Source organism: Chaetodon trifascialis, chromosome 7, assembly GCF_039877785.1.
Source record: "Chaetodon trifascialis isolate fChaTrf1 chromosome 7, fChaTrf1.hap1, whole genome shotgun sequence".
Taxonomy (NCBI): Eukaryota; Metazoa; Chordata; class Actinopteri; order Chaetodontiformes; family Chaetodontidae; genus Chaetodon; species Chaetodon trifascialis.
This window is the reverse complement of record NC_092062.1, coordinates 24,893,548-25,015,443: the sequence shown is the minus strand read 5'-3', so window position 1 is coordinate 25,015,443 and position 121,896 is coordinate 24,893,548. Positions and strand designations below refer to the sequence as shown.

Below are 121,896 nucleotides of genomic sequence, written 5' to 3'. Positions count from 1 at the left end.
AAACTTGACCTGATGATGGCGCAGGAGGGAAAGTGGAGGGATCATCAAAGTTATTACATCCTGAAGGAAACAGAGTATGTTTGTACCATAATCATCGCCATCCAATCCAGTAGTCCAGTAGTAAAATAGACATTTTACTCAAAACCACAAAGGTGAAATCAAGGTGGCGCTGGAGGAAAAGTCAGGCGATCACCAAAGGATTCATCCACTGGGGACCATGAATGTTGAACAAAATGTCACCTTAATAGATGCTGATGTATCTCAGTCTGCACCAAAAGGCAGACATCGCCACCTGCCATGGCATGAGCGTAAAAATAAAACAAAAGAAAGTATTTCTCCAACGGAAAATTTAAATATATACATACAGTATATATATATATATGTACAAACTGCTCTTCTCCTGTATTTCCTGAGCTGCTGATGACGTGTTTTGTGCACTGCAGATGAATGATCTATAATACATCTTTACATTCAACCATAATTCTAAACTTTACAAGTAAAATTCGACACAAACATTCCTGCGCTGAAGCTTTAAAAATGCCAGAGGGTTGCTTGCTTGTTGTTCATAACACAAACGAGGTGCCGCGTCCTCCCCACCTGCACATGACACTGACTGAATGAATGAATAAATAAAGCGCGCAGGCCTCATTTGCTCCAGCATTGGTGTCAGAGTCCTTGTTTACTCCAATAAGGCAGACTGGCAACTCTCACCAATCTGAACTCCTCAGACGCAGAGAGCTCTTCCAGCCCTCCCCGTGGTATCAGTCAGGGCAGAGATGGACCTCTAGCTCAGCTTCTCCACAACAGCTCTCAACGTGCAGCAGCATTGGAGCTTAATAGCATTGTTTCGTCGTGTGCAGAGAGGCACATCTGTTGGGTTTATGAGCAGGACAGCAGAGCTCCTGTCAGGGAGCTGCTGGTCACAACTAAACTTTCATATCCTCAGACTCCTTTAAACTTTCTGGCACAAGGATGCTTGAACTTTTTCTCAATGAAACTTTGGCTGTTAAAGGTAAACCAGGAGCCAGAAGCCAGTTAGCTTAGCTTAGCAAAATGACTGGAGATAAACAGCTCGCCTGACTCTGTCTTAAAGTAAAGAAAATCACCTTACAAGCATCTCTAAAGATGCTTGTAAGGTGAGATGCTAAGATGCTAATTGACAACTAATTCTTGTTTCTGTCAAACATGCAAAAAACAAAGTATAAAATGGAAATACAGTGGTTTTACAGGGGTTATATGCTGCACTCTCTTGGCCTGGGGCAGTGATGTCCTGGAGTCTTGTTTTCACTTATAGATTGCGGAGACTCCACATTACAAAGTGTTTATTAATAAGTTTTAGAGCTGCTATAAGGTGGATGTTATCTCCAGAGAGAACCAGGCTAGCTGTTTCCCCTGTTTCAACTCTTTATCGCTAAGCTAAGCTAACAGTCTCCCGACTCCAGCCTCATATTTATCGCATATATCATTTCACTCTTGGCAAGAAACTGAATATTTCCCCAAATCCAAAGCTATTCCTTTAAAACAATTATTTTTAATCATAGACTGACTTTAGGCTAGCTGACATTCTAGTAAGAGTACAGATTGGTATCACAGCATCAACATAGTTGTAAGTGGAGTGAAAGCACAGCTCTACCAGTGTTCAGTGGCAGGATGTGCTTGTATGAATTTTTAAAGTAACCAAAAGGGAAAAAAATATATTTCAGGGGCACAGGTGCCAAAGAATCTTTAAAATATTCAACACAGCCTGCCTGAATCTTTTGGGAAAGGGAAGGCACACACGCACACACATGCACGCACACACACAAAATCTTACAGTGTTGGTATTAAAAAACAGTGAAAAAAGCCCACGGTGAGATTTTGCACCATATTGATGAAAAAGGGTGAAGGCTTTAAATAAAACAAAGATCATTCAGAAATCCTCAGTGTGCATGCGGAGCTCTGTCTGAATACCAACCGCTCAAACGTGCACAACACCTGCGTAACTGCACACAGTTAGTGCTTTAACTACCTCTGTGCCAAGGCAGGGGGGAGTAAAATACACTTTACAGTCCTATAAATAAAGGATTTCTAAATTGCTTGACATTTGTACTTCGTAGATGTGTTTCCTAGAAAAACAGTATGTGGTGCATCGTGGGCAAAAAAAAAAAAAAAAAAAAAATCTCCTTTAGGATTTTAGGAAGCTGTCATTTCATTGTGACGCCGATCATTTCAAAACACAATAAGCAATGAAAGAAAATGTTTATATTATCATCATCAGTGGTCTGCACAATACTTATGGTCTCTCTTCTAAAACAGTAATATTATTATTTACAACACTAAATGCATTTACATGTATGCACACTCAATTAAAGCGACTGTACACATGAAGTCCGATGAACGCTCTCCTCGCTGACTGCTGATTTCGTATGTGCGCTCAGTCAATAACTCTTCATTGATGAAACTTTAGTGGGTTTTCAAAGTTTGGGGAAATTATTGAGCCTTGGGTATGAGAGTTTTTTTTGTCTTGACGTATTCCAGCCCTCCGAGATGAGCATGTGCAAACAAATAACAAGGTGCCGTTAACAAGAGAATACAACAGCTACCGTCTGACACAGGTCGAGCTTTGGAAAAACAGTCACGTCTTTCAGTCAGGATGCTGTGGAGAGATCCTCAGATATTCCCTTTTCAGACTGTATGTACACACTGCAGTGCATGTCTTCTTCCTTAACTACATCCAGTGGTGTTTGTGTTTCTTGTAGCCGTCTGTTACCTGTCACCCACTTTCTTTCTGCGATCGTCAAGTAGTGTCTGTTTTCATTCCCTCCGCGTGCCATGTTTTCTGTCTTTCTTCAGTCCTCTCTGAGCTGCTGGTTACATTTTTCTCATCTTTTCCATGAAGCTTGTATCACTTAAGCCCAATCTACTGTCTCTAAGTGTCAAAGCCGCCCCAACTTCTTTCCCTTTACTCTCTCCCTCCCTCTCCACTCTCTCACCTCTGATCTCAAGCTTGACAGTTGACTCATCTCTCCAGTTCTCAGCAGTGCAGGATCTTGATGAAGGCTTTGCGAAACTCGATGTTGAAAGTGGTGTAGATGACAGGGTTGACGGCGCTGTTGAGGTATCCCAGCCAGGTGACGGCGCTGTAAAGCGAAGGTGAGATACAGCAGCTCCTGCAGTGGGCCTTCAGCACGTGTGTCAGGAAGAAAGGCAGCCAGCAGATGATGAACACGCCTTGGAAACAGGGACAGGAAGTGGATTAGAGGATGAGTGTGTGAGTGTGTGTGTGCAGGGATATATTCATGAAATATCCCACCAACTCCTGCAATCGTGATTCACACAGAATCATGACAATCAGCTGAAACAATAGCTAGAGAGATGATAAACAGCACATCCTCATACCTAAATGACTGAATACACTGATTGTCAGTGACTCCCAAAACAAGATATGACTGTTGGTGCCAGCAACAGGTGTTTTGTTGCCTAAAAGATCAGGATTTGGGTCAAAATGAGCACATTATTGTTATGTATGTGACGTAACTTAAAGGACCACTGTAGATTTCTTCTTCTATTAGCAGAAAATAACTGTATTTTTTTTTTTTTTAAATCTTAGAATGATGCTCTACGGTAGCCCAGAAAAGACAAACCAAACCTTTTCGTGAGTTTTGCAGCCACTGTAGTTTCTCCTACACGCTTGGAAAGGCGGGGTGAGGCGAGGGGTGTTCAGGTGCAATTTGTAACCTCACCACTAGATGTCACTAAATGCTACACACTGGACCTTTAAGTACAGTACATAAGTTAGCACTGACTCTCGATACGAACAGCCGTCTCCGGCGTGAAAGTTTGTTTGACCCATCCATCCACCCCACCACCTCCATATGTAGACTTTCTTGTTCTTTTCACCAGACGTCCTCCTTTGTTCCCATCATAATTATTACAGCCACTAGAGGTCGCTGCCTAACAATAAACAAGGCAGGGGCTGTAACGAGCTGCTCGCACACATGGCTGAATATACAGCGGAGGCCATTAAAACTGGTGCCATGGATGTCAACCATGTGTCTCTTACTAAAAGAGGTGAAGCTTAAAAGTTTTCGGCAAATATGCATCCAAAACTTCAGAATAGAAAAGGCTCATTGTTTTCAGTTTTAAGCTACTTTTTACAGAAAATCTAACCTGACGTCTTAAAAGGAAGAGATCGTTTTAAACAGATTTTCTGCCTTATTTTCTGCCTCATTCAGCCGAAGGTTGTTGTGTTTCCTGCTACAAGAAGACGCTGACACTGACAACTGCAGTTGATGCTCTTGAAACCAGCAAAGCTGCACACTGCCTCGGGTGACAGAGAGGGGGAGTTAAAGTGGATGGAAAGAAAAAACCTGTAAAACTGCAGTGTTCATCTATCAAAAGGTATTTTATAATCACATTTTAAGACTAGTTTCTCTTTAACTATTTTCATTATATATTTTTTAAACAATAAAAACTTTAAATAATGACCTCTTCATCTCGATAATGACCTAAAGGAAATCAAGTATAGTCGGTAATGTCAGGTGGAATTTAACAACTTGCAGGAATTTAATTACATTTGCAATTATTTACTTCATATGAAGCATCAGCAGATAATATTAGATATAACTAAATAGATCAAAACAACACTAAATTCTTTTTGATGCTTCCATAATTCATGTGGACTCATTTGTTCAGATAAAAGTTGTCAGCTCGGTGCACACACAGAGTCAGACAGGCTGAAAGTGTACTGAGTACGTGCACATGGTCAAAAACCCCTCATCCATTACTCTGTACATCCCTCTGCTCACCGAGCACGATAGCGAGCATCTGCGTTGCCTTCCGCTCCTTCTGCTGCGACAGCCTCCCTCTGACCCTCTCCTTGGTGATGCCCCATCTCTCTCTGCCACTGCTGCGCTCCCTCCACCCTTCACGGCCCCTCATGCCATCCTCAAGGGTCGGGGGCCGAGGCGTCAGGGCCGATCGTGTCACGGTCGAGGGAAGAACCGGGGCAGGTCCAACTGAGATGGCCAAGGAGATCCTGGCCCGTACAGAGTGGGAGGAGGTTTGTGGAACAGGAGGAGCAGGAGGAGGAGGAGGAGGAGGTGGGGGAGTAGCCAGGCTCTGCTCGGTCTGTGGCAGGAACTGACCCGGCTCCACTTCGAGGGGGTGAACCAACGCCTCCTTCACCAAGGTCTGACACACAGAGAGGGACGAAGGAGGGAGGTAAGCATCGGGGGACAAATGAAGGTGCAGACGCTTGTAAAGATGAAGCAAAAGGCGAAAGAAGGGAACTGAGGCAGGCAGCAGGCTGTATGAGAAAGATGGTGGAGGTGAAGGGAAAGTGGCCGTTTGAGTCAAGAAACTCACCACTTTCTTGCGCTGTGGGCCGGCGGTGGCGGGCCTCAGGATCAGGGTGCACAACTTCACATCCTCTGGTTGTGTGCACTTATTCTGAAAGGGAAGAGAGCAACATATAGCATTTATATATAGCAAACTGCTACTATAGCTTGAATCAAAATGTTGTGACTGAAATAGAGTGCAAAACAAACAGTTTTGATTAGGGTCCCTCAAATTTTTTGAGGGTTTTGGTAGTTGACGTCCATCTTTGCGCCCGTACCTTCCTGTGTCGATGGCCTTCTGCTGCCTCAGACCCGCCTTGAGCGTGCAGGCCGTGTCTACGTGGCGGGGCGGTGCGTCTGCCTCGCCTGCGCAGCACCACGCAGATCTGCGCATACACCAGCAAAGTGACAATGAAGGGAACGTAGAAGGAGGCGACAGATGAGTACACCACGAAGGCCGGATCGGCAAAGCTGCACGTGGTGCCTTCCCGGCTGGCTAATGCAGGGGAGAGAGAGGAAAACAAGCCTCTGTTTCAGTTCTGTCAATTTACACGAAACAGAAATGGAAGGAATAGTTTGGCTTGATTTTGGGGAATATGCTTACGGAGAATTGGATGAGGGGATCGATAGCCAAAAGATGGTTAGCCTAGTTTAGCATTAACAGAGGTCAAAAGGCTAGCTTGGCTCTTATCAAAGTTTCAGTGCCAAGAAGTAGTGAAGCACACAGCTCTTATAAAACCAGTGAGATACAACTTGTACTTAGTGAGCTTTAGAGGTGCTAGCAGGTGGTTTTTAGCTTAAGACAGACTTATGCTAGCTGCATCCCCCTGCTTCCAGTCTTTATGCTAATAAAATAAGCTAATTGTCTGTGGCTTCATATTTCCTGCACAGATATGGTGTCAATTTCACATCCAGCTGTAAAGCAAATCAGTGTATCTCCCAAAACCTTGAACCTTGATCCTTGAAATTATTTGTTTCAAGGTCAAGAACGAACCTCAGCTTTTATGCAAACATGAACAAGAGGGAAACTTAAACATTTACAGATTCATAAAAATGGGAAATGAAGACCATGTGTTCTAAAGCTTAAGACCAGCTACTAAATGGACCGACAGCTGAAATGCTTCAACACATGCACACACTGACGTAAGGACTGAATGGAAATCTACATGTTGTCATCTATGAGCCAACCTTTGCTGAGGAGACTGAATATTTTTCTCAGTTTGATCTTACGTCTTTCAGTATCTTGCTGTGTTTGGATCTATAACTGAGGCTGCCGCATGTCAGAACCACAAGTGGTTTCCTTTCAGTTCAGTGTGAGCACATTCAAAGCTGGAGTCCCTCCTCGCAGCTGCTGTCATTAAGGCAGAGGTTAGCAGCTGAACATCCCCTCCTGCTCCCTTTGTGAGAGGATAACAGTGAGTGTGTGTGTGTGTGTGTGTGTGTGTGTGTGTGTGTGTGTGTGTGTGTGTGTGTGTGCGCACTTGTTTGCAGGGCGGACGTCATTCCTCAGTGACAACAACATATGGAAATGTCACTTAATGGTCTGTGTGTCTGTGATAATGGGTATTTAAGTCTAAAGTGTGCTCATTTACTGCATGCTAAGATTTATTGACTGAGCAGATGTATGTTTCTTTTTCTTTTTTATTGTCTCATCAAAGATTAATCATCAAATTCAGGGACAGATGGACCTGGATATTGCAGCAGCTGTGCGTGTGCATGAGACAGTGTGAATTCTGGTCTATTAGTGAGTTGAGGCTTTCCTTTTCTGAAGCACACTTCAGAGGACCATGAAGCACAACGACAGAATACCCCTAAATTAAAAAAAAATCATCAACAGCTTGGCATTAAACTAGCCAATCTCCTGTTTCTAAATGAGCAAAGATTAAAAGAAGAGACTTTTTGTGCTTTAATCTGCATTGGTGTGAAACAGGCCACATTTATGACCGACCACGGTGGCGACCCAGTGGCGCCTGCAGTAGACGCTGCACCTGCAACAAGGCTCTGTAATGGAAGTGAAATGCAAAAGCTTTTTCCCCCTCAAAAAGTCCAGTCTTGTAATGTGTGGGTGGGTGGAAGTCATTGGTGGTATTCTTCCCTAAAAACAAAGCAAGGATTACAGGCTGTGATAATGGAGGACCATTTCTAAATGCCCTCATACTGCCAGATACTTAAAAGCAACACAGTATGATTAGGATGGCTATCATGCTTACTTTAACAACCATACTGAAAATTACATGCTGTATTCAACAATTATATGTTGTACTTTATAATTATACAGCCCACAGGTTGGGAACCATTGCTTCCTCCAATAAACTCAAATTTAGAGCAGCATTTATGACATTTAAATTTCGGACAAGAGTCAGTTCATTTCAGTGGATTGCTCGAGCAAATCTTGAACTATGATATGTGAATTTATGACCAGTTTGCACCATGGTGCTGACCGTAGAGTACTACACCACCCACAAATAGCCACTACATCAGCAAGCCTCCAGCATCAGCTGCTCTGTGAGGACGTGAGAATCTGCCGTGCCTTGTTGTGGAGTGACCAAGCACTAAAACTGCAGCCTGGGTCGAGCTAACAACACCCGAACGAGTGAGTGGGGGAGATCAGATGCAGCTGTTACCAGTGTTGTTGAGTCCAAACAGCAAAGGGCAGGAGATGGCAAAAGAGAGGAACCACACCACAGCAATCATCACGGCCACCCTCCTCCTGGAACTGTATCTGGTGTTGTAGAGCATCGGCATGGCGACTGCTGTGTATCTGCAAAAGAACACGCACACGTAGATGCGTGAAGCTCACGGAAAACACATCGAAATGCCTCTCACGCACACTCACTCATGGTGCATTTGAACACATGCATCAACAGAGAACAAATACATATTAATGCATTTTCAGACTCTATTATCCCAGCGTCATGTCCACATATATTTCAAAGTAAACTGTGGCACTTGATTCAGAGAGAGATGCAAAAAAAATTTCAAGTTTCCTCTCAAAGCAGACTGAAGCTGTCACTGCCTGTTACACAACCACAAGGACACAACACACACACTTGCCAGTCTGTCAAAACCAATTAAAGCTGTCTGCTGTAAGCAGGTGTGAGAGGACTTCTTCAGCAGGTTGCCGTAATCCCTATGGGAGGCAGACGGTCACGGACGCCAACACAGAGATACCCCACACTCTACAGACAAAACTCAGCTTTCAACAGATTCAATTCAAAGCAAGTCTTTGTTGTTTTCAGGTGTGAAAATCATGCAGTCCATGGATGCTGGAGGTGCAGTGCTTTTGTGTGTCTAAAAATTCTTCCAAAAAAGTACCTCAGGAATAGGTTTCAGGCAGGGGTGCCGCAGGAATTACGCAGGTAATGTGCAGGACAACGCCTAACGTCTACTACTTGTTTGGTCTAAAGGTATAAGTTTCTACGTTGTTGATGTATGCAGCTACAATATTGCATTTTGCCAGAATTAAGTCACAATATTTAGCATGAAGAATTTCGTAAAACATTTTAAAATGCGTAAATCCTGCCAAAGGAGATACTGTGCATGATTGCCTTGCAGAGTAGCTGCCATGCTGCAGCTCTGTGAGGCTGTGATTTAGCATATTAGCATGCAAACATTTGCTAATTAGCAAAAAACATCAAAGGGTGAAGGGAATGTCATTAGTTTTGCAGACTGACCAAAGTACTGGACAAAGTGAAATTTGAGCTGTGGCGCTAGATGAACCACATGACTGTCTGTAACATCCAATAGTTGTGGAGATAATTCACTGAAATGTCAACTTCATGGTGGTGCTGGAGGAAAGCCAGAGGTTCGCTAAAGCCTTTAAGATTCATCCACTGCCTCGTTCACTGAAGTCGTTGAAGGAGTCGTAAAATCTAACAAGAAAGTTGACAACACAAAATCCATACAGCCATGTTGTTAGCATGGCTAAAAATCTGCAGTATTATACACTGAAAATATGACTTTTTTGGGTTTAAGCTAATTTATCTGATTACTTGCTATCAGCCACAGTTGGAGGGTTGCATAAAAAGGCCAACAACTCCCACACTGTCTATCTGATGTTGATGTAAGCACCCTCGAATTAAAGTCGTCAGCAACCTTGTAGTGGCTGTTTTACTTCAAATTACTGCGGCTCCAAGCCAAAACAGCTTTCTGACTGCAGCGTATATATTATCATCTACTGCTTCAACAAAGCAATTAGGCTGTCTCCTTAGATATTGCACCAAATGACACAAGTCTAAACTGGTGCGGCCTCAATGTGTCACTTTGTCAGAACGATGAGGACGCAGCTGCAGACGGCTTGGCCGCCGGGTGTCTGGTCACCTCCCCCTGGACCCGTGAAGAGGGCATCAGGTAGAAGGCCCAATCATCAAACACAGTCTCCTTGAGCCCCAGAGAACAAACACTAATGACTGCAGAGGACACTGTAAAAAGACACAGTGGAGGCCTGTCATTACCTGCTTAAAGACAAAACATCCTGTGACAGCAGGATGATGGATGCATCATGTTAAGAGCGAGTACAAAAGGAAAGAAATGACAGATTGATTCACTGTCATCTTTGCTATTTTGGTCTTCCTCCTGGCTAAAAAAAAAAATCACTCTGAAATTATTTATCCTCGGCTGACTTCTTCCTGGACTGAAGAGAAGTTTTGGAGAGAGATGAATTGCAGGAAAAGATGATGAGACGTTAGAAGTGTTAGAAGTCCAATGAGGACAAGGAGGCGCATCGAGAAAAGAGAAACGCACACAGCCAAGAGAGCGAGCTAGTGAAAGAGAATGGAGGAATCCACCTGTCGATGCTGATGGCGCAGAGGTTGAGGATGCTGGCGGTGCACATCATGACGTCCAGGGTGAGCAGGATGTCGCAGTGGATGAGACTGAAGCGCCACTCTCCCACCACCTTCAACAGAGCAGGGCAAACACAATCTGACATGACGCTTTATTCCACTTTTCATTCACTTCTGTATGCTCTTCACTCAGTTTGTTCATTTAGGCCAGTTTAATATCTGTAACACTGGTGGGGCAGCATTAATATTAACCAGGCTGGATCACTCAGTTCGCTTAATAGAACATATTTAATATTTGATGCCATTTGCATGATTTGCTTCTGAAGTGACCTGATTTACCCACAAAGAGGCTGAATGTTTAATTTTATCCTTGATATCACAGTTAAAAAAGGCATTAGTAGTTTATGGTGTGCTGTGCCATGTTTGTAATTCAGTCTTTTAAAGACTGGAATGATCATTCAAGGTTTGTTGTTTTATTCAGCAAGTTTCTTGGACCTGTTCTGCAACCGCCGCAGTGATTATTGGCATGAACAGCAGAACCTGGAGGTGAAAACATAATTCCCTCCTGTCCTGTCTTGTGTGATATTAAACTCATTATCTTTGGGTTTTAGACCTCTCTGTGACACTGGGACTTTGTGCTGTAGCACAGACTGAAATGCAGGAAGCTGCAGCTGGATTGGAATAACGCAGTGATGCTGCAGACACAGCAAAGATCCACTGTGAACGTAAACCAGGCAGGAGGCGAGCTGCATGCATCATTATTGCATGATTAAATGAAATGTATGAATATTTGACATTACTGCACTGTAATGCATTGCTTTCCTGTAACCACATGCCTCAAAGCTCAGACTCACACACCTTGGCTGACATCTTTCTTCTTCTGACAACAAATAAAAAGCATTTGCTCATTCCAGCTCTTCAGTTATGAAGATTTGCTGCTTTTCTTCATCGGATGTAACTGTAAGCTGAACATATTTGGGTTTTAGACTATTTGATGACCTTCAGCGGTGCCTCCTCCAAAACCCAACAGCATAAATGAAAAATATCAGAAATTTTATTATGCTGTAGTATTATATAGACTAAAACTACGTCAGTATGAGAGCTATGGAATTAAATATAGATATAGTAACGTTACAAATAAATAATAATATGCTATCTTATTTTTACTATTGACTACTTTAGGGCAGGTGGCTGCTACCCCCCGGCCACCCCTTGGCAGCACCACTGATGACATCACCTTAAACAGCTGTTCTAATATTTTCTGACATTGTATAGACTTATTTATCAGGGGCTACAAGTACCTATTATTTTCATAGGTAATCAATGTGCCGATGTTTTTGTTCATGCCTAATTTTGCATGTCAGAAATGATTTACAAATGTGTGTTATAACATCCCACAGCCAAAGAGGATGTATTCAAATTCAAAGACATGGAGTTTACGGTCATATATACAGTAAAGAAAATAAGCAAATCTGCACATTTGAGAAGCTCAAATCATTATTTCTTGAAAAATGATTAATCAGATCAATCATAATGATTGATATGCTATAGATAAGTAATCACACCTTGCAGCTCTAGTTGATTCCTTGAATTTTATTAAAACACCTATTACATTAAATTGCCATATGTAATATTGCTGCTCTGACATCTGATGTTCCTGCATCTGTTTTGTGTGTGTTGCAATGAAAAATTATGATTTTTAGAGAAGCACACACTCAATTCCCATTTTCTCCTCCACTGTTAGTCCCCACTGCATCAAGCTGAAGGTGTGTTTCCTCTTTTTTGCTTACAAAACAAAAAAGTCAGAGTGCTGACAACACAGAAACACAATATATTAACAGAGGAAAAATGAAGTGCGCGCACACACACACACCTCCAGGTAGACGCCCCAGGGCATGACCAGCGTGGCCAGCAGCAGGTCGGACACAGCCAGCGAGACGATGAGGTAGTTGGTGGTGGTCTGCAGGGCGCGCTCCCGCGACACCGCCACGCACACCAGCACGTTACCGAACACCACGCAGAAGATCAGGAGCACCAGCAGCACCGCGTAGAAGTTGTACGGAGGAGAGGAGGCTGCCGGAGGACTGGTGCAGTTGGAGGAGGACGTCAGCGAGGAGGAGGTGGGGAAGGATACGGGGGAGTATGAGGGGTCATGGGTGACAAAGATGGAGAAATTGTGCTCAAGGGAGGAGAGAGGGAAAGAGGGAGGGGAGGTCTCGTCTGACTCGTTGAGCAAAGTCATGATCTTGCTCCGGTGGACATGGTCAGGCTGGAAATTGATGAGACAAAGAGAGACAATAAAAACTCTGGGACCCTTCACGATCCCACTCGATTCAGCGTTTCACAGCAGATCCGACAAAGAGTGGCTTCTGAGTCTGACAACAGAGGAAAATAAAGGTTACTGCTGCGCCAGGGCAGGAAATCTGTCTTTGGTGTTCACCTCAGAGAGACATCTGAGCAGGACACACATACAAACAACAACACAGGCAAGGACACCTGACTTTGTCTAAACCGCCGACTGAAACGCAGATAAAAGGTCTCTTAGATCTGCACAGTCTTCTGGCCTCTGCTGCTCCGAAAGGTCGTTCGAAAGGAAGTAACTCGCATCCACGGAGGGGAAACTACTGTGTGACTGTGACGGTTTGCACAAATGAAATCAGTTTGACGGCTAAAGCGGAACTCCTAACAGATGGAACAGGTTGGTGTCACAGAGAAACTTCTTCTTCTTCAGTCAAGATTTTCAGTTTCCAGCCGTTGTCTGACCTTCTTTCTCCAGATCACTTTGGTGACAACAGTGATGCCGGCGTTAAAGGTGAAGACAGACTTCACCAAAACCTCATGCGTCCTCGTGGAAAGGACGGAGATGCAAGGAAAAGACAAAAGTGAGGGAAACCATGCAAGAGAGAAAATGACTTGTGTTTTTAGAAAAATGAGACGTCCGTTCCTCTGAGGCTTTACAGACTTCCGATGAATGTGCGCTGTGCTAATGTTAATAAAGATCCACAGTTATCAGTGCCAGAGCAGCAGTGGCACAGGAACCATTTCTGCCTTCAGAATATGTTTCTATTATTTATTCATCATTTGCATCTGTATTTATTGATATTCTGAATGTGAAAACATCATTTAATAACCCAGAATATGATTATGGTGAAATTTAAATGATTCAATCTGCATCTCAGAAACTCATCAGCCTCACATGACTGAATAGAAAAGATGTAAAAAGTGTTTCTTGTTGACTGACGGACGCTCTGACTCTCTCTGACTTTAACTGCAAATAACACATCATGAAAATAAAGTCTTTCTCATAAAAGAAGAAAGTTGTTTGCGGTTGTTTAGACCTTCAATTAAATTTGTAACGAGATGGTGAATCAGAAAAAACAAATAAAATTTAAAGCATGGGAGTGAAGCACTGGAGCGTAATCTGTTATCTGTCTTCACTCTGGAACGAAACTCCACTGATGTGCCGACTCGCCCTTGTGTTGGATTTCAGTTGCTGATTGGACGCTGCAGCTGACTGATTGGTTTGAATTAGAATTAGAATTCCTTTATTGATTCAAATTCTAAATTCTAAATCTATAATTATAATTCCTTTATTGATTCTAATTCTAAATCGATCAGTCAGCTGCAGCGTCCATTCAGCAACTGAAATCCAACACAATGGCGTGTTGGCGACTAAAAAACTCAGTGAGGGTTGCTCTTGTTTGCTCACGGCTCCTCAGAGATCCCTCCTGCGAGATGGCAGACCAGAACGACTTCACGTGAAGATCGAGGACTGAAGAAAGTCAGCCAAACTGTCCCTCAGGGACATTAAAGCTCAGCTGTCCAGCTCACATGAGAGCACTGCTGATTGGTTTGATTCAATTTGAAGACTGAGCTTAAGACAGAATGGCTCTCCTGACCAATGCAAAAGCAGAAGGCAGACGCTCTAACGGGCAAACTGTCCCTCCTCTGATCACGGGCTTGGCAGGGTCATGCATGACACAGTCTATTTATCCACATTTGTTCAAACACTGTCTGTTTGAGCATACAGATAGACCTTGGAGAGATGAATTACAGCATAGCAGCAGTTTGACGAGTTTCTACAGATGTTTTATTGCTTTTTTTCCTCTGCGTGGAAACTTGTCAACATTTCATTCCATTGGAACCATCAAATCCAGCTTCTGTTCTGCATGAAGGAGCAAACTATAAACACTGTGCTGCAGTGTTTGCAGGCTGAAGGAGTGGGCTCGCTTTATGACTGAAATACACAGTTTTCACAGTAAGGCTGAGAACAGGAAGAGACACAGAAGACAAACACGCAGACACACATTACAAAAGATCTTCTGCAGTATGAACTTATGCTTAAAACTCACTCACATTTGTAACCTGCTACAGGTTTGCATGTGTCTGCAGACATGATGACAACTTCTCTTCCCCTCTCTCATCTCTCTGTTCTGATTCTCCCCATCAACCGGACTGTATGGCATGCAAAAAGCTGCATAAAATATTCATCTGCAACAGGAAGTGGATCAGACCACTGACTTGCAGTATCTCTCCTGTGTGAACTTTCCTGTCAGTCCCAAGGTCACGAATGAATTCAACGTGACTCTCAGCGGTGGGAACAACACCCACTCGTGCCATCTACCCACCATCACGCATCTGCTCTGCATTGCAAATCAACACGTACCCAAGATAAGTTAACAAAACAATCATCGATCCCAACTGTTGACCTCGCACACCACCTGAGGAAGACATTATCCCTGTGAAACATGTATTGATTTCACATGTCTGGATATTGATTTGACTCAGTGGAGGACTTAATGGGGAGCAGTGCACGGACATCATTATCGTGGTAGAGGTCAGTCCAGCCGCTGCAGGGGGTAGCAGGAGTGGAGGGCAGGGCCATCGTTCAACTGGAGTAGCTCTATTTAAAGTGTGTGTCCTCTGAAGTGTCCTTCAGTAAATGGTTAGGCAGCTAATGGCTAATGTTAGCGGTTATACATTACATGATAGATTAGTTACTCGTTTGAATCATTTTACAAGCAGCTTTTGTTTGTTTTACATCTTCAATGTGAGCCTCAGTCTGGACAGAGTTCCAGCCCTGTAGAAAGCCTCCTGTGTGGTTCCAGTCCCAAAGAGCCCAGCCACTTCAGGCCTTAAGTTCCCACCTGATGAAGACGATGGAGAGAAGCATGCTGATCCTCCTCTGTCTCCTGGTGAGCAGCGAGCTGGACACCCCACAGTTTGCATATCGACCAGGCATTGGTGTGGAGGATGCAGTCATCTACCTGCACCATGGATCTCTTTCTCACCTTGAGAACACTGGGAGCACAGTGAGGGTCATGTTTTTTGACTTTTCCAACACAATCCAACCATCACTGCTCAGGGGGAAGCTAGAAGAAGCCGGAGTACATATTCACCATCGTGACTGCACATCCAACCTGGTAGTTTGCCGCATGGAGGCTCCACAGGGTACAATGCTTTCTCTTTTCCTCTAAACATCAGACTTCAGACACAACAATGACAGATGTCCAGAAGTTCTCTGATGATACAGCCATCATAGAACGCGTATCACAGGGGAACGAACTGGAATACAAGGAGGTCATAACAAACTTTGTCAACTGGTGTGACCTGAACCACCTGCACATAAACACTAGCAAGACAAACACAGACTACACCGATGAAGATCCACGACTTGGACATTGAGATTGTGGGGGATTACAAATACTTTGGTCTTCACCTCAACAACAAACTGGACTGGACTAAGCACAGATGTGGGCCGAAATTGTCTCCAGACTGAGGTCCTTTGGAGTATGTAGGACACTGTTTTCTACGCAGTGGTTTGCTGGGGCTGTGGAAGCTCTGAGAGGGACAGAAAGTCTGAGGAAAGAGCTGGCTCTGTCCTGGACTGCCCTCTGGACACCACGGAGGAGGTGGGTATGAGAAGGATGTTAGCCAAGATGGCATCGATCATTGACAACCCCTCTATGCATGAGACGGTGGGGCCATAAGCAGCACCCTCAGTGGCAGACGGAAGGTTTGCCTTTGCATATGCATATTTTTCTTTTTATACAGTGTTACATATCTTTTTATCTAATGTGCAATAGTAAAAAAAACACTGTACTTTTACCATGAGCAATTCTCAATTCTCAACTTTCAACCAAATTTTTTTGTGAAATTTTTGAAGCAAACACCTAAAATACTGTATAGTCTTAGTGGAAGACATAAATAAAACCACTCCCCCAGCAAAAAAGCTGAAAGCTAAATGCACATCCATGTTTGTGGATTTAAACTAAACTCGGCTAATCTCACACCAGCTTCCTTCATAAATGAGTTCAGCAATGACGAAGAGCGAGAGCCCCAAAGACAGAACACCAGAGCAGAAAAAAGCTGTTAGTCAACAACAGACTGCAGCGCTGTGCTTCACGAAAGCCGCTGCAGTCAAAGTAATCAGCGGAGCAGAGGATGAAGTCTTCAAACAGCACCCTGGCATGCTTTGCCCAGAGCAGTTACTGTTTTTTCTCTCTGAACTGAGCCAACACCTCACCTGCTGAGCAGACCTTCAGGTGACTTAGTTTTGTCTTTCTTGCTTTACAACTGCAGCCAAACACAGCAAGCAAACAGGGAAGTGCAAACTCTGAAGACGCAAGCAGGCCTGAGATGCTGGATTGATGTATTCAGAATAAGGAAATACTGTATTCTGTAATCCGCATAGACTCTGCCTCTGATTGGCTCTGACCCTGGCGCTAGCCAATCATATGGCTTTTATGGACATTCTACTAGGCTGTCAGAACTGTGGGCCATCCCCCAATAATTCCTCCCTATGAAGTCTTTTTCCATCTTAGATCATATATCACTCATTATCTGGAGAAAACAATGACAATGACTTCATAAGGTCGACTATGACATACTAACACTGCTCTGGAGCTTCAGAACATATTATATCACATTTTGATGAACTTTTGCCACATGCTGTGAGGATGTTTTTGATGTGAGGGTATTTACATCATGGCTAATGGCTAAAGGACAGGGTCAACTGATCAACTTGAGGCACATGTGTTACTGTCCAGTATGCAGCAACCAAAAGAACTGTCGCCGGTTCGATTCCCGGGTCGGGCCTTTCTGTGTGAAGTTTGCATTTCTGTGTGAAGTTTGCATGTTCTTCCTGTGCATGCGTGGGTTTTCTCCGGCTTCCTCCCACAGACCAAAAACATGCTCATTAGGTTGATTGGTGACTCTAAATTGCCCCTAGGTGTGAGTGTGAGTGTGAATGGTTGTGTGTTTGTGCCCTGCGATCGGCTAGCGACCGGACCCGTTGACAGCCGAGATAGGCTCCGGCCTCCCGCGACCCCAAAAGGGATAAGCGGCATAGAAAATGGATGGATGGATCAGAGATGTGGAAAAGAAACTTTGGTGCTTGGTGTTTGAATGCTGTACAAAAAAAAGCCTGCATATGATTGACGTACAGTCTGAACCATCAAATCATTTTCGGCTTAAATCGTTGCAACAGTTGTCGAAGATATCATCAATACACGCTGACACGGCGCTCCTGATCTCTGATAAACATTAGAAATAAAAACAGGAAACAAACTTTTGTTGTCTCATGACAACAGGTTGATTATCTCGTTATCTTCAGAAATCTGACTTTTGTTTTCTCTGTTTTCTCATTTTAACGAGATAAATGAAGGCGTTCTCATGAGAAAATGAGTTTTGTAATGTGGAGATAATAAAATAATTAACTCTTGATCTTGCGATAACAGCATTAAAAAAAATAATTGCGAGCACAGCGGTTTTTAGAGACACGGTCCATTTTAGAAAGCTTTAACAAATGTTTGATTGTTTAAGTGAGGAACTGCTGGTCCATCTTACAGCTTCTTAATTCAATAAAAGCTCCTTCTGGATTAGCGTTGGGACACTCGATACTTGAAGTTTCCACCTTCAGATAAGAAAAACACTGTTTACAAGAGATTACTTAAATGTTTACACACAGAATTTATGGCTCATGAACGCCACCAAAATGATTTCTCCTGAGAGCAACATGCAAGCAGAACGGAAAATGAGAATTTAAAGAGGTTCGACAAACGACACTGGTAGTTTTCTCACAAGAATTTTGGCAATATTATTTTCTGTAGGCAGTAGTATTTTTATGGCATTTAGTATTTTATATATTTGTTTAAGGATTTTTCTTTGTCTTTTATACTTTGTGTCTTGACCTTTCTGTGCCACTGTCTTTGCTTTTTTAATACTTGCTGGCTGTAACGACTTAATTTCCCCAGTGTGGGATCACTTAAGTCTTATCTTATCCTACACTGTCGCCTCACAGCTAGAAGGTCCCAGGTTCGATTCCCACCTGGGGTGCTGTGGGCGCTGCGGGGGCGTGTCCTCCACCATGCCTTCGGTGCCTGATGCCCTTTAGCTCGAGGAAAGGAGCCTTTCTGTGTGGAGTTTGCATGTTCTCCCCACGTTCACCTGGGGTATCCTCCACAAACCCCCACTGTGGAGGAACAATGTCACCCAAAAGCATGGCATGTACACGTTGTTTCGTTTCGTTTCGTTTCGCTTCTCTTCTCTTCTCTTCTCTTCTCTTCTCTTCTCTTCTCTTCTCTTCTCTTCTCTTCTCTTCTCTTCTCTTCTCTTCTCTTCTCTTCTCTTCTCTTCTCTTCTCTTCTCTTCTCTTCTCTTCTCTTCCTTGGCTCTGACTAGCACTTATGTCCAGTTACACAGCTACAGTGACATGACCATGGGACACTTTCTATAGATTGAGATGTGAAGGCCACCATGAAATGTTTACTGGTTTCTTTTCAAACAGGGTGCAATGATCCCTGCTCTGAGAAGTCGATTTAATTTCACACATGGCCACTGGAGTAAAGCTGAATAACAGCGTGCACACATCTTAAACTGTGCGTACAAGTGCAGCAGCTGGTTCCTTACGGTCAGAGCAGCAAATGTCAATGGATTTTTTTTTGTCATCATTTATGAGATCATGTGGCTGTAAGGACACACTTGGCCTGAGAACGGTGCTCAAGGAGTTGTGACATTTTGTGACTCATGCAAGCTTGACAACTTCTTCTTTTTTAGGATCTCATGTGTGGTATTTATCATTTTCCAGACTCCCATTGCAATAAGTGCAACTTTCAATGTTTCATAACTCTTATTTTCTATCTCTGCTATGCTGGTTTTTCTTTCAGATTGCCTTTCATACAGTCAATCAGCATTAATGTCACTTCTTCCCACACAAGCATCATTAAGGAAAAGATGAGTGACGCTCCCAAGCAGAGCTGAATCTCCCAAACTTGTGTGGAGTGAACCGAATGTGCTGATAGGCAAACGTAGACAAAGTCGGTGAGGTAATGTGGTGAGAGTCAGAGGACGGCGTCAGGGCTGCAAACTTTTCCATTAGCTGAATGAAGCGTTAATCTAATGAAAGACTTAATCCAAGCACAAGTTCCTCAACCATCACCAAAGTTGTAAAAGCTCAATTGTAACATGACAGTAAAGGAGCAGCTAAAACTGAAATGCCCCATTTGTGGTGTGGGAGCGTGTCCGCAGAACGAGACACAGGCCAGATGTTTCCTGAGCTACAAAATGTTGCACCCTGATTAAAGCAGCTATTCTGATGCAATCCTTTGGCGCTGTTGCTCATTACGGCCTCAATATACTCTGTGCAGATTCACATTCATTATGGGAAGAGCAAAGTCTAATTTCAGTCTGAGCAACAGAGAGCCATAACATCGCCCTGGAATTGATAGAGGGAGACGTGAAATGTGAGAAAACAAGGGTGCATGCGAAAGCAAGGTCGCACTTAGTGTTTTCAGAACGAACCGGCAGAGATTAAAAGGTGCGGGGATACAAACATGGAAAGTAAATCAGACAGCTATTTAACAACACAAATTCCCACTTATAATTAAAGAAATCTCTCAGTCTATAAACTGATATTTGGTGTTACTGCTGCAGTTATCCCTCTTGTGGGGAACATAAATCACACACTTGTTAATCCATTTTCCATTTCTTTACTTTATGACCCTCGGCTTCTAACACAGAACTGGTTCGACGCCCAATTTACCATCTTCATCTCATTAACCCCCTCCGCTGCCTCAGGCTGAGCCCCCGGTCGATTGCTTGCTTTTCTGGCCCACGTACTTAAAAATGCACAGGGTCAAATCCATAATGAAGCAAGGATGGTACTTGTTGGGAAATAAATGTTGCCGTATTGTGGACTCCTGGACAAAATGAACATGTTCAGATATTGAAAGTCTGTAAATTGAAAAATGCTGCACACATTCGGGCCAGCTGAGAAGAAGACCACGCCACTGGATTTGCTACTGAAATGGTGCTTTATGGTTTTTCTTTACAGAAAATCTCTTATTTTTCTTAAAGAGATGAGGTTGTAACTGTCATATCAGCTACAGTTTCCTGTCTTATTTCATCCTATCACGAAGGGACCCCTCGCTCCTTCATCCCTCTGTCGTCTGATGCCCTTTCTGTCCTAAATGTCCCTTCAATAACAGCCACCAGCCATCGTCCCTCCATCCTCTCCTCTTATCTCCTTCTCCCTCCGTCTAATCTCCTGTTTCTCCTCCTCTGTGGCTCCTCTCTCGAGACACTTGACAGGTCTATTACATCCTTGGCCTTGTCTGCCCCCGATGCTACTGGTGGAAAAAAAAACAACCAGTAGACTCCTATAAAATTCGTTAAAGCTGTGAGCTGTCCTGCAATAAATCTTTCATTCCTTTCACTGAGAGGCAGGAATGAGTCGCGGCCACTGGGAATGATATGGATGCTCAGCTGCGGTATAATCAGCTCTCTGCTGAGTTTGGGGCAGAAAATATTCACTGCTGCTTCACTCGTCAACCCTCATTTCTACTCTCAATCACTCCCACAGCTCCTCCTGTTTCTCTTTTCCCAGCTTTCAAACGAGCCGCCGCCGACTTCTGCGAACAAATGAAATTACAGGCCGATACGTTTAGTTATACAACGCAGAAAAAAATGCACAATATTTGTTCTTTGTTCTCCGAAAGATGTCCCTGTTTTGACACCGCATGGCTGAGTTCTTTTCGTTTGGAAGAAGAAAACCCAACAGGGAGTTGAATTAAGAGCAGCAGCTCAGACCCACAGCTGCTTAATCGTGTGTGGTTTTTTTTTATGGTAACGCACATTTGATCAGCCGCCTGGGCAGCGCCATGGAATCAATTATAATGATCTGTCTCCGCTGTGACTTGTGAGACCTCATACTGCTCCTACAGCGCATGACTTCCCGTGCCAGTGAGTGTGAGGAAGAGGCACCTTCGCATCATTAGACACTTCGCACCCTCGGTCAAACAGAGTGAAACTGAGTGAAGGGGAGGCGGCCTTCATACGTCAAAAACACATTTTTTTTCCTTTTACCTGTCGTGCTGTTTATCAGTTTAGATTGTTTTGGTGTGAGATGCTGAGTTCTGATTGGCTGTGGAGATGTCCGCCTTCTGATTTTAACAGAACTAGATGGCGCTCTCTAAAAAAAACCCAACAATGTCTCTTTCCAGAAATTATGACCCAGCTACTCAAGATAATCCACAGAGCTTATCGTGAGCAGTTTCACGAAGGAGCTATTTCCTTTACCGAACTACACCTGCAACCGTATCCCTGAAGGAAGCGTGCATCTACTCCTAGACAAGAGGCTCCAGGATGTAAACATTAATGGCGTCCTCCTTAGCTGAGCTGTAAACAAGCAGCATTGGTTAGCTAGAAGCTAATCTCCACAAGCTAGCAAAGTCAGAGTAGGGTCAGGGAAGTAGATGCATGCTTCCTTCTGCACACTGATACGGTTGCAGGTGTAATCTGGTAGAAAGAAAGTAGTTCCTACATGAAGGTCTGGGGATTATCTTCAGTAACTGGGTCATGATTTCTGGAAAGAGACATCGCTGTTGAGTTTTTTTAAATGTACTTTTTGAGCGAAACAAGATGAATGCCACCTAAGTCCATGATATTGAAGAGAAGGCAGACATCTATACAGCCAATCAGTGCTTGGCAAGTCACACCAAAACTCGGTGGATAAATGGCACTACAGGTATTTTTGATTTGAACTGTCCCTTTAAGGTGAAGTGCAGGCAAGATGTTGAGACGATGAATAAAACATGAGCTACATTCAAGTAATCCGCCAAAGAGATGATCAGAGAGATGAAATTAGCCACAGAGGAGCGCAGAGAGAGCGGGGATACACTCTGACACGATAAACGCTTTCTATTATAAGAAGTTCTGAGGAAAAAAAGAAAGAAAAAGCTCCAGAAAGTTGTGATATGAGCTCCAGATCGGACGATTAACAGATCAGAGGGGGGAATCCTTTCAACGGCGAGTCACACGAGGAGAGCTCCACCCGGGCGGGCGATGCTCCGAACAAACCACAAACATCTTTTATTCAAGAGGCAATTTTTGCACCGTCTCCATCTTTTATTTACAGTGAGAGGCTGCAGCTTCTGGAAGTCAGTTCCAAGTGCCGTGAGGCTGATGTGCTCAGACTGGAAATTAAAGTGACACATGATCACACACCGCAGAGCGATCACAGCAGAGCCAGAGCTGCCCTGTGCTGTTTCATACAGAAACATGTAAAGATGTCAGAATAATCAGAGTTACTGTTCACACACTTCCACATAAGTTTTAAGCCTTTTTAAACCTCATGTCAGTCTATGCACGCGTCCTTCAAATGAGCTTTATTATGTTGAGTGAACGCCTCCAAACCAAACACAATGCCACCTCGCAGCCTTCTGGCCACCAGAGGGTCTCACAAATGAGAAGTCCTTAAGAAGGTGTCCATTATCTGTTTCTTCACACCTTTGGAAGATGATTTCATGTCAATGAGGCACCGTTACATCAGAGCTTCACTGGACGACACTATCACGTTGATTATCCTCAAATAAAATAGAGAATATGGAAAATCCTTCAAGGCGTAACGTGGATGTTTGCACTAAAGGGAGCAGTGAATGAATATGGAGCATCCCTGCAGGGACGGACCCAGACTGAGACGAGTTATGAAATTCAAACTTTGAGTGACCTTACACAGAGAGAGGCGCCTATAAAGAACATTTTGATGACATATGGAGTGACCTATAGGTTTACATGCATTTTATCTTTATTTTCTACCTCTTGGTAATCAGCTTTGGTTTGATTAAGATGGCAGGACTGTCAATGAACCTCAGTGACTTCTGCTAGAAACTCTTGACTGGTGTACAACAATTTCTATGGCAATAAATCTTGAACTGGAAGCTGGTCTTTAGTCCCCAGCTGGCTATTTAACAATGATGCATGACTGTAATATTCAAGAACTCCCTTTTCCAAACACAGATTAATGGATCTAACACCTCTTTTGTTTTACTCCAGTAGAAATTTGTCAATCCTTCCACAACACCGGCAGGAAAAAGTACTTAAATTTCTCATTAAGACGTTTAAGTCAAAGCAACAAGTTCCTGCAGAGACTTCATCCGCTCCGAGTTTTATCTACAAAGGCAGAGCTCTGTCATGGCCACAAAAATCTGCTTTTCAGCCTCTTTTAAAGCGTTTAAAATCACTTACCCTCTGCGGGCACAGCTGCTCTCATTCAGGTCCGCTCTCCTCTGACAGCACCGGGCCATCAGGCTGCAGCATCCCGGCGCGCAGTTTCCAGCCGAGCCTCCAGGTCTGACCTGCGCCGGTGAGCCGGTGTTTGGTCCGCTCACACACACTCACTCACACACACTCACAGTCACTGAGTCCACGCTCCTCTGTGATGCTGCTCCCCTCCTCTCGCGTGTCGGTGGTCGGCGGTGGAGCCGGGGGTCGGCGCGGCGGAGGAGGTGGAGGACGGAGAGGATGGGAGGAGGAGGAGGAGGAGGAGGAGGGGGGTTCACGCAGATTTTCGGCTGTTTATACTCCTGCTCTCGCTCTCGAATACTGTGATGCTATTGGCTGAGATGAATATTGGGAAACAAGGGCCACGCTTAATTCACTTTTATGCATTTAAGGGATTATTCATATGCTAATCTGCTAAATTAGATGAGCACGTGAATAACACCATCACATCCAAAATCTTCTCATCAATTCTGAGTCTGAAAGCGAATGAGTGGATTTCCTAAAAAAATCTAATTATTCCTTTAAGGGACATCAATTAATCTGAAATTCTGCAGCCACTTCCACAAAAAGCAAGCGGTGTAACAGCCCACTCAGCAGGACCCCTCTGGAAGTTTGCAGGGAAGGTTCATGCAATGCAGAACTAATTATTCTGCAGGTAAAACGGAGACAGTGTTCAATTATCGCTCTTCAAATGGTTGAATTCCAGTCATCTGACACAGGGACCCCCAGGGGCTCTAAAGGGATAAAGTTTCTTGTTAATTTTTAATATCTTTTTTTTTACTTTGAGTCTTCAAAGTAGATTTTTGTCGTCTTCAGACGACAAAAATCTATAAAATAAGACACATACTGGATGATCTCACCTGTGCTGGCCTCTAAAAATCGTCCGAATGAGACCAAACCATAAAGGAAAAATGACCGACTATAACCCATGACCACAGTGAGGCCATAAACTGCCATGAGAGCTCGTGAGGAGACACAGCTTTCTTTTAAAGGGTCTCTGGAAGAAAAGATTGGGAGCTGCTGTAAAAAGTAGAGCCAGTGCACAGCAGGTCAGTCCAACACATACTGTTTCTAATACATGAATAATCAATGACTTTTCGGTTTGCTTTAAATAGTGTGCGGATCCTTAAAGGCCTCTGCTTCAGGTAAAGCTGCTTTTCATACACACAGCAAGCCAAAATAACTGTCTGTTTCTATTTCCCCCATGCTGACTATCAAACTACCGTAGTTCTTTCCAGGAAACTGCCATGAAATGATCTGGAAATAACAGTGAAAAAAAAACAAAACCCTCACAAACAAACAAACAAACAAACTGAGCATCTACTCTGGAAGCTTCAGCTGCATCTCATCTTCATGAGTCGTCACGACAAGATTTTTCTTTTTGTTTTGGTCAAAGCGTTTTCTATGCTTTCACAATTGATTTTGATTTCTTTGCATTCACCAGTTTCCTTCATGTAGATCATGTGATTCCTGCTCTTGAATGCATAATTCAGCTGGAGTTAATTAAGGCTGCTCTGGCATTAATTTGTGGCATCTCGTCTCTGTGGAAGTCAGCAATCGACCAGGAGATGTCAAAGAAGTTGGCTTTAGTATCCAAAAAGCACAAAATCTTATTAAAACTGTACTAAATTAAATTGCTCAGCAGCTTCAGATTGTAACGTGTATATTTGCTCAAGTATTGCACTTATGTACAACTCTGAGGCACCTGAATGTAGAAATTATGATGCAATTTTAAACTTCTTAACACTATATGAGGTAGGGGAAAATATCTGCATGAATTTTACTTTTAATACTTCAAATAGTACAAGTTGCCTGGATTTTCAGTGCACCACTTTTGAAGTTTTTTGAGTGAAGGTCAAAACTTAAAGCTGTTCCTCTGAGGAAACTTATTCATCTCAAGTAATTTAGTGGTGCAAACTCCAAAAATTCTTCTTATTTGAGGGCATTTGTTCCTGCTCTTGTATGTACATGTACTGGGCTGTGTACTGGAGCCACATCACTGTCAGGACGTTTTGGTTTTCTTTGGTCAGTATTTCGAATGTTATTGATAAAACTGCTCTTCATACAGCGTGTGCACACAAGAAGGACCATTTTCTTTAACAAGTGAACTGTAATGTAAGCAATGAGCAGAACACTTGTTAAATGTAAAACTGCTGCCTGATATTAATGCTCTGATGCAATTTTGTGACGCGCTGTCAGTTTTTCCTTCACTGCGATAGATTACCTTTAATGGCAAAATGATGATAGAAAAAGCTCAGATTTAAAGGCATCAACCAGGAAAACTGTCCCAGCTGTCATAATTAACAATAACAGATCAAAAGAAAGCCCAGTGGCTCCCAGCGCTTACCATCACCGACAGCTGGGCTGGAACGAAAACACGGATCAACATACAAATGATCTCCAGTGAGACAGCAACGCGTGTACAAAGCGATGATGACTCCAAATCAGCTGATTCACTGATGAAAACACTGAATTCAGGTTTCAGGTCGTGCATCAGATGTGATTTAGTAACTGCAACAGTTTGGCTCCAATCGCTTAAACTTCGACTTTCAGGCTCCACAAACGCAGCCTGCAAACTCACTTTCCTGATAAAACCAATCAGGAGACAATAGATGTGGTAAATAACATTGGTGGAATGTATTTAAGTACATTTCTAAGTACTGTACGGAAGCAGTTTTGAGGTATTTGTACTTAATTTCAGTACTTTGCTACTTTTAGTTGCTAGTTACTCTGCAGATTCAGATTAATAGGAATTAATTACACATAAATAATGTTTTATTATAGATTAACATACCCAGCAGTATATCTAGCAGGAGGTCGCACTGACCTTTGGGCAGCAGAATCTAATCAGCTTATCCTTGAGTTCAAGTGAACGTTTGTGGCCAATTTGAAGAAAACATCACGTCAAAGGCTCCATCATCACGAACTGGACTTCAGAAACAGAGCCAGATTCCTTCCATTCAGGCAGCTTTGCAGCATTTGACCTCGCAGCCCCCCGAAAAACTTCCTCCCAGCAGGTTTGTGGTGTGATATGCAGGATATGCGGTGGGGGATATTTCAGCTCTCAATCCATCATCTGAAGCTCTGATTGAACGGACGTTATGATCCAGGTTCAGCATGAGGTCAGTCTATTCATCAACACTACGCTGGACTTCAAATTCTGTGTGAGGGACCTTTTCTTTCTCCTTTCTTTCATATGGTGCCTGCATGATGATGTTGGGCGACAGTGAAGAGAGTTTTTAGATTTTGGGGGGTTTTTTTGGGTTATTTCTCACTGAAAGATATCATCCAGAATCTCAGAAATTTAGTTTCTAGCACAAAATTTGATCCCAAAACACTGAAAAGCCCTCAGTGGGTTTGATAGAAAGTGGTTTTGTTGAGGAAATGAGCTGCATTGAGTTTCAGTCCTTCACCTTATGAGCACATCCTGTAAAAAGTATAGCACCCCTTTAGAAATGCACCCCTTTTTATCGTCTTAGAACATTAAATCAAAGCAGATTTAATGTAGCTCTTTCTCTTTTTACAGTGACCAACAGTCTTTAAAACAATGATGAACAACCGTTGAAGTCAAAGTCATTTAAATCAACTCCAAATATAAAATACAAAATACTTCTCGCAGGAGCGTTCCACTGCTTCACATCAGGACTGTAGCACGAACAAAAAAGGGATAATCTGAGGGAATTAACGACCAACATCTTTTGAAGACACCCAATCCTGTGTGCTGGAGATAATGAGGATTAAAGCTACAGAGTAAAACAAATATTAACAGTCAGCCAATGCCATTGCTAAGATTCATGGGAGGTATAAAAATGCAAAAAGCTGAGAATCAATCTGACTAGAGGAGCTCAAGGTGACAAGAATAAGGTGGAAACTGCGGTTTGAGCCTGTCAAATGGGACGATTTGAAAGCAGCCCCCCCCCTCCCCCCACCTGACAGATATGCATTCAAATGAAATATGACATCTTGTCAGGATGATGCTGCTAGCAGCTGTATATTCTTCCTCCCTCAGGCCTAAATAGATTTGACCTTGCACTCTTCCTTTTATGAAAAGTAAATCAGTGTCTGATACAAGGTTGCTGGCACGTGAGCGAGTTTAGCAAACCCACGAAATACAACGAAACCCAAATAGCTCCTTGGCTTCTTTAAAAAAAGAAAAAAACATCCAAACCTGTCCATCTTTCCCGCAGCCTCTAAACACCCCCCCTTCCCTTCCCGTCTCTCGTCCACATTCCCTCTTTCTAATCCCCTCGACTGAAGAGCAGGAGACCCAGTGGCTGCGGGCGCAGAGCAGGACGAGAAGTGAATTAGAGAAGAGAGAGGGAATGAAAGGGAAGAGCGAGCCTCTCCAGCTGCAAACAGAGAGAGGGAAGCACAGCGAGGGATGAGAGCCGCCGAGTGCACAGACAGCCCGGCGAATGAAAAGGAAAACAAGACCTTTCATTAGAAATTTTATTTAGAAAAAAATAATTACGTACTATAAAGGGAAAAAAAAATAAGATAGAGACTTAAACAAGCTGCTTTTGACAAGCAGGCAGATGGTGAGCTCGGCACTGTCTCGTGTCTGAAGAAACATTTTGGAAATCTTCAGCGGTGCGAAACACTGAAGCCCATTTGAAGTCCTCACATCTGTCGAGCCGGCCCTTCTCTTGTAATATTAAATCCCCGACGTGAATAAAACCAAACCACAAACGCACATTTATCAAACTTTAACAACACACAGAAATCCATCCCTTAACCACTCCTGGTATTTCACAATATAAAAAGCTGAAAAACAAACTCAGCCCTCCAGAATTCATTTTCACGGGTAGGACTGAGCACTCCTCATTTCTGCATTTGGTGGCTGCGGCCTTGAATAACCGCTGCTTTTCACCTGACTTTGGGCCGGTCTCATAAAAGTCAGAGTCTTATCAGTGCCACTGGCAGTTAGAACAGGGTGATAACTCACTTCCAGACAGAGCCTGAGGTAGCCAAGAGGAGCGGCGGCAGACTGCAGCGGGAACCCAGAGACTCAAACAAGTCCTGAATCAGAGAGAATGAGCAGCTCAGCGATGACAAAGACTTTCTGGCCGAGCAAGAACTAATGACCTTCAAACAAAGAGCTAATAATGAGTCTAAAACTAATGCTGACATTTACCTCCAGGCAACATTTAAATGGAAATTTCTTGGCAGCTTGGCCAAAAGGTGAGAACGTCTGTGGTGAAAAACATCATGAATCGCAGGTATAAAATCAGTGTAAAGGCATTAATGAACTATCATCGGTTTATTGCTTTTATGTAAGTGAAGTGGTGAGTCTTAGAAAGAAAGAAAATGTGTGTATGGCTTTCCCCGCTGCTTCTTGGCCGGGTTGTGCGCACACCTGTGTGTGTACATGCAGCGTACTGTTCAGGGGACGACGGTGTAGGGCTGATAGGGCAGCATCTTTTGCCGTTCATTGATCGCGTAAATCCATGCGGGTTTGACAAAGTTCAGGTTGCCGTTCTCCATCAGCGCCTGCAACAGAAGCAGGAGTGAAAGCGAGAGGCACAGGGAGGTCATGAGGTGCTCCTGTTGCATTACAAACAGACAGATGGGACGAGGTATGAAGCCTGGAAAAAACTGCAGAGCTAAAACCGCTAATTCAGACGCTAACAGGGCTCTCAAATGGCTGCAAACCAATTTGTAGCCACAATTTTTACCGGATTCAAAAGGCACTTTGTGTGAACACTGCTGCATTTCCACTGGGAAGGCTGAGAAACTCAGGTTCCAAATTTGTTTGATTATACCTCTTGAAGTGATAAGTGCTTACTGCTTAAAGAAAATGGCTAAGTCGCCTCTGTGCTGGTGGTGTTTGGTGCTCAAGGGATGTTTTTTTCCCCTGTTTGACTTTCTGAAAACAGATTTTGCAGCGTACACTTTGTATAATTGAGCGTCAACTTTTTTTTTTGACGCAATTACCTTGACAAAGCTGTCCGCCTGGGGGAGCTAAAAATAGAAGCATGCGTGCACACACGCTCAAATCCACACACGCACAAACGTTCAGTGTTTTTAAGCTTGTGTTACTTGGCTGCCAGAGAAACATCAAAGGGAGAAAACAGAGGATTCAGCTCACCTCCTCGAAGGAGTCGTGCCAGCCTTCACTGGTCACCACAAACTGCACCTTCTCCGTCATGTAGTCATCAATCACTCTGCAGCAGAGGCAGAAAAGTGTTTCTATACATTCACGTGCAGGGAGTCGCTTTTTGTGCTGCGTCTTTTTTTCACTGACCATTTAAAGTTGCAATAGGTCACTCCAAGAAATCTTTCTCACCCGTTAAAGGCGACGATGTATCGCAGCAGGAGGCGCCGCTCGTTGTTCGGGAATTTGCCGTAGAGGAAAAAGTGCTTTCCGCTCAGGAAGTCTGCAAGAAATCAGGACATGGGAAGAGAAAGGGGGAGTAATTATAGGTTGATCAAGCACTAAAGAAAACAGTTTGACGTGTGCATGTGTGTGTGTGGCACCCCTGAAAGGCAGAGAGCCATCCAATTACTTTGTGTCTGTGTTGCGACAAGGGCGAGAAAGGCCGGGCGTCCGTCCCCGTGACAGGAACAGGAACTGATAAAAGAGCCGCGAGCACACAGAGATAAGAACAAAGAGAGACATACCTGGAAGCTCAGGGATGGGGTGATCCTGTTCAGCCTCGGCGTCTGTGTTTTCATCTGTCGACCCCCCGTACGGATCCTCCTCTTTCACCGCCTTCCCTCCTGCTCCTGCTTTCTTCTGTCTGCTCTCGATCTCCACCCTGTTGGAAAGACGGCAGAAAGGACTTTTATGCTACATGCTTCCACGTCTGCCTGTCTACCTCCTCGACCTGCTTGCTGCCTGAATCTCTGTTAAAGACTTAAAGTCACTCCATCATAGCAGAATATAAGCTGGTGTGGTTATTAGAGAAAACTCTTCACAGTGACTCTGACGACTAATTAAAGATAATCGTGTATTCTGAGTTCCAACGTTCAATACTTCAGCATGAATACACCCTTATCGAGCAGTCCCTCTGCAATTTAGAGGCGATCTTCAAAGTGAGATCGTCTCTTTTGCATCAGTGGCAATTAGTTTGAAAGGTAAAACCACTTCAAAACAAACTTAGATGGTTTAAAAAAGCAGTAATAATAGATGTTTTTGGTCATTTGGGGACAGCGGAACAAGCAGAAAACACCACTGACATATCATCACCTTATAATAATGTTGTGGTGAGTTTGCAGACAGTTGCTGTTTTAAACATCCGGCGGGCTCAGAGCAGCATCAGTGTTCATTCAGGCTCGTGTTTTGACCATCTGACGAATGCGCCGCCAACACTCACTCTCCTCTCAGCTTTACTTTGGTCTGAGGCAAGTATTTGGCTTTTTATTTCTACGTGTTTCACATCATTGTCCGGCTAGCTGCTAACTATGTCTGCTGTTTGGTGCTGATGACTCGACTCAACTCAAGTCAAAGTGGAATTAGTGATTTTATGTAGAACTAGCGGAGCAACAAGAGAGCAGAGACAGAGTCAATGACCATCAAGGACACGCAAGAATAAACTCGTCCTCATCGATAATGCAATCAGCATCATTGACACTACTTGTGTTGTTTACCTCTGCAGCTCGTCCTCCGTGTCCACGGCAGATTCATCATCATCACCTCCTGTGAAATGAAGTGTTAAGAAGTCAATGTGGGAAGATTAAACTGAAAAGACTGACATTTAATGAAGGGAAAGAGCAGGCAGAAAATTATTTTGCAGTGTGAAAAGCTTCATATATTTATTGTTTCCTGTATTTGTTCACTGACAACACGAGGCGCTACCTTAAATTACAATCACTGCATCCTAAAACTAATTAACTATGATGATCAAAGGTCAAAGGATTGAATCTGCTTTAAATTTCTGGTCGCTTTAGGACGAGTTTACACATCCGCAGCTCAGAGAATGCAACACTTTGCATTCCCACACAGCTCCTGTGCTGCTCAGGGCGAACACAGACGAAGCTCTAGTTAAAATTCCGACTTCCTGTATGTGTTTGGCGGGTCAGTGTTTGTTGTGCCTCCTCACTGATGTACCCCAGCTCTTTACTTCTGGCCTCGCATTAACATAGAAATGAGAATCATGCACAAGTCCCTTCGCAGTGATTACGTCTTGCCTCCATTCTTGCAGCGTCGTTCGTCTTGTCCTTTTCACGGTGGCGCTGTCAACTCATCCCTTTCCAAGTGCTTCATAAAGGTGCTCCCTTTCGTCTAATCCCTGGGCTCTTGCATCGCTCCCTTGCCCTTCTCAATTCGCTCAGACCTCTGCAGCTGCGATGCTCCCGTCCCTCCCTCGTTTCCAATCATTTCAGTCACAGCTAATTACAATTCAGCTCGCGGATCTTTGTAAAAACGCATAAGCGAGTAAATAAATGCATTTTTACATTTAATTACCACACGCTTCTTTTAAGTGGGCTGGGAACATTTTGCTTTGTTCATCACTGAGAAATGGTGTTTTCCATCCCGGGTTATTGTGGCCACACAGAGGCAGTGCAAAATTCTGCTAAACCCAGATTTCCAGATGCTAATAAAAGAGGAATTCATAAAAACATTTCCTGCTAGATACAGCCATGTTAAGTTGCTGTTACTTGTTAATCTGTTGCCCAAACTGACACCTTTAATTGTAAACACCAACAGGCTGCAGCCATGCTAGCAGTGCTTTGAGCTAAATGCTAACAGCAGCATCTTAACATACGGCAACATACAGATAGAGAAGCTAAGCAGGTTTAATGTCTACCATGCTTACCATAAGTGATTAGCATGTAGCATGCTAAAATTTGGCGTCAGATAAAGTGAGTTTCAATCTGCTGGTGGAGCTTAAAGAAAAGTGAGGGTCTGATCAAAGTCTTTATTCTGCGAGGACATGAATGTCCAGTAAAATGTCAGAAAAGTCAGGATCACCGAACGCGTCAGGATTCGCTGTCTGGGCGCCACATTTTTCTGCACAAAATGCAGAAATCCGTCCAATAATTAGCAAGATTATATTATCGCACTGAGAGACGGTTATGTGGAAATACTTGTTTTAGCTTGTCCTCCCTGTCTTTTTATGTCTGGGCTTTATTAGTTCATACAGACTGTAACTTTGGCTATTATTGGTACACAGGCTTTTATTTGACAGTTTATGGCACCTAAGTGTTCCCTTTAAGTTCAAGACCACTTTTCATCAGTTCGGAAATGCACTGAAACACAGGGCTTGGAAGAGGAAGCTTGTTTTGACCTTCAGCGCACAGGAGATTTTGATCCTCTTCTCTTTGTTCTTTCCACTCGCACTGTATCCAAACTCTAAGTGCCTCTATGTTCTTTGTTGTCAGTCCTCCATTTCCTCTATTTCACCTTTTCAGCAGGCCAACTGCACACTTCTTCCCCTATCAATTCACCCTGTCAGCTGTAAGTCAACTGAAAAGCACAATTTAGGACTTTAAATCCTCTGCTCAGAGCAATAATGTGTTTTCTCTTTCATCATTACGTAACGTCTTCTGTTGTACACAAAGAAGGAAAGAGGAGTGCGGAGTCATTGAAGCGGCAAGGCTGCTGCTGACTGAATCTTAAAGGAAACATCAAGTAAAGATCAGTTTCACTCTCTCACAGCGGGACTTCGAGGTATTAAAGTAATTTGATGCAAACCTGGTTCATCCACATCAGTGGAGCCAGCGTACTCATCATCCTCATTCCTCTTTTCTGGCGTCTTTTTGGGGGTTACTTGTCTCTCCTGCTTCTGTGGAGTCTGCAACAACAGCGCGGACAGAGCGTTAAACCTGACAAAGTGGGAAAAGGATTCTTCATTAGGTCGTTTTCTATAAGCTCGCTTCAAAAACGAGCTTACCCGTGCATTCATTTCCTCGTCACTCTGCTCGTCCACTTCCATTTCGCTCTCCGAGCTCGACTCTGCGCCATCCATTAAATACCTGTAGGAAGACAAAACGCCGGTAAACAAAATGTGTCAGGATGATTAAAGGCGAAAGGGAAAACAATGCCAGCGCAATATATCTTGCTCCCAATCAGCTCAATGTTTCAAACCGCAGTGGGTTTTTGTCAGGTAATAGTGAAACGAAAGCAAGGTTCAGCGAAGGTAATATTTTTCACCAGACATTCAATTTCTTGATGTTTAAAACACCACCGCTGCCAGTATATTAAATACTTCAAAGTTTGCATGCTGGGAGACAAGTCTAATGCACCACAGGGTGACAACACTCCAGCCATAAATCAGGTTTGTCCCAGCTCGAACTCAACACCTTCTTCTTGTGCCACTCTCAGTTCAGAGACGCTCATCAGAAGCCTTTAGCGAACTGAAATCACGCAGTCAGACTGAAAGCTGCACTGCTGCCGCGACTACCAACAGCCTTTGTTTGCCAAGTGCAACGACGGCGGTACAGAAGACAAAGTTTTATACTGGGGTTCATTGGTAACAGGTGACAGTATCGTGATCGGGTATGAAAGGGACATCCTTGAAGGCTCAGTCACAAGCGAGGATGGAGCGAGGTTGGATGGTCACTTCATGCAGCAGCAGGCGGACGGTGAGGAGGTGAGAAACTAGGCAGGATTTCAACCTCCCTGTCTTGAAGTGACAAAAACATGAACTAACACTGGTGTGGCATTCTCAAGACCAAAGACCCTGCAGACGGACAAAGGACTTTTAACTGCCCGTGGTCTGTTGAGAGAGCTAACTTCATCACAGTAAAATCCAGTGCTGGATTGAACATTTTAGAGGGCAAGGTAGGACTGTGAAGTGAACCTTCACTTCTTTGCTTAATGTAAAAACATGCACTTGAATCTCTACATCGGAAAGCACTCGACTATAAGGCAGGATAACTCTGCTAAGGCTACGGTCTTTCCAAGTCTGCATCTAAATACAGATCTGACAGACGATCGTGGAATAATGTTTGTTTCCATTTCAGTTAGTTCCACACTTCATCTCGCAATGGTAAGAATCCAAAGAGAAGAAGAAGAAGAAGAAGAAGAAGAAGAAGAATCATCAGAACATGCAAACTCCACACAGAAAGGCCCCTTTCCTCGAGCAGCAGGCACTGACGGTGAAGTGGAGGCCCACAGCGCCCCAGGCGGGAATCAAACTCGGGACCTTCTAGCTGTGAGGCGGCAGTGTTACCACTGTTTCACCGTGCCGAACGAAAAATGTTTTCCTTCGAGCCAAAAACTAATCACTTGTTCTTTGGCCCATGGCTAAACTTTCCACGAAGTGTAATTAAAATCCATTTACGTGTTGTGAGAAATATTAACAAACTAGAATTACTGCCTCCATCAACCAGCTGGGCTGCATTTACATCCATGTTTCTCCAGACTCATGTGTGCAGTGAAGACTTTGAAGGAATGTGATAAAAGGGATTAAGTGAGAAACCTGCTGTCTTCACTTAGAGCCTGTTTGTCCAGAGGAGACCAGAGGACGGACAGAGCTTCCTCGCATGGTGCAACAACAATCACCCAAAGCTCAGAATCAGCACAACCAATGAGCTTGTGGTGACTACACTGCTTCAAATATGGATGCTGTAAAGGTAAAACGCAGATGCATCACACACATCTTCAACCCGGCAGCACAGATCTCAACAATGAGCACAGTTTCAATGTGGACCCCCAAGACCAAGGTCAACAATTCAGTATCTGACCAAATGTGAAATATGGTCACAGTCTGCCCTTCTCTTCCTGAGTTATGGTGTCAAAACCTTTGACCACCAAAATCTAATCAGGAATTCACTCAAGGCCTCCCTGAGATGTGGCGTTCACGAGAACAGCACATACGTAAACCCAAACACATAACACCGGAAGCCTGACTGCTAACGGATAACTGAACAATCAAATCAAAACAGAAAAAAGAAGCAGAAAAAAAAAAAATCTCCCATGAAGGTCGCAGGAAGCATTTTGTCCACCTGTGACGCTCTCTGCTCAGGTTAAGAGTGCGGGGGGGACATAAAAAGCCAGATGTTCCAATACATTCCACAGAGGATTAATAACAGAGGTGATAATAATGCAGGAAGTGGATGGGACATGCAGAAAAACAGGAAGGAGCAACCAGCAAACACTCCCTCCTGCTCACACACACACATACAGAGAGAGAGGGTACTGTGAGGACGTGATATTTCTCCCCACCCCCTCCATATATCCCTCACGCCACTACAGTGTCACCTGGACGTTATCAGCCATCAGCACGGAGGCGTGATCATTTCCGCTCGCACGGTAGCCACATTTCACTGACCTGTGCTTACTCGTTTCATAAAACTCAGAGCCCAGGAAATTGGAAAATGAAAAAGAACACTGCCGACGAGGGGAGCGACGCACAATCTGACAGTGAGTGTCATCACCTCCAGGAGCAGAGCGGCAGACCATCGGGTCTGCTTACGCTGAACTGGAGACACGTGGTTTGTCTGAGGGGGTAAAAGCAGGTTATACGACAGCTGAAACGCTTTCAATAATCAAGAGAATGACCATCAGGTTAATCAGCAACAGAAATAGCTGTTAGCTTGCAGCCCTAAATTATACTTCGTCCACGACGGCGCCCATCAATGAGGTCATGCTAACATGGTTCACAAAGCCATAAAACAACAACTGATGTTGTTTGTTTATGACTGACGCTTAAATGTTACGAGGACCAGAGCAGCTCTTTGTGTCCTGTTCAAATCACCTGCACTTAAAAAAGCTCCAAATGTTCTTTGTTCTTCCAGGTTTTAACACTAATAAAACACAACAATGGCGCAACATTAATGGTTTATGTAAACTGGGACCAAAACTAATTATTTTCCCTCATTGATTTCTCTATTGATTCTTCTTCATTCAACTGTTTCATCTACAAAACGTCAAAAATATCACAAGCTGCCAGAGTCCCAGGTGAAAGGTTCAAAACCTGCAGGTAATCAATTGATAATGATAAACTGTGAGGCATACAAAAGCAGCAATTTGAAGAGCTGGAAGCGAAGTGGAGAGCTAACAGAGAGCAGAAACAAAAACATTTCGACTGCAGTGAAAATGGAACTTTTAGGTGTTTTAATTATAATATGCGCTCGTTTAATCACAGGGTGATTGTGCTGATATTCTGGCTGCAGCATGCAAACTATTTTCTGATTCCTCTTGGGATGTTGCAGCGGAGCCCTGGTTTTAATGAGAAATTTGTTTACTTATTCAGAATTATTGTGATGGGACGCTGTAGAGCTGCTGAAGTGGCTTCCACTCTCTTCGCCTTCTGTGCATCTCTGGGTCGTCACTGATTGGATAATGACTCTGGAGAAAGCATTTCTGGGCCGCTCAGCTGATACCGCTCTCGCATGTACGCAGCGCGTATGCATGTCGGGAGCTGAGCGAAGCTGTGCATTTGCCCCTAGATGCTCAGCGGCAAAGTGTTTTTGTGCGTGATGGAGCAACAGTTTGAGAGTGCGAGTGTGCGTATTTGTTTGGGTACTTGTCATCATCAAAGTAAGTGGTCCCTTTAATTACCCATAGCAGATGCAGCTTTTAAATAAAGGATACATCATCAAAGCTGCACACTCCACGCGCTGCACAATAGCGGCGCTGGGCAGGGGAATGGATTATTCTGACAACAAGAGCGGGGGAAGCAGAGCGGGGAGGAGGACGGGGGGCGAGAGATCTTCGGCGCCATCAGAAACTGACCGAGAGAGCGAGCGTGAGGGAGAATGACGACACAGGCCGCTGCGAAGTTCTCGTTTTGAGAATCTCACAGGGAGGATTTGAGAAAAACCACTGGTGTGCCGTCGTCCTTCAGCAGTGTTTGTCTGAAAAGCTCTCCACATCACGCTCTCTCTCAGGCTCTTCACATGGCTCATATGCACACTGCGGCTGTCCAGAATAATCCCATCAACACGTAACTCTGATCGCTTCCACCGCTGGCTCTGACGACCAACATGAGCGAAAACTGATTTCTATGGGACTTATCACCAGATTTATCCAGTTTGAACTGGATGGCAATTATCCCCTTGACACGACTGTCACATCAAAAATAACTAATTATATCCGAGGGAAGACACACTAATGACAGGTTTGTGACAGTCACGACTGAGTACTGACATTTTGTCTTTCGTTATCGATTAATCCGCCGATTTCTTATCTGATCGTTCCTTTTGAAAAGGTGATATCCTGCTTGATTTGCCCAACTAACGGTTCAAAACCAAAATGTACACAATTTGCGATCACATAAGACAAATTCTCACATTTGAGAAGCTGGAAACAGCAACTGAGAGATTAGTTGCCAATTTCTGTTGATCGACTAATCGACCAATAAACACAAACGTTTCATGCCGCGAAGTGACGAGATGTATTTGTGAGATTACCACCACCGACATAAGCTCCTCTCGGACACATACACCGAGAACAAGCAGCTAATTTTACAAAAAAGTCACTTTTCTGCAGAAGTCTGCATCAATCTGACGGGAAATATTTCTGTAACGCGTCCTGCAGGGCTTAAGTCTGAGCTGAATGCTGTCACTTTTCTAATTTAGCCATGGCTTCTTATGAATAAGAAAATCTGTCTCAGTTCAGAGCACAAAGAGACTAAAAAACGCTGGGAAAGACTATTCAAAGTCTATTAAAAAGCTCTTTACAGACAGCATGTGAGCAAACGCAGGAATTAAAAAAGAAAACTACAAGCATATAAAAACAGGCTGTGGATGTGTGATTCCTGATAAACAATGAAGCTAAAGAGAAATCTGATTCAAGGTTTCCACAGGGTCTGACTGGTTGGTCGCAGGGCGAGCTCTCCTCCAGGGCTGATGCCCGTCATCGATCATTCATGAAGGTACAATCATTCACCTACAACTTTCCAAATCCTTCATTGATTCTGAGGAAACGGAGTGCTCTCTGTCCTCGGTGCCATTTCTCTCCAAATCACCAGGGTAAGAACAGAAAACTCCCTCTGACACGCTTGAGCCTGAATAATCGAGTCATTAAGGAACATTTCTGCAAAGGAGACTCCTAAGGGCCTAAGCCTAAGGGTCAACGTCCTGCGTCCCCAGAAGAGCGTCGCAGAGACACTGACTTTTAACGCAGGGTTTCCCATACATTCGTTTATCTGTGACAGCCAGTCCCAGGATGAACATTGAGCGCCAGATACTGATTTGCTGATTATAATTTTTAGAGCTACGGCGCCGCTCCCGCTCTCTCACGAACACATGACAGTGTTTAGACTTTTCTTGTGCAAGTGTGTGTGCGTGGGGAAGGGAAGGAAAAAGCAATGTGGGCACATTAAAGCAGCTTGTGATCAAACACTAAAATAAGGCGAATTAAGTACAATTAACAGAAGTGCAAAAGAAACAGGTTACTGAGAGGGACCCATAAAAAACCAGGCCTCTGTGGGCTGACGAGCTAAAGTTAGCATAGCAAGCTACAGCCACAGTGTGCTACAGCCTGCTGTGGTGTCGCTGTCTGACCAGACTAAAGCTACATCGCTTAATCAGCAACTATTTTTATCGGTTGATTGTTTAAGTTATTTTTCAAGCAAAAATAGCAAATATTTCACAGTTCAATATTCTCATACATGACAATTTGCATCTTTTCCTAGTCTCACGTGATAGTAAATTGTGAATATTTTTGCATTCTGGACTGACGGTCAGACATTTATTGACGTTTTTCACTGTGTCCCTGCGATTAATGGAGAAAGCAACTGGCAGATCAATCAATAATGAAAGTAACCGTGAGTTGCAGGCAAAATGTGGCTAATCAGAGTTAAGTGCTAATGAAAGGAGAAGCCCTGTGCTGCGGGTGCTCTGATGGTAGTCACATTATTACATCATTGTGTTTCACCATGGCATGCAGTTAAAACTGGTACACCAGCACATCTCGAGAGGAAGAACTTTTACTGATTCTATGTTTGAAAGTGGCTGCAGAAGAATAGAAATGGCAAAAAAAGTAGGACTCACTTTATCACAGTCCATACTTTGACAGCAAATACGATATCTAGCACAGTGCTGGTTCTGCTGACCCTACATCTGAAATGCCTGACAGGAGCCTGAGACTTTGGACTTCAGTAACCTTGGATAACCTAACAGTGAGGGAGGGATTCATCTTCAAGCCAGACGTAAACATAACGGACGCAACGAGCATGAAGGAATTCCTTGAATAAAAACACAAAGCTCCATACAGTACCACGCCAGCACAGCACTATTCAAATTAATTTGGACCTTCCACTGCCCAAGATGAGTATTCTGCTCTCCATTATTCAGTAGACACAGATTCATGTGGAGCGATGACAGCAGACCTTGATGTTGCCAAAGCTCCCCCTGTAATGAGGCATGTAATTAGAGAGCTGCTGGAGCTGGCTGGGTTGAATTTGTGATCACAGCAGGCATCAGCTGCTCAAGGTTACAATGTTCTCTGTAACAAGTGGGCATCACTGCTGTGAGAGGTATATTTTTGGACGCTTCAATCAGTGTGAGTGCTGTGCACAGATTGTACCATGTCGAGGTACAGACATGGCTTAAGAGAAAGTATTAATCAGAAGTGGGTTTACACATCGGACACATGCTCCGCACTACAGCCGGGCTGTCACCCCGCGGAAGTGTCCTTTAATGAGACACTGAATCCCATCCAGCTGTTCCTGTGGTTAAGCCTGAGCTCAGGCCTTGCTGCAGGTCTGAAGTGCAGTGCACATTTACATGACTATGAAACCGCCTCTATCCACTAGTTTGTTGTGTTTCAGCCTCTCTTACCGTTTATAGGAGATCTTCTGTTTCCTCTTATGGCAGTCAATTACCCATTCCTTACGCACGATGATGCCCCCTGCTGATTTCACCTGGCTGTACTTGGGGGTGTTGGCGAAGGCACAGCTGCAGATTAATGGACCAGAGAGAGAGAGACACACACACACACACACACACACACACACACACACACACACACACACACACACACACACACACACACACACACACACACACACACACACACACACACACACACACACACACACACACACACACACAGTTATGTCACTGAAGAGAAGCTGACAGGGGAAGCAGTCTGCTCTGACAGCAGAGATCAAGATGCAATCAAACTGAATTACTGAGAGCGCTAACAGGGCTGTTACACGATCCTGCAACGTGCTTCAATAATAAACATCAACTACAGTTAAAAATGTCTCATACAACAACATCTCTGAAAGAATTAAGAGAACATCGTTTGAAAAGCATGTTTGCACTTTACATTAAAGAACCTGATTTGGTCATTTATCAAAGTTATTTCGTTACACTTCAGCCATGACTTTGATTATTTCTGAGATTCTGAGTGCAGAAATGAAATATTTGATCATGTTTTTACTTTCTTTCTACGACTGAGAACGATTTCCTCCAAAGAAAGCGATCAAACATCTGTTTTATCCACTATGATAAAGTCCTCATTCGGTTCTTTCTTAAATCTTATCTGCCAACGTGCTGCCGTTTCACTGTGTATTGATCTTTTGGCTTATCTGCAGCTCTTTTGCATTTGCTCCCCATTTATCTCTCCACTTTCTCTTTATCGAGGCATATTTCTGAGCTGTCCTTGCCACCAGAGGACTTAAGTTTATTACTAAACTGGCATGAACGGTGTCCCCTGCAGCAACTTTTAGATGCGGTCGGAATATAAACATCTCATTTTGTTGATGTTGATGCGTTTTTATGTGAAAACTGGCAAAAACCTAAATAAAAACAGTCAAGTACACCGACTAAACAACTGTCAACAAAATGAAATTGAGTTTTAATGCATCTATGTTCAAATCCATCAGCCTGTGGTGTGACTCCACTCCTTTAAACAAGCTGCATGATTCATTCAAAATATGTAAGACAATAAAATAGATGCTCGGTAGCATCTCTGCATCAGCGCTGTCATGAATAATATCACAAGACTAATCTGCACAACAAGGCTGGAGGGCTGTACAGTAACATGGTGCCGTCTCCGCTCACTTCCTCCCGTTTGATACTTACATGAGGTGTGTGGAGTCGGGAGTCCAGTCGGGTCGGTATTTGGCTCCCATGTCCAGAGCCTTTTCCCTCAGCTCCCCTCTGAAGGGGTTCTGGAAGCCGCTGAGGACGAACACCACCCCCTCCATCATGCGGTTGAACGGGACCGGCTGCACGGTCTGGGATTTAGCTTTCTGTTGTTTGGGTTTAGGTTCGGCTTTGGGCTGGCTCTCCCGCTTCTTCTCAGCAGACTTCAGTGCCGGGGAGGCTGGAGGGGCCGATTTGGGAAAGTCAAGAAGGTTTTCCAGATGAAGAAATAATCCGTATACTCAGACACTTAAGTTGAGTGTTACCTTTGGCGGAGCTGGGGCTCGGCGTGCCGGCCGGGCTCGGCTTGTGTTTGGGGGTCGCAGCTTTGTCCTCGGGTGAACCAGCTGGGCTCATTTTCTTGGAGGGTGGAGGGCCAGAGGCAGATTGCCGTTCTTTGCTGAACTCAAACTTTCTTTTTGCTGGTGGCTACGAGGAAACAATGAACGTACGTAACTAAAAAAGTGGCTCCTTTTCAGACTGGGAAAAGTAATGTGCACCTGTATGTTTACGACAGGTGCGTTGGAGGAGACGATGAGTGCAGTGAAGCAGATTCCAACGAACAGTCCATACTTTCATTTCTCTCAACGCCAGAGAGATCTGACGAAAACACAACTGTACATTTAATAAACCCACACTCAGCGTACAAAAACAGTCACTACGTTTACATGCAGTCAATATTCAGGTTATGGTCAATATTCCGGTTTCTGACATATTTGGAATAACCTGTTTACATGCGTCAGCAAACAGGGGTAATCAATTGGGATATCCCGATCAAAACAGCGACGCACGGACAAGGTGTCGACAGAGGTACAGAGAACGTCATGACGCAATGCGCGTCATTTCAGCTTCTTCTTCCTGTATCCAAAAATAACAACAGCAGCAGCACGGCGGATAATGACCAGCCCGGGGCTGGCGCTGACCCACCACCAGTACTTCACACTATTCTGTCTCACTTTCTTCATTCATGGAAGGCGAGAACGCGAAGAAATAGGAAATGGAGCCAGAGCTGTGCCATCCATATCCATGCTACCTGCACTCAAAAGACCAACATTCCTTGCGAATAGAACATGCGCAGAAAATAAATTAATGTTCCGTTCGATGGGGATATTCCGATAGGCGTATACATGACCAAAAATATGGGTTAGAAAAGGAGTAACCCAGGGGTCATATTCCGTTTTTTCAAAAGGGTTATTGGTGTTTACATGGCCGTGCGCAACCAGGTTATTGTTGATATTCCGGTTATGAAAGGGTTACTTGACTGTAAACGTAGTGAATGCCTCCATCAACCAATCAAGTTGCATTTACATCTACGTCTCTCCAGACTAATATATGTAGAGGGCAGACAGAGCTGCATCACATGGTGCAACGACAATCACCTGAAGCTCAATATCAGCAGAATCAATCAGCTTGTGGTGGATTACAACGCTTCAAATATGGATGTTGCTGCAAACTAATTGTAAAACGTGGATGCTTCACACACATCTTCAACCCAGCAGCACAGAAAATCTATACGATCAGTGTAGTTTCTAGGTGCACGACCAAGATTAGGGTCATCAATTCAGCATCTGGCCAAGTGTCACAGTCTGCCCTTCTGTTCCTCAGCTGAACAATGGCCAGAGAAGTGTTTCCGCAGAACATTATAATGTCACAGTGAAGTTAACCTTTGACCTTTTGGATATACAATGCCAATACTTCATTATTTCATCCAGTGAGAATTTTTTCGTGTGAAATCTTGTCATAATTAGCACATGTGGCCACGGTGACCTTTGACCTCCAGATTCTAAGCAGTTGATATTTGAGTCCAAGTGAGTGTTAAAAGAAATTCCCTCAAGGCTTTCCCGACAATGGGAGAACGTGACGTACGGACAGACAGCCAGAAAACATGATGTCTTTTTCTGTTTGATTTCTTTTCCTGTTCAAAAGTCAATGCGACACGCAGCTGATATTGACGACAAACCCCCCCCCCCCATGTGAGCAGCCCCTGCTGATTTCCTTCTGAGAGTTACAGCGATCCATATTTATCTGAGCCAGGCGCTGCAATGTCTCCAGCTGTTTTTTAAAGTCAATGAAGGCTACAAACCACACAACTATTCCATTCAATACACTGTTTTACCGACTAAGTGTTTTTTGAGAAACAGCGGAACATAATTAGCCCACACAAACTGAGGTGAAATTACTACTTATACAACAATAGCTACTATCTTACACTCAAATGTATTAATGCATTTTGCATCCAGGGACTTTTGGCTCGTGGTGAAGTGAGTACAGAGAAATCTTCATGAAAATGTCTGAATAAATGTACTTTGAAACTAGAAAACAATGACACATGTCAGCAAATTGTGATCATTACAGGCCAAAGAACTGTTCAATATATCTGACAGACTTTGGGGTCCGTGTACGCTTGAGTTATTACTGTACTGACAGTGAGACAATCATTTGGAAAATGAATTTGATGAACACAGAACTGATGAAACTGTGACACTAATGTGAAGGAGCGAAAATAAAAGCACACTTTTAATTAGATTTAATGTTCTCTCACTTAATTTATCAGAAACTCTTTGGTTCTAAATCAAATCGACTTTCCCAGACACAGTGTGCTTCATTAAAACTCCAATAATTGTTTCATCCTCTTCATACCACTCAGCCTTCCTGTTTAAATAAAGTAAAAGCCTCCAGCCTTCGGTGAAGAATATGATGGTGATGTTTGGTACCTGAGGTGAGGCGGAGGTGGAGGTGGAGGAGGAGGAGGCCTGGCCCGACGAGTGGGAGCTGCCGCCAGCCTGCAGGGCGGCAGCAGCGTAACTCAACTTCTGACTCTGTGGAGACTCTGAAGGGAGATAAGTGCAGAGAGCCTGTGAGGGAACAAAGCGGCTTGATAATAACAAAATCATCTCCTCTCTCTCGGCACTCTTAAGCAGCTTTAAGTAAGCCTAATTAATGCAGTTTGTAATCATTCAGCATGATTAGCACTTTATTGTTAGAAGGACCTGGAAGAATTTAATTGTGCTTCAGCAGCTGCTAAATTTGCATTCATGGCTTTACCTTTGAGTGACGCGCTGGACTTTGTTGAACTTTCCCGACTGAAGAAGAGGCTGCCGGGCTGAAGGCTGGACCCGGATGACGGAGACTCATCCTTCACCCTGAACTGTCCCAGCTTTGTCAGTTTCTGACAGCGGAGAATAAAGAACACAGAGTCAGTTCATTTTCTCCTGGTACAGCAAAAAGCTTTCGACTTGAAAAATGATTTCACACCTAGGAAATCGTGTAGTTCACAGAATAATGTGCTGTGCTATGTTTTAGTGCTAGAGCTCCATAAAATACAAAAATATCAATACTGTATACGTTCATGTCAAAGTAAAGCAGCGATGACAGCAGCAGCACATTTAATCTGATAGTACCACGCTCACAAAGACCATCCTCTTATTACACTGAAGTCTCTGCTGACAGGAAGATGAATGGATGACTGCTTGTTTGCTGATGGTCTCTCTGGTTTCTCCAGCTGGTTTATTTTGTAAATGGAAGTAGCATTATCCTTATTTGAAGATATCAGTTATAGGCTTGGATAACTCAAGACTTGAAATGTGATGCAGATAGTGCTAAAAACCCAGTATAACAAATACAGAATAAAGACAGTTTGCATCAAATGTCTGATCAGATTCCTCAAAGTTAAGGGAGTGAAATGTATTGTCTAGGTTTAACAACTAAAGGTCAGGATACGTTTCGGTACGACTATCAATACCGAGCCTTCGTCAACAATGTTGTCACGCCCTCAAATGCAAAGATTAAAAGAGCAAACATCTATCGACACACCCTGGCACTGCGAGAACAAGCCGTGGCATGACTTACCGGGGAGGTTGCTGGAGGAGGATCGTTTTTGTCAGGCGGTGAATGAAACTTAACAAAGGCCAGTCCGTACGCTATGTTCTACAAAGCACACACAAAGTCATCTTCAGTATGATTTCACAAGTACCAAGAGATAAAATGCTTGTTGGTGTACACTTTCTTTATGCACAGGTAACTTTTAATTCAGTCACATGTTTATTACATGTTTTTCAAAGTTATTTACAAATAAAAGCTGAAAAAAAAAAAAAAAAAAAAAAAAGTGTGGAGAGGATATGTATTCACCCCCTTTGCTGTGAAATCCCTAATTAAGAACAGGTGCACTAATTGCCTTCAGAAGTCACATAATTATAATGAGTCCACCTGTGTGCAATTTAAACTCTATTTAAATACACCTGCTCCATGAAGGCCTCAAAGTTTATTAGAGAACATTACCAAACAAAGTACACAGCAGGGTTAGGTTACAAAACACCAGTAAATCCACCAGCAGAAAATGGAAAAATAGAGCCAAACGGGAAAGGCCATCTAAATTAATCAAAGAGAACCAAAGAGGCCAACTGAAACTCTGGAGGAGCTGAAATGATCAACAGTTCAGCCCTCAGGACAACTACTAGCCATGCACTCCACAAATCTGCTCTTCATGGAAGAGTGGTGAGAAGACATCTGCTGCTGAAAGACACCATGTGAAGACAAATCAAGCATGTAGAAGAAGGTACTCTGGTCCAAAATGCTAATGCACATCACCCTAAGCACATGATCCCTACAGCTGGCAGCATCATGAAGTGGTGCCGATGAAGATGGATGCAATTCTTGAAGAAAGCTGTTTTAGTCTGCAAGAGACTTGCGACTGTGGCGAAGGTTTACCTTCCAGCAGGACTGTGACCTGAAGCATACAGCCAGAGCTGGCAAAGTATGTTAATGTGTTAGAATGGGCCAGTCAAAGCCCAGACCTCAATCCAACTGAGAATCTGTGCCATGGCTTGAACACTGCTGCTCACAGACGACAGCCATCCAACCTGACTGAGCTCGAGCTATTTTGTCAGGAAGAATGGGCAACAACTTTAGCCTCTAGATGTGCAAAGCTGGTAGAGACTTACCCCAAAAGACTTAATGTTGTAGTTGTAAACAAAGCACTATGCATGTTGTGTTTAAAGAACTGAATAAAATTAATTTGAATTCCTGGTTGTAACACTGCAAAATGTCCAAGGTGGGTGAATACTTTTGCAAGGCACTGTACAAGTACAGTAGATCCTTACTGTGCTGTGTGTAACTGTACTGTTTGGTGACGGTGTTTGTGTCTGCACAACTGTGCAGCGACCTTACCTTACTGTATGGCTGGCTACACACAATTTTCACTCTGTCCCACTTCTCCTGCGCCGTGCTCTTTTGCAGCTGGTTGGGCCCAAAGAAACGCACCCGGCTTGTGTTGGTGCCGTTGCGGCTCTCCGTGGGGGACATGAAGGAAGAAGTAACCAGAAGGACCTAAAACACAGAGAGGACGAATGAGAGAATAATAATTACTAATTCCAACTATCAAGAGGTGATTTCTTTGATTAATTTGGTTTGCTAGAATACCTCGTAGTCCTGATCTCTGACGGCTGAAGAGTTCCCCACCAACACCTCGACGAAAGCTGAGCCTTCATTTCCGATATCAATGCTGTGCACCTGCTCCTCCTTCTCGAACTAAGAGGAAAGCAGCACAGCACAAGAAACAAAGCCAACTTATAGGCAAATGTGTGTGTAAGATGCAGACAAGGGGGTTCCCAAAAGGACGAAAATATATCAACAAAGGAGAAGCTGGAGTGGAAGTCCACATTTTTAATTGGTGACATACCGACAGTTACAGAAAACATGACTACACAACACAAATAACTGGATAACAAAACATTTCCTTTCCTTTAGTGGGTAAACAGGAGGTGACAGGGCAATTAACACACAGAAAGATCTCAGATTTAAACTCATTCAGTTGTAACAAGTTGTGATACTCAGATCTGAGGGTCGGTGTGTGATTTGGGTGAAATAAACCACCAAGTTTTAGGAGTAATGATAAGTAGCTACAACCTCATTAAACTCCACATTAATCATGACAAAACAGGCCGTTATGTAACCACCACTGGCAAACATTTGAGGGAGTAAGGAGGCAGGAAACATACCTGCAGAATGACTGATGTCTGCTTCTCGCCGGGTCTTGCTGCTTTCCACTTTCTGTAGGTGTCAGAGCTCAGCAGGTTGTCCGCCTTGTGAGTCTGTTTTGCATTATGACAACAAGTGAGTGGAAGCAAGGCTCACATGTTAATGCTTTAAAATTAAGCTACAACGCTTGCTGTCAGGAGACGACGGATAAAATGACTTTCTACACATATTATCATCTCAAAGCAAGTGACAAATGAACTTACAGTGTCCTCCGTGCTGCAGGATACGACGTGCTTGAGTTTGATTTCCGGCATGTTGTTGATTCTCGACAGGTAAAAGACTAATTAAATAGCCAGTGTGACAGAAAACAACCCAACCGAGCCCTTGTCTCCGCAGTAAGCGCTATAGTAGTCGGTTAACAAAAAATAAAACGCATAGAGTCCGTTCAGTGAATTGCAAATTTAGCTTCGAAAAGTGGAGTAAATTTATTGTAACTAGTCAGCGTCAGATAAGACTGTTGGCTAACGTGTTAGCATGCTAGCAAACAATAGGCAGAGTTAACTTTTCCTGATTAGCCTGATGATTTTAACACGGCTCAAGGGGTGTTACGCGTGAACACTTGAAACTGTTATATACTTGACACGCAGCCGCTTACTTCAGCTTTACAGTAAGTATCAAAAAAATACATGAACGCTTTTAATTTTAAGATAAATGAGTGTGAAAGCGAACTCATATTCCCACCAAAAGCCTGATGTGTGTCGTGATGTGACGCATCTTCCGCGGAACGGCAGTTCCATCCAATGAGAACTTTCTTTTCTTCTTCTGCAGTTAAATAATCGCATCACCAGAGTTTATCGCCACCACTCGTTCAAAATGTGCACTCACTGTCAGTGAGACCAATTTGTATTATAAGGGAAAATTTCTTCAAATATCAAGGCATTTAAAGATGTGTTTAAAATGCAACACCAGAATTATATAAAAACCCAAAACAGCAAGTCATTACTCCTGTTCATTTCCAGTTTTAGCCAGGTGTTCCAACAAACTTTGAAACAAGACATGTTTCCTGTCATCTACAGGTCACTTTTCTGTATTAGTAAGAAACCTTTCAATAGACATTTTTCAGTCTCATAGCAGGAAAAGTACAAGTGAAATTAATTACATTGACTCAATTTCGTGCATTCCTTGCATTTATATTAAGTGGCAATTTTATATATATAAAAAAATACCCTTCTGCCATTCTGTGTGGAAAACTAAGTTAGTCACCAAAAATGGCTCCTTTACATTTAGGTGTACAGTTCCATAGCCCTATTGTGCTTCCTTGATGCTAGCAAAACTGTGACGCTTAACAAAACAGAGCCACTCTTTCTTATTTATGTGATAAATACTGAAAATTGCATAACAGCTTGGGCTGCAGTCCACTTCCAAAGGAACTGTAAAGACTGCCTGTTACCGATGCAATTGGAGCGGCTGACTTGTGAGACCGGATGAAATCCGAGAGTCTGTGCTTGTGAGTTGTACAATAGGCACAAGATGAAATGATGAAAAACCTCTTCTATCAAACCTTTTCATCTTTTATTGAAAAAAAGAGCACAGAGGTAGGTCACAGGCCAACACTCAGAGACAGAAACGGTTCAGTATGGAGATTATGAGAGATAGACCATCATGAGCTATTCAAGAGATCACACAGTGCATGGTTGTGAAATGCTGACATATAGATATGCATGTACAATATATACAAAAACTGAAAATGACATGAACTACGCAGGACCATCAGTATGACAGTGAATCTGAAGTGTAATGTGAGTTCAGTGTAGCAGGTGAATCATGTGACTTCTCCACAGCGAGCTCAGAGGATCTCCAAGTAAATGGCCGTGTCTGCATCGGCCACAGCAGCACCCTGCACCTCTCTCGTGCCTCTGACTCCCAAACCCACCCGTCTGTCTGTTCCTCCACCCTCTCCTCCTCTTCGTCTCTCTCCACCTCTTCTGCCCATCGGGCGGATCTGAAACAAAAAAAGGGACAGATGTTGCTAATCCTCAAATTTGGGAATTAGGGATTTTTGAGATTTAGACATAACACTGAAAGATGGAGATAATCTCATACCTGCTTTGTATGGACAAAAAGAGGTGTGCAGTTCTGGTACACAAGCTGGTAGCTGCCATTGGTGTAGATATGTGTTACTTCTGTGCAGTTAATGTAGAGGGGCATCTGGTCCTGATAAAGTCCCAGTCCTCCAGGGTACACGGCTGGGCGTCTACTCAGGACATCTCTGAAAAGGGCAGAACAGGAGCGTGAACCGCACAATAAGCAAGTGTGACAACATTAAGTGAACATTTAAGGAGCCGATTTGCTTCACATACTTCCCAGCTCTCTTTCGGCAGCAGTAGAAAAAGAGAGACAGAAGGAATATGATCAGGCAGATGGCCACAGTAGGTATCACCAACCACAGCAAATATGTTGTCTCTGTGTACAAAAAGAGCAGACATGGATCAGGATGTTATGCAAAACTATGATATAATAATCCCGATTTCCCCTCCCTGCCATGGATGAAATTACATGGATTACAGTCTATTATTAACTCGAGACATATTGCTTGTCAGTCAAGCTTGGTGCAACGGCTTCACAATTCCAGAGTAAGATCTGTAAAAGCTTTTTAAAATGTGAAATACTAAGAATATGAAAAAATATAAAATGGACTGCAGCAACGAGTTCAGTCAGGGCACGACAACACGAGGCTTTCTTTTCAGCGTTCCTTAATTCAGTCTCCAGCTCATTCTCTCCAAGCTGCAGGCATGTTGCACAGATGTTTCAGCACCAGCTCAAGATCAGAGTGGAAAAAACAGAAGAAGAGGCAGAGCCTTTGAACACACCTGCTCCTCCCTGCAGCACCATCAGGGAGTCATTTCCCAGTGCGTTGAAAGCAAAGCAGATCACTGTCTGAGGTCTCTCCATGCGGCCCCTCAGAGTAGCTGTTAGCATGTCAGGCTCAGATGTTACCGACACGTTGTAATCACGAGGTGGTACGGTCCCATTCACGCTCCAGGTGACTGCTGGTTTGGGGTTGGAATCGACTGAACAGTGACACAACACCTCCAGCTCCTCCACAACACAGGTGGAGGAGAGCCGGAGGATGACAGGTTTATCTGCAGGAGAGAAAGAGCACCTTCAAACTTTGCCTGAAACTCCTTTACTTATTACATATCGTTATATATCGTCTTTAAATTATACATTACTTTTTATTTATGTAATATCTTAAGTCTGTTTCAACATATTATGCTTTTTCTGTACATATGTCATAATGTCATAACACCTCAAAGGACAAGTTAACTTCTGCTGAAAATCTTGCTAACTTGTAGCGGTTTCACTTGCTGCAGTGATGTCAGAGTGCACTCAGGGTGTGGTCAGTACACTGTGACATCACAGCTGGGTTTGGTTACAGGTGCAACAGAGAAAACTTTGAACCAGACCCGATAAGTTTGAGGTGAAACAAACCTAAAACTTTCAACAGGAAAGAGCAGTGAATGCTGCATTTTAACCTGATCTTACTGTTATTCTTTAACACCCCTGAAAACCAAACATAAGGAGGTAAGGCTCATAGTCCACATGTCTGTATGGCCATTGGAGTTTCCTCCAGGAAGTAGGATTACATTGTATGTTCAGAGGCGTGGGCCGGGAGTCCCCTCGACCAATCAGGTTCTGTGCCGAGCAGCGGACCCTCATGTCGCGGGTCACATTGAAGACCCGGATCGCATGTGTGCGTTGGTGGAGGTGCACCGTTCGGCCATGTTGACTGTAGGACCAGCGGTACTCATACACTGGCGGGTCTGCTTTACATGAGCAGACCAGCAAGGCACTGCCCCCCTCCTGCACCATCAAGGACTGGACCTGAACCACTACATCCTTCGGTGAAACTACAGAGCATAGAAAAGAAAAACAAGGTTTTAGTGGAAACTGAGCCAAGAAACAGAAAGATAATCGTCAAAATTCTACTTACATGTCACATGCAGATCCTTCGAGGTGGCCAATGCTTTGGCTCCTGGGTAGCTGACTTCACATTTGAGCCTGGGTTTCACCTTGTGGGACACCGTGAAGGACAGAGAGGCCAGTAACATCAGCCTGTGGGGCTCCGGGTGGAGTGTCTGCACCTCCTCAGGCTCGGTGTTGTTCAGCTGGGCTCCTCGCTCCCAGCTCCACTGCAGGGCAGGAGGTCTGGAGGGGCAGTGATAGCTGACGGAGCAGTTCAGGGTGACCAGCTGTCCTTCTGTGGCCACCAACATGCCGCTGATGACAGGAGGCTCAGGAGTGTCTGTCAGTGAGGAAAATCTCCATCATTACCATGTTTTACTGCTGTGGGTTATTTGTCCCAGATTTCCATATCTACATAGGTACAGGATCTTTTTAATTAAGGTGGTTGATTCCTCAGGCCTTGTTTTGCCTTTTTACCTCTTTTACTGCACAAAAGTGAAATTTAAATAATGAAATATCTTAAATGAGTTTTTATGTTAGAGCATTTCACTTGTTTCAAGCTTCTTTGTCCTTAATTATTTTAATAAGAGATTGTGACTTCTTACTGAAGTTTTATTACTGGTTACTGGATCTGTTTGAACAGAACTGAGAAGCACAAAACTGCTTTTTTCTTCACTGATACGAGACGTGTCAAAAGCTTGATTTTATTGCTTTCTTAGCTCCTTTATGAGGGCCAGCGTTTTGCAGTGTTTTTCTTTGACTGTTTCCTAAATGCCTGTCATGTGATCCTAACTTGTAGTAAAAGTACTTGTTGACTGCTATTGCTCATTTAAAATAAAAGTGCATATTTGTATTCATTTATTGAAATGTTTGGCATGATGGTGACCTGAGGGATTAAATTCTACACAGATTTCTACACCTTGTTAACTAATGCACATGCAATAGAAATTTTATTGCAGCCTTTTGGGTTTTTGGCTTTTGTATGCAATTAGTCACTGTGTGTCTGCATAAGTTTGTTGCATCTCTGCTTCTATACAATAATATTTTTTCTAAGGTCACAAGCCTCGATACACATTATTTGGTTGCTAAATATAATAATAATAATATATAAAACTACTTTTTTAAGAAAGAGCATCACAAGCATGACTCCCCCACTCACCCACTACATCCAGACTGAAGCTCCTTGGCCTCCCCCACAGTAAGTCATCGCCTCCCTTCAGAGCGATCTCAAACATCCGTGAGTCATCCCGGCTGATCCTTTCGATCTTCACTGAGCAGTCTCCATCTGCGATCCGTCCAAAGAGGGACGTCCGGCCTTGGAAATCCCTGCTCGCTTGATCTCTGTCCTCGCTGTTGAAAGCGGTGCTGCGGAGAGGGAAGAAGCGGCCGCCACCTCTGAAACTCAGCCGGACGTCCACCCTCTCCCTCCTCCCCCTGAGAGGATGAAGAGCTAGAGGAGTGAAAGAGCAGGGAATCACCACGCAGGAGCCCACAAGAGCTTGGACACGGTCAGGGACTGAGGGCACAGGAGAGGCAGCCTGGACCCCCCTCCACAAGGCTGCTGCTGTGATGGAGAACAAAAAATTATTCACCCGTATGTACACAGATCTGACCTTGCCTGCTTCTAAGTTCAGGGTTAAATCACAGGAGGCAGCAGCTTCTGTATCAAGCTATCCAGCCATATATCTGTGCCTCAGTTGTGGTGTTCGTATGTGCTGGATGTATTTCTTAGTTTTAACTTGACCTTTATAAGGCCAAAGACTGTTTCTGTTCCAACCTACAAAGCTCTCTCATCCAACGGTGGTGGTGTGGCTGACTTAATGCTTTAAGATATTCCTAAAAGGTCATCACAAAGAATACGTTTGACATGAGGTCAGATTCTGCTGTATTTCACCGCACTGTCTGCAAATGCACAATATGACCCAGTAAATTTCGTAACAGACGTATATTTAGAAAAGGGAAGAGGACAGCTGTACTTTTGGCTCTGGAAAATCGACTACACTTTGTTTTTTACTCAGTGGATGTGATGTCGGAAATATTTTAAATCACAGCTATCTTGATTATTTTAGGGATTGTTTGCATATGTATTTTGACAATGCCATCAACACAACACAATAATTATGAAAACAACAGAAATGATTCTTATTTGTGACTATAATGTAATCCTCCATTACAGTATATTCTGCAGGAGACATTTGCAGAAAAAACAACAATTTCTCCATCTCCTACACTAATAAATTCATATAATAATAGCAACATCAGGGCTAACATGTCATAATTCAATATGTTAACATGACAGAATATTGATTAGCCGTGAAAGTCATTCAGAAATCTGAAGCTGATGCATTTTTTAAAAAATCATAAAGGATTAAATTACTCACCAAAAATCATAGGACACACGAGAAAGACAGTGTCCACATGCATGACTGCACCCCTGCTCTGCCAGCACAGACAGAGGGAAGGATGAGCACAGAGCAAAGAAGGGGAAGTTGGGGTGTTTCATTCTGCTCCTGGTTCCATGACTTCACTTTGATGCCTCCTCTTCCAGTAGCTTCACTGTCAACCATGCTTATTACATTCATTCATCACATACCATTGAGCTTGTGGCTCAGAATGTAATTTTGCCATCAGTAAAAGTAGGTTTACAACTTGCTACTGATTTAAACATGTCAAAAGATTCAAATAGTCATTCACGTAATGCAATTAGGAATTGTTTGCTTGGGAAAGACAGAGCACAGCAACTATCTGTGAGACAACACATGACAATGGATGAGTCACTCTCATGCTGCTGACCATTTCCTCAAAGGCTCCGACAACTAAAAGTGTTCATTTCTGATTCGCTCTGTTTAAACGGAGCTTCCTAACTGAGCCTCTCTTACAGTGTGATAAAAGATATGTGGACAAAGGTGCCAGAGAAAGTGCGATAAAGCAGATAAATGATTAACATTTGTGCTGAGACTGACTCATAGCTGTTCTGACAGCAATAAATACATGTCCAAGTGAGTAGGTGATAACAGCTATTCAAAAGGTTGGAAACAAAATGTTTGCATTTCAGCAAAGGACTGTTCGGTCTGCTGGCCGATCGGTTTATCTACACAAAATTCTAGTAATTCTAGGAAAATGTACGACTTGTAGTTATTCTTTTCGAATTGCATTGGATTTGAATGATTTGAATGAAATCATTTAAATCATCATCAAGTGTGAAAATGCAAACCTTCTTTTTTTCCTGTTTCTGCAAGATCAAGCAAAGCCGACTAATCAGAGGCAAGAACAAAGACTTGAACTCTTTGAACTATGGACCCTTTTAAAAGTTGAGGCACGCCTTCCTGCACCTTGAGACAGAACACGAACTGCTTTCCTGACAACTCTAATGACCGCAATTGAAAAACTAGATGAGGCAACGTGACACAGAAAATACCAATGAAACATTTCTTTAAGGTAAGCGTTTTAATCATTGATTACTGTTTTTTCATACAGCGGTTTTCTGAATTTAAGTGTGAGACCACAGAGTTCAAAGTCATGCCTAACTGTGCTCTTAAGACAGAGAACAAATCATTCACCTGGAACATTCCTCCCAACAGTGTCTTCTAAAGCCATGAACTCAGCTCAGCAATTGCTCCGGTCTCAGAGAGACTTGCTGCTGAACTGGACTCGTGACCATCCAGCTCCCCTGCTGCGTTGGCTGCGTGATGCTGAGGTGCTTTCCTATGCCCACTACCTGTCTCTGCTGGAGAAGTCACCTTCCAATGCCGTGGCCCAAGCTCTAGAGACGGTGTGTACCTCTGAGGAGAGCAGCCAAAAGTTCCTGCAGGTGTTGCGGGAGGTGCAGGATTATTACTGCAGCGATCTGCAGGTCTGGGTGGAGAGACACTGCAGGAACGATGCTGCCAGTAAGCCAGTGCCTACACCTGTAAAAGTTGAAGGTGAGGTTGCTTTAATATGCAAGTAGAAACTGGATGACTGCAGTTAAAGACATTCAAGTTTTACACCGTGAGTAACAAAGGTGTGAAAAAATGATTAACAAGCTATTATCAGCTATGATTTTTCCTGACTTTGCAATAAAGGAGTGTAACATCATGTTGGTGACGTTGCTTTAGCGATGGCAATGTCTGTCAGTTAGTTAGTTAGTTAGTCATCTTTTCCATCAATTTTCCCATGAATTGGATGAATCCTAGCAAAGGGACTCTGGCGATCCCCTGACCTTTCCTCTAGTCCCACCAAGTTAACATTTGTTGTTTTGAATGAAATGTCTTAACAACTGTTGAATAGGTCACTGTGTACTGCTGTTGCGATTACTTTGATTATTCATAGCTTATCATGCAGAATCATCATCAGGACGACATGTTGAAATGATTTTTGATTTATGAATTCCTGCTAAACTAATGATATTTCCATGAGCCCAATAAGCACATGTTAGCATGCTACCAAGCTAAGATGGTGAATATGGTAAACATTATACCTGTCAAACATAAAAGTCTTGCCATTGTTCTTTTGAGCACATTAGCATGTTGGTGTTAGCATTCAACTCAAAGCAACCCTGTACCTAAATATAGCCTGGCAGCTACTAGCATGCCCGCATACTCTTAGTCTTAATTGTTTTTGCATGTGATGAGTTATGTCGGAAAAATGCTCCCATAAATGTGACATTTTTAAGCAAACACATGACATCCAAACACACTTTAAATTACACTGTGTATTACAGCCTACGGTACTGTTTATCACACGTCATATTTACTGTACAAATCCTGTGATATCCACAGAGAAGAACCCTAAGGGCCCCATTTCTAAACTGTTCAGAGGAAAGACCAAGGGATTTACTGTGACCACTGAGGTTAAAGGTATGGATTCACCATCTTTTTAATAACTAGAGTTAAGAATATTATCTATATTATTTCTAATGCATCTTCCAAAGATTAAAAAAAATGCTTGATTTTCTTCCATGTTTTGAAAATGTATTGAAGTCAAATTTTCTTCCTTATGCAGAAGAACTGAAACCTGCCAGGAGCGTAAAGTTAGCCAACATCCGAGGTATGCCAATATCTTTAGTGAAAGACAGAGATAAGCCAAAATATTTATCTTATCTAAGACAGAAGAGTAATTTGAGTCAAATCTGTTGATAATGTATTTCATCTGGCTGTGTTTCATTGCAGTTCCCATTTCAGCCCATAAAACAACGCTACTGAAATGCACAGAGCAATTAAAGTGTTACTCAGAGGGTGAGGCAGTCGCTTCTAACTCAGCTTCTCACATTGAAATCCGCTACACTGACCTTTTCGTGACAGAAGATGATGACTTAGTTGACAGCAGCCAACATGAATACTTTGACCTTGCGAGCAGACGAGCTCGCATCTACGTCCATCAGGCTTCCCAGCGTATCCAGCCGTGCCATCTATTAAGCCCCCAAGGGCCATCGGGGCGACCCCCCAAAAGGGTTAAAGTGAAGGGTATAGCTGGTATTGGGAAGAGTGTCGCAGTACAGAGACTCGTCTATGAGTGGGCAATTGGAAAGAACATGCGTGAATTCACCTGCATTTTTGACCTGCGCTTCAGAGAGCTCAATTTGATCGAGGCACCACTGAGCTTATTGGAGCTGCTGGGAAAACAGTTTCGGTACCTGAAGGAAGCTCTACCTGATCTTTTCACCTCACCATGCTCTTTGCTCTTCATCTTGGATGGATTAGATGAGTTCAAATTCCCCTTGGACTGGAAGAGTCCAGACAAAAACATCGATGTTGGATCAAAGGTGCCGGTGTCAGAGCTGATGGTGGCTTTAATCAAGGGAAGCCTTCTCCCAGAGGCATCAGTCATTCTTACGACAAGACCATCAACTGAAGCTCCCAAGCGTTTCTTCCAGAGATGTTGTGTCGTGTTGGGCTTTGAGGAGGACCAGGTGAAAGAATATACCACAAAGTTCTACAAAGACGGTGAAGTTGCTGAAAAAGTCTACCATTACATCTTGAACAATGACAACCTTTTCGTGCTATCCTTCATCCCTCTTTATTGCTATATCATCTGCACCGCTATGGCTGAGTTCTTTTCTTCAGAAAATGAAGCTGATGATGACTCAAAGTCGCTGGAGCTAAACCCGCCCAGAACAGTCAGCGAGGTTTATTTCTGCTACCTATTTACAGCCGTCAAGCACCATGCACTGAGGGGGAGCGCAGAGAGAAGCACACCAAGATCTCAGGTTCTCTCGATGGCAAAGCAACAATTGACAAACCTGGGAAAACTGGCTTATGAAAGCCTTTTGCAGAAAAAGATCATGTTCAACAAAGCAGATTTGGAGAACTACAGCATCACGCTTGCTGATCTTCAGACCACCTTTCTCTGCCACATCCTCCAGCCTCTCGAAGAGGAAACAGTGGAGATGTTTTCTTTCTTCCACTTGACTGTTCAAGAACATCTGGCTGCCCTCTACTGCACAATCAGTTTCTTCAGCCAGGAGGACATAATCCAAGCTCTGGACTTCTGGTGTTTTGGGCAACGTCCATCATCGTCCACGGCTGCACCCCTGCAAAATATAGACCTCAACATGGACAAGCTGGAAAGCCTCCAGATGTTCACACGCTTCTTCATGGGAATGCTCCGAGCTCGGGTGGGAGGTCAGTTGGATGGCCTTGTTATTTCCCCCATTGAGCAAGGGGATGCCATCTCTGCCAGGCTGGGTTTGTGGTTCAAAGACCAATTTAAGGACAGGGAGCTTGACAACCAGGCAGCCCTCAATCTTCTCCACTGCATGATGGAGTTCCACATGAAGGAAACTACCAGCATGGCAGCACCAGAGATCAAGAAACTCAACCTGTTTAAAATGAAGCTGACTGTTGTGGACTGTGCAGCCATGCACTATGTGCTGCAGTTCTCTCCGCACAAGCTGCAGGAGCTCAACTTAGGCTACTCCAACATTGGAAACAGAGGACTATACAGACTGAGGCCGATCCTGCATCGCTGTGAATCTCTCTAGTGAGTAACTGATTTTATTTGATTTTATACCGGTTTGTCGTTTGACTCTGGGTAATGAAAACAAGCCTGGGTTTAAATTTGATGGGCTAATGCCTTTCTGTGTCTGCATGCTGGAAACTGTACAATCTATGTCTAACTCTGTGATGGACTAGCAACCTCTCTAGGGTATAATACGCTTCTCACTAAATGCATTCTGGGACAGACGCCAGCCCCCTTACAAGCTTGAGAATGATAGGCAGTTTTGGAAAATAGATGAAAAAAATGGACATTGTCAACCTCACGTTTTTCTGTTCTTTTTCAGTTTGAGATACAACTGCCTGGATAGACAAGCTGCCATTTTAGAATCTGCAGTTCTGAAATCAAACGAGTGTCAAGTGAAAAAGCTGTTGTAAGTTATGAAAGAGGATTCATTACACCACAACACCACTTTGAAAAATATACATTAAGGGTTCACTGTTTGGAGGGTGCAACGGTCATAAAATACATGAATTAGCAAATAATAGTGCTTGAGGGGACACAATGAATGGTCCAACTCATTGATCATGGATTTATCAAGTCATTATCAAAACATATTAACAGATGATCAGAGTAAGGTTCACTTTTTGATTCTTTGTCAGTTCTTGCACCCCAATGGTTTCTGCAGTGTTTTAATCTTAATTATTCATTAAGAGTATGAATTTATTTATTATTTTATAGAATATTTTTGCCAGCACATCCCAGCTGTATATACTTCCTACTAACATAACTAATCAGTTAATGTGATCTGGACCCAGATAAGTGACAGAACATTAATGGATGGGTCAGCCAATTAAAGAATAATTAACAGATTGTTTTTGCTGCAACTGACACTTGTCCATTATGAGACAGTGACTCAAAAGACTCTAAGCACGGAATCCACTGTTGCACCAGTGAAGTTTAAGACTATTTAAATACATTTCAAAGCCTGAAACTAAATTCATTGCTTTTTAAGACTTTTCAAGACCTGCACACGGCCTGAGCCGTCCTGCTGCAAGCCCTGAATATAAGTCACTGGACACTATACTACTTGTATTTTACTGTAGCATAATTATTTTACTCATATATACAGTATGTGTGGCAATAACCTGGGTCCAGAGGGGGTTTTGGAGCTCTGGAATGCTCTGGAGCACAACAACACTGTGGAGGAACTCTATCTGGACATCACCGGCATCACAGAGAGAGGAACCGAAAACATCATTAACTGCCTCAGCAAAAACACCTCTCTGAAGACGCTGACGTAAGACCTAAACACACCACCTCCTGCTGTCTCCTCAGTGTCACATTGTATGAAAACACTGCCATCTAGTGTGAATAAATGCCTGTCATCACGTAAAGCAATAACTCCTGTTACTAATTGGTTATTTTCTCCTTCATCAGCATTGTTGGGAATGATATTGGAGAGGTGGGGAAGAGTAGGCTGAGGGAGCTGGAGCAACGTCGACCAGGACTACGGATTATTGCCAACTTTGTGGATGACCTGGGATTACTTCAGGCCTACCTGGACTGGGTGGAAGAGATCCAGGTCGACAGAGACCAGATGGACTCAGTGAAGAATGCGGACGCCCTGCGGTCGGTGCTGAAGGGGCTCCAGGTGGCGGGAGAACACGTGGAGAAAGGAGAGAATGCAGAGAAAGCAACGGAGCTAAAAACAAAGATTGTGAAGTTGCTGAAGTCTTCCACAACCTCAAGTTATGTAGAAAACTGCACATAAGAGCGGGGCACCACCTGAAACAGCAGATGCTGTCTAAGCATCCGCTGTGCGTCAAACTACATTCTGACTTCAGCTTGTGAAAGTGGAATTCATGTTAATCTTAACTTCCTCTTTAACAACTCAGAAAACATACAGAACATTGTTGCATCAGCCTGAAAATAATAATAATTCATTCGGCTAGTGAAAGTCTACAGTTCATTTTTGATAATCTCTCATGTAAATTTTAAAGTAACTAAACTGTCTGTTTATTTAAAAGTAAATCTCTTTGGGCACTATGTTATTTTCAGAACTTAAAGAACACTATTACCCATTTTTATGTGATCTCATTAGGTAAAAACTGTGGGTGTGTGCTGTGAAGATCACACATACTTGCACTTACAGCATACAACAGCCTCACCTCTAAGTGTTACTCAACTTCTCTCTGCACCTTTCATCTATCTGCTCAACAGACCTGACGATGTCACTGTAACTTATCATAAGAAACATGCGACTAAGTCAATTTTTTTTAATTCAAATTATGAGATTTCTTTTGATAGAGTTAAAGTTTGATTATTAATAATAATAACCAGCAATGAGTCTCTGAATGACACAGGTCTGAGGAGCATCATCACTGTGAATCAACCACAATGGAGGGATCTTCCAATCTTGCTCTGCCTACAGCTCCAACTCTCTGCGATCTGCAGCTTATGCATATCAGGAAACTGGATATTTGAATTTGATGGTGGGGGCATTAACGTTAAGCGGCTCCCTCAGCAGCAGACTGCTGTATCCAATGTGGAAGAAGGAACCGTTCACTGTTCAGACTGTTCAACTCCAGCATCATTTAATGCAGCACAGTATTCATATTGTTTCATACACATCACAACCTAAAATGACCTCTGTGCGAATATCTTAACCAATATTATATGTTTTATATTATGCTCATATATGTGTATATATTTTACTGTTATATTTGTTTCTATATAGTACAAAAACACTGTATTTTATCATCCATATCTTACTCGTGTGCAATTATAAATTTAGCATTGAGAAACTTAGAGTTTGATTTATTCTTTTTATTTGCTCCTTTTATTCTTGTCTGTAATAACTTAATTTGCCCATCATGTGATCAACAAACTTTGATGTTATCCTATCAAACAGACTTTTCTGTTGTACTATGAAACATGTTGCTATCATTAATCCAGAAATGTTGCCTGATTTATTTGATTAAATGAATACAAACTTCAGATTTATGTCTAATTTAGTCTAATTTATTTTAAATTTAAAATAGGGGTGCCTCTACCTGGAGAGTATGGTATTAAATGTGTGTTGTATGAGAATATGTCGGCAGTATATACATCAAGTGAAGGCTGAATGTGTGTGTGTGTGTGTGTGTGTGTGTGTGTGTGTGTGTGTGTGTGTGTGTGGCATCGATAAACTCTCATTATTTGTAATAATCATCAATGGAAGGTACATTTTTGTGGTACAAAAGAAGCTAAAAATAGCTTCAAATTTTCACTTTACACTGAATAACAAAGTGTCATTATTTGACACAATTTGAAAAAACCAAGTTCTTAAAACTCTGTAGTAAAAATCCAGTCAAATCAGTCGATTGAAGCACAGCGACGGGACAAAAACCAAAGGTCGCAGAGCATCAGCACCCCTGTCACTGAGGAGGATAATACAAGGACGGAAAGGCCAGTGGAGGAACCCAACCAACCACAGAGACCTCGCAAGCAGGACACAATCAAAGGGCTCAGACCGAGTGTGAAGAGGCCCAAAGCTGTTGAAAAGAGAGAGTGGGAAACAGTCAACAACAACCCGACAAGAATCCCTGAGCAACAAGTGGGCACAGCAGAGAGAAAGCTAGAAAGGATGGGCAACATCATCTACCACTACGGAGAAGAGCTCTTTGGAGTGAATGTAAGGAGAAGCTTCAAAGCAACGCCAGCACCAGCCAAACCCAGGAGGCAGCAAGGGGTCGAAAGACTGGTCAGAGAGAGAAGGCAGCTGAGAACGCAGTGGAAGAAGGCCTCTGATGCAGAGAGAGATGGTCTCATGCTACTGCAAGGGGACGTCAAGTGCCTGTTGGCAACCTTACGTAGAGCAGAGAACTTGAGAAAACTTCGTAAGAGGAAGGAACACACAAGAACACAGTTCTATGAAAACCCCTTAAAAGCCCCTTTCACTAAGGAAAAAAGCAGAACCCTGAAAACTCCAAAGCAGGAACTGCTAGTAATGTTAGAAAACTACAGGATCCGATTGTAAACCGGAAACAAAACAATAGGCACGCCCCACGCACGTGTTTGGTTTTGCCTGCTCGCTAGCTGTGAAAGAATAGGCTACCGGTTTGTGTAGAAGTCAAGCGTGAAACGCCGAAACGGATGCAAACAAGGATCTGAATGGAAAGTTTAGTTTCAAAAAGTTGCCAGATGGGTCGACTGACAAGACCAAAGTTATCTGTGTGTATTGTTGGTGTGAACTGAGTTATCGTCGCAGCACATCCAGCCTGAAATGTCACTTGATCGCCAAACACACAGCTAATGCGGATTCTCCGCCGCCTCCTTGTCAAAACCAGGCGACAATGGACGGCTTTCCACTGTGTTAAATTGTGTGAGATTTGGCTTCAAATGTGAATGACTGCTTAAAGTGAGAATGTTAGTGTGAAAAATAACACTACACGTTGTTGTTTTAAATAAAAAACATTTGCACAAAGCAAGCCTATCCACTTTTCCATGTTGATAAGATTATTAAAATGATAATTAATGGGACATTTAGAATAGATAAAAATGTGCGATTAATTAAATTAACTATGACATTCATGAGATTAATCACAATTAAATATTTTAATCAATTGACAGCACTAAAATTTTTTTTATTAAGAGTGGGTTTTTTTGTGATTTTTTTGGGGGGATTTTTGGTTGTTATTGTTCAGTATTTTACTGACAACGTTTTTTTGGCCCATACAAACATTTTTTTTTTTTTCTTCTTTTGGCTCATGGGAACTAATTCTGACCTTTCTGAAGCATTCTTACCAGCATCAAATCAATGATTCTTGCTCAGGCACTGAGTCTTGCAATGGACCTCGTGTGGATTCTAATAGTTCTGAAGGCCATAAAAAGAAGAAACAGAGCTGCACCTGCTTTGTAGACACTGTTTTAAGTGCTCCATGCCGGTGAAGTCTTGTTCCTGCCTTGGCCGTTGTAACGTCTAATCAAGGATCCAGGATTTGAGGTCAAAGCTCTCGTCTGGGGTCGAATGTTGGAGGAAATGGATAAAATACTTGTCTGATTTAAAGCAAAATGGAATTTGTGTTTTAAATGAGAAACAACTGGTTGGACAAGGTGGAGAAAAGCTCTAATTCTGGCTTGGACAAAGTTACAACAAGTTACAGTTATTTCTCGGGGCCAGCTGATAAAGGTCAAAGTTGCTGCTCTGCACATGGGAACAACAGCTGTGTTGGCAACGGACTGAGCCGCTGCACTTTCTGCTGGGACCACTGTTGGCCCTCTGGCTACAGGCTCTCATCTCTCTGGTCCAGCATGTTTTCTTATTTCCCAGGCTCTGACAGGTCCAGATATTGATGCACGTAAAGACCAGTATTAAACTTCTTGCTGCCAGAATTTCTCATGACAGTGTCATAAATGCTGAATACCATTTTGTCTTCCTGTCCTTGTTTCATTTGTTGAGTTAGATCACGCAGACAGTCTACGGCAGTGAACTGGTTTCGTGGATGCCACCACTGCAACTGGCTATTTCTCGTATCATCCATCATTTCTAATGGCATACAGTCATCTTGCATTGATATCAGGTGCATTGGAGCTGGGGGTTTGGTCCAAGCTTGTCTGTGTTTCAGAATAGACTGAATGACGAAGGCAGTAGCTCCTACAGCCCAAGGAAACAAACTTCTAAACATAAGTATATCTGTTATGTCACTGTATCAGAAGAAGAATCTAATATATGATTGTAATTTGTAACTGCGAAAGAAATGTAGATCATGAGCTGTCTGGTCACACTTAAGTCAGTGCTGAAAACTGCCTTCAAAGGCACAGATCAAAGGACAACATTCTAGAATGGAATGATGTCATTCTGAAATGTGATGTCACAAGTGTTCAAACAACAAATCAAATCACTCCACAGCCAAACATAACTACACAGCATAGACTGCATTTTTTAAACTTTTCTCCACAAATACGCATTTCTTAAAAAGAGAACTTTTCTGTGAGAACCTGCTGACAGACTCATGTAATCTGAATTTGTGTATGCATGTAATTATACATGAAGCACATACACACATGTATCTGAGCAAACGGATTCATTCATGGCATGTGGATGTTGACTCCTATTCCTCCTCTGACTTCAATTTGAAGAAAATGTTTTCTAATGAATAATATTTTTACTGTTTGATGAACAACAGCTTTTTACACGAAGCACACTGATCATTTGAAAGGCGGGGAGAGCTTGTGTGTCACAGTACATTCTAAGAGCAGGTTTCATGGGAAACATTGTACCAATATTGGCCATTTATTGAAAATCCTTATGCTTTGTTACATCAAACATCTGTCTATGTTTGAAATGTCTGTATTAGAAATTAGCAATGATTAATTCAACTATTTAATTATAGTTTCAAAATAACTATTTCAAAATCAATAATTACCCACATTTTCATTCTGCCTTCAGGAGCTCCTGACCTACTTAAAAGATTTGAGCTTTTATGGAATTCAGTTGAAAGTGTTCTAAGATTTCCTTAAAATACTAATTCTTAAAATTAGTATTTGGCATATTTCTATGGGAAGATGGATTTCTAGTTTTTGAAAATTAGAAAGATTTTGTACATCTGCAAACTCTAATATGAGTAAATGAACCAAACATGAACTTTTCCCTCTATAATCACCAGACTCCTTCGCTTGACATCCTGTCCATTAGCAGGTTGGTACTGCAAACATATTTCATTGAATGACCAATGCATGAATATTTGGGCTGTGTACAACCATTACTGATAACAAGTAACAAGCATTTCATTGTCACACGCATGTACACTCTTGTGACTTCTTCATTTTCAAGTAAATTCTGCAGACGGTTTGAGAAAGCAGCACAACCTTAAAGGAACTTCGCTCGTCTATACACCTCTGCTCTGAAGACCTGAAGCAAATGTAAGTCATCTTAACTATGATGCTTATCAGATCATCTATAATTATTTCCAGCGTGGAACAAAAGTCTCAAGTTTAACTTTGTGAAAGGTGACAAAATTTTTCAATTTTTCATGTTTCACACTTTGATGCCGTCATTCAGTTTTGATTATGGACTTCTGTTGAATTTAGTAGTTGCCTGAAGCAAATTATAGCTTTGTGAACACGTAGAAAATAATGAAATGAGGAATAAATAAGAGGCACAATATGTATTTTGGTCATTTCTGCCTTTTACAGCCTCACAGTATAGCTTCCTGTTTTTCCTTGTTATTTTATCGTCTACATCGTGTTTAACTGAAGCAGCACGTTGCAGCGCTGACAAACTGAAAACTACAGTGAGCCACAAAAAAATGACTTGCTCTTGTAGTGACTAGAAACACTAAAGCAGTATTACATGAGTATCTCCATCACTGAACATTCATAAAATTGGTTAACTTAATTGCTCCTTTATGCTTTATAAAAGGAAGTAATAAGTAATATATCCTCTTTATCCCTCATGAATTATAAATAGGGGTACTGCATCGCCCTCACGTGATGCTAACACACCCAGAATTTAATTTTGTTGGAATTCAGTTGAGTTTTCAACATTGATAAAGATCGGAAAAGAAATTTAGAGCCAGCAACACAATTCGCCATATGCCACAATTCTTTTAAAATCTGAGTTAATTAACGTTGAAAAGGACTGAGGATGTGAACTGTTTGTGATCTCCAGTTTCTGCATCTCCTGACACACAAAGATGACTGCAACTCTGACTCTCCTCATTGGCTGTCTGCTGCAAGGTGAGTTGATGTTCTTTCACATTTGGACTAAAAAAATTAAAAAACTATGACTTAAGCATTCACACCACAGCACAACAGTATCAGTAGTACAAGCCAGAGCAAATGAAGGACCTACACCTTCGAATTAAGTTCTAGTGCTCACATTTTAACGTGCCGACTAAACCTGAACCATTTCCTCATTTCTGTGAAGTAGCATTCACTTGTTGTTATTCACGTCTTGTGTTTCAGGTGCCCTGTGTGGACAGTTCAACGTCATTATGCCTCAGGCTATAGAGGTTCTCAGTGGATCCTGCGTGACCATCCCCTGCTCCTTTGACATAACGGACAAACATGAATTAAACCTAAATCAAACATGTAAAGCAATTTGGAAAAGAGATCAGATTACTGTGTTTGATAGCAGCATTTCACTTCCTCTAGAAGGACATTTAGAAGGAGACTTAACTAGAAAAAACTGCACTACAACCCTGAACTACATGCAGGCACAAAACAGAAAGTATTTCTTCAGACTGGAATGTGACAACGCCCTGAAATATAACTTTCTTGCACAAAAGTTAGAAATTTCAGTCAAAAGTAAGTTCTGAAACCAATTTAGTTGCTAGTTTCAGTTTTGCATTTATTGCATTTTGATTTATTTATTTATTTTTTTTAAAAAAGGAGAGGAATGATTCTGTTTATTTACTGACTTCCCACCAGATGCTCCACCCACACCGACTCTGACTCCGTCCACGCTGACGGTGAAGGAGGGGAGCTCAGTGAGTTTGAAGTGCTCTGCTCCAGCTCCCTGTCTGTCCCGTCCTCCAACACTGAAATGGACGCCCAGCCTGGCTGACAGTCAGGAGACACTGCAGGACAATCCGGACCAAACCAAAGTCATGACCTCTGTTCTGACCTTCACTGCTTCTTTCCTCCATCACAGACAGGAAATCTCCTGTACTGCCGTCTACAACAAACAAGACGGCAGCACTAAGTCTGTTGGCACTGGTTTAACAGTTGATATTTTGTGTAAGTTAATATGTCCTCTGCTGAAATCCACCATTACTAACATTGGAATTGATCTCTTGTCTCTTAGTTTTGTCAGCTTAGTTTAAATCAGGCCTGACATGATCAGTCCATTAATGCATCAGTCAATTAACTGTCATGAAGGTTGACTGTGTAAGACCCAAAAGCAGAGCGGTAGACAGAAACCAGTGCAAGCAATTTAGTGGTACATCGGGAGGACTACGAGGAATGGTAGACAAAGGGAGGTCAGGGAGACGAGGGAGGGACAGTTTTGCTGACTTACGGCAGGGAATCCAGGTGGAGAATAGCTTTGAGGTTCCTCAACAGAGGAGACAGAACCAAGATGTGAGATCAGGAGCACAGAACAGACCAGCAAGAGCAGAACAAGAGCCAAGACAACATATCACATGGAACAACTGGAGTGAAGGACCGGGCTTTATATACTGTGAGCTTTGATTGTTGATGAATCACAGGTGTGCAGGTGGGCTGGCAGCAGGAGGGGAGCAGGTGAACCACGCCCACTCCAGTCCAGTCAGGACTATTTGCCAATTTGACAACTTCGATATGTGAGGCCATGTTGTTTGTAGCTGTTTCTGCGCTTACAGAAAATAATGGCGGAAACTGCATTTCACTTTGCATTACGATGGTCTTATTATATCAGCACATCTTGTCATTCATTTTTGCTGACTTGATTTAACATGAGTCAGCTGGATTCTTAATTTGTCTGTCTTCTCTACATTCATTACAGTCGCTCCACGGATCCTGTCCTCCTCTGTTTGCACCAAAGCTGCAGACCACCTCAACTGTTCCTGTGAGACGGTGGGAAATCCCTCTCCCACCTCAGAGTGGTATTTGGACGAGTTACCCATCAATCACTCGGACAAGTTCACAACCAGCAACGAGTCTCTAAATGACACATGTCTGAGGAGCACCATCACTGTGAATCAGCCACAGTGGAGGGATCGTTCCACCTTGCTCTGCCGCAGCTCCAACTCTCTGGGATCTGCTACTCAGCGATTCCACGTCTGCAGCTTCAAACCTCAAACACCTGCAGAAAGTCACGGTCTGTCTTTGTGCTGAACATGAGTTCTATTGATCAGTCGGATGGTAATGATCGTGAACATTGGCAGTGATGCACGGTGATTGGCTTCAGTAAGAAGTTATGGGCCGGGGTGTTTTGCTAATGCTTGTTACTCATCTTTACTGCATGCTGCGGTCTGTGACTTTACCATCAGTGCCCGTCTCACTTAGTATCAGCAAGTATCCAAATACTTGTTCTTGTACTTGGTCTGAAGAAAAGCGGCTCTGGTGCATCCTCACCTCCTGCTGTGTGTTTACCATGTCGCTTTTAAAATGACTCAAACCAAATTTCATGAGAGAAACTGTTGACTAATACCTTCATTAATCCACCTCCTGTTTCCTGGACAACTCACTGGACAATCACTTCTTTATTCTAACCGTCCGCACTGCCCCTTGTATGTTTCAGACCTGGTGACGTTGGCAGTCTTCATCACCACAGCTGTCGCACTGCTAGCACTCGTATGTGCTCTGCTTTTTGTCATCAGGTAGGCTTGAGACAAAATGTTCAGAGCAGCCCTCCACATTTCTGTTCTTGTTTTATTAACTTTCTTTTGGACTGCTTTTGTAACTCTGAGTGCAGACAAGGTCCTGTCCAACAAGTCACCCAAACTGCACAGTGGATTTAATTTCTATTACATGATTTGGGAGATTTTCTTGTTTGCTTTCACTGTGATCAATGGTGTTGATTAATTAAACAAAGACTAATCAAATATACCCATGTAGATAAAATGTTCTGTGTTTTTTAGGGCTCAGAAGACTCAACGCAATCTTCTCAAGAGCATAGTTGCAATTAGCCAACTTCTAACAACTGGAGAGGGAAATGAGGTACTTAAAGCAAGGCTGTTTTCTACTTTAGGTAATTAAACGGATAAACAGAGGATCTGTACCACAGATGTTTTCTCTTTAATTGCAGGCTCCCAATGCAACAGAAGAGGACATTTATGTCAACGTCGATATGCCAAGACAGGCAGATGTTGCCCAGCCTGCAGCTATCTCCGAGCCAAACTTGCCAAGCTCTGAGCCAAACAATGCAGAAGAAGCCAGCTCAGAGACGAATGAGGAAAGTAGTGATGTGATATATTCTAATGTGATTTGGAAGAGCAAAATCAAGAAGAATGGAGAAGAGGCAGCAGACATGGATCAGGCTGGTAGCTCCTGTCTTGAGGAGGAGAGGTGCCTGGAAGGCGGCATGAGTGCAAATTTTGTCAGCAGCACGCTGGAGATAGGAAGCCTATCTAATGAGCTGGAGCCTAAAAATGTGAATCAGGAAGTGGAATGTGAATATGCCGAGGTTAAATTTCAAAATAAGAGTGCTATGCACACATAGATGACAGATCGCTATATTGCTGTGCCTCATTTTCTGCATGTTTTCTTGATTTTGTTGTTGTTAGTTTGACACAAATTTAAATGAACAGAATTGGGCTGCTTTGTTTTTAGGTTGATGGGTTTTTAAAATCTTGAACCTTTTGTTGGAAATGAACTGGTTGTAGATATAGAGGTACATAACTGTCTGCGTTATTCTTTAAATCTAGAGTTGCATGTGTTTATTCTTTCAGTAGCTGAACGTTCTTGTCAGTTTACAGTTTTGTTTTGAATATATCTTTTACTGCGTCTCACCTCTGCCACAGTGCTTTAGCACTGTACAACAAGTAGTGGTGTGTTTAATATACCAGATTTTGGAGACAGGCAAGAGAGCCTCTCTGTCAGACTCTCCCACCGCTGCAGATGACTGCTTTAAATTAGCTCAGCAAATTTCCTTTTTGAGACTGAATGGAACTGAAGGCGTGTAGAGGGGATTAGGTGGTGGTGAAGTGGTAGACCTGAGCACGCTGACAGATCAATGGGCCATCACGGATACAGTCATGTGGCAGCTACTGGCAAGGTAAGCCCTCTTGCCCATGCGACTCAAAGACAAATATGAATCCAGTGACTATTTTTTAAAATTCCCTAAACTACTACTTTTACTTACTTTCTGATGAAATGTTACAGCATAATGTAGTCGATACTGGTAATCAGTAAAAAGCATTTGGGGTTTTTTTGATATTGCAAAAAGTGTTGCCACGCATTTGCAATGCAAGGCTGATGTATGGTCCTTATATGTCGTAATACATTCTTGAAGAAACCTTAAGCATTAAAAATGGTTAAAGCAATATTTTTCCAATATGTTTTTGTCTCTAACATACAAAAGTCAAAGCATGGGCCATCTGTTGACATAAGATGAAATAAGATTTCAGGTACCTAAATTAAAGATTAAAGATAATCAACTTCTTCTTCCTCTTCCTTCCTCTTTTTCTTCTCCTTCTTCTTTTTCTTCTTCTTGACACACATCAAAGTCAGTGCAGACCGAAGAGTAACCCTGAGGTGGACAGACTGTCCAACGTTTATGAAGACAGGACAAAATTCGGCCGCTGGCAAAGGTGCAGTGGATGTGACTAATGAAAAAAAAAAAGTGAAAAATACTCCACTGGGATCAGACTGGGGGCTGGCAGAGACCACCTCACATCAAATTAGATTCATATCTTTTAACAGGTGCTGTGGATTGTTCTGTCTCTACACACTGAGTGTCATTTTCAAGTCTCCTCTTGCTTATCTTGCTTATATTCAAACTATACTTTCGACTTCCCACATTGTCTGGACCTGTAGCCCTCTTGCAGTAATTCCTACTTTAGTGCACTGCTATTAAACAAATGAATTGGTGCAATGTTTTTTATTGCACCAGTTTCTTTTCATACAGTCTAGTCAGACTTGAGAACGGCTAGTTTTTATCAATATTATCTTGAACGTATATTTCATATTGACTATTTTTAGCTGAATTTTAATAATAGTAAGAAGCAGAAGAAACTTTATTTGTATTGCACCTTTTATGCAAGAAATACAGCTCAAAGTACATTACAACAAAGAAATCATATGCACCAAGTGCTTCACATAAAAAGAGATCAAATTCAGTCATGACTTCTTCGTACATGTTACCCTGATATTATATATCGCAGATTCTCTTACTTAGATTACAGTGGTGGTGTTTTACTCGTGGAGAGAGTCTGTCAGTCGGCCTCTTTTTAACCTTGAGTGGAGCAACAGTATTAAGTAAGCAGATGACATGGTGTTCTTGTTCAACTGTGTCATTTAAAGAGCAGTCAAAGCTGTGAGATGATTTTCTGTGACGGATTTGAACACAGCATAAAGGGGTCCATGTTTATTTCCTGCTGCAGTGTTAACTGATGCTGCTGTAGATAGACAGGACAGGAAGGAAACCAACATTCAGGCTGTTAGCAGGCTACAGAAAATAGACATACTGTAGACTAAAGGCGACTGTGTACTGTATGTGCAGCTATTCTCTGTTCTGTTGCTGAAACTGTCTCAAACTGCTTTCCAGTGACGATGATGCCACACTGGACTTGAACTCTGAAAAGGATGGACATCTATGCGCATGTCATATTCTCTAAACATTTAGTGTAGGCGTAAGTTTGTATTATGCTGGCTCACGGCTTGATGAAATCCAAACCTAATTATCAAGTTCAGTGGGACAGGGACACAGTGGGAGGAGGCCTTTTATTAACATATCCGATATAAAAGTCAACATCAGCTTCAGTTTTGCATTTTAGTTAATATTAACCAACATGCGTGTGCTTGTTGCTCGGTATAAAATGGGTAGAGAGTCAGCCCAGCTGCAGTGTGACTCGCTGTTTCCAGTTTATTACACGTTATATCAGCTAATCTCTGAACTCACAGGTTATAAACTGGTTGTTTTTGATGAAAGGCGCAGCGAGGCAAACAACACAGAGCTTTAGTTGTGTTTTTTTAAAGCCTGAACATCTTTGAGCATCTCCTTCTCGGTAAGTCACGATGTTTACTTTATCACATTCATTGATATCATATCAAATGTTGCAGATCATTGTTGCTACTGAAATTCAGCATCTGGTGTTTGGAATGTGGGGCTGGGAGCTGAGTGTTCTGTGATCTGAGCCATAAAAATGCCTCTTTCCTGGCTAACTTTAGCCATTGTTGTATAAAATAGGCAGGGCTGCAATGCACAACTGAGGCGCTGACAATATCTATGAGAGTGAAACTAAAGATGTGGATTTGACCTATTTAAAATCAGTGATGTCTTTGATCAGATGCATTGATAAATGCTAATGTAAAGAAACCTGTAGCTAAACCAAAATGTATTCAGTCATTGTTTTGTGATTCATAATCTCTATTCATTAGCTCTCAGAAACAAGCTGCATGTTTCTCATTTGGACCACCTCATGCGGACAGATTCACTGATTTATCACCATTGTTATTGGTATAAAAATAATCTGAGATTTCATTTATGCTGATTGGTGTGTTTACTTCCTTTGGTTTAAGGTCAGAATGGATACACCATTGAAGAGTGAGGTTATTCTCTCAGTTTACATCGTTACCTTCCTGATAGGCCTGCCAACCAACCTCCTGGCTCTCTATGCCTTCAGTGTTAAGATCTACTCAAAACCACTGCCAACAGACATCCTGCTACTCAACCTCGTCGTCTCTGACCTGCTCTTTTTGATCGTCCTTCCTCTCAAGATGCACGAGGCGGCGTCGGACATGAAATGGAATTTGCCCCTCTTCCTGTGCTCTATCACCTCCTTCACCTTCTTCTCCACAATCTACACCAGCTCCTTGCTGCTGATGGCGGTCAGTGTGGTTCGCTATATTGGGGTAGCTTTCCCAATCGCATATCATCAGCTGCAGAAACCCGTGTATGCAATCGTTAGCAGTGCCGTTATCTGGATAATCTCAGCAGCACACTGCAGCATTACTTTCATTACCCAGCACGCCCCATCGCTGGCCAGCACACATTCCACTGTGTGCTATGAGAACTTCACAGAAAAGCAGCTGGAGATCCTCCTCCCGGTACGTTTGGAGTTCTTCTTTGTCCTCTGCCTTGCACCTCTTCTGGTTTGTATTTTCTGCTACTTGAACTGCATCGTGATCCTGTACAGGCAGCCCCGGATATCAAAGATGCAGAAGCAGAAGGCCATCGGCATGGCCCTGGGGACTCTGGCTGTGTTTCTTGTTTGTGTGATACCGTACAATGTCTCTCATGTCGTGGGTTACTTCCAGGGTGAGAGTCCAAGATGGAGGTACTACACCTTGCTACTTAGCACCTTCAACACCTGTATTGATCCCATCATATTCTACTTTTCCTCCTCCGCTTTCCGCTGCACTAGTGAGAAGTCCATTTTCAGGAAGGGTGCGCACAATTTTTTCAGAGCACGAAAGCAGGCCACAAGCTCTAGCTAAGAGCGAAATACATTTTCAATACAAAATGTCCATATCCAGCTTCAGCTTTATCATTGGACTGTATTTTACGGACATTATGGCAGAATTCATGATGATGTACTGATTGCTTTTACAGTTAATTTATAAAACAATATGATGTTGCTGGCCAGCGGGTAACAAAACGTCCTGCTGAGGGTAATCGATTCCTGCTCGAGGCCACAGTAGATCAAAACCACAAGACATGTTTGGTGCATATGCAAGATTCCAAATTTTATTATTTTACAGCAATCCGTTTTTGAACGGGAATTGATATCCTTTTCACCCACGACACATTATGTCCTGTTACTTTAACGTGGGCCAGCCACTCTTCTGCACTCATGCATTCTGTAGGCACACATGTAGAATATACCTGCACAACAAAACAAAGCTGGTGTTTGATTCACATGCATGTCAAGAGCAAGATAATGGCACAATAACTGTTAACAGAAATAACACAATAACAGAAAATGTGGTTTTCTTTTTTCTTTTTTTTTGTTACAAGACTTATTACTTCAGTCATCTGATGTAGCATATGTGAATCCTACAGAAGTGTGAGTTTTAAAATATAAAATGGGCACTTTCATGAGTGCAAAGCTGACAAGAGTGTACTAACTCATAACACACATTTGCATAATTAAAGCTTCAAGAAAGTTGAAGTGGGACAGCATTGTACTGGTGATCTCATGATTTTTTTCTGAAGAATTGACAGAGCTGATGTAAGAGTTTCCTGTTTGTAATAACTGTGTAATTTAGTTTGTTTACTATGAGCAAGATAGAGTAATTACACTGAAATGCTTTATTTGAACCAACCTGCAAAGAAGGTCATGAGCAGTGCCACCCAGCCTAGTATGTAGGACCAAGAGAAGCGCCAGTCACCAAAGCGCTTTCCCAGGAAGTTCACCGTCACCCCAGTGTAAATGGCCATTGCAAGCAGAACAAAGAGAGCTGGCACGGTGTGCAGAGAGGAAGACATATTGAAATCAATATCCATTGTAATAAAAGTCAGTGAGTTACAAAGTTCCCATGGCAGGCCTGGTAAACATGGTGATATGCAAATTACCAAACAGTGCATCATTCATCCACTATATGGCTGACGTGCCCTTGACTCACTTGAAACAAAGAACATGATCCCAGCAGCAAATGAGCGGTTGAACCTCTCAAAAGCCGAGAAGTGGGCAAAGGAGAGGATTCCTGCGATGATGCCAGCGAAGCATGACATGGCAGAGAGGATCATGAAAGCACGAGTGGCATTCCAGTAGGCTGAGGAGGGGTGAAATAAGGGAGAGAACATTTGAAATGTATGCGCAAGAAGATAAATAAAGATGATGAAGCTCTCAGTTGATATGAGCAGTTTGATACTAACATTAACTCAACTATTTCTACTGACCCCTTAAACACAAACTTTTCATTCTACTTGTGCCCATGTGCAGCTGAACTCACACAGCAGCCATCATTGACACTGTCATGCTGTTTGAGGGTAGACAGTCCTAAAACAGTGAAGGTATAATTGAAACGTACGTTCAGCTGTTGCACAGGGAAGTCTGTTTTCCCCAGAGTGGTATTTAAGTAGTAGGTCCTGGTTCTTTAACTATTTGCATTTTGTTTGATTTTAATACATTTTTCCCGTTGATTTCAAAGCACTTATTGCAAAACAAATAAAATTCCCATCAACCTCAGCTGTACTTTGTGTTTAATGAGTAGATTTTAGCCTGCTAACATGCTTTACTAACACGGTGAATAACACACCTGCTAAATTTTAGCAGTGTCATTGTGAGCATGTCAGCATTAAACTCAAAGTGCCGCTGCACTGCTTAGTGAAAGATGGGAATATTTTTTACAACCATCATTGCTGTCATTCTGCTTTGCCTGTGTGTCTTTCTCATCCCACAAAAGTCACCTCAAGAAATTCCTGTCGCTGTGCCAGAGCAGTAAGGACAGTCACCAGTGTATTCACAGATGTAGACACAGACTCTGGTGAGAGTTGCGGTACCTCAGGGAGACCAGATGGAAATTTTTAAGGGTCAAAGAAGACATTTTCTCACTTACCAATGCTGTCAGTCTGCATGTAGCACTTGCCAGACATGCAGTATCTCCACAGGCCCTGATGGGCAAAGCTGCCAGACAGACGATACTGCATCCAGTAGTCTGTGGCTGTGGAGACCACCAACAGGATGTTCCCCACAATGGCACAAAATAGGCCCCCTCCCATGAAGCTGTACATCATGAGTGACACTATAATAGTGGTTAAGGCTTTATGCACTGTGCAAAAAGAAAAGAAGATGGGAGTCAGAGGTGCAAGTGAACTTATGATAATCATGTCATTTCCTGTAATAGCTTTGTAGCATTAGCTTTAATGTTTATTCAGTGATAGGCCTAAAAGGATTCAGGAGACAGGAATAGCCTGAAGGAGTGGATGCAGAAGCAGGAGCTGCCAAACGCAGCCAGTCTGCTGTGATGCTGGCCAGCAAACAGGGGCTTATCTGAGCTACAGGTGGGGCACCACGATTAAAGTAGCTGATGAGGAGAAGACATTTATTTACAGTTCCTGTTCAAATTCACCCAGCAGGACTTCTTTAAACGTTGCTTTACCTCATGGCACCAGCGTTGAATTTATACTGCACTTCCTCAAAGACAGAGGTGACGCCTTTGAGACTAGTTGTGAGTGGGTCAGAAACATCTACAGTCCCTCGTTCAAGAGAGATGCTGTGTCTGTGTATGTATTTGTCTTGACTACGCAATTAGCTACAAAGCACAGAGGACATGTGAGAGCTGCTTGCTGGAACAGATTAATCATACCAACCACAATACAATCAGCTCATAGCAACGTGTGGTCTCTCTCTGTTTGAGCATGTTTTTTATACTACCTGCTGCCAAGGCACAAATAGGTACATTTCCTAGTTACACCAGACAAAACCCAAATCAGGGAATATCCTAAGAACACCACAGTCAGCTCACACAATGCTGACACAGACAGTGATGTCTGATACAAAGAGCTTTGAGTTAAATACTGAGCAAAGTTTTAAAACGAGAACAATGACAGTAGCTTCAATTAAAACAAATGGAATAATTTTTGGATGAATTAATCCAACTCCTAAACCTATAATAACAAGATAAAAGCTGTTTCCCTGTGCACCTGCACAGAATATAATTAGCCATAATCAGCACTTTTAAAGTGCGACCACAACAAATTGATAAAAACTTGCCACATTAAATCAGCTTTTTTAAATATGACAAACGTTCGTGTTAGTGACAACCTGCATCACACACATGGTTGGATGGAGGGCATATAAAACATATAAAACATACCAAAGGAACGAGGTAACTCTTGAAACTCAAGTTTGACATCAAGAAATGCAGGAACTGTATTAACTTTTATGGGTAATACTGAAATGATTGAGATTTTGAAAACTGCAAATCTAACACATTTATACAAAATAGACACAGTGCATCTAAATGATGGGAGCTACAATCCTGCAAGCTTGTTACTATCACATGGTGAAGGCCCTCTCGGCCCGCCTGTGAGACACGCACTCGTTGGTTAGCATGTCGACATATGCTTTCTACTCAATTATTTTTCCCAATTCTTAATCTCTAAATGGCATCAGCGATTCACAAAAGACCCGACATCATCTTACCTGAATTCCTCAGGATAAATCAACCCTCTTAAGTGTCAGCCTTTCCTCAGGGAAAGAGTGAAAGAGAGTGCAAGCCAGGAGTGAGCGAAACGTCAAAGAGGAAGCCCTAGGCTGAATTCCAAAAAGTTATCCCCTCCACTTTTCTGTTGATGGAGGCAAAATCCTTTAAAACAATCAGGACAGAACAAATGCACTTGAGCTGGTGGGCCAAAAGCCACGTGACTCTTTCACACTGAACTACATGGGAGCATTTTGGGGGTCAGGGGAGAGGGGAGGGGTGATGGTGTTGGGGGATGGGGAGGGTCTGGGGTATGAGGCCGCTGCACCACAGTCCTTGTCTGTTGTTCTATTAGGTATTCTGGAACTGTGGATGTGCAGAGGCTTGCAGTACTGCTGTGGTCAATGGAACATGCTGAAGCGCACACTTTCTTTCAGTGTGGCTGGGGTGTGGTCATGGGGACACATACACGCTTAGAACAGACACATGACCGAAGAGCTGCTTAATGAAATTAGAGAGCGTAATACATGCTCCCCCTAAATATGTAGCGACGTTATGGGAACATCGCACCCACAGTAAAAGGCTGCCCGGTAATGCATAATAAACATACGCTGAAAAACTTTATACTTATTCTATATTCTATATACTGCAAACTATTGTGCATGCATCAACACAATTCACATGGCTTGCACACTTTGTGAAGACAGTCACAGCTGCTACAAAGGAAGGGCTATTTGAGGAAAAAATCAAGTAATATGAGCTCAGCATCACATCTTAGATGGTCTGTGTTAATAATCAGCGAACTCTCTCTAAACTCCACGCAGCTACTGATGTGTTGAGTTTGCAGTAAAATGTTGGGGGTGCAAAATAATCCAAAAATCCAACTAAGATAAACTGTTTTTTTAAAAGCTTGTTTCATCCGAGGTGTGTAAATGCATACAGTGTGGAGCGTACTCGCCTCTCCCATGCTTATACCTAAGTTACAATGCAGGCTTCCTTTTTTTTGTTGATTTGCTTTTTCATCCACAATCTTCCAGGTGATTTTAAAAGTTACCTTGCGTTTGCTGTGGCATAATTACATATGATAGGATTACAGTACATGTCTGTACTATTTGCAAAAGGGCTGAAAGACACTAAATCAAAGGCTCTAAGTCAAACCTGCAGTCGACCGTTTCCACAGGGGGAACCTCCAAAGCAATGCAGCTAAAAGACGAACCGGGGCAGCGCGCCTGCAAACCATGCGACCAACATGATAGAAAGCGCTGCACTCAGGCTTAATGGCTGCCTTGTCTTAGTTAGATCACTAATGCATGCTGTATTATCATATGAACTACAATCACTTGAATCTGTCTTTGAATGTGGAAACAGGCCATGAGCATTACATAAAATCTTATCAACTCATGTAGGGAGGACTCTCACAGCCCGGCCCTGCCCTGGGCGTTCACTGGTGTGCAGAGTCAAATGTGTTCATTGAGTTTTCATAAAGTGAATATGAGGATTCGGACAGTCTGGTGAAGAGCTGTGAGAAGTCCACGCTTCATATTGTATCACAAGATGTAGCTGGAAGGCGATTTACCATCACATGCTGAAAACATGTTTGCACCAAACTGAGCCACTGTCATGTCCAGAGAGGTGTAGGGATGACGGGGACAGGGTGTGAATTAAGTGTGGTAACTTGTGGTCAACATACAGTATCTGTGCACGCTAAACTTAATATGTCACACTTTCCCTGACAAGCATCAGCCCTTTCCTCATTTCAACAAGTGCACTTCCTCAAAACGCAGGTCGAACACGCGCAGCTGATCACACTTCAAAATATAAACCTTTTTCACTGCAGTGTTTACAAATGATGCAGACGGACAACCTGTAACAGCACCAGACAACATGAACACCTTTTTAGCATGTAGTTGTTGCCACTGGGGTTAATTTCTGCATTATAAAACAGAGCAGTTGTAGAAGGTTTTTCCAGTCTTGTGTTTTTTTATTTTTGACGGTGGGGGCAAAAGTTGATCAAACTAAAGATTAATGAAAGAGAAAATTATCACCACTCACTGTGATAATTATTATTATCTATATTTATTGAAGTATTTCTATTGTGCTAGCAGCTGTTCATAATCTTAATGGGATGGGACGTCCTCAGTCCTGCACAACAGCTCCATCTGCTGCACAAATATATTAAAAAATCAGGTCACCATGATGGAAACATCTGTCACCTCGCTGAATGTGTGTTTCCTCACAGTTAACGTGGACTGTCTGCATCAGGGTAATGCATGTACTGTAACACTGCCTCTTAGCTCACATGAGTCCCTGGTGGCACACAGCTGTCCTCAGAGTGTGACCTGACATTAAAGCCACCACCTTTCCCTGATCCTCCAGCACAAGAAATAATCTGAAAGTAATGAATCTTAAGGTATGCATGTTTGAGAAAAATGAAATTTGAAGTGCTTATTTTAAAAGAGAGAATTTCATTTTACACCCTTAGATTTCAATTTTTTGCAAGCTGATAGCTATGTTCCTGGACCACCACCTGCAGAAAGAAAATTTAAATGCATGATTGATCATTGTGCTGTCTTGTTACTAAGGCCATTGTCAAGCAGTTCAGTCCTCCCTCTAAAGGCCTCTTCTAGCTTTGGACTTTGCATGCGCCTGTAGATAAACAGGCGATGAGAGGAGGCTTAAAACACAGACACTAAGTCGGATCAGGAGCGCTGTGTGCATTCGGGTGGGTTAAACAACAAGAGGCGATCCAGAGAGACGCGAGTCAGACACCTGCAGAGTACCTCTCCACTTGTCACCTACCACCACATCAGTGGAAACGGAGAAGAAGCTGATCAAAGTGCGAGCAAATGACAGAGAACAGACGCAGTGCTGAGACATACAGTATGAGGATTATGATGAGTACAACGTCCCTGAAGGAAACAAAACAGATCAGACATCCTTACAAATGCTTTATCTCATTATCCACCCGCTCATGGGCAGGACTGAACCCACCTACAGCTGCAGATCACTGTCATAAAGCATGTTGAGCACAGCAAAAGCTTAAAAATAGTCAATTTCATGAAATGGTTTTGCCAGCAGAGAAAAGCTTGAGCGACAAGGAAGTGAGGTCCTCTGGGAAAGCCTGCCGTCATTGTTCCACGAGGGACAATATGCTAATAATAAACATTAGAAAACACAGAAAAATATTCTGACAGTGAATGCTGGCAATTACTTTAAGCTTGAAATTGTTCTGCATTTTGAAATGTAAACATGATTTCCATATTCTTCACATTCAGTTAAATTTGTAATTTAAGACTGTGACATCTTAAAAATGAGATTGTCTCAGAGTCCATACTTTGATGCAATGTTTTCTCCACTGTCACGGTTTGTTTTTGTCTTTGTTTGCATGTGCTGTCAGACCAATCCCGTCACTTCGTCTGACACAGGATGAGTACTCACTATATGGAAACAAAACATCTCTGCAAACTCATGCACATTGTTGGTCGAAAGCGACATCAATTGTCATGTGTATCGTATGTCAACCATTCGCTTAGTTAACATAAGCCCAGTGTGTAGGGTGCACTCTATCATGTAGAGATACTAGAGATAAGTCAGGATGCTGAGAAAATCAGAAATAAAAATAGACGCAATCATTAGTGAACAAAGTGTGACGAAAAGTGTTCCTGAGCCCGTGTAGTAACATCCTTCATGTGTTCACAAAGTGGTGAACCTCGCTCCATCCTCGCTTGTGAATGACTGAGCCTTTCCAGGACGCCCCTTTCAGAATCAGAATCAGAATTCCTTTATTTATCCCTGTGGGGAAATTGTTTTTGTTGCAGTGCTCCATACACAGATAGAATTAGAATAAAATTAGAAAAGAAAGAGAAAGAAATATATTTCTAAAAAGCAAGTATAAAAAAACAAAATATTTATTATTGAGAATATATATATAAAACAAAATATAGCAAAGTCCAGGGGCCATTCAGAGGGAGGAGTTGTACAGGTTGATGGCCAAAGGCAGGAATGATTTCCTGTGCCGTTCAGTCTTGAGTTTTGGTGGGATGAGTCTCTCGCTGAACGTACTCCTGTGCCTGGCCAGCACATCATGAAGTGGGTGTGAGACATTGTCCAAGATAGTCCATAGCTTAGACAGCATCCTCCTCTCTGACACCACCATCAGAGTCACACTCCATCCCCACAACGTCACTGGCCTTGCGGATCAGTTTGTTGAGTCTGTTGGGGTCCGCCATCCTCAGCCTGCTGCCCCAGCATGCAACAGCGTAGAGAATAGCACTACCACCACAGACTCATAGAAAATCCAAATACCAAATATACCCAATCATGATACTCTCACCTGTTAAACAGGTGTTTTTGGAGCATTCCACATCTTTCCCAGTCTTTAGTTGCTCTTTAGTTGAAACGTGTTGCTGCATCAAGCTCAGAATAAGCAGATATTTACAAAAACAGTTTGTGACAAATGAAAGTGTATTAGTCTGTGTAAGTGTTCTGAACTGTTACTTTCTCTGTTTATACAGTGAATATTGATTCTACAGATATTTTCTAATGATCAAAAAATGAAAATGGCTTATTGAAGCCCTGAAATATAATAAAAATAATGCAGTGCAACTAATGCACATTATGCTCCAATAATATGCTGACACACCCGAGTACAGGATGGTTACAGTAGTGTCTTAAAGGAAGCATTATCAAATGGTAAAATTATAATGAACAAGAAGGAGGCGGTTAAGCTTTCTTGGATATTGAGCTAAATAAATTCACAAGCATGGCTTATACTTTGATTTATTATGAATAAATACTGTTACAACATAAGATGCAGATTAAACAGGAAAGTGATGCAAATACCCACTGACATAAATCTGACGCTGAACCTTATTTTACTTAAATAATAATAAAAACACAGGAAGGAACGTCTCACGCATTAAAAGAAAACACAAAAAACATTGCATGCTGTACAAAAATAATGCGCACATGAAAGCTGATTTTGGAGTTTAGACGGTCGTAGCAACTCTGACAGGCGGTGGAGGGACGAAGGAGGGGAGAGCCACTGATCTTTCAGAGGGAGTCTGGAAGAAAACAAGACAGTGAATTTACTGTAAATCCAAAAGAGTCCTAATCTACCACTCACTACTGCGCGTTCGATCCGAAAGGCTACCTGCTGTAATCTGTTGTAGTCAGGAGGAGACTTCAGCCCCGCTGTCAGCAGGTTATGAGGAGGCGAATCTGTCTGGGTTGTTATTGTCTGCGAGCAAGAAAGAATTCACACAACCAACCAAAATAACGTCAATGTGCAACATGTGAATGAACACATACTGTATCTGATGCATGATGTTTGGAGAGCAGTATGTATTTTACACCCCACCAGCTGCCCATCAGCTATGACCATCAGCTAGTCTGCCGGCACTGAAGCTGCACAGATAAATTCCTGAACATCTAATATGTCTGGCAGTGAAGTGACTCTGACCTTCTCAACTGCTCTGGACACTGGATATCGCGTCTGCCGACCTGCGAAGCGCAGAGAAAAAGTGAATAATATCTATCATAGATCTATCATGCCGCCATGTTTAAATACTTCACCTACTTTTGTTCTTGTAACAGTAGACACAGAGGTAGATGAAGCCGCCCAGCAGGAGCAGGAAGAGGAGGCTGCAGGGGATTCCAGCTGCAATGCCAGCCACGGCAGAGCCACTCAGCCCTTCACCTAATAATGAAAACAATAACAGTAATAAACTTTATTTGTATAGCAGCTTTCACACAGGAGCTGCGGCTCAAAGTGCTTTACACAAAAAAGCAGATAAACATGAAAACAGAAGCATCAAAGGTCTCCATACTCTCTTATTCCTTTAATACAATAGTATCACCAGGACAAATAATGGCAAAGACCCTCATATGGTGAGAAATGCACTGCTCTGACACATAATCTCACACTTGGCCATACCTGGACCAATTCTGTGGACCTCAGATGGCTCTCCTTCAGTCATAAGAGCTTTGGGGATGACCCGAAACCTGTAGGTCACTTCGGGGTCGAGGTTGAAGATGTCGGTGCTCCTGGCAGAACCGGGTTTCTGCTGGATGGTGTGAAATCGGTTTGGGGTGCCTCTAGTTCGGGTGCCATTGCGGTTTCTGCTCAGTAGGTCCGGTCCTTTCATCTGGATGTCAAACCCTTTGCAAAAGCACACGCAGTTCTGTTTGGTTTGATACTGACGTCAAAGCTGATCAGGCACCAGACCTGGAGGCGGTGACAGATGTCAAGATGACACTGATGGATGCGACAGGCCCGTGTGACCCGGAAAATCTTACTGTTATATTATGGACATAAAAACAGACCTAACGAAACCTGGCATTTGCTTTTCGCAGTACTTTCGTCTTGAAAATGTTTTTTCCCCAAACACAGCGCTGCTCAGCTAGAGGCTTCACACATTACACAATATTTACACCCCTATCTTCTCTGTTGAGTTTCTGCTTTCAGCACCGCGTCGGCATTCTTCCCACGGAGATCTGCTGAGACGAACAAATTCAAAACAGGAAGGCTGGGCTCACGTGTGACGTTAAAAGACATCCCTGCGAGGAAGAAGAATTCATTGCTGTGTTACCTGTAACGACAGAGGTAGGCGGGACCTCCCAGGTCAACGTGATGATGGTTCCATCTTGATTAGGGAACAAACTGGAATCTGAGACGGACGGTCCTGGAAAGAGAGGGATTGTGAGGGAGGGGGAGATGGAGAGAGGGCAGGAGGGTGGGGGGGGTGAGGGAGACTGGGAAGCTTTGTTTAAAGGGAAAGAGCAACTGCAGGTATTACTTAGCTCTCTGTCTGAGGGCCTATTGTTTCCTTTAGCTCTGGTAATGCTCGTATAGCACTCAAAATTAGAGGATGAGGGCAAACCAAGTCAAAAATGCCCCAAAAATAATCCCTGGACCAAGATTTTAATTTGTTGCTAATTGAATTCATTAACTGAGAAAGTAAAATGTGGTCTACAGAATGTAAGAAAGAAGTGATATCTTCATGTCATTGGTTTCATCAGAGAAACTGCCCAAAAGATGATATAAGGAATTTTTTTTATACACCAATAACTGATTATACAGATTGTTTGAGTAGTAAATTCAGCCTCACTCTGATGAACTGAAATTAACATTTCAGCTGGTTCGTGTGGAGTTAAATTTAGTTAAACACTTAAAAAATGTGTCACGTTACATGAGCTCATGTATCAAACACGCACAAAATAATTAGTAACTCTCGCCATCCGCTACATGTAGTAGAGCGGCAGCTGCATGAAATTAATATGCCAAAGCACGAGCACCTCATCAGTATTTGATTAACTGTGCGGTGACTTTCCACCTCTGCCTCATGGCGACTGGCAGCCAACAAACCAAGAACGGCCATTGTGCACCTCTTAACTGCACCTCCCTCGTCTGGTTGCCCAGTGGGTTGCGGCAGACGCACGTGTACGTCTGGAGGAGGAAGTTGCTGATGTTGTAATCTCGAATCGTGAGCTGCGTGGTGTCGCTGCTGATGTGGTGCGTCGTCCCGACGGCGACGGCCTCGCTGCCTCTGGACCATGACACCTCAGCCTCAGGCGAGGCCTCGCTCACACAGCGGATAGTCACCACTATTTTGCCGTCAGAGTCGACTGTGGTTCTCACAGCTGGCAGGAACTGCGCTGGACTACCTGGAAGATAAAGCTCTCGTTTGGCCACTGAGGTCACAACATTATGCGCAGGGGTTATTTTCTGAACGACGGATTGTTAAACTCACTTGCAGTAACGTTGCACTTATTCTGCTGGATTGGGTGTTCTGCCATGCAGGTGACAGTTTTCCCGTTGAGGCTATCCGAGGCGGTGATAGTCAGGCTGAAGTTTCCCGCTCCACTGCTCGTGTTGCTTAATGCTGGGAAAGACAGCTGGGCCTCTGGGGTTCCCCCCGACCACCGACAGTGGTACTGCAGGTCAGCGTTATTCACCGACTGCACGGAGCACATCGGGTTGCCCGGCGGCTTCTCTGTCCCAAGAGAAAATGGATCAGATATTATTAAACTGAACCAAGCAGTCTTCATTCATTCCTTTGGATCCATTGTTTTAACTACTATTTAGACAAATGAGTGAGAAGCATGTATTAACAAAATCTCAGCGTTTCAAGGACTAGGCAAAGCTGTCCTAATTTCAGTTTTATTCAGTAGGTTTATATAAAAAAAAGGTCTTTATATGATCAAAGACGGTTGAAGACTGTAATCCTATAGCTCTACTGAAGATATTAAAAGATTAAAATAACTTAAACAAGGCTTTAAAGTCTGGATATCTCAAATCAAAGCTGTATTTTCATCTTTCCTGGTGAAACCAAATCATCGTGTTCTTCCAGACATATTGAGGTAAATTAGAGACACATGCACTCCCCTAAAACTCCTGCTTTTCACACACCATAAATGTTTAAAGTCATGCTCTCTTGGCGCTTCTCTTTAGTCAGCTCGTTGAGCAGCGTGCATGTATAGACGCCTCCTTGGCTGGTCTGTACGTTTGTTAGATTTAGGACTCCTCCGCGGGAATCAGAGAGGGTCAGACCGCCGAACGCCCACTCGGCAGTCGGCTGTGGGAGTCCCTCGGCCTGGCAGGAGAGGCTCAGGGAGGCTCCTGACGCGTAGAAAGGCTGAGCTGGATGGGCTTCCAGTACGGGCACATCAGGTCCATCTACAACAGACCATGAAGGGTAATGAAATGACGGGATACAAACAGAGACGGCTTTTAGGAGGACGTGTCCCACTCAGAATGGATGCGGTGAAGGAAAACTCAACGCCATCGTTCTTACACAGCACAGTGACGTTCATGTGAGCTGTCTCACTGCTGAACGGGTTCGTCAGTGACACTGTGTAGCGTCCTGTGTAGCTTCGGTTCAGCCTGAGGATCACAAGGCTGCGGTTCTCCACCGAGTAGCGCGAGTTGGTGTTTATCTCGATGCCATTGAAGAACCACATCTGCTGCTCTACCACTCCTTGCTGCATCCTGTACTGCAGGGTGAACCGCTGACTTCCCTCTACGGCTAAATCAGGCTGCGTGCTCAGAGTCACGTTCTGGATGGTTTCTGTGAAAGAAAAGGCGATGAGGAGGGTGGAACAAGTGGATGAAGTGCTTAAACCATGTGGCTATTGCCCCTGTTTTCCTTTCAAATGCACCAAAGTGACGCTAATCCAGATTGAATGTGGAAGATAATCAAGTGTGAAACTTCCTGGATGCCGTGTTTGCTTTCCCTGACCACATTACACAGTGCAGAGGAAGCCACATACTAGCATCCCGGAGCTGGAAGGGAGTCTTAGTGTAATCCGTTTCATGCATTTTTAAAACATTACATGGTGTATACAGTCAAGAATTAAAGGTAAGAAACTAAAAATGTTGCAGCATATGTGTGTCTTGACTCAAATATATTGCATCTGCATAATCTTACAGTACAGTCCACCTTCGCTTGAGGAAACTGGGGAGCTGACCATGAACTTCATCCAGGCTGGATGCACGATTCAGACAAGCATTCAAAACCATTTGTGTGCAGGCAGCAATATAAACTGTGGAACAACAACATGTGTGTGATGGCATCAACAAGAGGTTCAGAGCTCAGGCGGGGACTCACCGAATACTTTCAGAGTGAAGTTAGTGAAGGATTTTCCCAGTCCAGCCTTGGTCATTTCCACACTGTAGTTAGTGCTGTAGTCAAGCGGCACATTTATAAAGGTAAGGGATCCATTTGGTTCAATCCTGAGCACATTCCTTCGGTTGGATGCGATGTCTGGGGGCGCAGGTGAGTTAATAGTCCATGTGACGACAGGTAAATCACTCATAAGCCAGGTAACTGCTGGGTCAGAGGCACCACTGAAGGACACAGCCAGAGTCACATTACTGCCAGCGACAGCATTGAGCAGAGGAGGGCCAGCAGGAGAAACCAGGAGCTCACAGTGCGCACCTGTCACAGCGGAGCCAAGCCATTCATTTAAGGAGGAAATATTCAGCTCTTTGCTCAATAAATCACTGATGGGCCTGTGAGCTACACAGCTGATGCAGTAAATGATGACATGAGGAAACTATCCTGTCTGTTCCTACTCACATAAACAACAATCAAAAGAGTAAATATGGTTCAAATGAAAGTGGACAAATATTAGTAAGAGACACACAAATGAGACAAAACAAAGCGAAGGAAAGAAGAGTCCAGCTCGCAAATTAAAGCCTGGACTTTAGTTTTAATCTCACCTTGCAAAAAGAAGTTTAGTAAAATGGGCAAAAAAACTGCGCTTAATCTGCTAAATTCACCCAGCAGCGTCATTTTAGAGGAGCGGAACGACAGCCGAGCCTCGGCTGGTCCGAGGAAGGAATCAGCTGGTTTTCACTGCTGGCAGATGGAAACACAGGTGAAGAAACGTCCTTGGCGTCCTGGACAGCAGTCACTGAACCACCTGCCGTTCCTCCGCTGCGCTCTCGAGCTCAAGTTGTCGGCAGGGCGCCTGAGCAGCTCACCTGACAGGTACAAAGCGTCGATTGTGCGCGCGAGGCCACGCCCGCCCCCTCATGCCGCTTCTTTATTTCTGTTTCTGGGGAAGCTGATGTTGTTTGCCTTAAATAGGGGCCATGATGATAAGTAATGTCGTTCTGTAGCATCATGGGGTCTCTGTGCTGGACTTGAAGGCTCCTCAAGAGTCAACTTGACAAACTAATGTGAGAGAGTTAACTGACCCTGGACCTGTTAAATGACCTTCATATTTTATATTCTCTTATAGACCGAAGTGTCAGTTAATTAGGTACATCCATGTACCGAAAATAAAATGTGGAGACCTAAACGGTTTAATATCAAATAAATATTTCTAAATAAATACTAGTGTTCTAATACAATTCAAGTCAATATTCCTTTATTCGTCCCGCGAAGGGAAATTCCAATTTCACAGCAGCACCAATAAAGTGGATAGAGTGGTACATGCAAATTAAACACAACAAGTACAAAAGGGTGGGATAGAAAGAAAAACGTCATCCTTAAAAAATTGTGAATAGTATTTACAGACTGTTATGTACCGGCAGTATTGCACAGTTTGTGTCACAGGTTATTGCTCAGATTATTATACAAATTATTGTACCGATTACTTGGAGCAGTTTCTGTTGTACAGTCTGACGGCTGCAGGAAGGAATGACCTGCGATACCGCTCCTTCACACACTTTGGATGCAGCATCCTATCACTGATGGAGCTCCTCAGTGCAGTGAGTGTGTGTTGGAGGCGGTGGGAGTCATAATATAACCATGACATTGTGAAACAGTCCTGTAAATGTTTAACACTGGCAGCTCGTTGTTATGAAGTGCTATTTTATCCTATTTCTTTTCACAATAACAATTAATTCCAGACGTTTTCATTAAGCGTGGAGGTGACTGCTGCTTGCTGGCCAAGATGAGGAGACAGACCCTAGTGTTTTGTTGTTGTTGTTTTTTTTTTTTTTTTTAACAGCTTGTGTTTCTAATATTTTGTCCACCCCATTAATCTCAGGCTACAGCAGAAACTTCCGTCAGTATTGCAGCGTGCAGTTCAGCAGCAGCACAAACTGCAGCCTCCAAAGTGATTGTACAGTTGAACCAACGCCTCTCAAACACGGTTTCAACAAAGCAAGAACACTCAAACCTTCATAAAGGGAGGATTTACTTCTGCACAAAGCGGAAATAGGTTTAGCCAGGGGTACCTAAAAAACTGGCAGCCTTTGTAGGCTGTACTTCCAAGTATGCTGCTTGATTCAAGTAAAACGGTGCAGCAACTGGCCAAATATTATATAACATTGTGTGATACGGTACGAACACCGCTTGAGCAGTAATAAATCCACCAGGATGAAACACTTGAAGCAGCAAATCCCCCCGTCTCACCACAAGTCTTACAAAGAATATCCCACTTTTCTCAAAACAATTTGCTACAGGTGTTAACAAGGTCACTGCACTGGCACTTGCATGTTGTGGGAAAGACTGTTCTGGCCCGCAGAAGGTGAGTTTTCAGTTCGAGGTATCGCCACTTCTTTCCAGGGAATTTGAATGCGTTGATTGTATTGTGACTCGCAGAACGCATTGCCTGTGGGGATTAGTTATTGTTCAAACCATAAGAAATGGAAAAAGGACAGTCACAGCTGTATTTAGATATGAAAAAGACTGGCTGCTTTATTGTCATGGTAATGTTCTGTACAATCAACAGTGAACTGAGGCGCTTGCGGTAAAATTATTTCCCTTCCAATACTGAGAGACACCGTCTCGGCAGTCCTGAAACCCAGTTAAAATTACACAAATTACCAGTAGACTTGACACTAATCTTGAAGGACATGATCATCTCAACATGTCTGGGTCCATATTTACATATTATCATTTACAATAACTGCACCTCTTAACATGTGACAACAAGACTGAACAGCTGAGCCAAGCTACTGTTGGTAACATGCATCGTACTGGTGGCGTTTATGTAGAGGGCAAATTAGCAGCACCATGAATGACAGGAAGTTGGGTTTAAATTAATGCACAAAGGCTACTTGTCTAAAGCTAGATTAACAGCCTGAAGCACCAATGTACGTTAAAATGCACATAAAAGGCAAGATTATCCTTATGGGGTAGTCTGGGTCTGCTGCAGGACAGTGTTTCTCAGTACTCCTTCTCTCCTGTTGGTACCTCCCTGCACATCCCGAGGAGTCACGGCCTCAAACAGAGGGATTAGACCGACACATAAGCCCGTCCTCCGGGCGCGCATATGTAATACAGTCCAGTTATTCATTAGAGAGTCCTGCGAGGAGAGAAGAGAATGCAGATATGTAATTCAAGACAAGAGTTGCAATTAAAATCTTTAATTAGTTTTGCTTCTGTCACCACAAGACACAAAATGCTCTTTGTCAAAACAATTAATTAGTGTTCTTACAATGAAGGGGAGGAGATAGAAAAGATGTAACATTAATATTCCAAGCAAACAATTCTATCATTCATCACGAGAAGTACATTTTCTGCATGCATACGCGAGCTTGAAACGTATCAAGTCACAATCAAGAGGCAGATATAAGTTTATTAAGAAGACTGGATTTTTTGCTTGGCAGCGTTTCCCTACAAATGATTCAGCAATGATTCCCTCCAGCCTTTCCTAGAAAACCTTAAAAAAAAGCTCGGCCTATTGCTCGCCCAAAAACATATAAATGCTGTGAATACTTGACGTCATGATATAGAAAAAGAATGTTTTCCCAGGCTTTTCATAGTAATGGATGTTATGATAAGTGTGATTAAAACTTCGACAGATGAAACAGAAGAGCCTCGCTCATAGAACTGGAGTTACATGCAGTGACTATTTCTTCTTTGCTATGCTGGTTTGTTCAGCTCACTGGTTTCTGTTCATTTGTCTTTAACACAGCGTCCCAACTTTTTGGGAGCCCGGGTTGTATTAAATGACCAGCTGTAAAAAAAAAAATTCACAGATTGTTAATGAAAATAATTGCTAGCTGCAGCACTAGCTGACTCAACTGAGGCATATTTTGCCAAAACATTGCAAACTGTTACTGAATCTGCCAGAGATGTGAGCTTAAATGAGCATATTTAGTTTGTTATAGTGATCTGGTTTCAGTCAGGCTCTTTATGGGTAGATACAGTGATACTCACCCTTCTGCTGTGCTTCGCGCTCCCCTGTTCATGCTCCTAAAGCCTCTATACCCTCCCTGCCTCCTTCAGCTTGTCCACCAGGTCGTCCACCGTCTCCACCTTCATCCCCGCCTGTCTCTGCGGGGGCTCATCGACTCTCAAAACCTCCAACCGTGATGTGAGGTCCACGCCCAAGTCTGCAGGCTTCATGTTGGCTATCTTCTTTTTCTTGGCTTTCTGAAAGTAGGAAAACACAGCAGAAGGGTAATGTACTTATTCTGTACGACTTAATCGTGTCATTAACAGTCTGTCTTTCTTAACTGGGCTCTATTTCTGACAACAAATCCAAGTTTGTTCTTCTTGCCTCATTTCCCTGCTACCTACCATGATATTAGGCAGGGTGGCGTATCTGGGGGTGTTGAGTCGAAGGTCTGCGGTAACCACTGCTGGTGTTTTGATCTTAATAGTTTCCAGGCCACCATCAATTTCTCTCACCACTTTAATCATGTCTCCTTCCAGTGCGACCTCTGATGCGAAGGTACCCTGAAATATGAAGACACAGTACAAATTCACATAATTAAACCCACAAACGTGTCATTTGGAAAACACTTTTGCACACCCTGATTTCTAATGCTGCAACGTTCCTGTGCCCTGCTCAACCTGTGCACTGTGGCGACATGCTAATGAAGTGCTCCATCTATTGGTCACCAGAGGAACTTCACCTCAGCTGTCCGGCAGCCTTTCACCTGCTTTGCTGATCTGTGGATTACTGCAGCTCTTACTGACACAAACTAGTCTCGGCTAACTTTGATAAGGCAGTCTGGGCGGGGGGTGGTGGGCATGGCCTGATATCAGCACTGCTATGTCACACATTTGACACTTGTAAGGACAAATGGAAAATAGAAACTGAGGTACTTGAATTTATCGCCATTACTTTGGAGTCAAAACGAGCAGTTCTTCTTTTTGGGACACGTTGGTTCAGTCCTGTTATAATGCATTAAGGTTAGAACTGACCTGAGGCCAGTCCAGTAAGGCTGCTGTCATCTGACCTGTCTGATTGCAGTCATCATCGATGGCCTATGAAAGCAACACAAGTCATTAAATGAAGGTAACAGTCCTGCAAGATCTGAGTATTCCTCATAGCATAAAAGCAGGAAGTGTGATGTGATTTGAAATGAGCACAGAGAGTGAAATTTATCCAGATTTTTTTTTTTCCACCTGTTTTCCAAGGATGACCAGCTGAGCCTCCTCCTTCTTGGCCAAAGCAGCCATGATCTTAGAGACCTGCAGGGGGCCCAGGGTGTCATAGTCTTTCCCAGACACTTCCACATGAATGCCACGGTCTGCCCCCATAGCAAGGGCAGTGCGGATGGTCTCCTGCGTGAGGGCGAAACGCAAGTCAAAGAATTTGTATTAGTGGAGAATTAGAATAACTGGTTGCTGCTGCAATTAAAATGTGTTACCAAACCAAAAAAGCACAAAACTAAATGTGGTTGGGCTTAAAAATCACATCACTAAATGTAACACTAATGTACTTAAAGTATGAATAATTAAACCAGGGGTGGGGAATGTCTGGCCCCCTGCCTGTATACGACCCGCAAGACCGCTTGATCCGGCCTACGAGGCAATTCATAAGTACACTGCATTGCATTTTCCTACTCTGCTCCTAAAAGCCTGCTATGACATCTGAATACGCTGCTGAGCGTGAGAACTCCTTCAGGTATGTGGTGAGAGGTTTCAGGACATGAGAAGCAATCATGAGGAACTGAACATATTTGCCGTTTAACATGGAACCAGCTCAATTGCCAGAAAACCTACAACACAAAATCACTGAACTGCAAAGACACGACGTGCTGCTGCAGGCATGTCCAAACTATTCTACAAAGGCCCGTGTGGCTGCAGGTTTTTCCTCCAACCAATCAAGAGGATGCGGTCTGACCAATCAGCTGTCTGAAGACTGAGATGAAATGAGTCAAGTCTGGTGTGCTGCTGCTTGGTTGGAAAGAAAACCTTCAGCCACTCAGCCCTTTGTGGACATGCCTGTGCTACTGTGATCTGCTCTTTAAAAATGAACCTTGCAAAGACTCAAACTGACTGACCCAAACCTGGAAAACCAGCTGCAAGTAGCAATTTAGTGTTACCCTCGAGGGATGCTATAAAAATTTTAATGGCTGTTAGTGGGAAGAAGGCTCTGCACCACTGAATTAAACATTCTGGGCCTGAAATCCTGGCTGCTGTAACTATTCTGTTTATGTACAGGAGAAAGTGTAATATCAGTAAATATAGGCCAGGCCTGACAACAATCATTAAGAAATTATTTGTATAATGATATCTGCAACACAGGCGAACGACACATTAAAAAGCAAATTGTTTTGATCCAATCGCACTGCTTGATTATGCAAGACAGGATAAGTAATTTTCGATTATTACTCTTCAGCTGTTAATATATAATTTATCTGTTAATCAGTATGTCTGAGACTATATCAATGATTAATTACAGCATGATTCCCCTGGAAGATTATAAAAGATAAAGCAATACAACAATTTATAATAGCAGAGAAACAATCGCCACTGGAGAGAACCCCTCCAAAAGTAGGCCACCTGTCACACCACATTGTATTTCTCCAGGACATCAGTTAACAAGGCAGGGATGCAGAGCCTGGCACCATCTCACCCACCTGTGCCTGCTGTGGCCCACAGCTGACAGCCACAACCTCCTTAATAAGCTTCTTCTCCTTCAGCTTGACCGCCTCCTCCACAGCGATCTCACAGAAGGGGTTCATCGAGTGCTTCACACCATCCGTCACCACGCTGGTGTTGTCCGGCTTCACGCGGATCTGAGGAGGAGGAAGACGGCAGGAGAGAGTCACTACAGGGGTGCCGGATGACAAACAGGCAGCCTGGATTCTAGGGCATACTGTTGGTAAATGAGCCAGTAAAGGATTTAAAAAGGTGAAAAAGCAAAACATCTAATGATGCATGTTTAAACAGGCGCCCTGTGGCTGGAAAAAGGGAGTCTTCATTTTTTGGATGAGCTCTCGCCTCCTCTTTTATTGCCCGACTGTAAAATGATAGAGAAGAACTTCCTCGGAGGGTGTTAAACATGGGGAGGGATTTGACCCCATTCAGTCACAAGAGCACCAGTGAGGTTTGGTGCTGGCGCTGATGTTGAGCCTGGCTCACAGATCACGTTCCACGTTCATATCAAGGGCATTCGGTGTGGTCGAGGTCACGACTCTGTCTTGGGCCATGTCGTGTTCGAACAGAAGCGGGTCTTCCCCAAACTGCTGCCATACAGGCGGAAACAGAATTGTGGTTGTCTACTGGCACTGTATGATATAGCTTTAAGATTTGCCTGAAGCAGAACTACAGGGCTGAACCAAAAACCATGATTGCAACAGCTGAGCGAAATCTGACATAACAAGCAAAAATTGGTTCTTTTCAAAACACAGAAAAGGGTGCTTTTCCTGAGACATTACATGTTGACCATCTGTCTGATAACGTTGGCAGCAGCTGTGTCAGTATGGAGCACTGAAGCTGTACAGATCCTGCTGAGAGCAGCTGAAGCAGGAGTGTTCTTGCTGTTACACGAATCAGCTGCTCAGATATTGATTGAGGTGTTGTGCTTCATCTCTAAGAGACAGTATGAGTTGGAAGACACATTGAGGTTACAATAACGGCTTGACTGCACCGTGTACTGCTGCCTTGCACACTCATTTAAAGTGGTGGAAAGCCCTTCAATTCTATTACAGAGTACATGCCAATTGTTCAGCCAGACATTAGGTTACGCAACTTGAAAATATCAGACAGACTGCTACTCAGGTAACATTGCTTACATAGCATAGATGCTAACAATAATGTAAATTATTCCTCATGCATGAGACTGTAAGTGACCACATGAGTTTAGCTGCAGGCTGACAGGTTAGCTGTCAAATATGTGAGCAGTTAGTTCTGCTCTTCAGCCCCTGTGCCACAGCAAACTGGCGTCAGGCTAACGTGAGCTAGCAGAACACAGAATGTCAAGTGAGTGAGGACTGGAAAACCTATTTTAAAAACGGAAACAAGCCCATTGAAAAGGCAGAAGGATATTACCTTTACAGCGTAGTCAATGACACGCTTAACTCCGACGAGAACACGGCCAGACATTGTAGCTGAGACGTTTAACTACACAGCAGCGGACGGCTAACGTAAAGGAGTCACCGCAAAGAACCTTCACCCGAAGAAGAGCGACCGGACTTATTTTAGGGTGACACCAAGGGAGGGAGCTACCGCCTACCAGTCCAGCCAATGAGAAGCTGAAGAATTGACATTCTCTCCACTGAGTGGTTAAGATGTGCGGGAAGCCGTTGTTAAATTCAACAAAAGTCAGTCATTGCTGTTGTATCTTTGAGTGAAAAGTAGCTATAACTTTAAAAGATTTTTGAGAAAGCGTCTTAAATATATGTTAGGACTCACTGACGATTACCAGATTGTTCAAAGTGCCTAAACTGGGGGGATTTCGACAAATCACCTGTGAATAATGCGGTGTTCGCAATATCTATGTCGTAAACAAAACCCGGCGAATAAAGGTTCCGCTTTCTGTGTGGCAAAGTTCACCGCTAATGGTGGCGTGACACAATGAGGGTCAAGTCACTTGAGCTTCAAGTGACACATGTCAAGTTTCACATGAGCGTGATTTGGAAACCTAGGATCGCGGTTTTAAGACTTACCTTTGAAGAGATGAATCATAGCTGGAGATGTATAGAATCATCTGACAGCTGCTTTTTTCTTTTCAGCCAATTCAACTTAAAATTGTCAGACTGGACAAATGTATAATATGCCATTTTGCTTCTTTTATAGGCAAATTTTACAAATTACAATGTCTCATTTAAAGCCTTGATGTAAAAAAGCAACATAATACGTTACAGTGAGAGGTGTCTCCAATATGTGGCGTGTCTTCACCGACATAAATAGCATGTACAAAATATTAGGAACACAGTTCAAATACGATCCAACAGATCCACAAACTGTGTGACCATAATCAGTCAACATTCAGTCTAATGTTCAGTCTAATCTGAGGGTTTCGGGTTTCACCTCCTGTCAACAATATCATCAATAATATCAATACATTTTATTTATTAATTAAATTTTATGCTACCTCTACATTTCAGACAAACACTTGTACTCCACTACTTTTTGTTTGACAGCTATAATTACTAGTTCCTTTTCAAATTAAGATTTTACAAACAAAATATGATCCGTGTATAAAATTGTGTTAGAAATTTCTCATTTTTGAATGCACTTTTACTTGTAATTGTGTTTCTCTATAGTGTGATTCCACAACTCAAATAAAAGATCTAAACACTGGCTAAAGCATGGCACTTGACATTGAAAGACCTTAACATTGAAATGTACTTTGGGATGTCAGAGACTCTACACTTTGCAAGTCTTTAATTCTCTGAGCATCGGTGTATTTTACAGTTATGTATCACAGCCTTTACGTTTCATAGCCTATAATGCTTGTTCAGTTGTGAGCCGTTAGGTCACCGTTAACCCTTTAAAGATACTTTTATAACATGCATGTTGCTCCTATGACACTAACGGATGATTCAGTTTTTGTTTTTCGCTTTAATTTCTTTGTTGTGACTGTTTCCTTCTTCCCCGCTTTCTCCTCGGCCGACCATCATCGCAGATATGCGCTCCGCAGCTGGTATCGTTTCACGATACTGTGATCACAGGCGGCACAGGCAGTCGCTCCTGGTCCTGGTCTCTGGTGAACCGCAGATCCTCCAGCGCCACAGCTGATGGAGCGCAGTCACCTCGTATCACCCAGCGGCAGCAGCGGCCTCCATTTTAACTTCGACACCGAGCCATACCTCACGTGTCCTGGGCTGTCTCTCTCACATGACCCGAGTGTTTGTTCCCGTGATCAGCACTTCCATCTCCGTCTGTGACACCGAATATCATTTTTTATTCAAACACTGATGGATATGCTTGAACAGAGTCTGGACAACGCAAGGTAACCGAGAGTCGGCCAAAATGGCTCACAGAGACAAGCTAGCTCCAACATGCTAAATCGGATAGCTAGTTTACGACGCTAAACAAGGCCCGACCTGAAAACTGAACTTAAAATGAATTCAGTGTAAAGACTTTTGTTAAGTTAGCAAGGGAAGTGGACGCCTTTGCAAGCTGGATAGCTGAAGTCGCAGCATAGGAGGTTAATGCCAAGTTATAACAGCATAATCAGCTAATAACATCAGCTAAGTTAGCTTAAGCTAGCTATTAAAACACAAACAACTGTGTTGTGAGCCGCTGTAGGTAACCTGAGGACAGTAGCAACGCTGCGTTTTATATTGCGATTGTTCTGTTGGTTGACTGGCTTCTTTCACAAGTTGGCCATAAGCTAAGGTAAAGCTGAGGACCACTCATTATATTTAATGTAATCATAATAATCACTAATGTTAGCTGCTTGCGTATTGCCTTTAAAATCGAGTTATTTGTGCGTCCGGTTTGCAGCCAAGAAAAGCAAGAAGAAGAGGTTGTCCAGACATCTGAAGGTGAGGATTTCTTCCCAAAACAGTCACTGACAGCCTCTCACACCTGTACGGAAGTGATGTGTATAGTTTGTATTTTGTGTATATGCAAGTTTAATCAAAGTTAACGGTTCTTTAACTTTAACCGCTTTAACTTTACTCCATAAAAAACAACTTGTAAGGTACACACTGTTTTCTGCAGCTAAATTCAGATCTTGGCAGCTGTCTTTGTCCGTATTTCTTCTCTTCCATTCTCACAACCGGCTTTTCTGACCTCTTTTCCCCCTGAGACGGAACAGGAGAGGAGCAGACAGCTGTGACAATAGCCAGTGTTCAGCAGGCTGCAGCGTTTGGCGATCATAACATCCAATATCAGTTCCGCACCGAGGGAGGTCAGGTAAGTCACTAATGGATGGAGCCGCTGGTTGGTTTGTTTCTCTATTTCAGAAAGACATTAAGGGCCCCTAATGGCATGTGAGCGTAGAGTTTTTGAGACTGCATCTGTTCAGATCAGAAAACAGACGGCTCCAGAATTACTTCAGAGTTTGACTTTACGTGTTGATAAATGTGGCTGAAAGGATTTGGTCACATGCACAGAGTGTCGTGACAGTGGGAGGTAATTACTGTCAGTAAACAACACTGCACGCTGCATTTTGACTCGAACCTAACCCATTTTTTAGGGTGCTCTTTGTGATTTTTAAGTTACCTGACAGAGAGGTACGGTCGTGTTTTCTTGTGTTTTGTCTGGGTGCTTTGGCTCTCTCGCCTTTTCCAAAGACAAGTGAGAAGGATAGCAGGATCTTAATTGCCTGAAGGTATGAATGTGTCCTTTCCTTTTCTAGTCTCGTGATTGGCTGGCGACCTTTGTCCAGAGTGTTTCCTTAACATCTACTAACATGATATTCACAGCAGCGTTGGTCAGAGATGGACAATGGGACAGTGGTTCCAGTAAATAAAGAGCAGTGTGATATTTGATTTGGTTTAGCTTCATTTGGATGATTTACACTGGAGGGAATTAAATTCAGTGATCCATGTTGCTCATTTGGTGTCAACAGGACTAGTGTGAGCGGTCATGTGATTCCAGTCTAGTCTGGGATTGGCATGGGGCTGCTGTCACATGTCAGTCAGGAGGAGAGTCACATGATGGAGGAATACAAATACTGATTCTTGGAATAAACAAGCTCATTTTCTTGACTTGTGTGCAAATTGAATCAAGCACATTCTGAAGCGTAAGCATATTGCATCCCACACAGTGAGCTTGTGCTTCACAATGTGCCTGAAATGAGATCAGCGCACGAGCGAGATTTGGACTGTGGTGTCAGATACAAGGCTTGGCTGAACTGAAGCAAAAGATATGATAAACAAATCTACAAGTCGGGTAAGGTTTTGATGTGGGCATGATGGACTCATCATAGGTGTTACAGTAAATTACATGGGAAACTAGTGGTTGCTCAGTGTCTTTCACCTCATCCTGTCTTTTACCTGTGTTTCTCTCCCTTGAAGGTGACGTATCGTGTTGTTCAGGTGACTGACCAGCACCTCGAGGGACGAGACGATGGGGGAGGAGCAGTGAGTGTTGTCTCTACGGCTGCCTTCACTGGAGCTCCTCAGGCTGTCGCTCAGGTACCAGAAGATCCCCTTTTTATTAACTGTGGTGAAGCCACTGGTAATATGGACCGTTCTAAAGACTAATTGCATGCATTAGACTGTAAGTAATGTCACAGTCTGAAAGGATAAGACTGGCGATATTTCAGCTTTTATTATTCCAACAGTCTCCCTTAAGAAATTAGAACAATGGATTTATCCTGCTAACAAGTATTGTCTCTGTAGACAAAGCCTGATGTCGCTCATGCCATAAAACTCCAGTGCTCTCCAAATATTATTGAAAATGTGTAAAAGAGACGTGCCATTGTGGGTGACATTTCCCGTTGTTGCGATTAAAGCTGCAAATGTAGGTAATTCCGCTGAGCTCGTCTAACAAGCAAAGCAGTAGAAACAACGAAGCCTGCGTCTGAGCGTGACGCCTGCCAGACACAGAGCGACTCGCGGAGATTAAAAACGCAGCCGCAGCAGAGTCGTAGAAGAAGATGAGAGGGCAGCATCGATAGCCAAATTCGTGACATGTTTTTGTTCTAAAACGCCAAAAACAGACCAAATTTGTCTTCATTCGCAGTGTACTGATGGCTTAACTGACCTCACTTTTATCTTTGCTAACAAGATCACCGCTGCTTCTTTTTCCCTCCCTCCAGCCCAGCTGTCAGACGGCTCTGCGTCTTGCTTGGGGGTCTGGAGGGTATAGCAGTATTGAGTCTGACAGAGACTGAGGTGTGCGTTTACCTGCTGTGACTGCTCCATTGCTACTTGTTCAAGCTCTGCTCCGTCCCTCTTACCTGTCACAGGCTGTGATCCAAAACCCTTTCAGTAATGGAGGAAGCCCAGCAGGAGAGGCGGTGGGAGGGGAGACGCGCTTCGCTTACTTCCCCGCGACGGCGGTGAGCGACGGGACTGTGTCTGTGCAGGCCGCCACGGATCCCACACTCACGCAGGCAGGGGGTGAGCCAGTTCTCACGCTTATTTTGGGTTAAAGCTTACCAAAGTGTTGCGATTTTTTTTTGTTTTAGCCATTATTTTGAGGAGTGTCTTGAGGAGTGCCGTAATGAGAGAACAGCAGCCAGTTTTCAGGAGTTAAACCATGATCCCCACAGTTTTGGCCGATGTGAAGCAGAGATGAATTATGTTGGCGTTTTTTCTGGGTGCTATAATTGAAATTTTCATTAATGATACATAGTGAACATAAAATTTTCTCTCAGCATTTTTGTACAAGCAACGTATTTTGTACAAAATCAGATTCCTTGCTTCGTAATGTCAGACGCATTCTGTGCCGTTGTTAAAGTATGTTTCTCTTGACAGTGTATAAATGACTCAAATATTACCAGAGGCCAAAATTAACTTAGTCATGCTGATCATATTTACTGTTTGCTTCATGTCACATGTCCACCCACTCTGCTTCTCTTCCTCTTTACTGCCATATGTTGTGGTCTGGCTGGACTGCCTGTCCTCGTGGTTGCATGGTGCTGGTCCAGAGGAAGCTGGTGGGCTCTGTATGCCTGTCAATGAGGGTGGTCGACCTGGAGAGCAGATTGTAGCCTCTGGCTCTGTTCTACACAGCCAGCATCTGCTTGTTCTGGCGTTCTGTTGCCAGAACACTGGTTGGCAGTTTAAGGAGTGGATTATCAGTGTTCCCTGATGGTTTTAGAGGGAGAGTGCGGTGTTTGGACAAGTGGTTACGGGAGCAACTTGTAATTCCCACTCACCCAGCATTTCTGCCGGGGTCTGTGCTTTCTGCCACGCTGTTGGCCCAGACTGGAGCTCTGCACGGGCATGAAAACCAAACCGAAACAAGACCTGTACCTGTATCTTCAGACCCAGTTCTAACCCATTTTTTTTGTCGATTAATTGTTTAGTTCATGAAGTGTTGTGCCATTCCCAATTCTCCAGAGCCCACATCATGTCTTTGATGTACTTGTGTTGTCTGACCCACGGACCAGAAGCCAAATATATTCAATTTGCTGTCACATATGACCAAAAAAATGCAGCAAATCTTCTCCTTTGAGAAGCTGAAAGCAGAGATTGTTTGACATTTTCGCTTGAAGAATAACCAATGAGGAATCAGTTATCAAAATAGCTGCAGATTAATGGATGACTTGATCTACAGACTCTACGCAGCTCTGTGTGAGGCGTCCGCAAGTTAAGCTGAGCTGGCCACAAAACAAATGTAGCTTGTAATAGCCAATAAACAATGTTTGTCACATGTTTGTGGCAGTAACGCTACACAAACTTCATCCTCCACATGGCACTACAGCACGTCATAGTGATATACCATCTGCCCTGCCTGTTACTTATTAAGCTCATATCTTTAAGTTTTAGTAAGACGACCCTGGTTCATAAACCCAGAACATCATTCCCTGCTGAATATTGCCGATGAACACACAGGCATACAAGGTCACTGCGCGTCTTCATCAAGGGAGCTGTCCCTGAATCCTTGCTTTTTTTTTTTTGATAATCTCCCCTTTAGCATTTTTTTTATGTATTTCATCCATTACTGAGACTTAGCTTGTCAGGCTAACGCAGCACTTCCACACACCCCGCCTGCGCCTCCCTCGCTCACTGAGTATTTGTTGTTCTCGTCTTGCATCACATGACACACACACACAGACGTCAGATGCCCTTAAGGCCATCGTCAATTGACCGTTATAACGTCTGTGATTCGCTCTAGACGCAGCAGCAGAAAACTACAAAACCAGCTGTGTTTGGGATGCTTGTGTGGGTTTTTTTTTTTTGAGCATTTGGGTGTTGTGAGCGGTCGCCTATAGATGCCACAGAAGGGGAAGAAGAACATGAGGTTTCTTTGCTGTGGGTAGCCAGGGCCTTCATCGTCTGTGAGCCTGGGGCAGTTTAAGCAGCCGTGACATACTGGCAGAGGAGGACACTGTGGGGTGTAGGTGAAAAGTGCTTTACAAGCTGTCATCTCCTATGGGGTGAGTGATAGTGAAGGATAGTGCAGCGGGCTCTGGCACTGAACCACATTCTGACTGGATCCAGGAGCAGGGAGCGCTTGACCTTTCTATGCAATATACACTAAGTGTTATCCATGTGCAAGCGTCATCATTTTTGGTTTTTCCACTTTCTTCCAAGAGTCTTTCCACCAGAAATACCCTCTTAAAAAAAACTCACCACCGATTTCATACACAAGTTTAATGTTTCTTGCTGCAAGAAGACACTAAACTCAGTGTTCACACAATGAGGTAATAGAAACTGAAGTGCAAAGTGGGGAGAAAATGCCAAAGATCTTCTCGGCATCAAAAGTTTTTTGTTGTTTTTAAAGGGCTAAACTACAGGCTTTTATTTTGGAGATTTGAACCTAATGAGCCCCATTCGTGTGTTGTGTCTGTGTCAAGGAGTTGCAGTGCCCTGGTATCTGGTGTTACTGTGTGAAGGGACCTTAATTTCTGGGCTGATTTATTGAAAATGGCAGTAAATTGTGTTGGTGACTCACAGGTACAAGACGAGTCCCACCGGCTGTGTAGCAGCGCTGAAAGGCACAGTTTCTGTGTGCCTCGTGGTGGAGTGTGTGGATTTTCTCTCAATTTTAGATTTTAGGTTTTGTTATGAACGTCTCAGGAGCTCATGGCAGTTTTTCTGTCTACGTGTTGATTGTACATGAGAGTGCCTCCGCAGTGTAAACATTGTTTCGTGTGAGCCTGTGAGGATTTGGAGTTTGATGAGTTTCGTTTTCTCTCTTACTTGTTGTGAGATGTTTCATTAGACTCTTTCACACCCTCCTATCTTCTTCCTCACTGCTAACTGATGACTCCTATGCCTTCCGCAGGCCAGTTTTATGTGATGATGACCCCCCCTGATGTCATTCAGACAGGCACGCCACGAACCATCGCCCCACGCACACAGCCCTACCCTGCGTGAGTATCAGCTCTGTCAGTTGCTGTTTGGGAGAGGGAGACAGTATTGATATCGCGGTCTGAGACGCAGCTATTTCTGAAAACAAACTAAGCGCTGGTCACTTCTTGTGAAGCTGTGTTGTCGTCCATGTAAATGGCACTTGAAATGGGCTCTTTGCTGTTTTAGCAGACAAGTTGTGAATCGTCCAGTTGAAGTTAAAAGGTGGAGTTAAAAGTGGGGCTGATTGCTTTTCAATTTGCTCACATAAAATTTGTTTTCTATTAATTCATTTCGATTAATTTCTGCCAGGACACATTCATCAAGCCTTTAACTATTTATTGCAGCATATTTGAGGCTTGGCAGCGTGGGTCTGCTTCTGTGACGCTCCGGAACAAATCTGCACCGGCTTGGCACAGACTGCTTTCAGCTCAGACAGCCCACCCGGCAGGGCCTGAGATACACAACATTTAAGTGAACGTCAACACACATTGAGTGAACAAAGCATGCTGAGTTCACCTGAATCTAAATGCTAATGCAGGAGGAGGCCGGGGAAGTGGAGGGAGTTAACTTGCGGGGAAATGGGGCAGGGATGTGGTGTTTAGCAGAGAGAGAGAGAGAGCACAAAGACAACGATCAGGCTGATCGATGATTGGATGTTTTATGGTCATATGACTGTAAAACAACTTCCACGTCAGTTTAAAATAGCGAGAGGCTCAGTTTATGCGACATGAAGTGCTGCCTTCGTTGCTGTCTTTAACCTCCGCCACATGCTGTGAGTTTGCTCAAGGACAAGTCTTCATCTCTCTCCTGAGTTCACTGTAAAGGATTATTTTATATCAAGGACCTTTTGTTTTAGAGCATCCCGGTTGGCCCGTTTTCTCCTTCTCCGCCAAAATCGTCCGTTATTTATCTCTAGAATTCACAACATGTATCATTTTAATCACGCTTCAAAAAGGGATTCATCTCAGCCTCTCTCCAACTGTTAGCCACATGCTGGTGATTGCTATTATTAAGATAATCAGCAGGCTCACCTGAGCAAAGACAAACTGAGTCGTCATCTTAATTGCTTGTTACCAGTCGGGTTCTGGCCTACTGCAGATACTTACTCAGAAAAGGAATTCCAACCAGATTTTATTTCGAACTCAGAGCCAAAAACACACGAGCCGTAGAGCTTCGGGGTGCAGTCTTCTTCGAAGTCATATAGTTATGTTCAGTCCTTGTTCGGTGAAGCTGCAGCAGAGCCATATGCTCGTTTGGTAGCCCGAAATGAACACAATTAGCAAATTAAGTTAGCACTCACCTTCATTTTCCACCAGGCCTGGACTGAACCGCTAATTTGTGAAACTGACAGCCACAATATATGAACAACGGTTGTTCGAGGCAGCACGCAAGCTCCTGTTTTCCTCCTCATTTTGATAGTTATTAAAAGACACAGACAGACGACGGGCGCCACACTATTAACCACCTTTCATTTCTCACGTGTCTGTCCGGTACAGTATATGGATCGACAACAAGGATGCTGACTGCCTCTGTGATTCTCGAGAACCTCGGATTTCTCCGAGATTTAAGCTCCTTTGTTGTGGGCAGCATTACGGGGAGTTCTAGATGGGCCCTAAATTTGGCAGCAGCTCCGCCGTTTTTGATGCAGCTTGATATTCACAGGGTACAGCCGACTGCTTTCCAGTCAGGAGCAAAGAAGCAGCTTTGTTGCAGCGAGCGTCTGCATCGCCGTGCGTTGAAAGCGAGCTGTTTTCTCATCTTCTCAGAATGCCTATCCACAATATGCTTGCCTCTGTTTATTTCCTCTTGACATGAATAATTTATGATTTCGGGCACAAGCCTCAGAGTTCTATTTAAGTGTAAGCTAATGAACGATGACATTTTGGTTGACATGTGAGTAAAATGAATGAGAACTTCACCACCCTATGTGCCGTTCGCAGAGACGAAAACGAGCTGCTGCAGCATGACGGTTTAAACTGGTGAGGACAGTTTCCACATTTCTCCCACACTCCTTTATTTTTTTTTCTCCACAGCAAATGAATTAATCAAATGAGATCACAAGAGGAGAGAAGAAGCACCCAAACCTCCGCCCCCCCCTCCTCTCTGCCCCCCTCCCCTCTCTTAACTCCCCGGTGATTCTCCCTGCTCTTGATATGTGCGACACAGATGTAGCGTTTCTTTCAGTGCTGACCCTGATCCATTGTTGTTAGTTGTGCTCGTGGCGAATGTATTCCTCCATTAGGACTTAGAAATTAGGTCATTGTTCTTCATCTGGAAACAAATGGCTCGCTTTTATTTTAGTATCATTTTCAAAGTGTCCTCTGTCGAAAGTTGTTTGTCTTGCAGCCTAGTTCCAAATAAGTTTCGAGGCTAATCGGGCCATTTTTGAGGTTTTTACGTGCTGGAATTAATGTTACAGATGAATTATGTCGAGGAAGCAAATGAATACTAAGTGTCAGTTTAACCGTATCTCCTCTGCATTATTCTTGGCACAGACTCGGTTAATGGTAACTAAAGCTCATCTTTGTTCGTGCCATTCGTTCAGAGGATATCAAGGCCAAGCTGCAGCCACTTGTATCTCAGTGTACACTTACCCGACTCATTGTCCAGGCCCTGGTTTGGAGTCAGAGCCCAGTAAAAGCACAGGGCAGAGCGTTTCTCTTTCAAGGATAAATATAAGACAATGCAAACGTATCCATGCTTCACTTTATATGACTAAAGGACTCCAGCAGCAGGGTTATGTACGGGGTCTGGACTTTTCTGCTAACAGTAACTTTCAGGAGCCACTTAGATGAGGCGTGCCTCTAAGGAGGGCTTCCTCTAGGCCTGTACATTTAGTTATTCATACCGTCATCCCCATTTTTTTTTACACTCTGCTGAAGAGTAGTGTTGGGCTGAATCCATTATACAGCTGAAATCCCATTAAGATGCGTTGAGATACAAGAGAGACTGCAGTTTGGCTTGGCTGACTATCTCAAACGGAGATATCAGCAGTCGAGTTGTGTTGATGGGTCACAAATTCGCTGCTGTAGAATGAAGATGTGTCGTAGAGGGACTGACAAGGAACAAGAATGACCTTACAGGACGTTATTAACTCAGTGCAGCGAGCAATGCATCCAATAGAGAGTACTTACATTGTTTTTGTTGCGAGATTGTCGAAGCAAAGATAGAATTTTCTGCTCTGTTTCTGCTCCTTTGTGTGCTTGTTGATTCATTTGAGAATGGGTGAGTGAAATATTAATTGTCTGTTCCATTATTGAGATATAAACAAGGTTGAAATATTCACTCGGCCACCTATATAATTATATGTGAGTGTGTTATTGGCCTGCACATGTCATGGTGGGTGGTTGGATAAGTCTCCCTGTCACGTCTCAGGGACTTAATTAGCAGAATACCTCAGGGAAGACACAGACAAGAGACAGTTGTGTCATTAGCCGTACGCCCAGACTCCAATAGGCAGCATCTGGTTTTCTACTGTGTTGTAATTTTACAGCATAATAAAGCAGAGAGCTCCCTTCGAGCCACACCTGGGAGGAGGACAGCCAACAAGAATAAGAAGGTTGGACGGGTCTCAGTATTCCAGTCAAAGCAGCCCAGCTTCAGGCCGTTGAGGCTGCCAGGACTGCATATGCGGCCTCATATGGCTGTGCATCTTTCAGTGTTTCTACCAAAGGCACGACACAACTTCAGAGGCTCCTTTTTAAATAGCACACCGGTAGTGACAAGGCTGTGATTACAAAAGGCTTGAATTTAAAGACAAGAGTGAAGGATAGTTTCAGTAGGCGCAGGATTAGGTGAATTTGGCGGGGCGGTTGGTTTGGATGTGTGTCTGATTGTAGGGTAGTCAGAGATGGGAGATATTACAGCGTATGAAAAGTGTTTTATTTCCTGTCTGTCTGCAGGAAAATGGATGGACCGCGGACACCAAGAGATGAAAGGAGGAGAGCGCAACATAATGAAGGTGGGTAATTAGCTATGATTGTGGCTTTTGATTTCATCAGACAGCACAACACAATGCAGCGTGGGGCCTAAATGGAGCATTTTTGTTGAAAGAAAATCACAAAGGCTTGTCAAAATATTCCATTAAGAATAGATAACGTGTGTTTACAGACTGGCCACTAGAGGTTACTGTTGAGCTGTCCGTCAGGCAGCATTCGGCACCTGGAGTGCACTGAGATAATAAGATCTAGGAAATGAAAAGTTGGCTCTCTTGAATTAAAATACCTCACATCACTCGCTCTAAAGAGATAATGAAATCAGGAAATGCTCTATGTATTTACATACATTTTTTTCACCTGTTTCCATTTAAACAGTTGAGAGGCGGCGAAGAGACAAGATCAACAACTGGATTGTCACGCTTTCCAAGATCATCCCAGACTGCAGCATGGACAGCACCAAGACTGGAGCAGTGAGCGGTCTTGCTTGTCTCTGCACTGCTGAGGACTGTTTTGCTTCTCTTTTAAATGGTCGCCATTCAACTCTGTGACCGCGTCTCTGTCCTTCCAGAGCAAGGGAGGCATCCTGTCTAAAGCGTGTGACTACATCCGAGAGCTGAGGCAAAGCAACCAGCGGCTGCAGGAGAGTCTGAAGGAGGTGGAGAGGATACAAGTGGACAATGAGTTGTGCAGACAGCAGGTATGAATATCAGCGTATGCTCTCGCCTACAAATGCTGGCATTAAGTGAAGTTTTCAGGACTTCAATAGTGGCCAAAGAAGGTCTATGAATGTTAATGTCAGAATCTTCCTTTGAGCCGGTTGGGTGTTGCAGATAAATAAGGCGGCCATCGTGGCCTGCATATGTGTCTGCGAAGACTGCCACTGCATTGAATAGATTAGCTCAAACGCGTAAAACCCATCCATCCAGTGTGCGTCTTCATTTCTCCAAAACAAAGCCCCAGAGACTTGAGCATGTGGAGCTGATCACCACAGCCTGACAAAGCGGATCAAAGCGTTTGCACTCATAGAATGAGAAGCGTTACCTGAAATCAGCTCTTTGAGAAACTGTGGGAATAATATACACAGGGGTTGTGTGAGAGCTAACTGCATGCTAATGCACTCAAAGTATTGTGAAATCTTGCAGCTCTGAAGCTGCCACATCTCCCTGTTGAATCCCAGGCCTGCAAGGCACTCGGCAATATATTCTTATTCTGATGCTCAAAGCTCAATATCCTTTCCTCAGTGCCTCAGTGGGGAGGCAGGGAATTCAGGATTCACCCAGGGGAAATGTAGTGGAGATGACATACCTCAAGATTTGATAATCCAGTTGGTTGTGGACAGGGGTGTCTTTAAAAAAGGGCTGCACATACCACTCTTTAATCCCAGGGATAGAATAGCCCTGTGTGTACATTACACACAGCCAGCACTCTCAGTCTTCAAACGAAAAAGTTTGGTCTGTAAACTTGGAGCTATATTAAGCTGTCACGGGGATGAAGATGTTGATAATGAGATTTTTTTCCTTTTTTTTTTTTGGTTCTTTGTTCTTAAGATTGAAGAGCTGAAGAATGAGAACGCCCTGCTCCGAGCGCAACTCCAGCAGCACGGCATCGAGATGGTCGGAGAGACGCCGCCGCAGTGAAGCAGAGACAGGAGGAGGCGCCGCCGCCAGCGCCCGGACGCGCAACCGACACGGCGTAGACGAAGGCGAGATCATGGAAAAACAAAGACTTGTGAAGAATCACTCTCTTTTTAGCGAATGCATCCTCCCCTGGGTTCCCAGGTCGCGATCCCTTCACTGGCCAATTGTGGCTGTACTTGACTGTTCCAATCCTATTGAGATAACCACCCGTTACAACTCAGTAGACATGTGCTCCAAGAAAAGATGCCCACTCTTCACCATCAGGGTGCTTCACCGGCGCTAACTACGAGAGAGAAGCTCTTCTGAACTCCTCCCTCGTTTTGTATTTATGTAGCCTCACTCACGGACTCTGATGTTTGTCATTTGATTTTGTTCCCCGTACGTGTATCCCCCCCCCCCAAAAAAATTATTAATTTTGACTTAGTTCATGCTTTTATTCTGTTTGTGTTTTGGAGTTCTGTTTAAATATGTTGTTTTTAGCTGCTTTAATTTATTAGTCCGCTTGCTGACGGAAGCCTTGATGGAGACCAGTTACGTTGAAGCTCACGCACCCAAGAGGAGCAGATTGAATTTTAAGTGAGACGACATCAAAGTATGCAAAACATTCTGACTCCACAGACAGAAATAATGTGACACACATAGCTTACCTAGACCCAAAGACAAACAAGGAGCTGTGCTGGCCTGCGCTTCTTCGCTGATTTATGTAAATATGACTTCTCATGTTTTAATACAGATGTTACAGAATGTTAGAGCAGATTATCTCTGGGAGTAAACAATCAATAACTCATTAACTTTACGCTGGCCCTTTGTCATGGTGTGTGCAATCTTGGATCTTGATTTGAGAAAAAAAAAGTGGTATACTTGAATCGTTGGGCATTTGCTTAACCAGGAAAATAACTCAAAAATCAACAGAATCAGCTGTAAAGAACCGACTGTTCAGATGCTATTGAATTACAAGCTGTTCATGTATGGAAGACGTAGATTGACAAACCCAGCGCGCTGGATTGTGGACCAGAGAGCAGAGCGGTGCAAATTCCAACTTTTGCCAGGCTATATATAAGCACTGCGGGTTTTATTTTCATCTTTTGTTCATGTGTGATTTACCGGTGTCTCAATACGTGTAAGAATAATCCCCACATGTTTCATTTCAAGCTGTTTGTTCTATTTTGGTATTGCAACACTTCAAATGGAGCTCAACGCACAAGGGAGGGGGAGGGCACCCCGGGGAGCGGCGCTCAAAGACTCTGCTCACTGTGGAAAAAGGAGCGCACGCAAATTCTGTGCCGCGCTTCTGAGCCGAGCACAAGTCGTTCTCCACGAAGACGCGGAATAGTTGGAAAGTGGCAAACTTGGAAATGATCTCTCGTATCTCTCCACCCACTCAGGCGAACAATAAGTAAACTGTAATCGGTTGTACAAACAGCGAAAAGCCCAATATTAACATTGTTGATGATTTTGTGAATGAATATACATAATGTGTTTTTGTTCCGCTTTGGGCGATGTGAGTGGAAGTGGAAGAGAGATATCAAGCTTCGGAGCCGCTTATTGCAGCACGATTGCTTCTCCCTGTGTCAACAGCTCAGGATCCAGCAAAGCAAAACCAACACTCAGACCCCTGGCAAAATCAGGCAGACTATCACATTTTAATATCTCAGACTGTGCAAGTTAACCGCTTGTGCTTTGGAAGTGCTGTTCTGCTCCTACTGCTAGATTCAAAGCTGAAAGCGCGAGTGTCTGATCTATCAAACGAGGCTCCTAGCCAAAGTTGAATGATAGATGTGTTGCAGTAGAGTTTTTTTTTTACACCTCAGTGAGACGAGAGCAGAAAATGTGAACGTGAAGACATGAATAATGCTTTGGTAGATGGATGTTCACAAATGAAAGGTCACTTGTGGCTAATTCTTTTTTTTTTTTTCCTCCTCGCGTTTCTTTTTTGAAATGGCAAAAGAAAGAAAAAAAGACTCATTTTCTCTCTGTAGCAGCCTCACTGTTCTCAGGTTAGATTGTAAGACATCTTTTCTAAGGAAAATGGTGGAAAATAAAACTTTTACTAGCTAATTACATTTATGGGCTTTGGTTGTAGTTCACTGTTCTGCAGATCTTCACACGCGTTTCTTCTGTCAGGCCGGTTTTCAGTCCCTCATGTTTGTCCACCTTTTTATCAGCTCGATATCTTAAAAAGACGAATGTTTCAGCAGTCCTGACCCATCTGAGCACATTCTGTCATTTTGAATTTTTATTTTTTTCAACTCTGCCACACATTTCGCTCAGTCTTAACCAAATTTGGTGCATTAAGTATGAAAGCCCCTGAGTGCTTGGTTTCAAATCTTCTCTATAACCTTAAATATTTGTGACTCAATTTCCAGCAGTCAGTTTCAGAGTTTCATTCAAATGTTATAATAAAATAAGTTTTTTTGGTGCGGCCTATTTGAGATGAGCTGCCGTACCTTCGATTTAGATTTACACATCTGCTCTGAAGGATCTGGCAAAAACTGAGGGAGGTTTTCACGACAGATGATAGATTTCAGCCACATGATGGATTCAAATGTCCCGAGTTTGAGTCCTTTCCATGTTGCTCATGCTCTAATATTCCTGGACAGGAATAGGGACAGAAGAAGAAGAAATTGTACTTTATTTATCGCACACAACAATGCAATGCACTACACAATCCGCATTTGACCCATCTTGGTCCGTCCTTCCTCCGCGGCAGACCAGGAGTGGTGGGCTGCCAGCTGACAGCGGCGCCCGGGGACCCATCCTTTCTTTCACCATTGGTCAGGTGGTGATCTTCTGGTGGTTATTAAGGAGGAAAACCCGGGTGAACATGCAAACTCCACACAGAAATGCCCCCTTTTTCCTTGAGCAGCAGGCACCGAAGGCATGGTGGAGGACACGCCATCAGCGCCCACAGCGGGATTCGAACTGGGACCTTCTAGCTGTGAGGCGACAGTGTTACCACTTGTACCACCGTGCCACCCAACAGGAGACAGGACAGGAGCAACAAAAGACTGGGGAAGTTATGGAACGCTCCAAAAACACCTGTTTGGAACGTTCCACAGGTAAACAGGCTCATTGGTACCAGGTAAGAATCATGATTGGGCCTGAAAGGGGCATCCTGAGAAGACCCAGTCATTCACGAGCGAGGTCATCACTTTGTGAAACTGTTTTCTGCAAACGTGTGTTAATGTTTGCATTCTGTTTATTTAGTTTCACAGAGAGTCCCAGCTTTTTTTTTTTTTTTTTTTAAATCGATGCAGACTTAACATTTTGAGAAACTCCGCTATCAAAACAAATCTGGAGGATTGTACAACCTTGAGGAACGTGTGCACCCTCTGCCTACTCTTCAGTCTACACAATCAACACCGCGGTGAAATTAAAACCAGTAAGTAGCTGGAACACACAGAGGGCACCTTGGGTGAGAAAGATCAATGCCGGATAAAAGGCGCGTCTAAGCCCTCAGTGAGATTGAGTTTGACTCTGCAGGTCAAGGCATTTAAGCATCATTCTGCAGCTCCTAAAGAGCGAGCAGCCACGAGTTTGATAATCTTTTAAGTGCTCACTGGGATGCTGTACATGTCCAAACAGTAAGACTATTTATAACTTAAGGAGTCATTATCTATCAGTATTCATTAGGCTGACACTATGTGTTAAATTTGCCTCGGTTTTGCCTCGCCTCCCCCCACCTCCCCCCTCCAGTGTCTCCAGGCTCGTCAGCTGCCATTCGAACACACACAGCTAGGCAGGCAGGCAGGCAGGCAGGCAGGCGTCTGTGTGTCCCCGTCTCTGTTTGAAGTGGCTGATCTCTGACCCCACGTTCCTCTCTGATAGGGACATACGTACTTTGTCTGTCTGCCTTTTTCAGCCTAAACCTGTAAAAGCTCTGGGAAATAAAAAAACAAAAAAACATGCAGAGTTGAAAGTCAGATTGGAAAAGAACAACAAGACAACATATAGGTGGAATATGTAATATGAAGCGTGTGCCTGGCAATGTGGCTTTTGCCTCTGGGTGCAGATAATTCACTTACAATTAATTGACTTATTAATTGGACAGGGGAAGTGTCTCTAATCGCTTTGAGCGATATATTGTTATTGCTGAAATTACGCTTAATGTCTGGTCAGTGCTGAGCAAACGTCTGTTTCCACGTTTGCCTGGAGGGCAGGACAGAACCACATGCTGCAAAATCCTTTACGTGATCGGAAAAGTCCTTTTTTAATTTGTGTTTAGGCACGTCAACCAGAGCTCACGGCTGGCTGATTTTCATTGAACTGGCGCCGGCCAAAGCGTTCTGCTGGAAAGCCACAGTTTCACGTTCTGCAGGCTCGGCTCACCTTTGTGCTCTCCGAGCTGCAGGAGCACGCAGTCAGGAGCGTGCATCGCCCGCTGCCTCTGCCTGTTTCACATTACCTCCCCGTCTCCCTCCCAGGTTGTTATTTGTCAAAAATGGCTGACAGAAGGAGTCTTGTGCCATCTGACATACAATGCTCCTCACACAATGTATACCACACAGACTCTCATCTTTCTTAGGCCTACATTAATAACTACACAGCTCCTGTCTTGCTCATAATAGTAGCATCAGTACAAAGGTTTGCATTCTGCTGCTGTCAAGAGACGGAGGATTGCAATGAGCTCAGCTTTTTCTTTTTTTTCCTCCTTTTTTTTGCTTTTCTTGGTCTTGGTTTCTGCAGCATTTTGATCAAACTGACAGGCAAATTCTGTTTGCATATGTTGAAAGCGAGGCTTCTCAAACAAGAAGAAACAGCAGGGAGAGTAGTTTCTGGAAATCGGTGTTTAACATAATGTCTGATAAACACTGAAAAATGTCACTGTTTTTGATCATTAGTGTGTCTTATTTAAGACTTTCTGACCGGAAATATGAGCATTAGATGACAGAATGGCATGTCAGATGCTACAGTTCTCTGAAATTCATCTTTATTTTTTATTTCCTTTGGGTGGCACGGTGGTACAAGTGGTAACACTGTCGCCTCACAGCTAGAAGGTCCCAGTTTGAATCCCGCTGTGGGCGCTGGTGGCGTGTCCTCCACCATGCCTTTGGTGCCTGCTGCGGAGGAAAAAGGGGGCCTTTCTGTGTGGAGTTTGCATGTTCTCCCCGTGTTCACTTGGGGTTTCCTCCTACAATAACCCCCACTAAAAACATGCAAGAAGATCACCACCTGACCAATGGTGACGACAGAGAGTTGGGTCCCAGGACCAGCACCAGGAGCGGTGGGCGCCGTTGTCGGCTGGCAGCCCACCACTCCTGGTCTGCTGCAGAGGAAGGACGGACCAAGGATGGCTTAAAAGCGGAGGAAGAATTTCACGGAAGCATGAGCATGATGTGTTGTGTTCTTCAAAAGCATGGAGTGTGCATCTGTATGATTATTGAAGTTCTTCTTCTTCTTCTTCTTCTTCTTCTTCTTCTTCTTCTTCTTCTTCTTCTTCTTCTTCTTCTTCTTCTTCTTCTTCTATTTATTCCTCCCAGAGAGGCCTGTTCAGTGCATGAAATGGTTGATGCCCTGTACAAGAATTAAGATTGACACTAAACAATGGTTAAAAAAAGGCTTGTGGCAATATTCCACTATGATTGAACAACTTTTCATGCAGTAAAATGCTCATGCAAATGGAGAAACAGTGGACTAGAGGATCCATGGCCTTAGAGTATGTGGTATCACAGGCACTGATCACACAATTAAGAGCAAACAGTAGTGGCGGCACTGCCTTAAAAATTCTGATCATTATTGTATATTTTGTAAGATTTCCTAAGCGCAACCAGCAACGTCAGACATGGTTTGAATGTTAAAGTCTAGATGCTTTTGATTCTCTCAGTCAGAGCTCGAAATGCTTGATGGCCTGTACAATAAGCAGATTAAGTGTGAAAAAAAAATCATCACTCCACAGACAGCGAAACATCTTCAGAAGCAGCTGAAATTAAGCGGAGAAACATTCGACCATTGTTTAAATTATTAAAAACAAAAAGAAGAATTACAAGGAAAGCCTCTCGGTTACAGGCAGGCAACTCCAGGAGTGCTTTAAAACTAACAAGACATGTGTTCAGTGCATTACCGGTGCATTAGACTCACGTTTCAGCTGTCGCTCACACATCAAGAGAGCGAGCAAAACAGCTGTCTTTCCGCTCTCAAACAACATAAAGCAGCGATATGCTTAAAAGCTGATTTATGCTTTTTTAGCACCTTCATTCATGCCGTGTCTCGAGCAGTTGTGCCGTCAACATCACCAACAAGATCAAACAGTCGAGCTCAAGTTCATTTTTGTGGTATACTGTCCCCACGCTGTGTGAGCAACCTCAGTCAGCATTCACATATTTTTAGCTTGTGATGTTTTCTTGATTTTGTATCATTATCAAGTATTTTGGAGGCATTTTTCAAAGAGATTTAGAAGAGGGCAAACGAGGACAGAGATGTGACTTCGGCCTTGTGTTTATTTTCTAGTTATTACAGATGTTATGTTGGTCTTGATTTATTGTTTGAGCATTTCTTGTCTCTCTTTATTGTAAAGCACCTTTGAGCTCCTTCATTTTAAGGAAAAGGCGGCATAAAAGTGTGGTTTCATCTTCTGTTATTAGAATTTTTAAGGGGATTTTGGCTTATTCGTGAGTGACATTAACATTCAATAATATTTTGGAAATTCCACTTACATATTCCAACATGCCTGTAATGCTATTATGAGCTGGGGAATTCCCTGCAGTCACAGTCAAAGTGCAGAAACCCATTAACCTGAGCTCCACACTGCCCCCTGAGTCTGAAAAGTGGCACTGCATTTATTTAACACTGACAGTCAGTGAACAGTGCATGATCAGAGGTCAACACCATTAAATGTTCTCATGTTTATTTATAAATGGACGTGTTTATCACTGGTTTGTCCATGTCCTAGTTTCGAGGAAAGATGTAAACACTGTGTGGGGGGGCAGTGTTTTGGGGGTGAGGAGTGGTGTGCGTTTGGTAGCAGATGAGCTAAATCTGCCGAATGTCTTCAAATACGGCAGGTAAGGCCAGAGGGGATGAGGGGGGTAAGGGGGTGAGAACTGGACGGGGACAAGAACAGAGGTCGATGATGAAACGGGGACAGATGGGGGTAATGCCCTCGACTGGGAAGAAAAGGTAGCGTGGCGCCTGCAGAGGTGAGCCTGTCCGCCGAGCTGGTGCCTGCCTTTGTTTGGCCAGAAGATTCCTACTGATAGCCTCTGTGGATGTTAGGAGACACGCATGCTCAGTGAACACAGGCTAAAACATGCCTGGAACAGCCAGAACTACACGCTCTTTTCTCCTTTTTAACATTTATTTTCAGTCTCTTTCTTCTCACTGTGAGCCTGGACTCAACATTTTTGTCATGACTCATTCAACCAGCATCGTATTTAGATTCCTCGTGAGCTGAGTCACGCTCGTCATGACTGGACATAATGTGCTAGTTCAAACAGCCCCTTTCTGTCCCTCAGTTATGCAAAAACACACAAGTTCATGCACAAAGTAAAGATAGTATGATGCTCTCCCTTTGCATTGCAGACGTATGGGCGGGTTCCAGCAGATGTGGAGCCATTCATGGTTGTATTTGTTGACTCTGATGTTGTGGTCACCCAAAGCAAGCACGCGGGCCGGCAGGTTATCAGTGAACGAGACAGACTGACGCAGGGGTCCCACGGCATGTTGTTTCACTAATTGAGTCAGCACGGGCAATTTGGAAAGACTTTGAAGGTATAATGAGAATTCAAATGGCCCCTGATTTTATCAGCATGCTCAGCCCACTGTTTATCAGTTTGTACCTTTATTTTGCCTTTTTGTTATTTCATTTCCACCGTTATTGATTTTTGTATTTATTCACAGCCTGATGTTGTTCTGGAGTAGCTTTCTTACACTGACAGGTTAATTAATCTTAAGGTGTTTATCACTGCTTCACTGATAAGGGGAAAAAAATAATCCTTGCAATTTTAGAGTCCTGTGCAGCTGTTAACAGTCTGGATTATTATCACCACGTTATTGTCATTAAATTGACATGTTGTGGTTCACTGTTTAAAATATATTTATGAACCTATCAACAACTGTTGACGTGCTGTGTGGCAGGGAATTAGTAATGATATTTTAATGAAACAAATAGTTGCTCTTTGTGTCTCAATGTATCATTCTTCCAAATGAAAGAACCTCCCATGAATAACATCTAAAAACAAATATAGAGAAAAGTATGTAGATAATGATATACAATAGGTTTGTTTTGTTGCAGGGTAAAACAGGTGGAGCAACTTGTCACTGTCCAGACATAATAGACCACATCAGATTGCACTATATTCATCTTTATCTAATGCATATTGAAACACCTTGACTCTCAAATAGAGGTTTTTAATCCTGGCTACTATTTCACTGCTCTCAAAGGGATTTAATTTGGTTCAACTGCAGGTTCCTGTGTATTATGCAAAAACTGAATGTGTTGAAAATGAGGGGCTAATTATTCCATTTGAGAGGTTGTAATTACATCCTTTAGACTGAGCAATGGATATTCCAAAGTGGCTCCCTCTCCTTAGTGAAGGATTTCCTGGGTTGAAACAAGTGCAGCTCAGTCAGCCATACAATAGATTGACCCATGCAGTCTTGGCCTTTGCTGTGGGGATCTCCAGCTTTCCGGTTTGTTCCAGGAATAGTCACATTTTCAGATGAGCCTCTACAAGTATTCAGCGCTGCCTCGCTACAGAATACATATTGCTCTCATATATGGCAAAAATGATGGTCTCCAGCAGCAGCAGCAGCAGCTTGTTCATGTGTGGAATTATGTGTTCTGTCTGCGGAAAGTAATTTAATTTAAAAGTTCATAGTTGATTTGATATTATTGAGCAGACAGTGGGGCCCACAATCAAAAATAGATCAGAGAATTTCCACCAGTGTTGCAGCACTACGAGGAGGAGAAGAGGAGGTCCAAACTTCCCCAGTGGAGTTAGGTAACCGCTGCCAGGAAAGGGCCGGGCCTCCCAGCGCGATGAGGCAACACTGAGTCCAGGCGAGCATAAATACCAGAACGCTCCTGACACTCAACCATCAGACAGAGGAAGGACTCTAAAGAGCTGACAAGGGTCACCTGAAGATCTGAAGAAAGCCACTCGCCCAGACGATCACCATCCATCACTGGGGCTGAAGACTAAATTGAAGATTGCTCTTCGGTGGCCTGACACCCATGAGAAAAAAGACCGGTCAGCTCTAATCTTCAAATTGTTTAATAACTAAACCGTTTAAACCCCTCCAAAAATGAAGGCATCCAGCATTGCAGTTGCAGTGACACTCGTGCTCGCCTTTATTTGCATTCTGGAGAGCTCTGCCATCCCATTCAGCGGGGTAAGAATTTGACTTAAACTCACTTCATTTGCTTATTAGCTATAAATGTTTTGTCAGGATGCTAAGATGTGGCTCCTAAATGTGCATAATTCATTAACAGGTGCAAGAGCTGGAGGAGGCAGAGAGCAATGACACTCCAGTTGCGGCACATCAAGAAATGTCAATGGAATCGTGGATGGTATGTTCAATTGACTGAATGAATTAAGCCAATTACCGTGAGCAAATTAAAATTTAAGTGGATGTGTTTTCCCCGTGGAGTGCCCTGGTGCTCTCTCCACACAAGGAGAGGATGAAACGCTGGAGATGAACACCAGGCTCATGTCTCTTGTCTTTGGCAGATGCCCAGTCACGTCAGACAGAAGCGTCAGAGCCACATCTCGCTGTGCCGCTGGTGCTGCAACTGCTGCAGGAACTACAAGGGCTGCGGCTTCTGCTGCAGGTTCTGAGCGTTCCCGCCGCAACTAGCCAATCTGAATTTCTTCCACGTTGCAGCCCGGCCCAAGAGATGACCTTTTCTTGAGTTCTTTCTCCAATGCATTGTCTGTACTACACTGTTTTGTATCATTTTTACCAGGAATGATTCATGGGCGAGCACTGGAAAAAAAAAAATGAAGAGCTATTCTCTATTTATTTTGTATGTTTTAATACTTTCACCCTGTAGGTCTTTTTTTTTTAAGCTCAATGATATGTAAATTTGTTCCTAAAAATAAGACAGATGTGTCTGTTTCATCTAAATTAAGTTAATATTTGATGCTGAATAAATAATGAACTTTCAAAGCAGCTGCAAAATGTTTTGGTGTTATTAATAAGCAAATATTAAACAGCAATGCATCTTTATAACTCTACAGTGAAGAACACAAACATGAAAAACATCACGGGTGCATGTTAAAAACAGCATGTGTGATAAACCATAGCAGGATCTTAAGTGATGAAAGGGAATTTAACAACTTTAAATTGTAATTATTGTTGTATGATTGTTGGATTTGGTCTCACTGTGGTAACTTGTGCTCAAGTCAAACCTGTTTTATCTATACAGGCCAGAATAATAGGTCATAATTTGCTTTGAGGGGCTGTAGAGCATACGACACCCTCTGTCCTTAGACCCTCCATTCGGATAAGGAAAAAGGGACAAACCTCAGTCAGAGTGACAGAAGAGGGATTCTTCTCCCGGGATGAAGAGACATGCAATAGATGTCATTTGTACAGAATAAAAAAAATCACAATATATACACGCTTTGATGACAAAAATACCGATAAATGCAGATTGTAAAACTTAGGTGGAGAGTATGGATCCAGGAGGATGCTGAGCAGCTTCAGGTGGCACCGGATCAGTACAACCTGAGCCACATGACCTCCTCTCGACCATGGAGACATGGAGGGAGGACAGGCCACACAAACACAGAAGAGGTAGCATTCATGCAGATAGAACAGAGGGAGGGAGAGGAGAGGAGAGGAGAGGAGAGGAGAGGAGAGGAGAGGAGAGGAGAGGAGAGGAGAGGCTGAACCTCCTGGGGATGATGATCCAGATCCGAATGTGCTCTGTGATGTGAAAGCAGCACCCAATCACGGCCACTTTTCCATCGTCACATACTTCACTGTTTTCGCACGTTAACATTTAATAGAACTTGAAATAGCTTACACAGACATATCAAATGTTTCATAACGAATATGCAGACTGTCATGCACTATAAACAGCTGTTTTTCTGCTCTTTATCACTGACTAAAACTCTACACAATAATGATACAACTGATGTACCTTTAATGCAGCATTATCATTTGTCGTCAGTTGCTGTGCACGCTCTAGTAGGTTTTTCCTCTTTGGTCATTTTTCATTGCAATGACTTTTTTCTGGTTAGATAAAAACACATTTATCTGAATTAGATATTTCTGGGCATCGTGCATCGAAGCGTCGTGATGAGTTCTTCTCAAAATAACGTTCTCCTGAAATATCCTCCGGTGCTCAGGAAGTCACACATTTCATGCAGCTGTGGCTCAGGAGACTGAGCTTAAGGTTCGATCCCAGGCCTCGGCAGTCTACGTGTCGAAGTATGCTTGGGCAAGATGTTTAATTACCTAAATTGTGAATGTGCCGTGAATGGCCAGCCACCATCGTGATAATGCATGCGAATGCAGACTTGAGTGGTAAAAAGCGCTTTGAGTGGTCGTCAGACTAGAAAAGCTTTTAAGTACAGTCTTTCCTCTCAGCAGAGGCAATATTACAGTCAAGACAGGTGGAGTTTGGCTACTATCCGTGCGCCGTATCGTGGCTTAACATATTATTTCCATGAAAAGCATATTGGGAACCTGCTCAACTTCATTATTACTTACAATATCCTCTGCTATCAGCAGCTTCACAGCATTAACACTGCTGTGAAGCAGAAGAACAGAAATCTAGGTACACGCGTACTTCTGTGGTTGATCTGAGAGAGCAGAGACGCTCCTTCAGTATCTCTATGGAACATGTCAGTGGGAAATTTAAGAAAGTAAGCTGAAGCTATCAGATTACCAGCATCCACAGTGTGCCCTCTGCTTGCTCAGCTAGTTATTGCAACTTACTGCTGGTGAGAAAATAATCAGTCAACTCAGGGATGTAGATCTCACTATTCCACCTCAGAGAGCATGATATCACCAACCGAACCCTGGCAAATCATTTGAAAGCCGGAGAAAAGAAACATGATTGTGTCTTAGGGGTTCCCATGGTGCTTTCACCAAAGCACCGGGTGGCAGAGACTGAACTCCCCCTGTGGATTACCAACTGAAAATGATTTCGTCCATGGACTGTCAGATTGAACTGTAAGAGGGCTGCTCACACGAACGACTGGCATGTAACCTTCCTTTCCAAGATGTGATTATCAGTGAGTGAATAGTTTTTTTTTTTGCTTACAGATTATTATGTTCTGTATGTGTCTTATTGCAGCAGCCACATTCCTGCTTTTATTAACTAACTGTAGAGAGCAAAAACTATTTCCGGCTATCGAGCTGGTGGATCAAGACACTTGTTACATACCAGTACTGTCAGTGCAAACAGATGCTCCTGGTTTATCGTAATGCCACTCCTCGTATGATGAGGAAGTGTGTGCATGTGTGCGTGTCGTGGTGAGTAATCGCAAACTTCTTCCGCAAAAAAACCCCCAAAAACTTGCAAGATTGAAAGAAATGTGAAGGAGTGAGTTCTCACAGGCTGAGTGACTGGCACTTGAAATTAGATAAACCTGGAGTGTGTGGGGAAAAAAAAACAGCTTGCTTCTTTTTCATTTACTCCTCGCAGCAGTGCACAACATCTTGTAATAGCCAGAGATGTTCCATGTGGTGTGTGTGTCAGGGGTTAAAAGCCAAAAACCAGGCACAGTGAGTGAGAACACAATGGAGCTTTGACATACAGTCTGTGCTCCTCCTGACAGAATTAAATTCACTACATGCGATATCAAAACCAATAAAACTCCTAGAAGAGAAATACATGCACTCCAAATAGGAGACAACACTTTGTTGTACAATAAAAGACACAAAGCTGCTTAAGATATTAATATGCATGACCCTTGAATTCCATTACATTGTATATTTCTGGTTTCCTTTTGTATTATTTATACAGCAATACATTCTTAAAATTTTAAAATGAGGTCCTATAAACAGCTTTGCTGATTTAAAGACTTCCTGATAGGTTGTCATTGTGCTTGCACACTGCGATTCTCTGCTGAAAACCCTGCTGGTGCCACTTTCCTGCATTTTCTCTCCATTATTCCCATTTTAGAGACATGACCGGCAATTCTGAGAATAAGTTAAACACCAAAACAATCATTCAGTCAACAAAATCCCAACAGTGTCCACAACAATGTAACAAAAACGTCCTCATAAGGGAAACAACATTTTCGCCTGCAGTCATTTATCACCGATAAAACTGAAAATAAACATATTTTAGGCAGCTTGTTTACTGCTTCATACTGTATATTCACATCAGGCTGTGCTTTTGTATTATAGACAGCGTGGGTTGAACAGGACTGTGCAATCCGTACTCAATATAGGTGCACGGGTAGCATTAAAGCTCTAACATAAGTGGACCTACAAATAATTAATTATTGCCACAGTGGATGTCAGTGTAACGGTGAATATGGTGGAGGACAGACTTTCTGGATGTCCTTGTGTTAAATGAGAAACAGTCAAACAAAAACTAATTTCCCACAATTTAATTAATAAAAAAAAAAA

The 121,896-nt window shown here is 43.2% G+C and overlaps 11 protein-coding genes across 14 annotated transcripts; 5 read left to right on the top strand and 6 right to left on the bottom strand.

Annotated features, from left to right (window-relative positions):
- Positions 1-2,897: 2,897 nt before the first annotated feature.
- drd2l (dopamine receptor D2 like) lies at positions 2,898-12,344 on the bottom strand. Its single transcript, XM_070966398.1, has 7 exons — positions 11,976-12,344; positions 10,106-10,215; positions 7,943-8,079; positions 5,597-5,814; positions 5,347-5,430; positions 4,788-5,172; positions 2,898-3,210 (listed from the first exon to the last, which is right to left on the bottom strand). The coding sequence occupies exons 1-7, from the start codon at positions 12,342-12,344 to the stop codon at positions 3,014-3,016; spliced, it is 1,500 nt and encodes a 499-aa protein (XP_070822499.1). The 3' UTR covers positions 2,898-3,013.
- A 15,756-nt stretch (positions 12,345-28,100) lies between these two features.
- xrcc1 (X-ray repair complementing defective repair in Chinese hamster cells 1) lies at positions 28,101-48,405 on the bottom strand. Its single transcript, XM_070967268.1, has 17 exons — positions 47,890-48,405; positions 47,647-47,739; positions 47,069-47,176; positions 46,817-46,975; positions 45,500-45,577; positions 44,696-44,819; positions 44,365-44,480; positions 41,917-42,079; positions 41,588-41,831; positions 40,337-40,453; positions 33,499-33,580; positions 33,300-33,399; positions 31,253-31,301; positions 30,284-30,420; positions 29,949-30,039; positions 29,751-29,826; positions 28,101-29,152 (listed from the first exon to the last, which is right to left on the bottom strand). The coding sequence occupies exons 1-17, from the start codon at positions 47,938-47,940 to the stop codon at positions 29,045-29,047; spliced, it is 1,896 nt and encodes a 631-aa protein (XP_070823369.1). The 5' UTR covers positions 47,941-48,405; the 3' UTR covers positions 28,101-29,044.
- A 773-nt stretch (positions 48,406-49,178) lies between these two features.
- Positions 49,179-54,039, bottom strand: LOC139334099 (sialoadhesin). Its single transcript, XM_070966851.1, has 8 exons — positions 53,974-54,039; positions 52,752-53,156; positions 51,621-51,932; positions 51,274-51,537; positions 50,497-50,769; positions 49,987-50,089; positions 49,730-49,895; positions 49,179-49,628 (listed from the first exon to the last, which is right to left on the bottom strand). Exons 1-8 carry the CDS (start codon positions 54,014-54,016, stop codon positions 49,473-49,475), a joined length of 1,722 nt encoding a protein of 573 aa, XP_070822952.1. The 5' UTR covers positions 54,017-54,039; the 3' UTR covers positions 49,179-49,472.
- A 1,148-nt stretch (positions 54,040-55,187) lies between these two features.
- Positions 55,188-62,528, top strand: LOC139334196 (NLR family CARD domain-containing protein 3-like). Its single transcript, XM_070966955.1, has 8 exons — positions 55,188-55,515; positions 56,353-56,430; positions 56,576-56,620; positions 56,743-58,552; positions 58,854-58,940; positions 59,640-59,807; positions 59,948-60,258; positions 61,849-62,528. Exons 1-8 carry the CDS (start codon positions 55,188-55,190, stop codon positions 62,526-62,528), a joined length of 3,507 nt encoding a protein of 1,168 aa, XP_070823056.1.
- Positions 62,529-66,186: 3,658 nt separating this feature from the next.
- Positions 66,187-69,635, top strand: LOC139334195 (sialic acid-binding Ig-like lectin 13). The gene is made up of 7 exons (XM_070966954.1): positions 66,187-66,229; positions 66,458-66,799; positions 66,923-67,231; positions 67,977-68,291; positions 68,715-68,793; positions 69,055-69,133; positions 69,222-69,635. Exons 1-7 carry the CDS (start codon positions 66,187-66,189, stop codon positions 69,633-69,635), a joined length of 1,581 nt encoding a protein of 526 aa, XP_070823055.1.
- A 3,026-nt stretch (positions 69,636-72,661) lies between these two features.
- Positions 72,662-73,573, top strand: LOC139334194 (free fatty acid receptor 2). Its single transcript, XM_070966953.1, has one exon. It carries the CDS (start codon positions 72,662-72,664, stop codon positions 73,571-73,573), a length of 912 nt encoding a protein of 303 aa, XP_070823054.1.
- Positions 73,574-73,899: 326 nt separating this feature from the next.
- lim2.5 (lens intrinsic membrane protein 2.5) lies at positions 73,900-75,815 on the bottom strand. The gene is made up of 4 exons (XM_070966997.1): positions 75,638-75,815; positions 74,702-74,851; positions 74,402-74,536; positions 73,900-73,961 (listed from the first exon to the last, which is right to left on the bottom strand). The coding sequence occupies exons 1-4, from the start codon at positions 75,813-75,815 to the stop codon at positions 73,900-73,902; spliced, it is 525 nt and encodes a 174-aa protein (XP_070823098.1).
- A 6,173-nt stretch (positions 75,816-81,988) lies between these two features.
- Positions 81,989-87,647, bottom strand: vsig10l (V-set and immunoglobulin domain containing 10 like). The gene is made up of 12 exons (XM_070966786.1): positions 87,447-87,647; positions 86,833-87,162; positions 86,020-86,292; positions 85,635-85,901; positions 84,976-85,218; positions 84,611-84,889; positions 83,815-83,907; positions 83,160-83,384; positions 82,803-82,922; positions 82,686-82,726; positions 82,377-82,463; positions 81,989-82,287 (listed from the first exon to the last, which is right to left on the bottom strand). Exons 1-12 carry the CDS (start codon positions 87,517-87,519, stop codon positions 82,213-82,215), a joined length of 2,106 nt encoding a protein of 701 aa, XP_070822887.1. The 5' UTR covers positions 87,520-87,647; the 3' UTR covers positions 81,989-82,212.
- A 1,703-nt stretch (positions 87,648-89,350) lies between these two features.
- etfb (electron transfer flavoprotein subunit beta) lies at positions 89,351-95,065 on the bottom strand. The gene is made up of 7 exons (XM_070965892.1): positions 94,915-95,065; positions 93,501-93,659; positions 92,041-92,199; positions 91,837-91,899; positions 91,207-91,365; positions 90,844-91,059; positions 89,351-89,986 (listed from the first exon to the last, which is right to left on the bottom strand). Exons 1-6 carry the CDS (start codon positions 94,966-94,968, stop codon positions 90,889-90,891), a joined length of 765 nt encoding a protein of 254 aa, XP_070821993.1. The 5' UTR covers positions 94,969-95,065; the 3' UTR covers positions 89,351-89,986; positions 90,844-90,888.
- Positions 95,066-96,355: 1,290 nt separating this feature from the next.
- usf2l (upstream transcription factor 2, c-fos interacting-like) lies at positions 96,356-109,157 on the top strand. Of its 4 annotated transcripts, none has more exons than XM_070965888.1 (11): positions 96,613-96,820; positions 97,318-97,358; positions 97,625-97,731; positions 98,838-98,957; positions 99,734-99,887; positions 102,724-102,811; positions 104,732-104,770; positions 106,694-106,752; positions 107,105-107,199; positions 107,298-107,426; positions 108,277-109,157. In XM_070965888.1, exons 1-11 carry the CDS (start codon positions 96,786-96,788, stop codon positions 108,364-108,366), a joined length of 957 nt encoding a protein of 318 aa, XP_070821989.1. In that variant the 5' UTR covers positions 96,613-96,785; the 3' UTR covers positions 108,367-109,157. The 4 variants fall into 4 exon arrangements, with proteins under 4 accessions (XP_070821991.1, XP_070821989.1, XP_070821990.1 ...); XM_070965889.1 differs by having other exon boundaries at positions 96,654-96,820; positions 97,634-97,731; XM_070965890.1 differs by lacking the exon at positions 104,732-104,770 and having other exon boundaries at positions 96,356-96,820.
- An 8,260-nt stretch (positions 109,158-117,417) lies between these two features.
- On the top strand, positions 117,418-118,398 carry hamp (hepcidin antimicrobial peptide). Its single transcript, XM_070966193.1, has 3 exons — positions 117,418-117,696; positions 117,797-117,874; positions 118,035-118,398. Exons 1-3 carry the CDS (start codon positions 117,610-117,612, stop codon positions 118,140-118,142), a joined length of 273 nt encoding a protein of 90 aa, XP_070822294.1. The 5' UTR covers positions 117,418-117,609; the 3' UTR covers positions 118,143-118,398.
- Positions 118,399-121,896: the final 3,498 nt, after the last annotated feature.

Coding starts and splice junctions, on each gene's coding strand:
- drd2l (XM_070966398.1), bottom strand. CDS start 12,344: ATGACTTTGCTCAACGAGTCAGACGAGACCTCCCCTCCCTCTTTCCCT. Junction 5,431..5,596: donor AAGGCCATCGACACAGGAAG/GTACGGGCGCAA, acceptor CTTCCCTTTCAG/AATAAGTGCACACAACCAGA. Junction 3,211..4,787: donor GATGCTCGCTATCGTGCTCG/GTGAGCAGAGGG, acceptor CCTGTTTCCAAG/GCGTGTTCATCATCTGCTGG.
- xrcc1 (XM_070967268.1), bottom strand. CDS start 47,940: ATGCCGGAAATCAAACTCAAGCACGTCGTATCCTGCAGCACGGAGGAC. Junction 40,454..41,587: donor CCCGACTCCACACACCTCAT/GTAAGTATCAAA, acceptor ATTAATCTGCAG/CTGTGCCTTCGCCAACACCC. Junction 29,827..29,948: donor TACATCGTCGCCTTTAACGG/GTGAGAAAGATT, acceptor CCTCTGCTGCAG/AGTGATTGATGACTACATGA.
- LOC139334099 (XM_070966851.1), bottom strand. CDS start 54,016: ATGCATGTGGACACTGTCTTTCTCGTGTGTCCTATGATTTTTG. Junction 53,157..53,973: donor CGTGTGTCCTATGATTTTTG/GTGAGTAATTTA, acceptor TCTCCATCACAG/CAGCAGCCTTGTGGAGGGGG. Junction 51,933..52,751: donor CTTCAGTCTGGATGTAGTGG/GTGAGTGGGGGA, acceptor CCTCACTGACAG/ACACTCCTGAGCCTCCTGTC.
- LOC139334196 (XM_070966955.1), top strand. CDS start 55,188: ATGAACTCAGCTCAGCAATTGCTCCGGTCTCAGAGAGACTTGCTGCTG. Junction 55,516..56,352: donor TACACCTGTAAAAGTTGAAG/GTGAGGTTGCTT, acceptor TGATATCCACAG/AGAAGAACCCTAAGGGCCCC. Junction 59,808..59,947: donor ACCTCTCTGAAGACGCTGAC/GTAAGACCTAAA, acceptor CTCCTTCATCAG/CATTGTTGGGAATGATATTG.
- LOC139334195 (XM_070966954.1), top strand. CDS start 66,187: ATGACTGCAACTCTGACTCTCCTCATTGGCTGTCTGCTGCAAG. Junction 66,800..66,922: donor GTTAGAAATTTCAGTCAAAA/GTAAGTTCTGAA, acceptor ACTTCCCACCAG/ATGCTCCACCCACACCGACT. Junction 68,794..69,054: donor GCTCTGCTTTTTGTCATCAG/GTAGGCTTGAGA, acceptor TGTGTTTTTTAG/GGCTCAGAAGACTCAACGCA.
- LOC139334194 (XM_070966953.1), top strand. CDS start 72,662: ATGGATACACCATTGAAGAGTGAGGTTATTCTCTCAGTTTACATCGTT.
- lim2.5 (XM_070966997.1), bottom strand. CDS start 75,815: ATGATGTACAGCTTCATGGGAGGGGGCCTATTTTGTGCCATTGTGGGG. Junction 74,852..75,637: donor CATGCAGACTGACAGCATTG/GTAAGTGAGAAA, acceptor ACCCCTCCTCAG/CCTACTGGAATGCCACTCGT. Junction 74,537..74,701: donor GATCATGTTCTTTGTTTCAA/GTGAGTCAAGGG, acceptor ACACCGTGCCAG/CTCTCTTTGTTCTGCTTGCA.
- vsig10l (XM_070966786.1), bottom strand. CDS start 87,519: ATGACGCTGCTGGGTGAATTTAGCAGATTAAGCGCAGTTTTTTTGCCC. Junction 85,902..86,019: donor CATGAACGTCACTGTGCTGT/GTAAGAACGATG, acceptor GGTCTGTTGTAG/ATGGACCTGATGTGCCCGTA. Junction 82,923..83,159: donor GGTCCACAGAATTGGTCCAG/GTATGGCCAAGT, acceptor TTTCATTATTAG/GTGAAGGGCTGAGTGGCTCT.
- etfb (XM_070965892.1), bottom strand. CDS start 94,968: ATGTCTGGCCGTGTTCTCGTCGGAGTTAAGCGTGTCATTGACTACGCT. Junction 92,200..93,500: donor GTGGGCCACAGCAGGCACAG/GTGGGTGAGATG, acceptor GCCCTCACGCAG/GAGACCATCCGCACTGCCCT. Junction 91,900..92,040: donor TGGTCATCCTTGGAAAACAG/GTGGAAAAAAAA, acceptor TTGCTTTCATAG/GCCATCGATGATGACTGCAA.
- usf2l (XM_070965888.1), top strand. CDS start 96,786: ATGGATATGCTTGAACAGAGTCTGGACAACGCAAG. Junction 97,359..97,624: donor GGTTGTCCAGACATCTGAAG/GTGAGGATTTCT, acceptor TTTCCCCCTGAG/ACGGAACAGGAGAGGAGCAG. Junction 98,958..99,733: donor CTCCTCAGGCTGTCGCTCAG/GTACCAGAAGAT, acceptor TACCTGTCACAG/GCTGTGATCCAAAACCCTTT.
- hamp (XM_070966193.1), top strand. CDS start 117,610: ATGAAGGCATCCAGCATTGCAGTTGCAGTGACACTCGTGCTCGCCTTT. Junction 117,697..117,796: donor CTGCCATCCCATTCAGCGGG/GTAAGAATTTGA, acceptor ATTCATTAACAG/GTGCAAGAGCTGGAGGAGGC. Junction 117,875..118,034: donor TGTCAATGGAATCGTGGATG/GTATGTTCAATT, acceptor TGTCTTTGGCAG/ATGCCCAGTCACGTCAGACA.